At 36.7% G+C, this 144,179-nt stretch overlaps 7 protein-coding genes across 54 annotated transcripts; 4 read left to right on the top strand and 3 right to left on the bottom strand.

The window, feature by feature from the left end:
• Positions 1–9,615: 9,615 nt before the first annotated feature.
• LOC18430875 (cyclin-like protein) lies at positions 9,616–37,172 on the bottom strand. Of its 21 annotated transcripts, none has more exons than XR_016045280.1 (5): positions 36,902–37,162; positions 13,147–13,402; positions 10,912–11,048; positions 10,148–10,763; positions 9,616–9,930 (listed from the first exon to the last, which is right to left on the bottom strand). XR_016045280.1 is itself a non-coding variant. In XM_020665256.2 (5 exons), the coding sequence occupies exons 1-5, from the start codon at positions 36,967–36,969 to the stop codon at positions 9,916–9,918; spliced, it is 1,008 nt and encodes a 335-aa protein (XP_020520915.1). In that variant the 5' UTR covers positions 36,970–37,168; the 3' UTR covers positions 9,616–9,915. The 21 variants fall into 21 exon arrangements, 17 of the variants coding, with proteins under 17 accessions (XP_020520915.1, XP_088708954.1, XP_088708944.1 ...); XR_016045277.1 differs by having other exon boundaries at positions 10,912–10,969; XM_020665256.2 differs by having other exon boundaries at positions 10,148–10,758; positions 10,912–10,969; positions 36,902–37,168.
• A 7,836-nt stretch (positions 37,173–45,008) lies between these two features.
• VDAC2 (voltage dependent anion channel 2) lies at positions 45,009–52,259 on the top strand. Its single transcript, XM_006841019.4, has 6 exons — positions 45,009–45,238; positions 45,390–45,457; positions 50,003–50,113; positions 50,393–50,479; positions 50,602–50,810; positions 51,653–52,259. Exons 1-6 carry the CDS (start codon positions 45,190–45,192, stop codon positions 51,957–51,959), a joined length of 831 nt encoding a protein of 276 aa, XP_006841082.1. The 5' UTR covers positions 45,009–45,189; the 3' UTR covers positions 51,960–52,259.
• A 1,659-nt stretch (positions 52,260–53,918) lies between these two features.
• LOC105420394 (uncharacterized) lies at positions 53,919–55,009 on the bottom strand. The gene is made up of 2 exons (XM_011623823.3): positions 54,401–55,009; positions 53,919–54,189 (listed from the first exon to the last, which is right to left on the bottom strand). The coding sequence occupies exons 1-2, from the start codon at positions 54,857–54,859 to the stop codon at positions 54,019–54,021; spliced, it is 630 nt and encodes a 209-aa protein (XP_011622125.1). The 5' UTR covers positions 54,860–55,009; the 3' UTR covers positions 53,919–54,018.
• Positions 55,010–59,761: 4,752 nt separating this feature from the next.
• On the top strand, positions 59,762–67,874 carry LOC18430879 (BTB/POZ domain-containing protein At3g49900). Its single transcript, XM_011623849.1, has 4 exons — positions 59,762–59,907; positions 65,105–65,174; positions 65,601–66,167; positions 67,302–67,874. The coding sequence occupies exons 1-4, from the start codon at positions 59,762–59,764 to the stop codon at positions 67,872–67,874; spliced, it is 1,356 nt and encodes a 451-aa protein (XP_011622151.1).
• Positions 67,875–77,810: 9,936 nt separating this feature from the next.
• Positions 77,811–78,860, top strand: LOC18430881 (Galactose oxidase/kelch repeat superfamily protein). The gene is given in 1 exon segment (XM_011623851.3): positions 77,811–78,860. A coding segment is annotated over 1 exon segment (1,050 nt).
• An 18,203-nt stretch (positions 78,861–97,063) lies between these two features.
• On the top strand, positions 97,064–105,373 carry LOC18430882 (BTB/POZ domain-containing protein At3g49900). 4 transcript variants are annotated; one of them, XR_016045276.1, is made up of 5 exons: positions 97,064–97,187; positions 101,383–101,452; positions 102,458–103,024; positions 103,188–103,532; positions 104,567–105,373. XR_016045276.1 is itself a non-coding variant. In XM_088852813.1 (4 exons), exons 1-4 carry the CDS (start codon positions 97,081–97,083, stop codon positions 105,140–105,142), a joined length of 1,284 nt encoding a protein of 427 aa, XP_088708939.1. In that variant the 5' UTR covers positions 97,064–97,080; the 3' UTR covers positions 105,143–105,373. The 4 variants fall into 4 exon arrangements, 3 of the variants coding, with proteins under 3 accessions (XP_088708939.1, XP_020520886.1, XP_088708940.1); XM_088852813.1 differs by lacking the exon at positions 103,188–103,532 and having other exon boundaries at positions 102,494–103,024; XM_020665227.2 differs by lacking the exon at positions 103,188–103,532.
• Positions 99,179–122,643, bottom strand: LOC18430883 (DNA/RNA polymerases superfamily protein). Of its 25 annotated transcripts, none has more exons than XR_016045268.1 (17): positions 122,468–122,643; positions 122,098–122,270; positions 120,782–120,955; positions 120,479–120,602; positions 120,292–120,392; positions 120,129–120,215; positions 119,416–119,511; positions 114,282–114,402; positions 114,016–114,064; positions 113,476–113,583; positions 112,644–112,772; positions 112,472–112,563; positions 112,278–112,389; positions 109,627–109,982; positions 109,002–109,222; positions 108,567–108,819; positions 99,179–99,488 (listed from the first exon to the last, which is right to left on the bottom strand). XR_016045268.1 is itself a non-coding variant. In XM_088852810.1 (15 exons), exons 8-15 carry the CDS (start codon positions 119,303–119,305, stop codon positions 108,654–108,656), a joined length of 1,257 nt encoding a protein of 418 aa, XP_088708936.1. In that variant the 5' UTR covers positions 119,306–119,334; positions 119,416–119,511; positions 120,129–120,215; positions 120,292–120,392; positions 120,479–120,602; positions 120,782–120,955; positions 122,098–122,270; positions 122,468–122,643; the 3' UTR covers positions 108,403–108,653. The 25 variants fall into 25 exon arrangements, 11 of the variants coding, with proteins under 11 accessions (XP_088708936.1, XP_088708937.1, XP_088708933.1 ...); XR_016045267.1 differs by lacking the exon at positions 99,179–99,488 and adding an exon at positions 105,676–106,432; XR_016045272.1 differs by lacking the exons at positions 99,179–99,488; positions 114,016–114,064 and adding an exon at positions 105,676–106,432.
• Positions 122,644–144,179: the final 21,536 nt, after the last annotated feature.

Here is a 144,179-nt window from a genome sequence, read left to right as displayed (position 1 = left end):
GTAGCCGACCTTAATTAGTTGAAAAAAAGCTTTGATGATGATGATAAAAGAAATAAAGTGAACCAAATACCCCTAAAAAGAATTTTTTAAAAAATATTTTTTGCCGGTGTGCATTCAAGAGAAGAGTGGACACTCGAAATTTGGTGCCAAAATATTTTTTGTAGAAAAAAATTAAAAATAAAATAGTAGAGAGGTGTGGCATTGTGATCAAGTCTATCTCACCCGTCCATTCAAATCAAATTGTTGGATGCGGGGAAGTGTATAACTTGTATACAGTAGGAGAAATATAGAAAGCTTTCTCAAATATTAAATAGTTTATATAGATTTATCTTAATAAAAATGGTTTTATAAGTGTGAGGCTGTCTAAACTATCAAATTAAGGTGCACCTAAAAAATTTCACTAGAAGAGGTTGTTTCAATGCCAAAAAATCCTCAAATTGATCATCACGGCCTCAAGATGTATGGACATGATAAAAAATGGTTTTCAAGTTTTGAAAATAGTGCATCTTGTAATGTATTTTTGGATCGTTAATTTTCAAGTGCTCATAGATATGCTCAATCTACATTATTTTTTAAGCTTTAAATTTTATAATTAGAGATGAAAATAAATTTCTAGGCCATCACAAAGATTTCAGATACTGAAACAACATAGTTCGGCATCATTTGAAGGTGCGCCCTACTTTGACTGTTTAGGGCCTGGGACCAATAGAAACCACTCCCTTATTTTTAAGGAATTTATCTAAGGAAAATGGTTTGATAGGGATGCAACCCTATCAAAATAAAGTAAAGCCTCACTTTATAACTCATCGAAAATTACAATTCAAGAATTAGAAAATCTTTGCATCGAACATCTTGGCTTGAACATTATGGTTGTGAAAAAAAATACGATTTCAAGCTCTAAAAATATGGTTATTGTAACAAATTATCTGGACCGTCTATTACACCCTAAAAATAAGTGTTTATAGATCTGCAAGATCTGTATCATTTTTTAAGTTTCGAATCTTGTTGCCGGTATTGGAAATTGATTTTAGAGTCCTCATGGAGATTTCAGTTGCCAAAAGTGCATTTTGGACGAGAATTTGAGGGGAAGTTTTATTTTGTTTTCATAAAACCTAAGTCTTATAGAAACCACATCCTTTACCTAAATATTAAAATGAGCGGTTTGAGTGACCATCACCCAACAATGCAATCCACGTTATTCTGATCCCTGTATTTTAAATTGTATTTTAAAACTTTAGATTAGACCATAAGAGCAATGGTAATTCGATTAAATTGAAGGATTAGTCGTGAAAATCAAGTCAATGAATTTGGTACGTACTTGGGTCATTTTAGTTTTATTTATTATATTATATTAATTTCGTTAAGTAGAGGCTCTTTTATTAAAGCCTTTCTGAAACGTCAAGTTGCAACCAATACCAGTGGAAATCATGCATGGCCATGAAAATTGCAACAAATTCATATATAAAGCATAATAAATCCCACCAAATCATATTATAATTCATTTATTATTAATGATGACACTTTTGAATAGCTTGAAAAAATTTTAAAAAAATTATTTAAGTATGCAATGAAAGTATTTACTTTTTGTATAAGGTGATCAAAATTAATCTCTACTATTAAATGTGAAATTGGGTGGCTGCATTTATTCCATTAACCAACTCAAAAGAATATTTCTTGAACTTAGTGACACACCCAAGCTATTAGATTTCACACTAGATGGTTACAAATAATTGTAACCTCCTCGTACCAAAGGTATATGATCTCATTGTATACAATTCCATATCAACTAAAGATGAATTATTCCAATTTAAGATCATGGTTTGTTTATAAGGTTTTAAAACTATATAAAGTGTTCTTGTTTTGAATCAAAATAACATAGATCCGCATTTACTTGAATCAGGAACGTTCTGGTTTTGAATCAAAATAACATAGATCTGTATCTATTTGAATTAGGACCATATAATTTCTATTCTCAAAAACCACTTCTTCAAATAACCTGTTATCATGTGTTACAAGACAATATGGTGAGTTCACAGTCGCTCATGCAAATTTCTGCAACTCACAGGAGACTAAGGGCGATGGGCCTCTTTTTTCTAGATAGCATTAAAATTATATTAGAATGAGCCAGAATGGATCGTCTTCGACTTTGAGCATGCATTTTCATGCATGGCTTGTTCGATGACTAGAAGTATCAACTATTGGGTTGGTGATGCAAAATTACATCACATTTAACTTATAGTATTTCTTTTTTTTGTCAGTATTTTGGTTTGAAAAATACTTGTGTGTATTTCAAAACAAGAATATGGTTTTTGCGGTTTTTTCCTAAGCTATTTTTTGTGGGGAAATAAAACTATAGGTTTTTTGTCCCACATTGAAGAGGAGAGAGTTAATTAAGCAGTATTTAAAAATAGGCACTCTCATGTCTGATACTTTACAAAAGAGAGAATGATAATGCGTGTGTGAGGTGTGGTACATGGGCACTTAATGGCACACGTTGCACTTCGCATGTGTGGGATATCCAACTGTCATCTAGTTTTTCTATGAAATAGAGGGAAATGAAATGGAAGGGAAATAGAAGGACAAACTAAAATAGAGGCTCGTGGCAAAACGGTTTGTTGGTTGTGCATGTAACCAGGCGTTGATGAAATGGAGGCAAATTGAGAGTTATTGGTTGTTCATGTAATCACCACTGCAGTAAGTGTACGGCCTCCTTGTGGCTCTATAATATGGGGTCTTTTTTTAGTTTTTTACGGCCTTTTGCATCTCTCTCAATACACCTTCCTCTATGATTTTCTAAGGAGCATAACATAGCTCTCATCTCTTTCTCTACTTGTTTTTCTCTCTCTAAAATATCATAAGACTCTAATATGTAGTATGTGTTTTCCAAACTCGAGTACATAGAGCTTTGGAACAACAAAAGAGATATTTCTATTTTCTTGTATCTCGAGGAAGAATTGCCCTTTTTATGCACACCAAATAGAGTATCGAAGGGGGCCAAATATTATATTGAGATAGCACTCATTCGTGCCCGAAAACAAGGGGGAAATGAGTTTTGATTTTCTAAAATCCTAGCATCTTTTGCCCTTATTTCACTCAACAATTTTTCAACATTTTTAGTATGAGGGTGTTTTGGTCATATAGAAAGTCACATTTATGGGAGCACATAAAAAGGATTTTGTTGAAACAAAAACATGGGTTTTTGAGAGGGGGGCCTCTGTTAAGAGAAAAAATATGAGTTTTGGGGAAGAATAGAGGATAGGGTTTTGGAAAACCTTAACTTCTTAATGCCCTAGTATTGGACCAGATTTTAACGGCGTTTCTTCTAGACGATAGTGTTAGTTGACGGTAACATAAAATGAATCGATTGATAATTTCTTTAAGGTATAGAAAAAATTCATTTTGAGCTTTTTTTCGACCATTATAAGGTAAGCACTACATAACTCAAAATTTGTAAGTCTTTTATTGATAGTGAATCATTTCCTTGCCTGTTGCCCCTCCCAAAAATTTCGGCCCCAACGTCAACATGACAAATCTTCAGCCCCAGCGCCAGCAAAAAATCCAGCCCCAGCGCCAACAAAAATCAGGCCGCAGCGCTGCCTTCAACCTACTGGCCGCAGTGACAGTCCCAAAAATTCCGACCCCAGCGCCAACAAAAATCTAGTCCCAGTGCCGCCTTCAAACTACTGGCCTCAGTGCCAGTCCCAAAACTTCCGGCCCCTGTGTCGACAAAACTTCCGCCCCAACACCAACAAAAAATCCAGCCCCAGTGCCAACAAAAATCCGGCCACAACACCATCTTCAAACTACTGGCCCCATTGCCAGTCCTAAAAATTTCGGTCCCAGTGTCGCCTTCAAACTACTGGTCCCAGTGCCAGTCCCAAAAATTCTAGCCCCAGCACCAACAAAACTGCGGCCCCTGTGCCAACAAAAACTCTGGCCCCAACGCCAACAAAAATCTGGCCCCAACGCCAAAACAAAAATCCGACCCCAGTGTCGCCTTCAAACTACTTGCCCCAGTGCCAGGTCCAAAAATTCTAGCCCCAATGCCAACAAAAAAAAATCCGGCCCCAATGCCACAACAAAAATCTGGCCCCAGCACCAACAAAACAAACACCTGGCCAAAGGACCGAAATAAATTTTCTTTCTTTTACCGGCTAGATTGGGACCAACGCCCACAAAAGGGAGCCAACTAACTAGACCACCAGGAGATTCCGTTGGTATGGAATTGTAAGCCCTGCACAAGGCAGCCTATCAGCGCACTCTCCCAAAAAATGGACTCCAGTAGGACTTGGAGAAAGCTCCAAAGTGTGGCCCCAGTCTGCTAAAGACCACTTTGGTTACCGGGAACAGCTCAGCAAAGTCTACCCCTCAAGGATTGCGCTGACGCCGGTGATCAAGAAGAAAACACATGTTGAGAGGAAATAAACATTTCCTAGTGAGGATTCAAGAGATGAATTTCGACGATAAAGTTTTCATTCTAAACGTTGCACTTATCGCTTCTCTCGAAGGAAAACATCTGTCGGGGCAAGTTATTATACGTCATTTTTGACATACTTACGAGTCCCACACGAATAAGGAGATGGTCGACAACAGCTTGGTCCTTCTGGTACTCAAGACACTGGCAGACTAAAGTTATACCGTGAAATAAGTCTCAAACCGGACAACCTGAGAGGAATGCTATTGTGCCAAGGAAAGACCTTACAATTATCTTGTGTTAGCAGCTTCAGAAAAGTATTAAACCACCGTCATTGCATTCAGAACGTCGAAAAACCCTCGAAGACCAAATTTGGGCTCAATCGGACCACCCAAAAGGGGCCTATGCCCATACGGCCTCAAAACGGGCAGGTTTTACACAATCGTGGTGTGGCTTCACTGAACCAGTCCCCAAGCACGAAGATTGCAACATCACATCTCGAGAGGGACTTCAAGAACCCATGGCAACTTCGTCTAGAACCAAAAAAAGCCCAACTTTGGATATGTTCTAGATCACACCAGCCCTGTCATTTTGACTTAGGGCATGCACTGCGACGCGAACTAGAGTCAAACTTCTTCTAAAAAGAAAGTAACCACAAAACCAAAAAAATCAAGGTTTTAAGAAGAGGACATCTCGAACCTCGTGAAGTACATCTCGAGATCCACGCATCAGATCATCACGAAGATGAGTTCAATGCAACCACCTCGCGAAGAGCTACAAACTGGTATAACTCTCGCATTCAATCGAATGTCAGATAAGTATAAATCCTCAGGTTGCAGAAGAAGCAACACCGCTCGGTTGCCAGAATCCCCCTTTCCAGGTGACCTCCCAAATTAGGCAAAGCTGCAAACAAATGCCAAAACGGACCAAACTTAGTGCAAAACGACTGCAACGGTCTCTTTTTTGATTTGCAAACAGAGAAAATATTCAAAGTGTCGCAGGTCGAATGGCATTGGCGACCAAAGTTCACAAACACTAGCCGGACTTCCACCCCATGGGAAAAATGCTGCCCCAGCACGATTAAAAGACATCAAAATACTCAAAATCGGAATGATACTGAAGATCTAGTGGCAAATTGTTTGGACCATTGATGCAAATTTCGGGAAAATCTTCCAAGATCTGACAATGGCGGGAGGCCCTTAGAGAGGTTTTGTCATTAGTATAAAATATTTTAGGGTCGTTTTGGTCATTGTACCTAATTTCGGGATTTTATTCTAATTTATTTAATTATAATTAAGCTTAGTTTTTTAGCATTCACCCTTGTTCGATGAGTTCTCTACATAAACAAACTTAAGTCATTTGTAAAAAGGCAGATTATTGCGGACTATTTATCACTATAACATAGACATAATGCTTATTTTCACTCGTCTTTTGCTCCTAAACTTTTAATCCCGCTTAGAGGATAGAGCAAATACCCCTGAGTGCACGGTCTCGTTCCTTCCTGAAAAGAGAAAACATCTCTGAGTGCGCTGACCCATTCTCTTTCTCTCCTAAGCTGGGCCACATCCCGACCCTTCTCTCTCTCTTCTCCTCTATGCATCGCCTGCCCTACGCAGTGGCTCATGTCCGCAACAGATGTGCAGTCCCGAATGAACCCACGAGTCCCAATCGTCGAGTTCTCTCGCACCCTTCCACTAGCCAGCCAGCCTCTCCGAGGGAATTGTCGCAGGAGGGATAATCGAGCCTCATTGTAGTTGAAAGCAAGAGAGAGAGAGAGAGAGAGAGAGAGAGAGAGAAAGAAGAGATCTTTTGAAAGCCTGAAGAGAGTCCCCGTCTAAACCGCGCTGGGAGACAGCCGGAGGGCTTCATGATTGTTCTAAGAGGGCGAACCACTCGAGCGTATCCCACGAACCTCAGAGGGCGAAGCAAGCATTTGAGCGCACCCCCACCATAAAAATCTCTCGTTGTTGATTCCTATCCGCACCCAGAAGAGCTCGCGCATGCGCACTTGCAGGTGTCCGGCACGCAAGGATCCCCGCGGGTGTTTGCGAGAGGGTTTTCTCCCCGCGCATGCGTGACCCGTCTGCATGAGGACCGAAGCGAAAACATGCCATAACCGCACGAATCTCACGGCTTTGATACCAACTAATGCAAGGAGAAATAATAACAAACCAAATAATAAAAAAAAAATAAAAATGTGAGATAACGTACCATCTCTCAAGGTCTACAATGGAATCCACCCCCAAAAGATATTTTCACAAGATCAACTTTACTTAATTCCAATCCAAAATATTTTTTCACAAGATCAACTTTACTTAATTCCAATCTTTGTTATTTATTTACTATGAAGGGGTATCTCCCCTTTAAATACACTTAGAAGAAAATAAATAGATAAATAAAACAAGCGACAAAAAATAAATTCTCTATTATCTCTTTCTCTTTAACTCTCATCTACATCTCAATCTCCATTTATCCCTATTTTCTGTTTCTAAAAGATAATAAAAAATAATTTCTACTTATCTAAAAAGATAAGTCATTTCTTAAACCAAACCATAGGCATTCATAGGTAACAACTCATACACAAAAAACCTGTCAGCTAACTTATCCCAACGTAATTCCTATTTCTAAAAAAAATAAACAAATAATAATAATAAAATAACATTTTTTATTTTTAAAATTTTTATCTGCATCAAATTACCATAGGGAACAATGATTCATCTTGTTTTTTTATCTTTCTTGTCTCATGAAAAGAAGATTGGTTCTCATCATATAGTTCAAATCGTACTTCTTATTCTCACTGAGGATGTTGTCATGAAATTGAGACGTGTTATTTTGGCAAGGAGAATGATTTAGCATAATAATGAGGCAATCGCAGAAGTGTCGGTTCAGTGAACAAGTATGATTCTTGAGGACGCAATTTCGGCGCACCTTTACAAGATGCAACAACAATTGAGGCATCAGGCTCAAAATTTCTCGTAAATTTAATTTAATTTTTCAATTTAGATTCATATAATTGATTTGTGTTTCACTAAATCAATTATAGGTGATTCAAAATTAAATTTGTATGTGTATATTTACATATTTCTGGTCTTCAATTTCCCCTATTTTTCTTGAGAAAATGACACTCCCAATTTCCGATTTTATGTAATTCTGATTTTTTTTTCTCATCTATTATATATTTTTTAATAGTCTTTTATACATTTTTGTTCTTTTTTTTTTTCTAATAAATTTTTAGATTTTTCCCTCATATTTTTTTGTTTTTTTAGGCAACTGGGGGCAAAACTACCGTCAACCCGACTTGACCGAGTAAAGAGCAGAGGTGGCAGTGTCTAACCCCGAACCACATTTTCGGGCACTGAATTCTAATAGAAAACCGAAGCGGGCATAGCGCGTTTGACCTCAACCAGCCGCCGGCTCACCACTGTCAATAAAGCATTGCAACAAAAAAGACTAGAAAGTTCAGTTGAGCATTACTAACAACCCCCACCACTCTTTTGGCCATTACCATGTAACATGCGATGCATTTAAGGCGTCAAGCTTACTTGCCATAACAACAAAAGAATCATATCGGGTTTAAGGGTGATGTAATTTAAAGTTTACCTGTAAACTTTAAAACAAAATGGAATATCACTAAGGGGGTGTCATTCAATAATCAATATAAAGCTTTAAGGCTAGCAATGGGCCATTGGAACAACCCGACACTAAATAATAAGCGCCTGGCCACAACATGTGCCTCGAGGACAAGGCCGGCCCTGTCCTTTTCTTGTTGCTTTCTTTGGTTTACTTCTATTGTATTTGCCCTCTTCAGCCTTGTTAGGGCTGGGCAAGGCTTGGGCCAGTCCTGTAGGGACATGGGTAAGGGTAGGACCAGGCCTAACCCACCTCGAAATCGGCCACTGGCACCATCAAGCTTGCTTGCCAAAATAAAAGGGAAAGCTAATTCCCAGAGTTGAACTGCCAATAAAACTGACCAAATAAAGCGCTCAAAGGGCATAAGCATGTGAATAAATGATTGTGATATCCTAGGGTATAATAATTGAGAGGCTGGTTGATCTAAAATAGAAATAACCTTTGGGTCTTTAGATTGAAGATCATTGTAATGAAATGAGTGATTCGCCGCTACTTGATACCATGAGAAACAAGTCGCATTCAAAATTCAAAATTCAAAATCATTTTGAATTTGCTATGATGAACATTGGAAAGAGTGAAGAGAGAGGGAGGTGAGATCAACATCTTGCTTGGGGGATGGTTGTTTTGTTCAATCAGCATATGCGATGCCACAACTTAAGAACGAATGTCAGGTCAACATGTAAGGTCTCTTGGTTTTAATATTTGGGATGGTATACTATGATATTATTTATTTTTGATATAAAGAGGCCATAATAATTCTTATCATGTGATATTTAACGGATTAAAGTATATCACGATATTCAAAAAAATTTATTTTGGATACTGTGCCTAACACATTTCTAAGCACCTGATTTCATATTTAATAATCCATAATAGTTGTGATCTCCTTGTATAAAAAGTCAAGTCTTATGGTTAGGGCTGTTAATGGTCCGGACCGGGTGTCGGGCCACCGAGCCAAGCATGATTTCGGATTGCTGAGGAGCCTATTTGGGTCCTAGACCTGGCCAAATTGCCCGAAGATGTGCCGAATGGGCTCGCCTAGCTTAGAAAGCCCAAACATATTGAGGCCCAACCCGGTCCATTTATTTGTTTTTTCTTAATCGATCTTTCCTGTTCAAACTTTTTTTGTTTATAGTAGGCCAAAAATAAATAAAACAAACAGATTGACAACATATTTTGGAAAAAAATTAGAACCCATTCTTTCTAGATATCCAATCTATCTTTTTCTCTCTTAATCTCATTCTCTCTAAAAACCTAATCTCTCTCCAAAAAAAACAATGTTTCTCTAAAAACTCATTCTCTCTTAAAGCACAACCTCTATCTAAAACCTCCTCGCGCTCTCTCTAAAAACTATCTTTCTCTTTTAAAAACCCTATTCTGTCTAGAAACCCAATCTCTTTCTAAAATTTATTCTCTCTGAAAATCCAATCGCTCCAAAAACTCATTCTCTCTGAAAAAACCCAATCTCCCGCTCTCTCTAAAAACCCAATATTTCCTTCTCTCTAAAAACCCACTCTTTCTCTCTCTAAAATTGAATCTTTCTAAAACCCACTCTAGATACCCAATCTCTCTTTCTCTCTCAAAAAAAATTTTGCATATGTTTTTTTTTGGCTTACCACCAAGAAAAGTTTGCAGAGTGAAATACAGAAAAAGAAAAGAAAATGGGGGCTTCTGAATACAGTCCAGCCCAATGATCTCAACAGGCCGGGCCAGCCCAGTCTTTACTGTTACATTTCCATGCCAAGTCGGGCTTTTCATGGACACTTTCTGGGCCGGCCTTATCTGGGCCTCGGGTCAGTCTTGGTCGGCCCGTTAGCAGCCCTAGTTATATACACTCTTTACCAAATATTCTCCCAAAAGTAGGCACCTCTCTATGGAATGGCAACCTAAAGAAAGAGAAGAAGATAAGCTGTTTTGAAACTCCAGTTTAACCAATGTTCCAAAATGAAAGAAATACAAGGAAAAATTCAACCTGTGTCCATCTTGCAAAACAATCAAGAACAATCAGCATTTATCCATCCAAACAAGGTACAATAAGACCTTCAACTAGAACAAGGAAACTGGGAAGGAAAGATACTACTACGAAGTAAGAAGGGCCTCAACCTTAGCAATGTGATCCTCTTCATTCTTTGGTGTTGGGCTCCTGTTAGCTTCATAGAAGAGATCATGCTTCCACTTCTCTCCTCGTGAAGCACTTGCCCTATAACGGTTTCTGTCTCCTGCGTTGTATCTTCCGTTGAATCTCTCTCTTCCCCTGCTGCTACCCCCAGACGCATACCTTTCCCTGTGCTGAAACCCCTCTCTCTGTCCATCATCTTTCACATAAGGCCGGTCGCCCACCCGTGCAAACCTTTCTCTCACAAAATCAGTGGTGGGTCTCCCATGTAGGTATTGGTCTCCTTCTCTCTCCTCCCGCTTGGAACTGTTCAAAGCAGACCTATTAGAGCGATTGAGATTATCAGATGCAGGGACTTCAGGAACAGAAGCAGGGACTTCAGGAACAGGGTTCTCTGTTTCAGGTAGTGGCTTTCTCTCTCTAAATGCTGGCCTTTTTTTCACAGGGGGTGCCTCGGATTCAAGTTCAAAAAATCCATCATGCCGCCAGGCCCCCATGTCATTTCGCTTGGGTTGAATCCTCTCATCACTTTGCCCATGAGCGACCACCTTGACTCCTGAACGCTCTCTAAACCGATCCCTCGAATCACCCCCCTTACCTGCTCTACGCCCAGAAGAGATGAGAGAGAAACCAATCAAAATATGTCATAGAAAATAAAGCAGGAAAACCGAATGTGATAGTAAAGGGCAATAGTAATTGAAAATAAATAAAGAAGTCGCAAAAATATGGCATATGAACTTCAGCTAGTCACCTTGATTTCTATGACCAAGGGATCGGCCACCTTGACCCGGGGTGCCACGCTCATCATGCTGTACAAGACATGCATAGGTAGCCCTAGATTGTTATATGCTGAGGCATTCAAAGGCACACATTGCAACAAGAGTCTCACTACATGAAATAAAACAGTTCGGATGTAGTGAAAAATGCAAAAGCACACCCTCTTAAATGTATTATATTCTCTACCCCATTAATTGTAGATAACATGATGTGCTCCCCACAAAAAGAGAAAATTAGCTAAGCCAGGAATGATGCATACTTAATTGTCATTAAACATAATCTTACCAAAAACAAATACTATAGAATGCAACTTCACAGTAAAATGTGAAGCGAAGGATTATCTATCAAGAGGAGGAACATAAGAAGCACAGGATTCACAGTAGACAAACAGGAATTTCAGATGCCCGACTACTAACTGAGCATGAAGCTAAGCTAAGGGAGTTGTGAGTTAATGATGAGGCCAGAAATTGTATTAAACCTCATAAGAAATTCAAAATTATATACTTGAAATCTCTGCCTTCTAAATTCAAAAAAGAGAAAAAAAAAACCACAATGATCCAAAATACAAACTACAGGGCTTCAACCTCAAAGGCAAGACAACCAACTTATCCAACAAGAGAAAACATCACAGCCTATGTTCAAAATAAAACCTAGCAAACAAGTCGTAGAAATCATTTCTTCAAATTGTTGCGAATTACTAAAAACCTGAGGCTCGGAAGAATTGCACCAAACTACCACTACCTCAAGGGCATGGGCACTTCAAAACACATCCAAACCCATAGAGAAATGGCACTAGAATAAATAAAAAGATATGTATCCATGATCAATTATATGAACATTTCAAGAAATGGAAAAAAGTACCAAGGGGCCCCCGGAATTTGTCTTTGGGAACTATGGGCAAGATAACAACAGTACAAGGAAAATTATAATATGATTCATATGACAACATCAAATAGACGGTCATAAGGTTCAGTGGGAGGTGACCTAGAAAGCATGGCACATGCTAAACGTATCATGACTGCAAATGTAGTCTCTCACTCACTGCCAAACCCATCAAATTGGACATTGACGACCCTTGCAATTATATTTTTGATGTGGTCTTACTGAGGATATGGCCTTTCATAAAGAAGAGCGGAAGAATAGGATTTATGTAGCTGACCCCAAATAATTAGGATAAGGCTCGGATGATGATGATGATGATGATGATGGTGACCATGATATAGAGCTTAGTATAATTTCACATAGCATACATGAGTACCGCAACAAAATATTTCTCCAAAAATAAAAAGTATTATAATTGTTCAAAAAAAGAAATAACAAATAATGCCCTCACAACAAAGTTGGCATTTTCAGAAAGTCATGACATCACAACATAGTTGAAATATTGTAAAAGCATAAAAAATCGATAACTTAAACTTTGCTTAACTACTTATGAAAAAGAAATGACTTATATAAGAAAAATGACGAAGTTGAATCTAAAGATCAAACCACATCAGGGAACAGATAACTAATTTGACAGGTGCACCAGATCCCATCCATCTCTGAAGTCCAAACAAGCCTTGTTTGTCTCTTTTTATTCTGGATAGGCCCTTTGTATGTTTACCATGCTCATCAAGTAAACAAATCGGGTACAGGAATACCAGGACTCACTGAGAGAAATCCTGCATAGATCATAATACAAGGACACTTGAGATTTCATGCAGCTAGTCAGACCCATCCCTTCTTTAATGACTATTTTACCCCCAGTTCAGCAACCTTCTACCCTTGCTTGTTCCACATTTTAGTCGTTGGGTTTGTGGTAAATAGTCATTTCAAAAAACATGACAGTTCCAGCCAGTACCATCTTGATATTGTCTAGTTTCCCAACCAGCTGTAAGATCTAGGAAGGTGTTCCAGGTTGGGTCCTGATATTTTCCCCCAATATGAAAGAAATGAGAAGAAAAGAGACGAAAAAAAAAAACCAATTAAGTCAACAGCTTAGAAGAGAATAAGCAACAAAGGGATGCACAAACCCCATGAATGAAGGAACAGATTTCATTTTGAAAATATGCAGTTTCGAATGGAAGGAACAGAGAATTACTGACAAGTCATAGAAAACCTTAAATTTTGATTGAAACCAGAAAAAGGCCATGTACTCACAAATTCATATATTTATTCTCCCATATTTAAATGATGGTAGATTTTTCAACAAAATACGGTGAAATGGAACCTGAAAATAAGACAGTGACCGAGGTACTTCAGTTAAGTTGGATCCTGGTTTCAAAGTATCAGGTTTCTCAAAGACCTCATTTGATACTTCATTTGCAGCGGCTGAAGATGATGATATCTTGGACTCAGGTGCCTCTAATGGAGCCTCAAGTGGTAATGCATCTTGCAATCGCCTCCTGTACCTATGATCGTGATCGGTGAGACCAAAGTGCTCCCTCTCTGTTGCTGGCTTCCTATCTCGTTTCAATCTGTTTGGGCTGTAAAATATGAAATTGTAGAGTGAGGCAAATTTTAAACCAGTTGGTGTGACATGCATAGCATGAAAAACTTGGACAATAAGAGAGGAAAGAAAATTCTCCAATAAAAGACTAGTGAGGAGGCCTAAGACATTACTTGGCAGTACAGATTGATAACATGCAAAGGAAGTGCATTTAAAGAGTGAGATGCTATGAAAATCTTGCATAGGTAGAGAGAATTTATCAAAGGTTCCATTATTTTTTAATTTGAGCATGGTTTGTTTTGTTTGATAAAGTCAACTTGTATTGAGTTTAAGAGAGTACAAATGAAACACCACACAAGGGGTGGACTTTATAGCATATCAGTGATGCCCAGAAAGCAAAAAAGATGGGCTTTAGACAATGAGCCTGTATGTATGCACAAAATTACAAGTTTGGGGGCCTGCTCCAGAGGGTAGGAGCAGAGGAGAGAAAACCTAAAAGGTTCCTTCAAGGATTGAGAGCTGCTCCTCCTTTCGCTAAGGCGTCGGCTTCGGCGTTTGCTTCCCTCCATGTATGTCTCCAAGACACATATAGATTTCTGCATAAATGATAAATTTGATAAAAAATGTGAAGCAGCCTCCACAGGCAGGGAGCAGAATTTGCTGCCCAAGATAAAATATTCCTCGAATCCCCTTCAATGACGAGGTCAGGTCCCCAATCGTGATTAAAGATTTCAAAAGGGCTTGGGATTCAGCCGAGGTAGAATCAGTGTGGCCAATTGGGAGAGAGTAGGAGAGAAGAATGTCACCTGAGGAATTCCTGAAAAGTCCTCCTATGCCTGCCGGGTCGGGGTTGCCGAGAGAACTGCCATCGAAGTTCAACTTGGATTGCCCCGTCTCTGGGGGTCTCTACAGTGATGCCCTTGTAATTCTTGACAGCCTAAGGTAGAGCAAGTGATACCAATTCTGAAGAAAGCAGCCAAAGAAAAGTGCTTGAAAAGGTCATGGTTGGAAGCCCAAAAAAGGACAAGGGCGAGAATATGATTAAACATATCAGGAGGGCTGGATCTCGCACCATGGAAAATTCTGTGGCTTCTTTCCAACCAAATTACCCACAGGGTGGCAGCAATAGAGGCTTGCCAAAGGAGAATTCCTGAATTTGACCAAGGCCAAGGGTGGAGAGAGGTGAAGATATGGGTAATCGAGGGGGGGTTACCCACTTCCAATGGAAGAGCCTGAGGATGTATCCCCATAGTTCCTGTGCTAAGGCACAACAAGGATGAAAAGATGATCATTTGATTCCTCATCTTCCTGGCACACAATGCATCTATTGGGGAGTGAAATGCCTCTCCTCTGGAGATGATCAACTGTTAAGGCTCTGTGGGCAATGGCAATCTAAGAGAAGGCTTAAACTTTGGGGGGAAAAAAAGACAGCCACGCTTTGGAGCAGGCAGGAAGGGCACCGCTCGGAAGGGGCTTGGCTGCCAGAAGAACACTGTCAAAAGATGCCACTGAGAGAGGCCACTTGGGTTGGGGGACCACAGAATACGATCACTGCCCGAAGAAGGTAGGGGTGAGGAGTGGATTAGGGAACAAAGGCATAGGAAGTCTGCAAATTCTTCTTCCGATAAAGCCCTTCTGAACTGAAAACCCTTAAAGAAGCTGAGCTCTCAAAGTAGTCGGCTACGGACACCCTGGGGTTCCTGGCAAAGAGGTAAACTCTAGGGAAGAGGTTTCATAGGGGAGTGTGGCCCAACCAGCAATCAGACCAGAAGAGAATCCTATTCCCATGTCTTGGGTGAAAACGGATATTGGCACAGATAACAGAAAGGCATCGGGTGATAGATCTCCAGAAGCCTGAAGGTTTACTGGTGGAGGGGAAAGGAGGAGTCCAGCTCAGGGTGTGGCAGCGATACTTGAAGCGAAGGATGGTCTACCAAAGTTGGTTATCAAGGATGGACAATCTCCACCACCATTTGCCGAGAAGGGTGAGGTCATTAAGCCTGAGAATGTGAATGCCAAGTCCTCCTTCGCTCTTGGGGCGGCAGATTCTCTACCAAGAAACCAAATGGATCTTCTTTGTTCCTCCCTCACCAGACCAAAGAAAATTTTGGCTACGGAGGAGGGCATATGAAACATAGACATTTGGAATATCGGAACATTCAATATCGTGGCTTTGATCGAGGTGACTTGACCACCAGCGGAAAGGAATCTACCTTTCCAACCTGCCAGCCTCCTATCGACTTTATCAATAACATGGCTCCAACGGCGTTTACTGGGTTTTCCCAGGCAAAGAGGTAAGCCTAGGTAGGTGGAGGGAAGGTTATCGGCTTTGTATCCCCACCTCTTGGCAAGGACTTGCACTGTATGGACTTCGGTACAGACCCCCATCATCTTGGTCTTAGACATGTTGATACAAAAACCTGTAGCTAGTTCAAAGAGTTTGAGAAAAAGGAGGAAGGTATCCGCATCACATAAAAGGAGTGCATTGTTGGCATATCTAAGGTGTGACACCAGAGGTCCGCAGGTACTAGACTTAAAACCTGTAATCCAACCCCTCTTATACAGTCTAGCAACCGAATTACTAAAACTTCGGCGACAATAGCAAAGAGGAAAGGAGAGAGGGGGTCGCCTTGCCTCAGACCCCTAGAGGATTTGAAATAGCCTACCGGAGATCCATTGATCAAAATAGAGAACATGGGGCTAGAGATGCAACCACGGACCCAAACCCTCCATCAGCTTCCAAACCCCATACGAAGGAGGGTCTTGTCGAGAATGGACTCGACCAATCCACATGGTCGTAGGCTTTCTCCCAGCCGAGCTTTACAATGAGGCTCAGCATTTTAGATAGGTGTCTAGAATGAATGGATTCATGAGCAATGAGGGCACCATCTTAAACTTCCTGATCTTTCACGAAGGCCCCTTGGTTTTGGGAGATGACCCATTCTAAAACTTCACGGAGGCGGGGAGAGAGGCCCTGGAAAGAATTTTATAAGACTGTTGATGAGGCTAATAGGTCGGAAATCTTTTGTGTTCTTCAGCCCCAATCTTGGGGATCAAGGCAATGAAAATAGCGTTTGTGAATGATGCCCATCTCATGGAATTCTGTAGAAAAGGCTAAGATATCTGGTTTGAGGGTCCCCTAGGAAGTATTAAAGAATGCCATAAGAAAGTCATCAGGGCCCGAGGCCCTATCCTGGGCAAGCGCTTTGATGGCCGAAAGGGTCGTTCTAGATGGACTGCTGCCTCCGGAGGGATAGAGTTGAAGGATAGATCGTCCATGATGGGTTTCTGGCCTAAGGGGGCCATGAAGAGGGTGCTGAAAAATTCAGTAGTTGTGGCCCGAATGAGCGGGAGGGGGAGGGGGAGGGGGACGGGGTGGGTGGGGGCTATCAAAAATCTGGTCTCCAATTTTGACTAGGGAAATGGAGTTGTCTCGCCTGTGGCAGAGGGCCATTTTATGGAAAAGGCGGTGTTATTGTCTCCAAATTCGAGCCAACAGATTCTAGATCGTTGGAACCAAAAGATCCCTTCTTTTTGGAGGATGGAGTGGAACTCAATCCTCGATTGGGCTCTAAGCTGAACTTCTCCTTGCATTAAAGGTCTAGACTCCTCGGTGAGATCAAGTAGGCGAATGGACTCCAACAGTTCGGTTTTCTGGGAGAGGAAATTTCCTGGGAGTTGGCAACTGCAAATCTTAAGCTTAAATTTGAGCAGCCGCAACTTGTGTTGGAGGCAAAAGCCAGCCCAACTGTGGCTATAGGCGGAAAAAGAATTCCACCAAGTAGAAATGAGAGGAGAGAAATTGGGCTCTTGCAGCCAGGATAATTCAAATCTGAAATGAGAGGGGCCTCTAGATACACTGAGTATCTAGTAGAATAGGCTTGTGGTCTGAGGTTGTCTTGGGCAGGGCCAAGGAAAGGGTACCAAGGAAGGCTGGAAGGCTTCGTCCCAAGGGATGTTGGTGCGGAATCTATCCAACTTGGACAAAGAAGCATCGGAATGATGATTTGACCCAGTGAAGTTAGCCCCTTGCGGAATATCGAGCTATTCAGTTTTAGGAATAATGTCTGAGAATTCCAGCATGCCACGCGAGATTGAAGAACTCGAATTTCTTTCATGAGACCACCGAGTAATATTGAAGTCTCCCCCGAGGCACCAAGGGAATTGGGGGGGGAGAGAGGAGACGATCTCGTCCATTTAGTCCACAAAAAGTTCTTGAGATTTGCACGATTGGGCCCGTAGATGACCGAGAAGTTCCAGAGGAAGCCATCCGAGATTCTGGTGAGAGGGCAACCGACTAAAGCTTCACCATGGACTGGAGTAAGGAGTGAACTATAGGGTCCCAAATGCCCCAGATTCCCCCGGAAGCCCCTTGGGCCTCAAGAACTTCCCATTGACAAGGTCTGTGTCTCCACACCTGGCGAATCTGGTCTGGGAGAGGTTGGGATAGGGAAACTTGGTTACAATAAGAGCTAAGATTAAAGGTGAAAATTGCGAGCAAAAGTCTTTGACGCATTTGCGTGTTTGGCGTTGACCAAGACCCCTCACGTTTGAAGCAAGGATCTTCATAAGGTTGAAGAAGATTGAGAAATCCTGGGGGACCTTCTAACTGACGCCAAGGTGTTCTTTCTTGCTGCAGGGTGGGTAGGGGAAGGAGTAACGCCAATGGCAAGAGGGGTGGAGTACAGGGGGTATGCAAGCTCCCTACAGTTCTCAGGCTTGAGGTTGAGCCTGCTTTCGACGTCAGCCTCAAGAAAATCCTGAATTTCTTTGACATGGGCATTCTTTTTTAAAGCCATGACCTTGATTACATCCTTGATATTGCCTTGGGCTTTGTCCATTCCATCCACCTACTCGAAATCCACGGATTGGGTAAGAGAGTAATCAGAGTAAGCCATATACCCCGCAAAGGATCCAGACAGTGAGAGGCTAGGCGGGGATTTGAAGAAAGGGGAGAAGGGGAGCAAGGGAGTCAGAAGGGGGGGAGAGGTCGTAACCGTAGACGAGGAAGCAAGGCCAAAAACACAAGGCCTGCAAGAATTGACGAGAGGGGTGTCGGGATGGATGCCAAGGGTGGGGGATTGGAGAAATCAGGGCGGGGGGTTGTGAAGGGATGAGAGGGAAGAGCTGGAGGGTGAATGCAATGGAAAGGGTAATAGGGAGGGTGGTATTGGGGCTGCCAGTATAGGAGGTTAGGAGGGGAGTACAAGGGCCCAACCTAAAATGGGTAGGAGCCGAGGGGAAACTTGGAGAAGCAAAGAGAGGGGGAAGGGGGAAGAGGGAGGGGGAAGGTGGAACGAAGCAGAAGCAGGGGGGACGACGAGGAGAGGGGAGCAGAGTGATAAGAAGAAAGCGTAGGATATCACCGAAGTGGCGGAACCGCTAGGTAATGGGTAAGCCAAGGCGAGTGACAAGAACGAAGGCAGGGATAGGCAGGGATATGCAAGGATTGGGAATCAAGCGGGGGGGCGGACGAAGAGGGATGCATGGACGGATTTAAGGGCAGCGATATAGTCGAGCACAGGGTAAGAGGGCGAGGGGTGGTTGGGACCAGGTTTGAATGGAGGATTATGGGCTGTGCAGTGAGTTGCAAAGTGTGTAGGACGTTGGGGCAAGGGGCCCAAAGAGGGTTTGGGTGGGTGGAGGAGATGAACGTAATTCTACTAGAGAGCTGGTAGGCCATCAAACTTTCCTGTATTTGGTTTACTAATGCTTGTTCTGTTCAAAATTGTGTGGTTTGTTTATTTGGCGCTTATGAGTAGACAAAATTGTGTGAGGCACAGACCTCTATACCAATTAGAAAGAATATGAAAATGTTAGGTAAAAAAGGTATTTAATCCAAATATAACTGCTGGAGTATCATACAATAAATCTAAGAATATCAACAAAAATTGGTCTCATTTAAACTTGCTGCCATTTAATACAGCATACAATCAACAAATATCACTGGCAAGATATTTAGTAAAATAGTGTATTTGGGAGTGTGTGTGCATCATAGTTCAAAAAGTGGTCTGCCTAGCGCTTATGCGCATCACCTAGGCCTAGGCAGCTCGTCTGGAAGCACGATCCTTGGGCGAAAATACACGAGTCCTTTTGCCCCCCTAAATATGGGGGAAAAATAAGGAGAGGGGGGTGAGGGGGCGGTAGTTAGGGGTTTGGGTTTTATTCTGACCTAAACCCCTTATTTACCATTTAGAGTGAAAAAGAAAAGAGAAAAAACCGCATATTTGCATTTTTGTAAGATCGATCGGGTAATTCAAAGTGTCGCGGTAATTCAAGGATCTTTGAGTCCATGTTCAAAAAATAAGGATCTTTGAGTCCATGTTCAAAAAATAAAAATAAAAAACATGTTCAAAAAAGAGATCTTTGAGCCTTCAAGTCCATATTTCTTTCTTTTTTTTGCCTCCTCTTATGTGTAAGGACTATGGTCTGGAGTGTATGGACAATGGACTACGTGTTATGTCTAGTATTGAATTTGAATGTTCGATTATGTTTTCCTATTTTTCTTAATGTGTTATTAACTAATTGTCCAATCTCAAATACTTTGAACCTCAATATGCACTTTTTTACTGTGTATGGAGTTATGGACTAATGGTATGGAGTGTATGGACTATGGATTAATGTTTTATACCTCAATATGCATTTTTTACACAGAACTTGGACCTTAAACAGTTGGATCAGACACCTCCTACCCCTGTTCTTCCACCTGGTCCACCTAGGCACTAGGTGGCCATAGGGCATCCCCCCCCCCCCCCCCAGGTGGGGCACCTAAGCATTGTCCAGACATTTTTTGGAACGTTGGTGTTTATAGACACACTCCTTTGTAACTCACACAATTCACAGGCAAACACTTGGTGGAGAGAGAGATAGAGAGAGAGAGAGAGAGAGGGAGAGATTTATTAATAGGATGCATAATGCATGTTAGAACTGACATGTGAAAAATTTGGTTCGCACCAAAACTTTGTTCTCGCGCCACTCCACGTTATAAAAATAGTTAAACAATAATAAGAAGGAAAAAGTTTATATAGAGCCGAGGCTCTAAACAATCAAATTAGAGCCCACCTCAAAAACTTCACTAGAAGAGGTTGTTTTGATGCCCAAATATCCTCAAATTGATCATCACGATGCATGGACATAAGAAAAAATGGATTTTAATTTTTGGAAATGGTGCATTTTGTAACGCATTTTTGGACCGTCAATTTTCACTATTTTTGAAGCTTTAAATTTTATAATGAAAGATGAAAATATATTTTAAGGCTATCACAAAGATTTCCAGTGTTGAAACCACATTTCTTGACACTATTTGAGGGTGGGCTTTACGATGATTGTTTAGAGCCTCGGCTCTATACAAACCGCACCTTTATAAGAATATTTACTTGATTTCCACTGAACTTTACCCCTAATGAAGATAAGGTTTCTCATTCTCTCTAGCTATGGGCCTACTTATAAAGTTGTTTCTTGCTTACATATGTGCAACACCTCCCCATGGTCCCAACAATCCAAAAAAATGTACAATCTATGTTGCATGATCACGGGTAAGTGTGTGGGTGTTTGACACGAGTCCTAGGTGTCAGATTCCTTATGCCATGAAGGGGAGAATTTGGCGATATCGCTATATTATGAAGGAACAACCAAATACAACAATGTTTTAGCAGTATTTCATTTCATTGATAAAGAACAAGAGATAATCATTCATACCTTAATTGGATGAATTCATAGATATGCTGTAAGTTTCATTGACATTTTCAAAATTCACATGTCTACTCAAAAGAAAAAGAAGATCAAGTCTCTAATGTAACCAATGGTTACTAAATGAGAAAAAGAACTAAAAAGAATCCATACCACTAAGTGTGTTGATTAACATGGGTACAGCACCCAAGTAAAATAATCCATGTAACATACAGCACAATTAAAAGAAAACAAATCCAAAAATTAGATTGGTTTCCCTTTCATGACTAAGTGGTCTTCTTCTTTTCTATTACTTCAAGTCACAACTTCATCAACTCTTATTGGTTGACAATTTACAGCTTCATCTACATCAACTCTTTTTGGTTGACAATTTACAGCTTCATCTACAAGGCTGTGTTTAGAAAGAGCATGAAAATGGATTAATTTTACTATTTGGTTATCATTGTGTTGGTGGTCCATGCAGCAATTTTGCAGGTGTCTTTTGAATTGGAGCAACTAAAATGCATCTCTCAAGGCAACTTTTACAACAGGAAAGAAAAGAGCTAGTGAGGTTCTTTCCATATCTTTTGGGATCAGGAGCGGGGGATCATGAAAGGCTAGAAGATCCCTATGGTTGGGAGCACCATCCATATGATGCATATGTTAGGGATCCAAATCACCAAATGTTAGGGATCTCAATCCTAACATTTTGGGGATCTCAATCCCAAATGGGATGCCACGCGAATAGCGTAAAAGGCGGGCACTGAAACCAATGGCAAATAAAGCAAATCTTTCCAATTCTAGGAACCTTGCATAATTGAATTTGAATCTATTGATGTTCCTATTTCAGCAATCCTGTTCTTGATTTGATAGTGATCACACTACTGGTATAAATCTATTCCATGGGGTGCCATTTTGGACCATGAGATGTGGCTAAAACCAGACAGGGAACTGGATTGGGAGCAAGAACAGAATCGCAAAAGGCTAGATGATCTTGTGCTTGGAACCGCCATTCGTACCATGTATATGTTCGGGATCGAGATCCCAAATGTTAGGGATCTTAATCCCAATCTCTTGGGGATCTCAACCCCGACCTTTTGGGATCTTGATTTCAGCCTTTTCAGGATCTTGCTCCAACCTTAATATATATAGTCTATTACCATCTAGACATTTTAAAATGAACATTTCTCAATTTATAGTCAACAAGCAATGTAACTATACTTTATAAATAAGGAAACTTATTAGTTGGTCATTTCTTACTCTCTAAAGTGGGGGATTGAGATCCCAAAATTTAAAAATTGAGCTCCCATGAAGATAGCTTTCCCAGGGCGAATATGATTCCAGAGTAGGATCTCCACCTAGGTTTGGATATCTGGGCAACAATGGCTAAATCAGACCAGTATTTCTTTTTCTTTTTGTCATTTGTTTTTTGGCTAGCTTAAAGAGTTTTTCAAATAATCTGTCTAGTGACCTGTTATTGGTGTAGGTCTGAGAAACGGGTACAAAGATGAATATGAGACAACTCTAACAGGCATGAAAAACCCTCCCATCAAAATCAAGTCCAGAGCATCACTAGATGTTTGAATAACAAAGCAAAGACACTGCTCTACAGTCAGCAAATATTTCAACAATTGTTAGAACATCACTAACCTATAAACGAGAGGTAAAAAGAAGAAGAAAAAACACCATTGCAGAATTGTTAATTAGCTGTGATTCAGTGCCCCATCCTCAATGACAACAGGGTTTTCTTCATCTCTCTGGCCTTAGACAGTTAGAGCGTGGATTAAGTTTCATTACCGCAAATGCTAAAGGAATGACTTCAGAACCAAAGCAGAAAAATTCTAAGTGACTTCAGAAATCAGTTGTACAGTTAAACTGGATTACTGTTTTTGAAAAGCTCTTCTACAATTGTGGATCTAGGAGAACCCCAATAGTGGCCATTGTTATAGAGGATGTCGGGTTCCTGATGATGCACACCTGAGTCCTGATCCTCCGACTATACTCAACAAATCCTTGGTGCTAATACCAGGCATCCTTCTGCCATGATAGGTGATATTCTTGCCACAAGCCTAATCATTCTCCTCTTGAATGCAAATCCAGCAAATGAATCCAAAAATGGGCCTGGAAGACCTCAAGCATTTTTTTTTTTTTTTTGAAACTGTTTAGTTACATTGCCACTGAAGTGGTAAAAATTGGCAGCCCAAAAAATGGGTGCTGAGACTCAGATTACAAGAGAGAGGGTAGAGAAGAAGAAACACATCCACGAACAACTCATAACCTAAAATTGCCATCAAAAAAATTGGAAAGCACCGATTTTGAAAGTCCGCAAAGGGTGTCCACCTAGTTGAATTGTATACAGTAGCCAAAAAATAAGTGCAGGCTGCTCCTTGGACCCATGTTGCCCGAGACCAGTAGGAGATACCTGCTACCGAGACAGGACATGACCAAGATGGATTGTATTCTGTCACCAAAAAATGGGCGCGAGCTGTCCTCATGCCCCTTCAAACCAATCTGCCAGGGGCCACAAGGAAATCCATGCTACCGTGAGCACGAGCTGCCCCTTCACCCCATCTGCCAGGGGCCACTAGGAAAGTCCCTGCTACCGAAACGTGATAGGGACTGTCCCTATGACCTCTGCTGCACAAGCATGCGAAGGGCTAGAAAGAAGCCCATGGTGTCAAGACACTTGGTGGAAGATGGAAGGGAGAACAGTAATGAAGCGATAGTTAAAGCAAGAAGAGAAGAGTAGAAGGTTTTCTGGAAGAGTGAGATGGGCTTCAAGAATATAGAGTAGAGGGTGGTGGCAGGAGAGAGAAACTTAAGATGAAAGATGAAAGAAGATAAAGAAGAGAGGTGGAAAGAAGTTCAAGAATAGAGGTTCAGGAGAGAAAAGAGCAGGTATAGCAAGTGCGAGAAAAGAAGATTGGATAAAGAGAGAGGGAGGTTAAAGAGCAAGGAGAGTAGAGAGAGAGAGAGAGATAGAGAGAGGTTAAAGAGCGGAGGGATTGATGAAAAAGTAGAAAGAGTGGGGGAAAGATGAGAAGTCAAAGGAGGGAGAAAGGTGGAGGTAGAGAGAAAACCTGTTAACATCAAGAATAAAGCATATGAAAACTTCATATAAGCATTATAAATCCTTAAGATTTTCATGGTTATCAAACGCTCGCTACTAATCAATTTTTTTTTTGATAATGGCACAACCAACGCTGGCTACTAATCAATTGACTAATTCCTTGAAGTATGTTCTCTTTTTTTCTCCCAACTTCAAGCACAAAATGTATTATATCACTATGAATGCATTAGGGATGGCTCACAACCGCATAATTATCACTTCCGCACTGAAGCCACATCCTCTACCTGTGAGCCGACTCTTATGCCTAATGTTGGGTTTTGTTTCCCTAGCGGCAAGAAAGCGACTATCTGTTGGTCTAATTTTTGGATATTTATGTAAAATTGAATCGAACCTCGGGAAAATTGTGGTGTAGGATATGAGAAAATGGGTGGAGCCACCAAAAGGAAACATAAAATGGGACCTCTACATGATTCACAATAATCAGCATTATCAATTTTCAGCTTAAATACAAAAGTTGCCTCCAAGATGAAAGATCATGGGCTTTCTGTACTATAGTTTTTCCTCCAAAGAAGCATGCAAACGAAAACAGTCAAAGATGAACAAACACTTCTGCTTTGCAAAGCCATGGCCCTGCAAAGTACTTTCCAATAAATAAATACATACATGCATGCATGTATATACACACACACACACACAACACATAGACATGCACATAGAGGAGGTGAACCACTCACCAAGACCCAAGATCAAATCTTCCAAGGACGCATGTCTCACAAAATACTGAAAATTTCGGCAAAATATAGGAAAAAATTTGATCTATTGTCCTCATAAGAGTCCAATTCTTGATAGCTACAAGCATCATATCCTGTTATTCAAGTACTAGGTGACCAGCTGATAATGATGTCTCTGGTGGGTTGCAAAACAAATGACATGACTGATACAAGGAAAGATGAAGATGAACCAAATTATGTTGCCTCACTCTTGACATCAATGATACAAGGAAAAATGAAGATGAACCAAATTATGTTGCCTCACACTAGGATATCTCTCTTTACTGGACCCTCGAGACCAAAGAAGAATAGACATGGTACAGCAACAACATAGTATATCCATCAATTAAAGATCCAACTCCCTAAAGCTGAGCCATGAAAACCTAGACATCAAGAAACAGAAGGCTACTTTCCACTTGGAAAGATGAATAGTTAAACAGAACACAATACAGCAACAATGGTAAAAGCTGTCCAATCCATTCAAAAGAAGAGACAAAAACTCTTTTGTTTTTTTGAAGTTAACATTGTATTAAAAGTAATGGAGTACACATAGTGATAATAGTGAACACACGGATAAATCCTTTCAGGGGATAAAGTCGACCTCTGTGGGTAGTTGTAATATAAAGGGTACTCCTGAAAAACACTAACCACAGGCTTAACATGGACGAATTGATTTTACAAGGGTTTTGGCCTCAAGGTGGCATGCTAAGTTTTACATTAAAAGGATAGACCAAAGAGATATGAGGTAAAAACGAGCCAATTGGGAAGGTCTTCTAGGATTATGTAGTAGCTGTGGGTTGCATGTTGGCTCACTCCTTAGCTAGGCTGTTCGCTAGTGCATTTGATTCCCGCCAAATATGCGTCCATGAGACGGGAATATCCCTGCAGAGGTGAGAACTCTCATAAAAAATCGTAGAGCGGTACCATGGGGGGGAGACAAGCCCTGCAGCCCAAGAGACTATATTGCGTGCATCCCCTTCCACCAGGAGTGGTTGACCCCATGCCAGATCAAAGAGTTTGATACCATTGTGCAAGGCGAGAGATTGGTGTGACCTATGTGACCTGAGAATTGTCCCAAGATGTTTCCTAGGTAGTCTCTGAACAGCCCCCCTACCCCGGAGGGGCCGAGATTTCCAAGCGAGCAGCCGTCAAAATTGAACTTAATTGCACCCAACGGAGGGGGGGACCAGTCCCTAAGGCGTGGGGGTCGAGAGTAGTGAAGCATAAGTAATTGTTGCCAGTTGACAAGGAAGATAGAAGAAGGAAGGAGCTTGAACGCTTTATGATTGATGGCCCAGAAAATCACGTGTATGGATTTAATGGAACAGGGCACGATTACACAATGGACCCCTCTGAAGATTCTAGAATTCCTTTCTTTCCATAAAGTCCAAATTGTGGCCTCTGTCGCTGCCTTCCATAAAAGCCTCCCAGGTTTGGCCCACGAGAGGCTGTCTGCTAAGTTAAAAAGCACAAGGATGGAAGCCAGTATGACCTAGGTTAGGCCAAAAAGATTGAGGAGTTTGGTCCACTGGTAGTGAGCAACATCGCAATGGATAAACAGGTGGGAGTGGGATTCTTCTTTCTTTATAGCAGAGAACGCAACGATTTGGTCCTCGCTTGAGTTGGTCAACCGTTAGCGTTTTTCGTCCACAAGCGATCCAGTTAAATGCTTGCACTTTTGGTGACGCTATTGATGACCATACCTTGAACATTACCTGGGGGGGGGAGCAGTGACATGGTAGCAAACTCCTGTGGAAAGAGGCCACTGAGAAAGAGCCGGATGGCTCTGCCGTCCATATGATCCTATCCGGCCCTGAGAGTGGGAAGAAGTAGTCATTGAGCAAGGCCGAGAGGGAAATGAAATCCAATGTTTCGGCATCAGAAAGAGACCTTATGAAAGAAGGGTTCCAAACTCTTCTGACACCTGTTAGTTGTAGCTCTTCCGAGACCCAGGCTAGCGGGTTAGCAGTGAGCGAATCCTGCTATCAGACCTCGGAAGGAATCTGATGTATAGTTTAAAGGTGGGCAAAACCGACAGAAACGATTTCAGGCTCCCGAGGGTCTACTGTGGGGTCTCTCGTCTGGCAGCCAAATTTCAGGGGGAATTCTATATTTATGTCGGAGCACTTGTGACCAAAGCTGATTAGGGGAGTTCGCCAAGCACCACCACCATTTACCCAGGAGAGCCATATTCTGCTTTCACAAGGAGCGAATCCCTAGTCCGCCCTGAGTCTTCAATCGGTAGAGTGTTTCCTAGGCGACGAGGTGGAATTTATTTTGTTCAAACTCTCCTGACCATAGAAAGTTCCTCATGAGTTGTCCCAATCTGTTGGCTACCGCTATCGGCATTTGGAAGAGGGACATGAGATAAATGGGGGTGTTGGAGAGGGTGGCTTTGATTAGAGTAGCGAGACCTGCGAAGGAAAGGAACCTTCCTTTCCAACCACCAAGTATGCGGTCCACTCTATCAATAACAGTTGACCATTGTGTCTTTTTAGGTTTCCCAAGCCCCAGGGGAATGCCCAAGTAGTTGGTTGGGAGGTCTTCCACTTTGCAAGTCCAACCTGAGAGTAGGGCACTAGTCTCCTCAAGGGTGAGGGCAACCCAATCATTGTTGACTTTGACATATTGGCCTTAAAGCCTGCAGCAAACTCAAAACACCTGAGGAACATACGGAGGCATTCGATTTCCTGGGGGTTGGCGTCGATGAACACTAGAGTGTCATCGGTGTATTGCACATGGGAAACCGATGGGCCCCTAGCACTGCTTTAAAGCAGTTCAAGAGGCCCACCTGGTACACCCTAGATAGTGATTGGCTAAAACCTTCAGCTGCTATAGTGAAGAGAAAAGGAGAACTCCGAGAGGAGGGGAAGAAACCCTTAGGGGTCCCATTGATGAGAATGGAGAAGTGGGGATTTGAGTAGCAACCCCTCATCCATCTCCGCCACCTATTCCCGAAGCCCATTCTACCCATAGTCTCGTCTAAAAGTGACCAGTCTACGTGGTCATAAGCCTTCTCCCAGCCGATTTTGAATATAAGACCTAGTTTTTTCCGTAAGTGTCTGGAATGGAGGCCTTCGTGAGCGACCAGGACCGCATCTAAGATTTGTCTGTCCTTTATGAAGGCACTTTGTGAGAGAAATTACAAAGGGTAGCACTTCGTTTAGCCGAGTCGCCAGCACTTTTGACAGTAGCGTGTAAGAGGAGTTTACCAAACTGATCAGTCTAAAGTCCTTTAATTCGTCTGCTCCTTCTATCTTTGGGACTAAGGCGATGAAAGGGGCATTCATTGCTTTGTGAATGATGCCCCTATGGTAGAACTCTTCAAAGAATTTGAGGAAATCAGGCCTAAAAGTCTCCCAGAACGTCTTGAAGGGAGCCACTGGAAAGCCATCCGAGCCTGGCGCCTTGTCTTTGCCGAGATCCGTCATAGCTTTCAGTATTTCCTCTTCTGAGAATGGGTGTTCCAACCAATATGACCAATCCTGGGGAAGCGAGTGGAAATGTAGATTACCCATTCTCGGTTTTGGATCGCTAGGAGCCGAGTAGAGATTTTTGTAGAAAGACAGAATGGCTGCTTCCACCTGGGAAGGTTGGTCCAGAATGGAATTACCAACTTTAAGGAGTGGGATACAGTTGGTTCGGCATTGACAGTTGGCTATCCGGTGGAAGAAGCATGTGTTATGGTCTCCCAGGTTGAGCCATTTCACTCTAGAGCTCCGATACCAGAAGATTTCTTCTTTCTTGAGAGTGGAGAGGTAGTCCCAACTTCAGTTGGGATCTGAGGTTACTTTCAGAGGAGGAGAGTGGCTTGGATTCCTCCAGGTTGTCCAGCTCTTGGATGGAATTGAGAAGGGAAGTTTTTGCCAGGGAGAAGTTCCCAAGGATGTTCTTACTCCACTCTTTTAGAGATTTTTTAAGGAGTTGGATCTTGGTTTGCAGGATGACGCCTGCCCTACCCAAGACTTCGGAAGAAAAAGAGTTCCACCAGCTCGGGATGAGGGAGGAGAGGGAAGGATTTTCCAACCAAGACAGTTCAAACCTAAAGGGTTTGGGCCCTCTCAAGATTGGTTGAGTGTGCAAAAGAATGGGACAGTGGTCTGATGTAGGTTTGGGAAGAGCTGACAATTGGGATCTTGGGAAGGCATCATCCCATGGAAGGGAGAGTCGAAATTAGACAGGGCAGGCTGAGAAGAGTGGTCGGACCAGGTGAAGAGATTCCCCTTAAGGGGGATATCAAGTAGTCATTTCTAAAGATAAAATCCGAAAATTCAGCCATGCCAAGGGTAAAGTTTGAGATGGTGTTTCTCTCAAAAGACCATCTGGTGACGTTGAAGTCCCCTTCCAAGCACCATACAGGGTGTGGGAGCGAAGCCACACAGTCAAGTTCTGCCCAGAGAGCGGGTCTTAAGGCAGGTGAGTTCGAGCCATGTACCGCTGTAAACTTCCAGGGCAGGCTGTCAGAGGACCTCAAAAGGATGGTCATGACAGAGAAATCTCCAATCAGGGAAGACTGGATAGAATATTCCGCCAGGTTCCAAATCAGCCAGCTGCCCCCTGAAGCGCTTATCGATGGCCAAGCCAACCACTGGCAGGGTCTGCGACCCCATACCTATCGTACCAGTTGTATCTTTGGCGCACAGGTCTCTAACTGCGGATCGTTTGGGTTCTAGACCCAAACCCCTGACATTCCATGACATAAGTTTCATTAGGATGTGGGGGTGAGGAGCTGAGTCGCCAGTCTGGGGAATCTCCTGCATAGGAGTCCAGGGAAAGAGGCTGACGTGGTCTCTTGGGTTGGAATACCAGAGGAGGTCTTGAGATCATTATCGATGCTAAAGGAGAGGTTGTGAAGTTCCCTTCATCCCTTGATTCTTACCTTAAGTCTTACCTTAAACCGACTTTGAGCATCAGCTTTGAAAAATTGTTGGAAGGGGCCTTCCAAGTCTTCCGGTGGAAAACCCATTACCCAAAGCAGCTCCATTACATCCCCCAGCCAATGGTCAACTCCTTCAACGAAATCGGAGTCTACCGAAGCCGTGGGGGATTGGGAGAGGGATCCACCAAAATTGGAGCTCGGGCGAGGTCCGTGGGGAGCTCGGGGTAGGGGGTCAAGGGAGTAAGAGGGAAGGACGTCCAAGGGGAGCTCAAGGTAAGGTTCAGGGGAAAGAGAGGGCCTTGGCGGAGAGGAAAGGGAGGAGTTAAAGAGGAAAGGGTCAAGTGGGAGAGGGGTGGGATGGGAGGGGGGTGAGGGAAAGATTGAGGGGAGAGGGGCAGGGAGAAGGTCAAGAGCGGACGAAGACGGGAAAGGGTGGCGAGAGTGGTAAATGAGCGGGGCGATTGGATAGAAGGCCACAGGGAAGGGGCAGGAGTAGTATCGAGAGAGCAAAAGGGTCGTGGTGTTGGTAGAAGTGGTACAGAGGGGCTACCTAGGCGCAGTAGGTCAGGGAGCCAAGGGGAGAGTTTATCTGGCAAATGGGAACCAAGGTTGGGGTATAATCCAGAAGGGGGGCCAAAAAGGTGGCAAGTAGGGTGGGGTCCGACGTAGAAAAGTCAGAGTACCGAACCATCAGGATCCTGACGGTGGCATCAAGAGGGTCCGACAATGGGGAGGGGTGGACGGCTGAGAAGAGACAACAGAGAGTAGGGGGGAAGGAGGAACCCCGAAAGAGAACATGATGCAATGGGGAGCAAAGGCGGGGGTGGGTTTCTCGAGAAGAGACGAGGGAACAAGGGAGAGGCCGGCCGAAGAGACAAAAACTCTATTATTTTTTTATTGTTTTACTTTTTCATCAGGTTGGTTAGTGAATTTTTTCTAAATGCTGAGAGAGTAGACAAAGAAGAGAAGATCTAAACAATATCCAGAACCAGCAATAAAGCTTGTTTAATAAAAATGGCAGGGTTTTCATAAGGCCTCCGAGAGTGCTCCAGCCACAATTGACAATCTGTCTGACCACGAACTTTCGCACAAACAAGGGGATGAGTGCAAAACTACGGGACTACATTGTCTATGCAGTCGGAGAAGAAAGTAAGCAATGGACATGTCGATGTTCGAAACCACACTATAAGAATCTCAAACAGGATGTTGTAGGATAAATGCAAGAAGAATCGTCATCTACTAAGTTCACAGTACAGACGCCAATCTCAACAGACCCAGTGGAAGTATCCATAGGCAATAGGAGATATTGTCTGAGCTCTGGTATGCTCAGGCCCAAATTACAAAGAAGTCAAAATCGGATGCAATTTTTTTGTTTTGATAATGTTAACCTAAATCGGAAGCAGTTCATACTTTCAATAAATAAAATCGGAGGAAGTAGAGGCCAAAGAAGAAAAACAATTTCTTGTGCTTCTGCGAAGTTAGGCACCAGGAAGTTAGACCAATCATGTCCATTGCATTGGTAGTAGATTATAGATAGATGTTTCAACCCAAATCATTAAGGATGGGGAGTTTAACTTCTATGAAGAAGCACAAGAGCATAAACCCTACAAATTCAGAAGATGGAGTCGAGATCATACAGGTGTTGGGCAACAAGAATAAAATGACACATGCGATACATTTTCCATATGATGGAAGAATGGAGAATATCTAAGATGCTCTTTAAGTTAACGAAGGGCCAGAAAAGATAGATTAGAATAACAAAGATAGCAAAGGGTAGGGTAGGGGGAAAGTGAAGAATTTGGCATATGATATCAATTAGGTAGAAGTGGGGCTGGCGTCCACTTATAAGATACAACCATCCATCATGTCCTGCTCCATGAAGAAATTTTCATGGAACATCATGAGGCTTGGTGGAACCAAGAAGAAAAGAACATCAAAGCACTTAATAAGGAAATTAAAACCTGATTTATTGATTCTAAGTGAAATTAAGTTGCTAGAACAAACTCAGTGGAAGTAATGTCAATATGGGGCAGAAGGCCAGTACAATGGTGCCTAAGACAGCACAAGGAGCATTAGGGGGGTTGTGAGTGTGCAGGGATCCTTTAACATTCCAAGGTAGGCATGTATCCATTGCTAATTGGTTGATGTTGGTAAAATAAAGGCCCTATGTCTGGTTTCCCTTGGATTCTATGTGCCATCTAAAGCCCAAAGAGGAGCATTGGAAAAGCTTAATAGGGTAGCTGAAGAGTATAGGATGCCTTGGTGTACAGAAGGAGATTTCAATGTCTCCAAATGGACTCATCAAAAGAGCAGGCATAGTAACTTGGTGTATAGAAGGAGATTTCAATGTCTCCAAATGGACTCATCAAAAGCGCAGGCATAGTAGAAAATCTGCTAGCATGGAAGGTTTCGAAAATTCCATCAGTGGCCCTGAGTTGCTTGAAACAACATTGCACAGGGCTAATACACATGTTTAACCACAGCGAAACAAACTACGTCCAAACAAACTTGTACGATTTCATAGTCTCAGAGGACTGCAAAGCAAAATTTCCAGAAGTCATGTCCAGCAACTTGCCAATCATACTCGACATAAATATGGTGATAGGGGGACTGCGGCAATGTGGTTAGACAACAATAGCCTGCCTTATATGGTCGAGCAATGATGGATGGCCATGAAAGTAGAGGGATGGGAAGGACAGAGCTCTGCAAAAAATTGCAACTGGTTGAAAAGCAGCTGAAGTAGTGGAATAGGAGCTGTTTTGATAACATCCTGATAAAGATCTCAGGCTTCTTTGAGAGTGTGGAGAGCTTGGACATGATAGAAGATCCAAGCGAATTGTCTCCCCAGGAGAAAAAGAGGCTAGAAGCCAAGTCCTCTCTAAGACGCGATTTGTGGCTGGGAGAGAGATATGGCATCAAAGGTCATGGATGAAGTGGTTACAGGAAAGAGACCATAACAGCAAGCTTTTACATGCCATAGAAAACAGCAGAAGCACAAATTCTCCTCAAGGAGTCACAATCTCATGAAAGGTCTGAAAGTATAAAGAAGAGGTCTAAAAGTATAAAGGAGACTGAAGAGGGTTAATGGTACAGTATTTTCAGAATTCTTTTACTATGCTGAATATAATCATGAATGAGTACCTCTCCTTAAGTTGAAGTTGAACGATGTAAGCTTGAAAGTGGTTGGAGAAAGCTTGATGAAGAAATAAGGATGCCATTCAGTTTAAGATAAAGATTCTCAACAGATTTCTCCCACCAGCTATAGAAATTGATGAAAGATGAATTCTCTGACATGTTCATAAAGTTTTACCAAAGAGGAGTGATCAAAGCAATGAGTGCTTCGTTTATAACAGTAATGCAAAAGAAGGAAGGAGTGGAGAATATGAGGGATCTATGATCAATCAGATTACTTGGAAGTCTTATTAACTAGACTAAGGGAGGTGCTCTCACAAGTGATATCCTTACCTCAACCAGCCCCTGTAAAGGAAGGAAAAATCATGCATGGTGTCATGGTGGCTCAAGAATATATCCATTATAGGCATGAGGATAAGCTCCCCAGGGTCATTTGCAAGTTAGACCTAGAGAAGGATTATGATACAATCGACCAGGAATTCTTTCATGTGGAAATGAGGTGGATGGGCATTGGAGATAAATGAAGGAGTTGGATCTACGGCTTTCTCTCGTCTATTCATTTTTCATTTCTCATCAACGGGCACCCGAAGGGTTCTTTCCATCTTCCAGAGGCTCAAGGAAAGGGAAGCCTTTACCCCTCATGACTTTGGAATGTTGACAAGGTTCAAGGTCACACCAAAAGTTCCAACCATCTCCCACCTACAATACACGGACGTTTTTTTTTTTATAAATGTTAACTTTTGTATTGCTATAAGAGATGGAGTACAAGTTTTGGTTAATCCGAGAGTACCCCCTAGATGGGACTCTTGGTAAAAAAGAATAGGTCAACAGACCCTGTACAAAAAATGGGGTTATAAGATAGTCCCCTTACAAAGTTTACAGTGAGTACACAAAAAGTGACCCCTTACAAAGTTTACAGAGAGTTTACAAAAATGGGCTAACAAAGTTGCCCGTACAGAATAAGTTGTTCTTGTAAGTTTATCCTCAACGGTCCAGAGCAGCAAGGGACCGGTTCTAGTCTTCGTCATGGGCCCTAGCCCCGTCCTTCGCCAAGAGGTCGGCGAACTCATTTGACATCCTCGAGGTATGCATCCAAGAGATGGCAATATCCCTGCAAGTGTGAACAATCTCATCTTAAATCGATGCCAGATGCCAAGGGGGTGTAGACCTCCCGATTGCCCAATTAATGATGTTTAAAGCATCCCCCTCCACTATTAGGTGTTGCCCCCAAGATCAAATAAAGCTTTGCAGGCCCTTGAGAAGGGCCATTGATTCGGCATACTGGGAATCTTGAAGGCCAAGATATTCGGAGTAGGTGAAGAGGATATTACGTTGGTGATCTCTAAAGACACCACCTGCTCCTGTGCGGCCGAGGTTCTCCAAGGAGCACCCATCGAAGTTCAGCATTATGGCTACAATACACGAACTTACCCACATATTTTGTGATACAACGATAGCAGAAATTGTTTCCAAGGTGATCTAAGATAGCATCAAGAATAAGGATGAACATGGGGGAGACCAAGCTATAGGGTGTCTCGATTTTTGAAGAAGACCTCATGCCACAAACAAAGAGGGTTGGGTATGGGATGGAAATCTTCGGTTGCCTTTTTATGTTGGTATATCGTTAAATAACATGTAAGAAGGGGTCATGGAGAGAATTCGCACCACACTGGCCTCTTGTAAGAGGAGATTCATATCCCTAGGGTGAAGGATAACTCTTAATCTACTATGTCTAATTGTCTGTTCATTATATGTCCTCATTTTCTGTCCCATTAGCAGCAACTGCTAAAAACAAATTAGAAAAGCTAATGCACGGATTCCTTTGGGAAGGAGTGACAAAGAAACAATGCTCTCACTCAGTCAAATGGAATAGAGCATGTAAATTGAAATGCATAATGGGCCTTGGCTTTAAGAAAATCATTGAGAAAACTAGAATTTGCTGAAAGAGATGTGGTGGAGGTTTGCAAGGCACAGGCCCCCTTTGTAGGAAGCAATAGCCAATAAATATGGGGAAGAATTATGACAGTCGCTGCTTAAGGCAAATCTACGTATAGGATGCTTATCAGGTATTTGGAACAAAATAAGCAATTGCCAATCTAATTCCATAAGCAACATAAGAATGCAGGTTAGATTCAAAAAAAACATAAGAATGCAGGTTGCCAAGTCAGAAATGGAACAACCACAAGATTCTGGAGGGACTTGTGGCTTGGGGAGCAGTCCCTTATGGAACAACCAGAGGTGTATGCTGTGGCAGAAAACCCAAAGTAACAGTGGCAGAAGTAGCGGAAAGCTCTGAGGCCAACACCACGTGTACTCCATGTTTGAGAAAGGATTTCAAGGATGAAGAGATCGGAGTATACAGGAACCTAATGGCAGAGCTATAGCAAGTAGTTATAAGACCAAGTAGGAAATATTGTCTAATATGGACCCTAGAGAGTCAAGGATATCAATGACTAAGTGAATGTGCAGCACCATAACATGGACAACTGATGCCGATTATGGTGTTAGGAAGGGCATGGACCATTCCAAACCCACAAAATGAGGAGGCTTTAGCATGGCTAAGTGTACTTGACAAAATCCAAAGTTTCGACCACGTAAAAAGTAGAGACATGTCCATCCCCAACATCTGCTTAGTGTAAAACAGGATGAAGAAACAGTGAAACCATTTGTTTTTACAGTGTCTCATGGCCCATGGCACAGAACATATGGGGCTTTATTTTAGATCTTTTAGGTTTTGTATGCATAGTGCCTCCTTCAATTGAAGTGTTCTTTGAACTATATTTCAATCCATCATTGCCAAAATTGGACATAATACCATGGAGAATATCCATAGTAGGAGTAATAAGGGGTATAAATGTGCTCTTGAGATTAAACCAAAGGAGTTAATGGATGAAGGACAATATCAGGCCAACCTAACTCATGGTCTCCAGCTAGGAAAGAAATTTTTTAATTTTTTGATTGCAGACTGGAAACCTCTAGAAGAACATTGTCAATACAAAGTACAAACAGCAAAATGCAGAAGAAGAAAGGTGCACAATGCAACTCAAAGGGATAGTGAAGTTAATTTTGACAATAGTTCTATGGGTAGGGGAATATGGGCAAGCAGGTGAAAGAGTTATTGTGAGGGGTTACTGCAGAAGAACCCTCTTGACATATTCTGCCCCATTACATATATGCGACTGTAATGAAGCAGAGGCCTTGGGCCCAGCTCTTTGGTCTAAGGAATTTCAACCTAAACTGCACCCCCATAGCTGTAGAAGATGACCCGAGCACTGTGATAACCTCGGCTGAAAAAGAGAATTCCTGCCCTTGGAGAGTAAACAACATCACAAACGTGATTTGCAATAGGCAGACTCACCAAACAATTTTCATAAAGTGTTCTCCAAGAGAAGCAAAAAATGAGAATGAGCTGGCAAGGGAAAGGTTCTGAAAGCCTTTATTGACAATATCATTAGTCGGTGAGAAATGGGTACATTTATCAAGCTGCGTGTTTGATAGCGGCGGTACAGCTATATAGTCTCGTGTAAATATACTCATTTCAGTAGATGGGAATATATTTAAACCTCATGGACTTGAAATTAATGAAAATCAGTTGACATTAAAAATAAAATATTAAGCATAATCTTGTCAAGTATTCTCCTCAAACTAAATTAAAATATGATTACCAGGAGATCGCGGACGAATTTCATAAAGAGACAAGAAATACATGCAGATATCCAGTAGCAAACTAACGTGAGAGAGAGAAATTACAGTTAATAGAACTTCAGATTAGAGAGACAGAGAGAAATTACAGTTAATGGAACTTCAAATTAGTCTACAAAACATGGCCAGAGAGAGAGACATTTTCAAATATCAAAGACCAACATGGTTTTCATGATAAAGAGAGATAGAGAGAGAGCACCCTTGGAATTCAAAGACCAAAGTGGTTTTCACAACGAGAGAGAGATAGAGAGAGAGAGAGAGAGACAGAGAGAGTTTGAATACGATTAGTAACAAAATTAGGGTGGGATGAAATACCTGGAGTGCCTCTCTACCCTGGAATGCAGGCGCTTGGACTGTGAATCGCGACTCTCCCATCTAGACATTGCCCCCAAATCCTAGAGACAGACCGCTAAGGAGCTTCAGAGAAAGAGACACTTATGAGAGTTTTGAGAGAAATAAGAAAGAGTGAGAGAGGCCTGGTCTCCGGTTTGGTGCACAAAACTCAAACCTCGATTTTAGGGTTCCAATCTTCAAACCGTATGAATGAGGGAATGGCTTTCGTTCTGGGAACGTACCGAAAACGCACCTTTCGTTTACACAATGTCATACACTCGCCAACCGTCGGATGTGAGAGATAACGGTTGCAGTGTGCCAGTCTCCATCCAATAAAGAAAACGTTTGTTAGGGCGTGAAACAATCAAATTAAGGCTCTCCTGAAACACTTTCCAACCGTCGGATGTGAGAGATTACGGTTGCAGTGTGCCAATCTCCATCCAAAACTTATTAAACAAAGGAAAAGTTTATATAAGGGTGAGGCCCTAAACAATCAAAATAAGGCTCTCCTCAAAAATTCACCAAAAGAGATTGTTTAGATGCCAAATAGTCCTCAAATTGATCATCTCCATTCAAGTCTTGTGCATCTTGTAATGCATTTTTTGGACGGTTGATTTTCAAGATTTTTAAGTGTTCATAGATATACTCGCTCTACACAATTTTTTAAGCTTTAATCAATCATCCATAAGTTTATGAAAGTAAATGACCATGAATCCATTAAAACATGGCCAAAGTATGGGGATATGATGGTATATGATGAACCAAAGTCCCTAAGGGAAAACTATTGATATGTCCCCCAAAATAATCATAATTAATCTGCCTTCTGATTTAAAAAAAGGGGAAAAGTTAGCTTTCTAATAAGCAATTGTAAGCCTTTATCATGAGGTTAGTAATATCATGAGCATTTATCAGTAAGAGAAATGCATTTAAGATATGGATTCCTTTTTTAACCAAGGGTAATACCTTTCAGACTCATGTTAGGAAAAAATTGTGGCTCCCTTACATCAAAGAAGGAGTTCTATGAGGGAGACCTTTTCAGAGGAGGTTAGTGGGACAGTTTAGAGAGATAAATAGAAGGGAAAGAGAGAGGGGGAACAGAGTATGGGGGGGGGGGGGGGAGAGAGGGTTAAGAGAGAAAGGCAAAATGTTTTGATATGTGGACCCTAAAATTTTGAATTAATTCATCCATTTCATTTAATAAAGCTATATTTGTCCAAAAATATGCTAAAAAGTGGTCTACAAGAAAGAGAAAAAGCAAAGTTTTGGGGGGAATTGAAAATAAAAATAATGCTTCAAAGCCACAAAAGTTTCTAGATTTTTCCTCTCCAAAGTATTTTGTTAGTGGAACTGTTAATTTTGAATTTGAATTATAAGAATTACATCACATATTAAAGGATTTCTGTCACAAATAAAATGCTTCTTGATTTTATCTTTTTGTCGTAAAATATTGGTAATAACTCTAATATTCAAATTCATTATTTGACAAAAGATTATTTTCATACAATTTATCCACATTTACTAGATTTGAGAACTCGTCCGATTCGGTGGTTTAACTAGCATAGAAAATTTTTGGCACACCAACTTCTCATTTTGATATTAGAATTCATTTGTCTAGTGCGTTCATTGGGTATATTAAGATTTGATTCTACTACTCTTGGATGAACTGTACTGGGTAACTACAGGTAGTTTTAAGTTTTTTTCACTTGTAAGTTTGTGTCTATGCATGCCACGTGATTTTTTATGTTTCACTTGTGATTTTATGCTTTTGCATGCTATACAATTTTGTATATGCTATAGTTGTTTAGTAATTTTGCCCACATGAACTTTCCAATGGCATCTAAGATCTAGTTGCTAATTATTTTTCTTTCCCCAATATTATTTTACTAATGTCAGACACGATATAAGAGAAATCATTACTTTCTAGTTATTTTATTAAATAAAAGTCTTTGTGCATATGAAGTTTGATCCCTTGGTTTGGTGGTTGGGTTCTAAAGTATGACAAAGTCAAATTTTTTTATTGGAGATTTATAGACTTACGATTTTGTTTAAGATTGATAAAGATAAAACTAAGAGGTTACAGCTAAAGGAAATACTTTGGTTAGATAAGTAATAAGGGAACTTGATTTGAGAATAACAATAGGTAGAAGTTTTATGGAGGACATTGAGCTTTATGCTCTTTGATGGTAGATTGAATAAGGAGCTACAAGAAAATGCACTTTATTGAATCAAATTATGATAATTAAATAAGTTAAGTAGTTTGTTAATGTTGCCGAAGGATTTGCTTTTATGTTAGGGGTAGTGGAATGCATCTACTGAAGCATTTGAAATTGTGAACGACTAATAGAGAAAGCTATATTTTTTATTATACACTCAAAGGATAAGAACATAACTTTGAACCCTAGCATGAAAATTATGTTTCCAAAGGAAAAAAAACATATTTCAGTTTATTAGAATGTCTAATAAAGATATAATCATGTGAGTTCGCTCTTCTTTTCATGGAGCCTGTAGAGATTAGAATTGCTTGATGTTTTAAGGGATACCTTTTCAAAATCAATAATATGATGCACACATGTCTTCCCTTCCAAATCAGTAATAACTATGATTGTCAAGAAAAAGAAATTCAATTATAACAATTGTAATTAATTTGTGTTTGAGCATATCTTTAGACAATCGGCATCACCCTCAAGGCAAATGAAAATTTGGTACCTTGACTTTGTAACATAACATCATATTCAGTTTGTGACATTTTTATGCTTAATTCGAGGTTCATTCACTTGCAGCTTTTAGGTGTATAGTGTATCTTAGCATGTTTGTTGTTATTCTTTGCTTCTTGCAATTCTTCGTTGTATTTGGTTGTTTGGGGTAATCTTAAATCGAATGCGAGAACTAGCGCATAAAATAACTCAAGACAACTTCAAACAACACTCTGACAAGAGATATCCTTGAATAGAGCTTTATTTATTTCTCGTTCAATAAGTTTCAAAGTATCAGTGGACACCTTGTTAATTATATTCAATAACTCGCACAATAGAAGAGTGAAAATCTTTTATTTAATCGATTACAAATGGATTCTCCATAAATATAAAATATGTCCTTTGCTTCTTTGCCATCTGCTCTCCCTTATTCTCGTACTTCTCTATTTGTGTCTTCCCTTTGCGGTATTTACATATGATCTATTTCCAAGCATCGAGTAGTTCTTGACAAGTAGTTCATTATCATATTTGGTAGTTACACTAAAGTGCGAGTAGTGGTCCACATATCTAATATGTAAAGTGACATGATCCTACCAGATGGTCATGTCCTTAAGTGGGTTCTAGGTTGTGTACAACTAGATTTTGGACCGACCGATGCGAGGTGACAAAATCCACTCTTCACAATTTATTTGAGCTTAGGTAGATAGGTTTTGGTCGAATTCCGATCCAAAGGTGATTTGATCTCACATCAGATATTGAAACCTCTTCGGATCATTGGTAGTGTCGGCTTGCAAATCACATCAAAATCATAAGATAAAAGATAAAATTCCAGGAAATTAAGAAAATAAAATAAAATCTAATAAAATAATAAAATAAAATTAAAGGATAAAAATAGAGTAAAGCAATAGAACTTACGGGCCAGTTGAGCCCTCAGGGCCCAGCACCCGGAGTAGAGGCCTTGATCATAACTTAGGTTGATTTTTAATTCATTTTGATGAAATTAATGGTTGACTTTGATCTTTGAATGAAGCGACTCGAAAGGGTCTAGGATCTTAAAAGTTTGAATGTCTTTGGTGGTGTGAAGAAGGGAAGCTTTTCTTATTTGAAATGCATAGCCATGGCTGCTGGAAACTAAGGTTTCTAAAGCTCTTAGTTAAGGTTAGGGTTAGGTTCGAAAAGAGAATTAGGGTTTCTTGAGGATGTGTGGCTCTCCTTCCTTTTTTAAATTAAAAAATGACCTAAAAATGTGGGAGGCAATTGTCTACGCCAATTAGAGTTTGATAGTTGTTCGTATTATACTTTGCATTGTATATAGGTATGACACACTGCAAGTCCCAGCACGATAAGCAACTGACTTGGGTTAACATAGATTTTCTTGCAATTTTAATGATTGGAAATTGCTATATCATATCATGTTTTATGCAGTTTGATATTAACACATTATTCTCCCATTTCACTTATAAACCTACCATTTTTTATCTAAGATCTCCTAAAATGAGTTTTTCATGGGATTTTGGGTTGAACGATGGTTTAGATATTGTTGGAAATGTGGCTTATCAGGCCATTTTTCTCCTAAAAATTCATTTTTTCAATAATGGTATAAAAGCCATATTGAAGTATATGTGAAATCCCATGTGGGTAAGGTGAGGCAATACATATACATGGATCTATTTTTGAGCTTTAATAGGATGTATCTCTGGAGAGAAAAACACAGTATCACTGTAGGGAAAACCCAATAATGTGTTTGGATTCCTTGTAAATTATGGGATTGCTTGAATGACATCATATTATATGAGTTATTAGTGGACTAATGACATGTTTAGCTCATTACATAAGATTAACAGTTTGGTGACAACTTGTTAATCCTAATTAGCTGTACTTAAGGGAATTAAGGCAATAGTTACACTTGGATCTCAACTCATGCAGACTATGAATGTAAGAGTTACAAAATAAATGTGTTTTCTATAAAAGGAGGTTAACCCCTCTAAAAAAAAAGGAAGAAGAGAAAAATGATAGAAAAATAGAGATGAAAGGTGAAGGAACTTCACCAAGAGGACTCTTAAGGTAGATTGTCACCGAATGACTTGATCTATAGGTTTTGGTATGGAACCTTAAGTCTCTCTTGTGATTTAAGAACAAATCCGAGCAAGTTATTTATCGATTTTATTTAATTATTTATTAATTTTCATTATTAGGACTAACAATGATATCAGAGCGAGGTTGTGAGGTTAGAGGGTATTTCCAGCTAGGTATATGCGATGGTATCTCTTGTCTGGAAGGAATGTGCGATGGTATCTTTTGCCTTGAAGGAATAGCCTGAGGCTTTAGTGAGGGCCAAGACCGCACACCAAAGGGTTGTTGGGGCCGTCAACATGTCCCTGAAGCCACTTGATGTGGCTCTCTACTGTAGAGAAAGAGGTAAGGTAAAAGTTTTAACGCTTCATTGCACAATGCATCTTGGCCAATTGTGGTTAAGATACAATTCTTTTTATGAAATATTTGGGACAAAACTTGTCTCATTTAGGTGTATGTTATGGCAATATATAGCATTATACCATTGCCTTAGGGCACAATCCTCTATAAACGGCATGGTTCTTCAGTCCGAAACTTTAAAGAGAGAAACTACAAAACAACAAATGGGTTTTTCTTCTTCTTTTTATTTTTGAGTTTTGGGTATGAACATAGGTTTCAATTAAATTAGAATTTGGTAAGTTTCAATTACAAAACTTTTATGATAAGTTCTTTATTGCCTTAAATTAAAATTTGGTAGGTTTCAATTACAAAACTTTTGTTGTAAGTTCTTAATTGCCTTAAATTAGAATTTCATAGGTTTCAATTACAAAGCTTTTATGGTAAGTTCTTTATTGCTTAAATTAGAATTTGGTAGGCTTCAATTACAAAGCTTTTGTGGTAAGTCCTTTATTGCCTTAAATTAAAAATTTGTTGACATTCGATTTTATCTTAATAGTATAAATAAATGCAAATCAATGTGCAGTCCTATTATGAAATTTAAATTTCTCTCTTTCTCTCTACCCAGGGATATGCAAGTCTCAGTCTTTCAGTCTTCATTATTTAAATAAATAAATAAATAAATTATAGAAAAAGGTTGGAGATATTTCTATTTATTTCCAATATGACCATCGAGCAATTATACATTGATCAATTTTATTTAAAGAGATACTTGATTTGAAAATTTTCACGGTGATAAATGATTATGAATATTTCAAGTTCAACAATATGTGTATATTTGTACTAAGATTTTTATTCCCCTTTCTTTCTACAAGCATTAAGAATAATGTTGTATATTATTTTTAACCAAGTTGTGACTTACTTTTCGGTATTTTTTTTTCTTAGTATTCTTTTGTTTTTTTAGAAAACTAAATTTGTACCCATGAGGATGTGATGCTGAGCTATTATTTTCAATGAGATGTAATTATTTAACGACGTATCATGTTAGATTGAATTATCATATTAGTGATAGCTGTTCATTAGATAGTGGGAGTAAATCATCATTTACCAAATTAGAATTGAATTTTTTAGCTCTATAATTATCAAAGCACGTTAAGAAAGTGAGAGCAATTACTGATCTAGCATGCTAGACAATATTGGACTAATTTTTGTTATTATGATGACAGCCACATATTAAGAATAGTTGGAGCCGTTATTGAATAGTTTGATAACATCATCGATTTGAAACTTATTGATCATGTCAAAAAGAAATGATATTATATTCCTTTTTTTTATTATTGTTACGGTTGAGACCACTTAAATATTTCTTTATGTACATAATAATACCAACAGCTTTGTCAAATTATTATTGTTTTTATTATTTTGACCTATGATCCGAATATGAGTTTTGGGCTTAAAAACCAATGTGAACGACATGTTTAAGAAACAAGCGAAAGCAATATGCCTTTTTTTCTTGGCTAAAAGATATATGTAAATAAAATTTAACGTGTTGGTGTATGACCACATTGGTAAAGTATATGAGAAATCTCATGCAGATAGTATGAGGCAATGCCATTTACAAAAAACTATTGAGGTCAAGAAATCCAAGTGTTGGCGTTTGCCACATTGGCAGCGTATATGTGAAATCCATGCAAGTAACATGAGGCAATGTTATATACAAAGTTATTGAGGTCAGAAAATCTAAGTGTAGTGTATGACCACTTGGTAAGGTATACGAGAAATCCCATGCAATTAGCATGCGAGAATGCCATATGCAAAACCATTGAGGCTAAGAAATCCAAGTGTAGTGTTTGACCACATTGACATGGTATATGTGAAATCTCATGCAAGTAGCATGAGGCAATACCATATATAAAGTTATTGAGACCAAGATATTTAAGTATAGTGTATGACTACATTGGTAACGTATATGAGAAATGCCATGCAGGTATCATGAGGCAATACCATATACAAAACCATTAAGCCCAAGAAATCCAAGTACGGTGTTTGACCACATTAGCAGGGTATATGTGAAATCCCATATAAGTAGGATGATGCAATATCATATACAATGTTATTGACGCTAGGAAATCTAAGTGTGGTGTATGATCACTCTGGTAAAGTATATGAGAAATCCCATGCAGGTAGTATGAGGCAATGCCGTATATAAAACCATTGAGATCAAGAAATCCAAGTGTGGTGTTTGACTACATTGGCAGGGTATATGTGAAATCCCATATGGAAGTATGAGTCAATGCCATCTATAAAGTTGTTGAGGTCAAGAAATCTGAGTGTGGTGTATGACCACATTACTAGGGATATGTGAAATCCCATGCAAGTAGCATGATGCAATACCATATATAAGGCTGTTGAGGTCAGAAAATCTAAAAGTGGTATATGACTACACTGGTTGGGTATATGAAAATCTCACGTAGTAAGCATGAGGCAATGCCATGTACAAGATGTTAAAGGGCTTTCAGGGCAAGTGGGAGTTATTGGAAATATAGCTTATCAAACCCTTATTCTCTCGAAAATTCACTTTTTCAATAATGGTACAAAAGCTATATTGAGGTATATGTGAAATTCCATGTAGTTAACATGAAGCAATGCCATATACATGGATCAATTTTTGAGCTTTAATAAGATATATTTTTTGAAAGAAAAACCAGTGTCACTGGAGGGAAAACCCAGTACTGTGTTTGGATTCTTTGTAAATTGTGGGAATGCTTAGATAATATCCTATTATATAAGTCATTAGTGAACTAATGACATGTTTAATTCATTACATATGATTAACAGTTCGGTGAAAACTTGTTAATCTTAATTAGCTGCACTTAAGGGAATTAGCAGCTTCATAAGTTTTTGTTTTTATCTTTTTCATTTTTCATTTATCTAGCAGCATCACCGTTCATTTCTCACAAAACGTCCCTAATAGCCTTCTACAAGCCAGCATTCAATACACGTCAAGTGTATAATTTACTCATATTGCACTCTGGACGATACATTTTCCACGTGTATATATAAGTCATGGTAATTTTTTTTTTTCTCCCATTTTCTGTGTAGCTGGGGTTTGTGAAGCTCCCCATTTTTCTGCAACTACGAACCCTAGTTTTTCAATACGCTAGAAGGATGATTAGAGGACCTGGGCTCTTCTCTGATATTGGGAAGAAGGCCAGAGGTATTTCTTTTCACTGGATATGTTGGTAGTTTTGTAGGTTGAGATCAAAATGATCCTGTTTTTTGTAGGTTGAGATCAAAATGATCCTGTTTTTTTTGATGGAGTTTGGGTTTCATCTTGGTAATTTTCCCCTATTTCGTGTTCATTGCAGATCTTCTCACGAAGGATTACAGCTATGATCAGAAGTTCACCCTCTCTACCTTCAGTGAGGTTGGAGTGGTAAGGATTTAGATCTTATTTTTAGTTCAAAAGAGTGCTTACATTTTGGTTGCAATGGAAGGAGATTGATGCGAGATTGTTATTCGTGATATTTTAGGGTTTTGTGTTGTTGAATTATTGTATGCTGTTTATTATATGTGTTTTGCTCACCTCGGGACTATGTTGATATGTTTGATGATGATTATGATGGTTACAGGAAAATCAGATCACATATTGCTTTACCTGTGGCTGTGGGTTGTGGGTTGCATTATTTGAAACTGGTTTAGTTTTGTATTTTTGCATATATCTATTTTTGTGTTTCCATTAGTTTGTTTCCATTAGTCATACTTTCTTTAAAAATACTTTTGATTCATGGATTTCCTAGGATATTTGTGGTATGCGGCATTGATCTGTAGTTGGAATTTTATTTTGGATGTCTTAAGTTTCAGAATACCCCTAGTCTTAGTTTTTCTGATGCGAGAATAAGGAAATGTAAGGATCAAATGGCGATAGCTTTGAATCATGAGTTCAGGCATTCTATTTGTGAATTTCATGTGATTGATGCCTTTATGTGGTTTATTCATTAAATTTAGATTATGGTCTGCCTCTGTTGATTGCATACGTGGCGTTGAAACTTAAGCTTGATACTTGATACTGAAATTTGTGGGATCTAATAGTAAATATGGTTTCTTAGAAGTTTGACCCCTTAAATATTCTGATGGACATGTTTGTAAACTCTTGACTAGAAGCTCTGTTGGCCACTTATCTCGTTTACGGGTTGTTTGGAACATGTTTACCCCTTGTTTTAGCTTTTGGACGGTTGGCGTGCTACAGGATTATATTGACAGTTGACCGCCTTCAAAGGCGGGGTAGGCAAATGCCTATTATGTGCATTTTATGTCTAGTTGAGGTTCAAATGGTAAGCCACTTTATTCATTTTAGCTATGCTATGACCATATGGGTGTATGCTCTTAATCTCTTTGTAATGCAATGGATGACCACAGTTTCTATGGAAGACGTCAAGGTGAGGTGCATAGGGGTAAGGTGCTTTGGAGCTTGAGCATTATGGACATCACTTGGTGCATTTGAAAACAGCAGAATGGAAACAGCAGAATGGGATCAAAAGATGCACAAATTGGTCCTTAGGGAGATGATTAGGAAGATGGTGATACCAAGGGCATTGTTTTGATCAAAATGCTGAGGTTTCAATGTCATTGACTTGGTTGAGGATTGGAAGACTTTGACCTTATTGTGCGTTCAAAAAAAAGAGGACTTGCCTTATTGGTAGGGGTGGCAACATGTTGGGTTCAGACAGACCCAGACCTAGACCCAAAAATATATTGTGGGTTTTGGATCTTGACCTGGACCTGACAGGTCCAGAGTCATTGGACCCGGACCAAACTCAAAAATATAAATATCTATATATAGAAATATCTATATATTTAAATATTTTTCATAAATATGCTATATAATATATGCATTATTTAAATATTATAACGATAAATGTATAGTTATATTTATTTAAATATTATGTAAATATCATATATTGAATATTATTTAAATATCATAATTATTCGGGTCGGGTCTACATGGACCCGGACCCGGACCCGAATAGTGTTCGGGTCCAAGATTTGAACCGGACCCTTGGGGGATCTAAAATTTGGACCCATACCCAGACCTGGGTCGGGTCTACCTGTTGGGTCTCGGGTTGGGTACGGGTCCATTGCCACCCCTACTTATCAGGTCTGCCATTGTTCAACTCAGGGTAGTTTAGGTTGCTCTAATGGACGGTTCTATAAAGCTAAATTTTGATGGATGTTCATGGGATAATCCAGAACCAACATATATGAGTGGGATTTTAAGAAATGAAGAAGTTAGGAAGCTCAACAGCTATCGGGTTCATTGGGCATGTGACTCCACATTAGCAGAGACTTGTGCATTTCTTATAGGCCTGCAAATCTCTCCCTTCCACTTAAGAAGGCGGTTAGTAGTAGAAAGGGATTGTCTCAACATCATGAGATGAACCGATAAAGAATTTCTATTCGTGGATGTTGACTATGATTTTTGGTGCAATCTTTGATATTTGTAACCCTTGGAATGTGATTTGTGTCTACATTTCTAAGGAAGTTAACCAAGAGGTCGATGCCCTTGCAATGAAGGAGTTCATCGAGAATCACTGTATATTGATTCAATTTCAAAGTTGGAAACCTAATATGTTTTGACATCTCTTGACCTTTGTTTTCAATTTTGATATTGTACTTCTATTTTAGAAATGATATTTCTTGTTAATGATAAAAAGAAAGATGGAGAAACTCAATTGAAATAGAAAAAAAAAGTGAAATTAGGCTATACAAACTTGTTACTCTTTATTATTCTCTCTAAGGTAGAGGCTAGAGATTGTAAAAGAAGGAATGGGCATGTGATTTCATTAGTTTATAATGGTTTAGGTCGGTCAGGTGATGTACTACCTATTATATATGTCTTACCAAGTCGATATTGTATCTAAAGACTCCTTTTTTATTTATTTATTAACTAGTATATGGAACAACTTTATATCTTACACGCATAGGATTGGATCTTAAGTTCGATACTCGATATTGGAAATTGTGAGATCTAAGTGTAGTACACATGATTTTTAGTAACTTTGATCCGTTGAATGCTGAGCTGTATTATAAGCCATTGACAAGATGGGGCAACTTAATTGAAATAGAAAACAACCATGCAATTAGGCTGCCCAAACTTGTGATTACTTTTTATTTATTTCGCTTTAATGGAGACTGTAAAAGAAATGTTTGACATGTGATTTCACTAGTTCTTAACAGTTTAGGCCATCAACACCCATCATAAAATTGGGGCATGGGAATCCCTTGGGCCATCATTTAATTGATGGTTGGAATTTTGGCCAATCAAATGTTCCTTAGATGTCCATTCCAATGATATCCCTTGTACACTAGCTTGTTTTGTTGAACGATAAATGGAAAAAAATGATTCACTGGTTGTGTTAGGGGGATGGGGCGGCAAATTTAGGTCACGTTGAAAGTACGCGAATGTCTTTATTATTGTTTCATTGTTTGATTTATTATTGCATAAGTGCTTTGATCAGGTTATTGAGATTGAGTTTTAGATTTACTAAATTAATATGCTTCAAATAAGTCATTGGCATTGAATTTTTGTTTTACTGAAGTAATGTGCTAAGTGAAGTTTTTGACTACTGCAAATGAGTGTAAGTTATTTCCTCAACTTCTATTACTTTAAGGTTTGGATTATTAGAGCTGGGTGGGCGAACTGGAGATGTGCATCCGGAGTTTTATGGGATTGTTGTATATCATTGAGGCTGAAAAGGAAGTTCTATAGGATGGCTGTAAGACCAGCCATGTTTTATGCGACAGAATGTTGGATGGTCAAGAAACAACATATCTATAGGATGAGCATAACTGAGATGAGGATGTTGAGATGGATGAGTGGCAAGACAAGTAACGTTAGAATCCAAAATGAATGCATACTAGGGAACTTAGGTGTGGCTTCAATAAGCGATAAGATGAGGAAAAGTAAACTTAGGTGGGCAGGCCATATGTAGCGTAGACCTAATAGTGCACCAGTTAGGAGGTATGATTTGGATCAAGTGGAAAGCTCTTAAAGGGCAAGGGGAGTGACCAAAAGGACATAAATAGAAGTAGTGAGAAAAGATATGGCGACTTTTGGTCTTACTGAGGGTATGACCCTTGATAGAAAAGAATGGAGGAACGAGAGTCACGCAGCTGACCCCAAATAATTGGGATAAGTTTGGGATGATGATGATGATGATGATGATTTGCATTTAATTGGCCATGGATTAGCAGCACTAAGCAGGCCTTAGGCTAATAAATGGGTTTGAGTAGTTGAGTTTGTCCGACCAGGAGCCTTTTACATGTGCAAATGAATATTTTTCATATGGTATGATTGGGATTGCTTGGCAGGCAGTCACACACATGAACACATACATGTTTATATGTGCATGGGAACTCCTATATGAATTGCATATGTATTTTTTTATGTATATGCCCAAATGAAAGGAAATACTTTATTAGACATGAGATTGCATGTCATATTTAGTGTAGAATAGATAAAAACAATCAGAAGTATTTTTCTTAGTGCGGCTACAAAATTTTGCTATTGTATATGATGACTCATGTGCTTACTTGATGTGGTTTTTAATTCATGGGTTTTTTTTTATCTGGTACCAACTTATTGAATCTGCTGGAGTTACTGAATGTGTCCAGTTTTGCTTTGCATCTGAGAGATGATGAATGCTGAAAAGCTTGAGACTTGTTTTGTTCTTTGTCATACTGGTCTGCATAATTCTCAGGCCCTTATATCATTCAGCTCACTTTGGATTTGTGTGGGCTGACTTTTTTTAAAAAAATGAAATGCATGTGTCCCTCTTCTTTCTTTTGCTGCATTTACATACATATTAGTGATGATTCGGTAAAGTAGCTGCTGCATTCTGCCATATCTCTCTTCAATTTGAATGTCCTTATTGTGTTCTCTTCAGATATGATGATTGCTGATTGTGGATTGTATTTACAGGGCATCACTTCAACGGCGGTGAAGAAGGGGGGAATATCATGTGGTGACATTGCTGTTCAGTACAAACACAAAAGCACCATTGTTGACCTCAAAGTCGACACAGAATCCAATGTAAGATTGTAAATTCTAAAGCTTCGATCATGAGTATTCGTAGTATGTCATGCTTTTAGGAAAAAAAACATTTCATGGCCAAGAAAATATGGGGGTCACTGAGGAGGATTTTACTTAGTTGAGGTTTTTCACCTCCGTAAGGGAATTTTTCCTACTTGTCTTTTGGACTCATTTTTCTTTTTCTTTCAACAGATAAACCAAATTAAACAAAAGGGCGAGAGAAAAAAAGTAAAAAACTTTAGTTCTTCATTGTTCCATTGTCTGACATCTTTTCTGCAGATCTTGACAACATTTACCATCTCTGAAATCCTGCCATCCACAAAGGCCATTGTGTCTTTTAAGCTGCCTGATCACAACTCTGGAAAGGTACTAAAGCACGTCATCTTTTACTGATATCAATTTTGAATATAAGCAAGCATGTTTGCACAAGTTGCCAAAGTGTCAGGCTATAAACAGAAGTGTAATTCCTGTTTTTTGGGGTTTTGAAGCTAGAGGTGCAATACTTCCATGATCACGCTGGTTTCAGCTCAATTGTTGGCCTTAATGGATCTCCAACGGTTGATCTTACTGGTACGATTGGCACTCAAGGTTTTGCCATCGGGGTAGAGGCAGGCTTCAACACTACCTCCAATGCTATGACCAAATATAATGCTGGCTTAAGCCTAACGAAACCAGAACTATGTGCTTCTGTTATCCTGTAAGGACATTCTTCTCTCATTCACATTATATTCGTATGTGCTACTAATTCATGTGTGCATGCGTAGACGATAGACGGAAGATGGATAGATAAATGAATAGATGTAGTGGGAGGGAGTGTGGTATATGAACATGGTTTTAGCTTCCCCTGTTATGAAATACAACTAGAGAGGAAATTGGTATCTTTTTAATTTAAAAGCTAAATATTCTTGAGGCATATTCTGTTGGTTGATACCTTTTCAGCTTGGTTGGGCTGCTTCATTCCTCATCCAAAGACTTTGAAATCTTTGGATTTCATATTCCTTGACTCTCAGTGCAGTTCACTTGTCATTGGAGAAATATTGCATAAAGCAAGGGGCTGACATTGAACTGATGTTAGACAAGAGGCATATTTAATGCTTCATTGGCGTTGATATTTCTAGAACATTAGCCCTTGCTTTTTATAGACCTTTGGTCACAGTCTTTGCAAATGTGTACTTTCTCATAACTAATTTGCACTGATGGGTAGGATTTCTTTTGATTCCAAAGGTTTCAGAGTAGGTAAAAAGAAATTGCATGTCTAATTTTTTATGGTTTGATGGATAGAAATACACCATCGCTAGGGCATGATAGCCATATGCATAGTATTACTTTATCACTGTTCTCTTTCTACTCTGCTTTAATTCAAAATTTATGGTCTTTTTTGTTTTCTTTGGTTATTGTTCTCTTATGCTTTGGTTTCTGGGTTGTCACTCTTAAATCCAATATCGCACCTCTTCTTCTTCTGTTTTCATGTTGCATGTGTTGAATCTTTTGCTTTCGGTTTCCCAACTGCCGGTATTTATTTTGTGGAATGGTTTTCAGGGCTGACAAGGGTGACAATTTCAAGGTGTCATACATGCACACTTTTGATAAGTTCAATGCAAGTTCAATTGTGGCCGAGTTGTCAAGGAAGTTCTCCACTAATGAGAACACAATCACTGTAGGAGGTGCTTATAAGGTCGACCCATTAACCACTGTGAAGGCTCGCCTCAACAACCATGGAAAGCTTGGGGCCCTTCTGCAACATGAGCTCAAGCCCAAATCAGTACTCACTCTTTCTGGGGAGTTCGATACCAAGTCCATGGACAAGACTCCCAGGTTGGGGTTGGCGCTTGCTCTCAAGCCCTGATTCATTTTGCTTAGAGGTAGCAGAAATTTGATGTTTACATTTGTGACTCCTATTCATCTTTCGTCTTTTTTGTCTCTCGCTCACTCTGGGTTTTGCTCTCTCTCTCTCTCTCTGGGTTTTGCTCTAAGGGAAACAGGCAATAAAGATTTCCCATCCCCCCAGAATTTCTAGAGAATTTTATGAGACAATCTGGATGTAATTGGGGGCAATCAGCCCAAACTTGGGCGTCATTTGTTTTTTAATGCGAATATTTGTATTGTAAATTTCCCGTGGGGGCCTATTCTTACCACGGTTTCATTTTGTGCGCCTCAATCCTAATTCTTTATTGGTATTGATCAACGAACTGGTGTTTATTTGGAAATGGGGGTGAAATATGACTAATAATTCCTTCTATTGAAAGGTTTTATATACTGATATTGGGGTGATCCAATGTCATAATCCCATACTATTCTCTGTGACAACCATGAAAACGGTTACTTAATTATCAGTTTTAAAGGGTCGCATCTATTTGAAGTTTACCTGGGAAATGGATTTAGCTTTAGCCCATGTCACGTGGTTTTCGTATTTCAATCAATTTTCACATAAATGTTTGCCTAACTCTCAGCATGATAAATATGACAATTTCATTCGTTGTGGTACAAAATTTGGGCAGGTTTCCAAATTCGTTAGGTTTAAAGCTTTAATAACCCCCTAGGGAGTATACTGTTCATTAATTCCCTCTGACAGAACCCAATATGAAGGATTTTTAGGACAGTTTGATTTTTGAAAGACGCATGAAGTGCTATAGTATCGGAAGATACAGTTTCCAAAACCAAGTCTTCCAGAAATTAAACATGATCTTATTTTCGAAATTTTGGGGCATAATTCCTTCAACCTGCTCTAATCGATTAAAGAATTTATGTATTGCAACCTCTTCAACCCGTATGGTATATAATCGGTTAAAGAATTTCTATACTGCATTCTGTGTGCTTGAAACAATAATGCCTCAAGATTGAATATAAACTGTCTAATTTTTCCTTCCAAAAAAAATATGCTAGGCATGCATGTCGTCAGGCATGTCCATGTGAAATAATCCAAGTATGTTTATATGATTTTCACTATCTATGATGGAACCGGAAAAAATAATGATTATCCGCATCTAAATTGTGTGAAGATGTAATCAGCTGACAAATTTTAAAAGCGGATTGTCTGCAAAGAGTACCATTTATCTTTTGTATATGAATGACATAATCATTTTCACTCATTAGATGTCAGATTGGATGGCTTTGGGTGAGTCACGAAATCCAATATTTTTTTTTGTCTTTTTGAAACTTTGCTTCTATTCGATGGCACCCTTACTACCACCCATTTTAAAATTTAAGGGACAATGATGATTATCTTCTCTAAATACAAAAAATACCACCACCCATTTTAAAATTTAAGGGATGATGATTATCTTCTCTATATACAAAAAATAAATGATATCTTTGGAGACAATCTATCTTTGGAGACAATCTCTTTTAAAGGATGTTAAACCATAGGAATAGCATTAACATTGCATGCCACAACCAAACAATGACGATCGAATCCTGCAATTTTTTGATTGTATGTACTTCAATATTTCTTAAAAAGTAGAAGGTGGAGAAAATGTTAGAAATTGATCCATTATCTACAAGGCTTTAGCTTTATATAGACACTTCAAAATCCTACTTGAAAATGTAATTTTAGTGAAGGGAAAGCCCCAAATTTATTAATTCCAACTTTTAAGTTTAAAAAATAAAATGAATTTCAAACTCTAAAAAATTGTCAATTTTATAGCACATTATCCGGACCATCTATTATCAAAATGTTTATATATTTGGTATACGCGGATAATTCTTGGAGCTTCAAGTTTTCACAATTACGGGTTGAGATATATACCGACACCATCATAGATTTTCGACATCAGATCTGATTTTCTGGCGTGTTATTTGGTGCTGCTTTTTAATGCAAAGCCCATTTGACTGCATAAGAATAGTGCAAAATGTACATGACCTTACTAAGAGAGCCCCTTTTTATGAAGTTTGGAGTTAAAAAAACATCAGCTTTGAGCTTTAAACCTGGTTCCCCACTTGATCAAAAGCTCTTCAATATTTGCATCCATTCTTGTGCCTCTCCCTCCCCATATCAACAAGTGAGGGACATCACCAATTGATGAACCAGTAACTTCATGAACAGGCTTGAATCCCATTCTTGTATAGAACCTAACAAGCTGAGAGAGAGAGAGAGATAAGAGAGAGAGAGAGAGAGAGAGAGAGAAGAGAGAGAGAGAGAGAGAGAAGAGAGAGAGAGAGAGAGAGAGAGAATGCCAATTTCATAAGTGGTCTTTCCTTTATCTTAGACACTGAATCTAAACATTCAGACCACGGAAAAATATGCAGCAAAAACCAAAAAAAACCTAAAAAAGAAGCACAACTAAGAACCTTGGAATGGTAGTAATCTGAATCGTTAATGGAGAGGAGCTCGGCTTTCCTGCACCCCGAATCATATCCATGCCTTATTGCAACTGCCCCAACAAACAAACCAAGCCCAAAGATTGATCTCTCCATCCCAATAGTCTCTCTTCTCATTTTGATAGAATCAAGGTGCAAAATTCTTTCTATAATTCTCTCATTAAACCAGAGTTTGATGAAGCCTTCTGCCCTTCCAAGCTCTTGTTGGGTGGCTAAGCTTGTGGCTGTGACTCTAAAGAAGGGACCCAAGGTTTTGAGGTGGAGTTTCATGTTTTGGTTAAGGGAAGAAGCCATTAATTCAGACATAGAGGGAATGGGTTCCTTGCTGCAAACTGTGGGCTTAGACACAAGGGATTGAAATTGGGGTTTCATTGAGTTTTTGAGGGAGAAGGGATTTGAAGTAGAAGAGAAAGTGGGGAGAAGGGCCATTTATTGAGGCTCTGGGCCTTTGGAAGTTATCTGGCTTGGGCGTTCACACTGCACCATATGCACATGGTCTCAGAAAGACAGAGAGCGAGAGAGAGAGGGAGGGAGAGAGAGAGAGGGAGTATACTATTGAGCATTTTGGATAACAAATGTTGCTTTAGGGCGGGGTTTGTTTTCGGAGGAACTTATTTCTCCAGAATAAATAAATCACTAATAATGCAGCAAACCCTTATTTGACACAGTGCTATATGTCCGAATTGGAAAGTTTTTATTCTTCAACTTTTTCATTTTTTTTATTTAAAAAAAAAACAACTTTTTTATTCCTCGCTAAGCAAGGAACTTGTATTTGAAAATTTATTTGTGTCCAAGCAAGGAACTTGTATTTGAAAATTTATTTGTGTCCAAGTCCCTGATATTTATTTTATCAATTGTTATTTGTATTATATATATGGAAAAGTCTTCCCAACATTTATAGGCGTAAATGATCAGTGATTTTGATTATCTTTATCATCGTCTAAAGTTCATCGCATTGTCATGATTGTCCAGTATTGTTTCATTTTTTATTTTTTTTCTACAAATCAGAATGATTTGAAATTTGGAGCGTGTGCATATGCTTAATAAAAATATCAAAAAAATAATTCATGAAAAAAATGACCAAAATACCTCTAAAACTTTTCGGGATATTTTGATCAACTTACTTCATGTAAATTTTTTTTTTTTGATATTTTTTGTATACTCTCATATTTTTGATGTACACACTCTCCAAATTTCATGTTATTCTAATTTGTAGAAAAAAAATGAAAAATAAAACACTACTGGACAATCGTGACCGTACGATGAACTTTGGACGATATGAGGGTAGGCGAAATCACTGTTCATTTTCACCTATAGGCGTTTTGTAGTATCTTCATATATATATATATATATATATATATATATATATATATATATATATATATATATATATATATATTATATATGTGTGTGTGTGTGTGTGTATGTATGTGTGTGTGTATTTTACAATAGCTGAGCAACTATAACTAATAGTAATATAAGTGGCATGAAAGCCATCAGATCTTCATCATTCGGTTCAAAATGCATATCACTATATAAATTTTAATATTTTTTCTAAAAATCGGATCGCAATGAAATTTTAGACATGTGTGCTAAAAAATAAGGTGCACAATTAAAAAAATATAAAAAATATTTCCCAAAATAAAAAATGACTGAAAGTCATTTTAAATTATTGAAAATAATTTTTTTTATATTTTTATATGGTGTGCAATAGTTTTAGGTATATACACCCAAAATTTCTTCTTAATCAGATTTATATAAAAAAATTTAAAAATTAAAATAGTGATATGTATTTTGAACCACTCGATGAAAATTTGACGGCTGAGATTCCACCTATATTATTATTCATTATAGCTGCTCAGCTATTGTCAGATTTTTTTATATTAATATATAATAATAAAAATTATATATTATATTAGAGTAATGATCCTATGAGACCTTCCTACACCCATGTGTGTAGGACCCCAAATGATCACCATTAAATATGGCACATATATCTAAAAAAGTCAAATCCCATACCCATGTGATAATTTTTCTATGGTGATGCTTTGAGGTCCTACACACATGAGTGTGGAAGAATCTCATAGTATCATTACTCATTGTATTATATTATATAGAGTAATGACATTATGAGACCCAAACACACCCATGTGAGTAGGACCTCAAAGGATCACCATTAAATTTTGACGTAGATCTCTAGAAAAGTTATCACATGTGTGTGGGATTTGGGTGAATGAGTTTATTGATAACATTTCTAAAGATCTGTGTCAAAATTTAATGGTGGTCTTTTGGGGTCTTACTCACATGAGTGTGAGCGTGTCTCATAGTATCATTACTCGATTATATAATATTAAATAATATATTCGTATAATATAATATTATCCATAATACTAATATTATTAGTATAATATAATCTAAAAATATTATATTTATATAATATAATATTTTTATATTCTATTATAATAGTATATATAATAGTATATATTTATGTAATATATTTATTTATATAATATATTTATTGTATATTATATAATATATTTAATATAAGGTTATGTTAGGGTACTCATACTATGAAGTAATTTATCATTGTACTTAATAAATTTGGACACTTATATACTATTGTTTTGTATGTAGAGTTTTTTTAATAGGGATATTTTTGTCATTGGGAGTGACGTGATGTCATCTATATGAACACTCACATGAAGCATTAAATACATTAGTGTGCTCCATATGGGTGATGTCACATCCTTCCAAATAACCAAAAATACCCTTATGACAAAAATACCCTATGTACAAAATAAAAGTATATAAGTGTCTAAAATTTGTTGAGTATAATAATAAATTACTCCACATTGTGAGTACCATAACATAACCTTTTAATATATAATATAATATATATAACATATCTACAGCCTATCAAAGCATTGTCTTAAAAGTAGATATGTCAAATTTCTCTTGAAAATATCCAATAATAGGGGTGCTCTTTACTTTTAGTGGTAAGAAAGCTTGCTGTACCAGAGCAGTGACCCAAATATAAGGATTTTGTCTTGAAATAGCCAGTTTTGTCAACTAAGCAATTGTAAATGAATATCTAAAGATAAACTCGAACTGTATGATAATACCTATATTAGAAGATTCCTGCTTTAATTAATAGGTAAGCATACAGTCTAAATTTAGTGCAAAGAGAGAGAGATGGGACTTGAGGAGAATTTTAGAAAAAGGAAGGGCCATATAGTCCAATTTCAGGGCAAAATTGTAGTTACCTTATTAGTGTTTGTCACTGAACTAGCATTTATAGTCTTATTCATGATAACAAATATGAAGATGGGTCATTCATAAAAGATTTATAAAAGTGAAGAGTGGATTTACTATAGCTTTTATATTATTTGCTACATGATTAGTGGTTAAGAGTTGTGATTATAATATGATCATTATTATGATCATAGAAGGGTGTCATTAACCAGTTTAAGCTTATTAGTGTTCTTTTTTTGTTTTCATATCTTTGAATGGTTGTCACTTACATAAATCGTTCATGCATGGATCATTTTGAGTAGAGAGTTTTTCATATGGGAAAATTCCATATAATTGGAAGTGAATTCAAGGAAATTAGGTTGTTGGCTTGGTGATTTGTTCGTTGAGGGCCGTAGCGAGTGTCTGGGAATGTAACCATGATTAATTAAATGAAAAAAGAAAAAAAATCTTTGAAATTTCATGAATCATATTAACTTTTCAAGAATGTGATCTCTAACTTGCTTCTTTAGATCCTAGTTACTCTTCAGACACCCATTATCCCAGGATTTTGGATGGTGAGCGAGTCAAAAATGCATATCTAACCACTAAATGCAGCTAAAATTTTTAGCTCATGGAACACACAGAGTAGGGCTTAATAATTTCCTATGTATTGGGATGGTTGGAAAGCCAGGCCATGTATCTAACTAGTAAATACAACTAGTTGTTTTAACTCATGGATTGCCTGGAAGAGGGGCTTAATGAATTTCCGATGGTTGGAAAGCCGGACCTTGTGTGTAACTAGTAAATAGAGCTAAAATTAAACTCAAAACCATGTTTGGAAGGATTTATCGAACTCCATATTTTACGGGAGTTGGAAGTCGGTTGAAAAGAGATATCACTGAGTAAAACTTAAAATTTCAGCCTAGGAACATGTACAGCAGCACAAATTTTTGGTGATTGATGAAGGTGGGGACGTTATGGTGCATTAGTAATAACTAAATACAACTCAATGGTTTGTCTTACTGAGGAATGACAGACCGGGATTTGTATAGCCGATCCCAATTAAGTGGGAAATGATGATGACAACTCAATGGTTTCAAAGATGGAACATTGACGATTAGGATTTAGTGAATTCTTGATGAGTTTGGAAGGTGGAAGGTGGAAGGTAGAGGTTTATATTTAATCGCTAAAACACAACAATGAATTCAGCTAAGGGACATACTAAGTTAGGACTTCCTGATTTTCCAATGATTCCAAACGTCATTGGGCTCAAACTGAACATGTCTAATAACTAAGTACAACATTAAATTCAGATTAGGAGTATGGAAAATACGATTTAACGAATATCCAATACGTCTGATGCACCGAACTAGACGTGCATAATTAATCACTTAATACATGAATAACGAATTGAAAGCTGACAAGCTTAGACAGATGACAAAATGCAAAACCTGATACCGAAGTAAGAGTGATGGTATTCTTGAACAAACATATTACAAATTGAGGCTAAGATGCTAATCCTGAATGACATAAAATTGCAAGATCAAATTTGCTTAAGCATGAAATACGTAAAGCATGATATTACAAATTAAGGCTTAGATATGGCATTATCCGTTTGCATATTTATGCATCTCTAAGCACCAAACAATAGCTATAACTTAAACTAGGAATATGGAAAGTAGGATTTATCGAATTGAAACTCGAAGTAAGGCGCAAAACATCTTGCAAAGTTCTAAATGAAGGCATTGGTCTGCATGGTGTTTGAAGTTTGAACAAATTTTGCTCCAGAATAATTTCAAATCGAAATTTTATGAAATACTGTAGAGTTTGGGGTCACATTTGCTCTTCTTCTAGAATAGAACAGAAAACCAAAAGAAGAGGGAAAGGACCCTTATTTTCAATTAAGGACATCATGGTCACAATGAAAACATGTCCAAAGGGCACTATCAATAGATTTAATCCCCAAAGAGGGACACCAAGTAGTCTAGAGAGAGCATTGATGGTCTTGCATAGGTTCAATGGATGTGGCTCTGTCTTAGCCATTATAAGGAGCAAAGTCTTTCACACAAAGTAGCAATAAGAGGAAAAGCAAGAATGAAAATGGTGAGGAGGGGGAGGAGGAGGGACTTTACAGTGGAGCCCATCTATGAAGTTGAAGAAGAAATAGAGGACAGTGATGAAGAGGACATGGAGCCTATTGGAACTGGTGATTTCTCAGAAAACCTCAAATGTTGTGTCCAAACATGGTAATCACACATTGCATCATGCCTTTAGCCTCTCACTCTTTGTTTGTTTTCCTGTTTGTGTTTTTAGCCCAAAGTTCTTAAGATTGTGATTTCCAATTGCTATCATGTTGCCATGTGAGAGATGCATTACTAAGGTCTTTAGCGTGTTATTATGCAAAAGAAGAGATAGAGGGATTATATATCATGCCTGCTGAGGTCTTTGGCTATCATGTTGCCATGTGAGAGATGCATTACTAAGGTCTTTGGCGTGTTATTATGCAAAAGAAGAGATAGAGGGATTATATATCATGCCTGCTGAGGTCTTTGGTGTGTTATTCTGCAAAAGGAGATGATTTGGGAACTTGTGACCTTTCATTTACTTAGAAATAGACATTATTGCATGTGAACCCTCTTAGAAAACAATTTAAATTTTCTGTTGTCCTACTTTAATCAAATTTGCTATCCTTCACAGAACAATAAATAAGTTTGCCTCAAGTCTTTTATGTGATCAGTAACAAGTTTGCATTAGATCTGGTTGAGCCTTAAGCCAGATTGATCGGTTAAGAGATTATGCTTCAGATAAAACTGTTTTCTTTTAAGAACCATTTATCTTTTCTTCAAATCTACTCTCAAAATGACCCAAAAGAGACATCTTTTTTTTTTAATAGATTTCATGTAGATGTTTTCTAGATTAGGTCATTTGGTACTTTGAATCCTGAATATATACAATTTTTGGAATTTAGTGACGAATACAAGCCTCTACCCGTTTCTTTCAAGTAGAATATGAGTTAGCTTTTTGAAAGTCTTAATGGGGTGATGTTAATAGAGGGAATGAAAACCGTACCGTGGTGACTAGGGTGTGGGGGTGCTACCCCTACGATCCCAGCTCCTTTCCAGTAATCCCGAATATTGATAAAAGAGAAATGAAAAAATATGGATGAGATTGCGGCATCGGTGGTTAGGGGGCGGGTGCCTCAACTTAAAGTCCCATCATCCATTTCCATTATTAACATATCCAAAAACAGGAGAAAAAAAAGAGACGTGAAGAAATAATCGCTACAAAATTTTATTTTTTATAATTTTTTAAAATAACCATTAAACCCCTAAATTTCGAGAATAGAACCAAAAGATTCTTGTTTCACATAAGCATTTTCATAACTCACTCTGTTGGGCAAAACATATTTTAGAAGTGCCACTTCCTTGGGCGAAACTCATTTTAGAAAGTGTTGCTAGGAAGCAAATTTTGGACATCTAACCTCTTCAATCCAACAATCAATGATAATGTTTTCTTTTGGAAACAAATTATATAAGATTAAGTGTCAAAATTTTGGATGTTGAATAATTACCACTAAAATTAAACATAGAGTTCAAATTTCATTTTAGTGGTTTATTCTTTAAGATAATTATCTAGTGGTTTTTAAAATTTCAAATAAGAAAAACACTAAGTAGGTCTTTTACCTGAGGGAGCAATTGTACAGTTTGCTCCCACATGTGCACGATACATAGGGGTGGCAATGGACCCAACCCTAGACCCGCCGGGTATACCTGACAGGGTCCAAGTATGGGTCCAACATTTGGACCCGGCAGGTCTGGTTCGGATCCAAAACCTAGACCCAAACACTATTGGGGTACATGTCTGGGTCCGGTTGGACTCGATCTGTACCCGTAAACTGTTGGAGATAAAATACTTCAAGCCCTATTCGTCTGGGTGTATTAAAGATTGTATATAATAAGAACTCTGAGTCATCTTTAGCTATTAAATGACAAATCAAATGGTGGGTGATTGTTACCTTATTGCCGATAATATGGATATATGATAGTAAAAAAAAAGGCAAAAAAAAAGAGAAGTTCATAGTGAGGGTGGCAATAGACCTGACTAAATAGACTCGGGACCCGATAGTACGGGTTAGGGTCCAAAACCTGGACCCGAATACTATTCAGGTATGGGTCCAGGTCCAGCCAGAGCCGACCCGTACCTGGCACATTGCCACCCCTAACGATACACCCAAATAAACGAACAACTTTACGTCGCTAGCCTCTAAACTAAACACAAATTTTCAATTTTTATTTTATTTTTTGAAATATATTAAGAAGTCTAAGTTTTTCAAAAGATATTTAAAAGCCTTTTTTATTTTATATATTTAAATTAAACAGATAGGCATGGACATCTATCTTTTTTCGAAAGACTTTTCTGAAAAACTTTCTTCTCTATAACCTTACTGAAATTTCTATCTCTTCATTCATTTGACATCTTTGAATTTTGATTTTGATAAAAGTATGAAAAAAAAGTCGGATTAAAATAAAAATCTTGATTCATTAAAATATTCTCTCAAATATTTCACCAACATATTCCCTTTAAAGAATTGCATTACAGGAAAATATTAGCAAAGTATTTTCAGAAAAAATATTCTTCTAAAAGAGTCATATATCTCAAAATAATAGATATAGTTAGAGGACGACTAACCCAGTGAATAATTTTATTTTTCTCTAAATCAAGAGCATCATTATAAAGAACGAAAAAAGATTCACCAACATTTAAAGATTTAGGCATATGGTGAGGTCTGAATATTTGGGTGAGCATTATATTGCTTTCTTATTAATAGAAGTTGGATTAATTTCACCATTTTTGAATTTTTTGTCATTGTATTGGTGTATACAAGACGATAATTTGGGTGGAGCATTATTTCACATTTTCTTGATTTTGTCGTTTTAATTAGAATCCGATTGAGAGTCTTTTTATATTCGTTTTCTAGTAATCATTTATCTTGGGGTTATAGTTCTCGTTATTTCTTGATGTAGTTGTTGAGTTTGTTTACGTTGTTGTTTCATTATATACTCCCAATAAAATCGTCATTCGGTGATTCATATTTTTGACCTGATATCTTATCACAGGAATTTTAGAACAAAATTGATTTGCTACTTGTGTTTTCATTAACCCATACACTGTTGGCTGGTATGCACCCAGGCCCAACCAGGTAGCTCCGGCCTTGGCCCATAATTGTGGGCCTTGACCTTGTTTTATTGGGACCGTATCCACCATCTAGGTTCAGCCCATTCTCTATAGACTTGAGCCGTAGCCTGACCTGGTTAATCTTATTATTAAAAGGACATGTCAAAATATGTAAGAAAAAAAATCAGATTTATGATTTGTTCTTGTAATATAATTGATAAAAAAATTATTTACCTTTTGTACAAGGATGTCACAACTATTCTTACTCATTAGATATCAAATTGGATAGCTTGATGAGTCCGAAATTTTTTTTTTGAACTTTGTCTCTAATCAATGACACTCTTACACACCTATTTTGAAATCTAAGGGTAAAAAATAATTACAACCTCGTTGTACAAAAGATAAATGGTGTTTTTGGACCATCCCTAATTGAAAACGCGATTAAACAAAAAAGCGATGGATCGGCAATATGGATAAATTTTTATTAGTGTCTACATTGCAAATGAGTGCTCTAGCAAATTCATACAAAACATCGCGTTTCTAAAATGAAAATCATACTCCCAATTCTCTCTCTTTATCTCTCTGTTTAACACAAGAAAACCTCTTTCTAAATGGTTGCTAGGAAGTAACAGAGAAAATACTAATTTCAAGATTTGTTTCAAAAGTGTTTAAAGAATTGATAAAACATTCAATTGATAAGTTTATTAAAGCATTTTTATTTTTTTATTTTTATAATTTATAAAATTTTATTGATATTTCGACTAAGTATTCCATTCAATTAATTAGTAAAATGCCTATAACTCATCTATTTTGCGGAAACATATCAAAGTATTTTAGCACTACCACGAACAGACTGGTAGATGTATTAGAAATCGCGTTTGTAATCCATTTTTTATTTCAATGAGTTGGGTTGGCATTTGGTCCGATTCAACTAACTACTATATCATGTTCTTTATTGTATTTGTCATTTTATTATTATATATTTCTAAATTTTTATATTCTATTTGTTTTTAATATTTATTTGTAGAAGATAATATCGATTTTTATTAATATAAATAGAAAAAGTATTTATTTCTATTATCTAATAATTGGATATTCATATTTATTTAATGGTGATTCATTTCTTAGTAAAATGTAGTATTAGTAAAATCAAAGTTGCAATCAATTTTTTTACTAAGACTTCGAACTGACAAATTCCAAAGTCAAAGACTTAAGGAAATGACTTACTATCTTGAAGAATAATAAACTTTTTGACAAAGACTGATTTCGGGCCATGGATTTTGAAAATCCGAAGTCAACATCCTCCAGTTTTTTTAAGTGGTTCCAGTTTTTTTAAGTGGTTTCATACCTTGAAGGTGAGAATTCAGGTCTTAATTTCAGATCTTCAAGCTAAGAATTGTCTTCTCAATTTTAACCTTGAAGGTATGAACTTGGGGCATATGGGAAAAAATTAAAAAGAGAGCGAAACAACTATACATTTAAATGTAAAAAAAATCACAAGGACTTTTATAATAACATTACTTTATGGGGTGATGACCCAAAAATTCTCTTAAAATTACTTTCCTTTTTTCTTGTAAATAGTATAAATATAATACAAGGGTATCTATTATAAAACTAGGTTATTTAAAATCAAATAGCAAGGTTTTCTAGGAGTGGTGTCTCCAGGTTTCATAATATAGATTTCCAAAGTATCATAATTATAAAATTAAATGATTTAAAGAATTTCAAATTATAACAACTTGGATTACTTTGAATTAATCCAACTAATAATATCTAAAGACCATTAGGTTTTTATAAAATATCATATTTATGAAATTATTCGGTGGCCCCGTTGGACCAAGTTGTGCATTTGGTCCCATGGCCAAACACTTAGTTAAGGGGTGTTTGTTTTGACCCTGACACTCTTAAATAATCCTTATTCATCTATGCAATCACATTGAAAGAAAAGAAAATAAAACAAGAAAAAAAAGATAAAGAAAATTCATTCAAACTTGATTTGAAAAATTTGAAGTCATAAAGTTTCCCAGACTACGTGTTTTTCCCTTTGGACCATTCATGCGTTTGGTCATCATACTGGTCCACCATACATGCCCCCAATAGATGATTGCAAGATTTTTTAAATGATATTATTTTTGAGCCTCTCCTTTTCTATGAGTAAATTTATTTAAAAACTCTTGGAGTTGTAATACAAGTTAAAAATTTTGTGCATTATATGCTTTGTTGGCTTTTACTTTTCCCCTAATTCGTTTGGTGCCCCTTTCCTCGCAGGCACAAGATTACCAACCGCTGCGTTGATATTGTTATTCATGTTGAGAACCGAACTTTCTTCCTCCACAGTGTAATAAAGACAATACTGACCCTCTACATAATGTTATTATTTTTTTTAATGTTAATATGGGTCTCGGCAGAAATTAAACTCAAGACGTCACATTTTAGCACCCACCACCCAAATCACAGGCCCATTCCCCACTCTACGTAATAGTATCCAAAAAACAAATAAGATATCTCACTAAATGCTAAAATTGATGTTTTGGTGCTAGTGGAAAAATTTCACAAAAGATGGAACCAAATCTCAAAGTGAAAGAAAAATTTAATAATCCTAAATTATTTTGAGGAAAAAACATACTGGCTCAATGGGAAAATCAATTGCTTTGAACCATCAAGAAATTAGAAATTGTTAGTGCTTTATAGCCTTAGTATTGTATAGCCAATTTTTTAAACACAGACTTTCTTAATATGTTTTACAATTTCATTCCTTTTATAGCATCCCCTCACATCGAGAAGCGGTTACATGAAACGACATCTCAAAGAATCTAATAACATAAGACTGGATGATATCAAGATCACTGCACATACGTTCGACATGGTCATCGAGTTCTGTTATGGATCCAACCTTCCCTTCACACCACAAAATATAGCTGCTCTGAGATGTGCAGCTGAGATACTTGAGATGACTGAGGAATACGAAGTCCATAATCTATGTAGGAGAACCAAATTCTACTTCTCCCAAGTGGTGACTACTGATAAGGAAGTTGCAGAGGTTGTCCTATATAAGTCCCTAGAATTGCTTCCCGAGTCCGAGAATGGAGTGTTCCTGGTTAGTCAATGCATTGAAACTCTACTGACTCCAAGGGAAATTTGGTGGGAATCGAATAAGAGGAGAGAGGGCAATGGAGGACACATAAGGAATCCTCAAGTGGTTTCCAGTGCGTGGGTGCCTAGTGTGGTTCAGTTGTCTCTAGGCCTGTTTGAGGGGATTATGAGATCTGTGCAGACACGCTTGATCGGGAGCCATGATGGGATCTATGCGGTTATTGATGCCTATCTTAAGGTAATTTTATATTTTCTTTATGGAAGATGATCTATAAAACATAATCATACTTTGCTAAATGTATACGATCACGATCACAACTGTTTGGGGCCAATCGTGGAACGTGAAGATGATATATAACTCCATGTCGAGGGCAATGAGTGTTAGGTTTGGTGATAGTCAAATCACCATACCTATGTTTTTATTTGGGATTACCGGTTCTGCAAGCGAGGAGTTCCCGAGAACCCTATAATAAGGATATATGATATGGAGTTATAAATCATCTCAATCATCTATGATTGGCCCAGGTTATGTCTTTCATGTAGAACCTAACTCATCATGATCATTTCCCTTCCTTTATTATAGGGGATGGTGGGGTGCTGTGTTATGGCCCATAGTGGTGGGTCGGTTATTCTTTTCTTATAGGGTTGGATGGTATGATTTACAACTATCCATCAGAAGACATAGATTTGAGGCATGCAAGTTAGATTTGCAGGCCTTAAATTGTGCCTGGCCAAACCTAATGAGTCTGTCTGTGACCCATACTTCGGCCTTAGCAAGAACCTGCTTTGCTGATTGCTTTAGAAGAATGTGTTCAATTTTTCCCTAATCAAATGAGATTTCAAATGACTCCAATTCCCAAACTTGCAGCTTCTTGATATTCTTGACAATTGCTATATATTAATTTACTTTTTTAGTGGTGACACTCATCTCATACAACTCATAGGTTGCATAATTTTCTTTTTCTTGTAAAAGATTCAATAAGTTGTAGTAATTATTCCCAATTGTATGAGGGCTAGATTTAGCATATGCTTAGGTAGAACTTCCATCTCTATTTTTAAATTTGATTTTCTCAATGATCTAATAGTCGGTAATGTGATTGTATTGAGTTATGGTGGGATTGCAATCATCCCTACATATAGACCTCTTAAACCATTAGACCTTTAATTTGTAATCCCAAAAACACGAAAAATGTTCACATTTTCCCTGTTTAGGAAGGGTTTCAAAATATCTTCATCAGCAAAGTTCAATTTAAAAAGAGCTAGAGAAAACGTGATAAATTTACTTAATAATGCTTGATTCAAGTGAAAAATGTCATTATCTGGCCATAAAAGCAAAGAAACGTTTATTGAACTCGCCTAGCAATGCTTGCAGGAACATAAAGAAATGACAGTAGAGGAGAAGAACCAACTCTCCAGATGCCTTGATTGTGGTTTCCTTTCGGCTGAAGCACTCATGCACGCTGTGCAAAATCCGAAAATGCCCCTGATTGTTGTAGTTCAAGCATTATTTGCCAAGCAGATCAAGCTTCGTCAACTACTTCAAGCAGAAAGCAGCCATTATCATATCCAAGAAACAAGCTTGGGTGACATTCTAAGCTGCCATGCCGCCCATCGAGAAGTGGCACAATTGGAGGCATCCATCAACACTACGTATATGAGGATTGCAAGTATAGAGAGGGACCTCTTTGACATGAAGAAGAAGCTAGAGGATTGCAAGAGAGAAGAACTTGTTACAGAAAAATCAGCGAGTTTTAGAGTTGTAGAGGAAGAATTGAGCAGCTATATTAGAGAAAGGACAGAGAAGGAGAGCTTTGCACGAAGTTTGGCAAGAAATTTGAAGGCCTTTGGGAAGAATGCTTTGAAAATTGTGAGTCAAGGTATGAAAGAAGGTGCTTCTGGTGAAATCAAACAATATTTTCATCGTCGACACCGATCTTTCTCCTAAATTGCCATCAGACTAAAGGACATTGTTGTTCTATGGATATGTGGTTGGGACATCTCAGTGATATGATTTTATTCCCGAACTTGGGTTTTTTTCATCTTTTTCTCGTTTCATTTTATTTATTTTATTTATTTTGTTATGAGTGTTTTTAGGAAGATAAAGAGATGTCAGCTTTTGAGTTATTAGCATGATAATTTCTCGACTCCTAATATTATGGCCACATATTCAAATTTGGAACTCATTTGAATTGTTTTTAATGACTGATATGAAATTCAAGTAAGAGAACTTAAACTAAGAATATATGCAAGACACATCAAAATGTCTAGTGACAAAGACTTCCTTTGCATAATTAAATACATAAATGGTGTTTTAACTTCCTTAAGATGTGGAAAATGCACATTTTACAAGAATGGAAAGATTCAAGTACTTGTCCCCCCATGAGAAAGCACAGATAGAGAGATGAAAAACTCCAACTAAATTTGATTCTTAAAACAGTTTAAGAGAGCACATGTTATTTCCAGTAAATCATATCTTTTTCCCTTATTTAATACCATTAATAAAGAGCACAACTGTTATAAATATTGCAGTAAAACTAAAGATGACATGTGCTTTTCTGATGACAAAAGCAAACCATGGAAGAGAATGATACACTCTTAATCTTGATTGATAGGATGTTTAGGAAGTAGATTCTTATGTTGTAGGGATTTAGGTTGAGTTTGTTGTTTAGATGGGTAGGATAAATATATAATTATTGTGTAGAAAAAGTATAGGATAGAAATTATGGTTGCTTGAGGTAGTGTTTTAAAAGTAAATAAATAGCTGAAATAACGGTTGTTGAGGAGTTTGACCAAAATTTACAAGAGGTATAATATGCGTTATAAACATGATCTTATATATAGTTTAAGCGTCTAATACATAAAGTTTTTATTGATAAACCAGAAGAGAAATACAGGGCATGATCAAGCAACGCTCGAAATATTAAAAGAACACCGAATCCATTGTATTTCTAATTGTTGCATGCCTCTTAGAGAGTACAATTTCAGCATCTAGACTCATACAACAGCTGATCTTCAAGGAATGCCTATGAGAGGACTGTAGTCTAAGTCAAGAAGGTGTTGCATAATAGAAAAACCAAATATTTTCTTGTTTATTTTACATATATCTCTTCACAATCTGTACATGTCTCTTTGTTGTATATATCTGAGTAGTTGTATGTATATAAACTACTATATATATATATATATATATATATATATATATATACCAACTCGAGCTGAGTTAGTGACAAAAATATTGTTTTTTAATATAATTTTTATGCTCATTGAATGATCTATAAATCACTTGCATATGGGGTTTTCACAAATCATCCATTCATTGGCTGATAATGTAACTTGCACAATATATACCATGTCATTTGAGCATTGTTCGCAAAATTGCCCGATCTAACCGCTAATTACCGGGTTAGATCGGAACCGGCCAGTTCCAGTTTTGGGCGGTTAAGGTGATCAACTGGTATTTTAAAAAAAGAAATTTAAAAAAAAAATATAAATTCTCAAAAATAAGGAATTTTGATTTGTAATGCATTTTTAAATATTCTTTATATTATGGTAAAGATTAAAAATTGCTTTGGTCATTAATACTTTACATTTTCTCATTTTTTTAGAAATTTAAAAAATGGCCCTTGTAAAATATAAAATGAGTTAAAATCCGTTTTTTTCATTAATTTTCAATTACATATGAATATGTTTTGTTTTAATCATTCTTTATATGCTTTTCATATTTTAGTAGATTTTTTTTTTTGTTTTTTTTCAACACTTTTTTGACCGCCTGAGAGCCTGGTTAGAACAGTTGAATCGGTCGGTTTACCAATTAAGCCGGTTAACCGCTTCCAGGCCCATATCCAGTTAACCGTTCCGGTTCGATTTTGCGAACACTGCTTTTGAGAGATCAGTTGATTATTGCTTTTAAGAAACCATGATACTTGGTCCGTATATCATTAGATGTCATCACGTTGAAAGAGAGTGAAATGTCATGCACCATTTTATTATAACTGTCCTTGAGAGATCTTTAGCTCTTACCACTATTTGTATAGGTTTTTAATCGTGTCGATTAATATTGATTGCATTTTTTTTTTTTTTTGCATAAGTTATACAAATTAACATCATATTAGGGCTGATGGCTCTATGAAGAAGCCTAAATCCATCAGTTTTATTATGCTGTTCCAACTTCCTAGTAAGTGTATTCAAATCCTCATAATGCATTCTCAAATCCAACTTTGCGTGACAGCAAACAATTGCAAATAAGTTTACTCCACACTTGATCTAGTTTATTTGACGATTTGATCCCTCGCTGGACCAGGTTTCTCTCTTACTATACATCATTTGATATGGACTTTCATTTTAGTTACTTTGCGAGTTTTCTTGCTTTGTTATTTTCCCTTTTTGAAGCCAATGGTTATTGCAACTCTATTTTTATTACCATCATCAACTGGGGGACTTTGTTATAATGCCTAAGTAGTCCATTGCAATAGAACCGAAACCAAGAAGAAAAAAACAGAACACCCTTCCTATTTTAATGAGGGTGCACTTGGCATACGGACACATATGTAGCTGCAGAGGGAAGGTGCAGTTTCAAATTTATCAAGGTATATAATTTTGATGTAAAATGTTTTTAAGATTATCTCAAAATCTATTTTTATATTTAATTATAAACTTTTAAATTTTAAAAATAATTAAAATCAAGTAGATCTATAAACATATGAAAATCTTGAAAATGGACGGTGTAGGTAATATGTTGTAAAATGCACTATTTCTGAGACTTAAAATCTTTTTATGTTGTAAAATGCACTATTTCCCGATGCATTTTTGAGGTGCATTCGTAGTTCTACATTATAAAGTTGCATCCTAATATAATTTTTTTCCTTTTTGATAATGAGTTTTGTTAGGCTACCCCCTAAATATATCCCTATTTATGATGCTCTTTATATTTTTGGCCAATCACTCACGTGCATCCCCATTTTTGTCTATGTTGAATGTATACTAGTTTAGCAAACTACATCCCTTGTCCCTAACTTACTAAACACATTGTACTCTCTCTCTCTCTAGCATGCAAAACTGGCACGTCAAGCAAATAATGTCTAAGTAATCCTACTTATTGATGTTCACTAGAAGCCTTTTAAAAAGACGCAGAAAGTCTACTGGAACAAAGTAATCTCGAGAATAGGCTGGTCTTTGCGGTAGAACCAACGAGCTCTATGATGAAGTCTTTTACTCCATTCTCATTAAAGGGTAGGGGCCCAAATCTTCACTGACTTACTACTTTTAAGGACAGCGGCTGGGGTCGTGGTGGTAGCATCCCCACACCCAGTTACCACATCGTGATATCCATTCTTGATGGTAGCATCCCCACACCCCACACCCAGGTACCACATCGTGATATCCATTCGTGGTGGTAGCATCCCCACACCCAATTACCACATTGTGATATCCATTCCTACCACTCACACCCCGTCGTGGTGGTAGCATCTCCACACCCAGTTACCACATCGTGATATCTATTCCTACCACCCACACCCCTAATTAACACTTTCAAAATGTAACTCCCCAATCTATTGAAAAAACGTGTAGGCGTCTGTCTTCCCTACTGAGTTATCAAAAAAAAAAATAATTAAAAACACAAAAAACAAAAAGAGTAATATTTGTGACACCCAAAAGCACTATATGGTTGAAGTTGGTGCTACGAATATAAGTCGATTCTTTTAACAAGGTCTATATTGATCTTTGTATAGTCTAAACAAATATTCTTATTTGTCAACAAACTTGACTTAAAATAGCTCTCACCTATTATCTAATGGAATGACTTAAAAGAAACTTTCTTACAAAAAAAGAGAGTTCTTAACTATTAATTTCTTACAAATTGTATTCTTAGAAAAATAAATAATAAAATTCATAGCAATTGAATTTTGGTTTTGAATTGTTCCCTCCGAAGCACTTTATTGAGGAGTTAGGTTTTTGAAGTATCTCTTTAGGGAGGAGTATGTCACGTTCTTGTTTGCACCACATGTGTTCGTATTGAAATGATATGACTCCTAATATGAAAAGGGGGTCTCCTTCCCTTCATCATTATATTGTATGAGGCGAGAGCCAAGTACCCTTCCAAGGAAGCTATGTATAAAATGGTCTGCCTGAAAATGACGACATAAAAATTGGCGGTTCAAGAGATAATTTCTGATATCTTGGAAGGCATTTTGGTATGCTTCATCCCATACAAAAAGGGAAATCCTTCTTCATGAGTCTCACAAAAGGTTTGCACCATCCAGACAAATTAGAAAGAATCTTTGGGTGCGTCTTAGGGTTATTTTAACTCATAAAGATTCTTAGGTCGAGGCATGTCCTCAATAGCTCTAATTTTAATGTTGTTAATCTTTGCCTCACAAAAACCTTAAAAATATTCCTGATTTGACTTCAGATGCGCACTTCAAAGGGTTTATTTTGAGTTGATGCTTCCAAAGCTAGTCAAACACTACCCTTGAGGTCATGGATGTGAGTAGATCATTAAACTTTATGAACAGGTCTTCATCATACCACTCCATATGTTTAGTAGGATATCTTCAAATATAACTGTCATTGCAAGCTAATAGGTAGCTCCTAGATTTTTTGAGTCCGAAAGGCATCATTTTTTAGCAATAAACTCTCTTTGGTCATTCAGATTTTCATTAGTTCTTCACCTTCGGTAGCCATCCCCATATCATTGTATCCTTTGTACCTGTCCATAAAAGGGAAGGCTTCACATGAACCTATGGAATCAATCATCATCTCTGTTATGGGAAGAGGGAAACCATCATTTACGCATGCTGCATTTAGGTCCAAGTAGGATAAATGACTTCCCTGGTGATCTCGGTTTTCACTTATCAAATACTTTTTTAGGTCCCCTCTAAATACCTGCCCCAAAATTTATTTCATTTAATTTATTTTCAATATGTTTTTGGATCACTGAATCCAGACTCCATCTGGATTGCCGATCCGATATTGAGACATGGATTAGTGAGTGAAAAATCCACTAAAAGAATCATGGTTTTGAACACTACGACAATAATACAAATGGGAAAATTGCCTAATGTTTCAAAACGGGTCAATGAATAGGGCAATTTGCATCTCTATCTAGTTCACCAATTTAAGTTATTTTAAGCCCCATTTGATTTCCCGGAAATAGATGCCTCTCCTGAAATTGGTATCTCCTGAAATTAACATCTTCCTGGAATATAGGTGTCCATTATTTGGATAGTATTTGCTAAGGGAACAAAAAGATACCTGTCCACCATTTGGATGGCTGAAAGAATGTATCTCCCAAAACGTATCCTATAATAATATATTATTATATTATACTATAATATAAATTATATTACACTATAATATAAGATTATATTATATTGTACATTATAATATTACATACATTATTATGGATTAAAAATATATATAAATTATTGTATATAATATATATTAATTATATATGATATAGTATACAAATTACCTTATGTATAGTAATATAATTTAATCATGATTTTAGAATATATAATTACTATATTTATATAATTATTATAATATAATATGCATATTAATTATATATGATATAGTATAGAAATTACATATATATAGTAATATAATTTAATCATGATTATAGTATATATAATTACTATAGGTATATAATTGTTACAATAATTATATAATTAATGTTAATTATATATACTTATATATATTAAGATATTATAATATTAAATATCTATTATAATATAGAAATTACTTATATATAGTAATAGCTAATTAATTATAATTATAATATGGGGAATGATTGTGTGTGCTTTGCTCTATATCCATTAACAGATCCATGAACCTCAAGGTTCCTCTCTCCTTATAAGCATCAACATCACATCATTAACTGTGTACGTCCTCTCTCTATCAGATCAGTAAAGCTTTGTCGTTGATGCAAATGATCACAAGCTTTAATTTGGATAAAGAAAATAGTTTTGTAAACCTCAATCCCTAAAATTAGATTATTTTTAGAGATGCAACTCTTCAAAAATATCAAAGGCCAAAGTTTATAGGGAGGGAAAAAAAACATCCAATTGCCTTGTTTTAAACTCTTCTGAGTCCATAATATTTACGAATTAAAAAGGAATCGCAGATAAAACCTCTCTCAAGACCCCCAAAGATAACCCTTTGAAGCGCCTTGAAGAGTTCATCTCAATAGAAAATGTATCCTTGCAATTATAGTTAAAATGATATCTTAAATTTGTAATTGCCAAAAACGAACTAATTTCACTCTTACTTTTCTCCTCTTAATATATCCTAGGCTCTCTTTCGATAGAAAAAATGGAGGTATTTAAAAATCACTTTTGTGTTTTTTATTTTTTTGTTCATTTTCATCTTTGTTTTAAATGTTTTGGATTCTAGGGAGTTTTAGTAGGACGAATCCCATGGGTTTGCTGGGTCTAAATTTGTTTCACAAGAGAGAGAAGAAGATTAGGTGCCTTTGAGAAGAAAAGATCCTAAAGATATTGGAGTAACTAGAGAGAAAGAGTGAGAGAGAGAATATCAATTATTGAGTTAAGGATGATCATAGTTAATGGAAGTGTTGTGGGTGCAGGTTTCAGCAGGGTACAAGAGAGAGAAAGAAGGAAGAAAGGCCATTTTTCATAACAAAGGTTTAAAAAACTTTTATACACAATATTACAGTGTATTTAAATACACATGATCAATATATATAATTATTATAATATATATATATATAAAATCATGTCAGTCTACGCGTTGATAGCTTCAGTATCAACCTTGAATCTGGGTTAAATCCAATGGTCACAATCTCATTAAGTATTTGAATTTTTATTTTTTTTATACAAATCCAAATCACTTGAACTTTTGAGTGTATATTCTTAAAAAAATATTAGAATCTAATAAAAACTATTAAAAAAATATATATATACGTTGATTAAAATACCTTTGAAACTTTTCAGGATTATTTTGATCAATTTATATTTTTAGAATTATTGTTTTTATACTTTTATTAGATGTGCCGATTTGCCTTGATGAGTAGAATATACGTCTAAATTTTCAAGTGATTTGGATTTATAGAAAACAAATGACAATTCAAATACGTCGCTACCGTCAAATCAACCCAGATTCAATCTAGGGCATTGGTTGCTGACACTATAGCAGTCAGCCCATCCATTCCCTAAATATTATAATATATAATTATTATTAGAGCTTTTTTCCCACTATTTGTAGTCGACTATTATCAGAGCTTTTTTCCCACTATTCCCACTATTTGTGATCGACTACAGAGCTTTTTTCCTACTATTTGTGGTCGACTATTATCAGAGCTTTTTACTATTTGTGGTCGACTATTATCAGAGCTTTTTTCCCACTATTTGTGGTCGAGTACAGAGCTTTTTCCCACTATTTGTGGTCGACTATTATCCGAGTTTTTTTTTTTCCCACTATTTGTGGTCGACTACACAAATCCTTGTACGCTATTCTGCTCTATAAAGGGTCACTTACCCTGGTCACATATTTTGAGTGAAGCTATAAGTCGTCATATCTTTTCTCACTACTTCCAACCATATACTTTTGGGGTTAAACAAATATAAAAAGACTATATCTTTTCTAAAAGACATCACCCCAAAGTTCTCTCTTTCTCTCTCCTTGTACGCCTTCTCTCTCTCCATATCCCTTCTCTCTTTCTTCATCTTTCTCATCTCTCATGCTCTCTCCCTTCTCTCTTTCTTCGTCTTTATCATCTCTAACCCCTCACGCTCTCTCCTCCTGCTCTCTCTTTTTTCACATTTTCAATCCAAACGCTAACTCTCTCTCCTCCCAAAGTTTCTTATTTCTACCCTCACTTTCTCTCCTCCCAAAGTTTCTTATTTCTACCCTCACTCTCTCTCCTTCTACCTTCACTCTCTCTCCTCCCAAATACCGAGTTTTTTTCACATTTCTTATCTCTCTCCTCCCAAATACAAAGTTGTTTCACATTTCTTATCTCTCCCCTTATTCTCTCTCTTCCCAAATACAAAGAAAAAGAGAGGTGTATGGATAAACAATCTCTCTCCTCCTGCTCTCTGTTTTTTCATGTTTCCCATCTCTCCCTTCGCTCTCTCTTCCCAAAACACAGAGAGTGTTATCTGTTTTTGCACGTTTCCCATCTCTCCCCTCACTCTCTCTTCCTCACTCTCTCTTTCCAAAATACAGAGTGTTCTCTATTTTTTCATGTTTCCCATCTCCCCCCTCACTCTCTCTTCCCAAAAATATAGAGTTTCCCATCTCTCTCCTCACTCTCTCTTCCCAAAATACGGAGTTTTTCATCTCTCCATTCCCTCTCTTTTCTCAAAATATGGAGTTTCCCATCTCTCCCCTCACTCTCTCTTCCCAAAATACGGAGAGTGTTCTCTGTTTTTTCACGTTTCTCATCTCTCCCCTCACTCTATCTTCCAAAAAATACGGAGTTTCCCATCTCTCCCCTCGCTCTCGCTTCCCAAAATACGAAGTTCCTTATCTCTCCCTTCCCTCTCTCTTCTCAAAATATAGAGTTTCCCATCTCTCCCCTCATTCTCCCTTGCCAAGAAAAAGAGCACTCTCCCTTCCCAAGAGAAAGAGCGGTGTTTGGATAAATATGAGAGATATTGGTGTTTGGATAAACAGAGTATAAACATGGGAGGAGAGATGCTTGGTGGTGAGAGGATAAACATGGGAGGAGAGATGCTTGGTGGTGAGAGGTTGCCGTATCCAAAAAGAGAGAGAGGATAAACATAGGAGGAGAGATGCTTGGTAGTGAGGGGCTATCGGGAGGTATTTGGATAAATATAGGAGGAGAGAGAGTGAAACACAAAGAAGTTTGAGGTATATAAATGAAGAGAAAGAAATGATTGAGTTTAGAAAGAGCATGTCTTTTTTACATTTGTTTAGGTTAAAACATAGGTTTAAAGAAGTTAAGGGGTTGGAAGATATTTTAAAAAACTTGGATTTATTAAAAAATAAAATCTAAAAATAAACCATATGGAGATATTTTTTTAAAAAAATATTAAAAATAAATTTTTGATAAAATATAATGATCAAAATACCCTTTTTAAACTTTAAGAGGTATTTTCGTTATTTTATTTTATTGAGAATATTATTATTATTTTTTATAAGTACTAGCTTAATAGAGGATTTGATACCAAAAATTTGGTGTCAAATGTTTTATATAAAAAAAACTAAAAATAAAATAGTCTAGACCTTGTAATTGGAACAATCTTAACCCTCCATTTAGAATGGAGGTTCGGATAAGGGGAAGTTTATAAAGTTTATGTTGTCGGGGAAGCATATAAACCTTGCCTTTTAAGTCTTTGTGCCCCACTTTCACAACCCAAGAAAGCAAAATATATTCTTCCTTTCGCCGGTAACTACCATTCACAGACCTTGGCCAGTTTAGCGTGAAAATCTCACCCTTAAACACATGAAGTACCCTTCTCTCCAAATTCCAGATAAAATCATAAAGATTCGATCCGATTAAAATAGAAACGATCCAAATCCTGGCCAGAAAAACCATAGATTTCGATCCAACAACACACAACTGAACCCTCATCTCACCGGAAAACCACCATTTCCCCCTGGAATTCAGCCAATGTAAGCAACCCAGTTATTCAGAAACAAACTCTCAATCTCCAATTTCAAACCAAAATCACAGATATTCTGATCTCAATATTAAAAGGTTTGGCCACTCAACTCCAAAATCTACCCCAAATGATAGAAATTCCCACCCCAGTAACTCGGAAAGGGGATCCAAATCTCCAATTTCAGGACAAACCCTTAGAAATTCTAATCTCAACTTAGAAATAGGCTAGCCATCACCAAATTCCTGCAAAAAAAAAGAGATTCAGGCAAAAAACTTGCCAAAATCTGCGAAGAAATGGAGGCAAGCCTCTGGAGCAGGCTACCAGAGGAGCTCCTACACCTGGTTCTAGCTCACCTTTCACCTCAGAGGTTTCTAAAACTCAGGCCAACCTGCAGGGCCTTTAGCAACCTCATTCTATCTCCTTCCTTCATCTATCTCCACTCACCGAACAGAGCTTCACTCTCATTTTTGCTCATGTCTCACCCAAATCATCGAACCCAACTTCACCTCTACGAACCCATTTCAAGCCAGTGGCGCCTCCTCCCTTTTGCCCTTTCAACCCACCCCATATTTTCCATGGCCGGTCTCCTCTGTTTTTTCAATGGCTCCTGCTTTCTTCTCTGCAACCCCATCACGAAATCGTCTCGATTGGTGCCTTGCCCAAACCTCAAGTTCCTCTTTCTAACCATGATCCCAGGCGAAACCCCAAGCTCTTATAGGATTTTCATGGTGTCTGGTTCATTGGATTGCTGGCTCTATGATTCAACAGTAACCAGGTGGAAGAAAACATGGGTGTTCGATGAGAAAGCCGCAATGGATTTGGAGAGGTCAGGTGGAGTTTTCTCCAATGGCCTCCTGGTTTTTTCAAGGTCTAATCCCTTCTCTGTAACTGGTTTTCGATTAGAGACTAGAGAATGGGAAGAACTCGCCGGAGACTCACCAGAAAACCACCATTTTTGGCCAGAAGACCTCGTTTTCTCAAGGCTAGTAACCTGTGAAGGCCGAGTTTTCATGGTGGGTGGAATTGGGGTACATGGGGTATCAAGAGAAATGATTTTATGGGGTTTTAGAGAGAGAGAAAAGGATTGGGATGAGATCGAAAGAGTTCCTGTAATGATTTCTAGGAAGCTTTTCTCAGTATGTTTCCATAACTTTGAATTGGTTTGGTGTGTTGGGATTGAAGGGATGATATGCGTGTGTTGTTTGACATGGCCTGAGGTTTTGGTTTTTAAGGTGGGAAGAGGGACATGGCACTGGTTGAGTGTGTGTCCCTTCGTGGACTAGAAATGGACTTGTGGGTTTAGGTGGTCCTCTTTCCAGCCTGATCTCTATGCTCAGCCATGACATAATCAGGTGAGCTCTGTGTCGATTTCCAGAGGCCTATGAAGCTAGATCTGGGTTCCAATTTGTTAGAGAAAGGAGCTAATATGAGGAAAACTTGCAATGGATCATCTCTTTCTTCTCTTATGCCCTGCAGCGAGGGAGATGGGGCTCAAGGTGTGGGCCTTCTACTTTACTTGTTTGCTGCCGTTTGTTGAAAATTGTCATAATAAACAGGTGCTCAATGGATTATGAAATGAGCAGACCAACTATTTTTTCAGATTAGAAACTGACATGCCCGACATGTAATTACTTTGATTTGTAAAGTCTAATGTCATTGTAGGGCTTGAAATGGGGACTAGTTGGCCAGGCCGGGCTTGCTGTGACAAACTAGGACCTAGCCGGCAAAATGTGGCCCAAGGGCCAGGCCACCGCTGCCCGAGGACAGCGCCAGACCGAGCCAAGTCTAAGAGAAGTTATCCTTTTGTATGGACTGGTTAACCCGGTTGAGCTTGCTTTGAAAAACTAGGGCCAGGGCCAAGGCCACAAATGTAACCCAAGTGCTTGGCTACCATAGCCCGAGGATGGGGCCAGACTGGTCCAGGTCCATGACAAGGCCAGCTCGGCTTAGAATTCGATTGGTTGGCTTGACTGGGTTTTTGCCCTAAAGAGCTTGGGCCTCAGCCACAAATTGTGGCCCAAGGTTCGTGCCACCAAACAGCGTCAAGTCCTTGACAAGGCCAGCTCGGTCACGCTCTTTTTTTTCTCTAGTTGTTTTTCTTTAAGTTTGCTTTTATTGTATTTGGCGCAGCCCGTCCAAGCCCATTCAGGGCTAGGCCGAGCCTAAGCCTGGGCGTCTTCAGACTTGTTAATGCCAAACTAGGGTTGGGGCGGCCCTACAAGGACTTGGGCCAGAGCTGCCAAGCCAGTTGCCACCACAACAATTGATCATGCTCGTGAGTCCACCTAATTATATGTAAATATAGATCCGCTGCTCCAAAATTGATGCAAATTTGCTGATATGTTATTTTTTAGGCTCTGATAACCACTTGGCCCCTGATAGGATCTCTCAGATAAAGAAATGTCCTTATGAGAGAGAATGGTCATGCCGACTAATATGGTGCGTAGGGAACACCTTTACCTAGGTGGGAGGAAATAAGGTATCTTAAACATTCAAAATTTAAATATTTTCATATAAAAAATTTCAATCTCAAATTTTAGGAACACCTTTGCCTGGTTTAGAGGAAATAAGGTATTTTAAAAGAAAAAAGTTTATATAAGGATGCTACCTTATAATGTAGAACTACGTATGCCTTTCAAAAATCCATCGAAAAAGGTAGTTTTAATGTTGAAAAACCCTTTGATTGATCATCTCGACATTGAGATATATGACTATAAAAAATAAATAGATTTTAAGTCTAAAAAATAGTGTATTTTACAACATATTATCTACACTATCCATTTTCAAGATTTTCATATGTTTATAGATCTACTTGATTTTAACCATTTTTGAAATTTAAAATTTTATAGTTAGATATAAAAACAGATTTTGAGATAATCCAAAGAACTTTTTACATCAAAATTATATACCATGATAAAATTTAAAGGTGCACCTTATCACTATAGCTATAGATGCATCCGTATGCCAACTGCACCCATTTTAAAATTCAAAATTAAAAAATTTTCATATAAAAAATTCCAATCTCAAAATTTTTAAATCTCTAATTTGGATGAGAAATGAAAAATTTTTGAAAAAATTTATATAAGATTGCAACCTTAAAATGTAGAATTAAATATGCACCTAAAAAATCCATCAAAAAAAGTTGTTTTAATAGTGAAAAACCCTCTAATTGATCATCTTGACATCAAAATTCAATATCATCATTTCCATTTCTACTATATGTTAATCATTTCCTCCAAAACCCTTTCGTCAATCAATTTTTCACTCAATTCGTCTACTTATCTCACTCTTTTGTCCCTTCTAAGAGGCTCCCTCCTCTCACTCAACAAAGACCCTCTCTCCATCTCTCTCAATGGAGACCCTCTCTCTCTGAACTCATATATCTCTTTTTAGTTCAGCCCCTTAATCTCAATCTCTCTCTCTAAACCATTAAGGAGTGTAGAGGAAGACGAGAATTTTCAAGAGAGCTTTATGCAGTGCATCAATGGCGTCAATAAAACCTCATCATAGAGCCACAGATCAAATCCATTTGCTTTCTCTGTTTCATCCATTGTTTTGATTCATTATTTATGAGAAGCTGAAAAATTAATGGCCTAGGTTTCAGTTTGCGGATCTGGTAGAATTCGCTCCATTATTATTATTTATTTATTTTCTTTTTTTTTACAGTTTTAAGCAATTGTTGAGACTTTTAAAAGATACATTTTCTAGAAGGTAGCTAAAACTTTATCGCAAAGATATTTGGAGATCAGAGAAGAAAAAGTGGAGCAATGGAATTTTAGGTATGGTGTAATCAATCTCTCTTGTTAATTGTTTCCATATGGGATATACTTTTGTTGAGCGAGTGAGAGAGAGAGCATGAATATTTTTCAAGTACAACACCGGTTAGGAAGTACAAGTTAGTTGAAGTGGAAGAACTGAATAGCGTAAAGGGTATGCTCAAAAGGACATGGTCGAAAGTAGTATGAAAACATATGCGGACTTATGGCCTCACTAAGGATAGATATTTAGAGATCAAAGAAGAAAAAATGGAGCAATGGAATTTCAGGTATGGTGGAATCAATCTCTCTGGTGAATTGTTTCTATATGGGGTATACTTTTGTTGAGAGAGAGAGAGAGCATGAATAGTTTCCAAGTACAACACGTGTTAGGAGGTGCAAGTTAGTTCAAGTAGAAAGATTGAATAGGGTAAAAGGTATGCTCAAAAGGATGTGGTCGGAAGTAGTCAGAAAACATATACGGACTTACGTCCTCACTGAGGATATAGCCTTAAACAGTGCAGAATGATATATTAGAATTCATGTAGCCAACCCCAATTAATTAAAAAAAAACTATGATGATGATGGGAGGAGGTAGATGTTGTTGATTGCCATTGCGACAACTTAGTTTTACTGGTCACCTCCTCTTTCGTCAAATGCATTTCAAAGGCTAACTATGAGGAGGCCGTTAATGACGTCCCTAACACCCTCTGCTTCAAGGTTCTCTCTACTCTTTCTCTCTCCACTTTGGATATTAGTACCACTTTCTCTCTCAGCTCCTCATCATTTGACCCATCTACCGTTGGAGTATGGCTACTAAGGCCTCATGATTACCATTTAGTTGTAGTCTCTTTTTTTTTCTATGATTTTAAAATGCATTTAATAATATTATCTTCTTATAATAGTCTTATTTTTTAAAATGCTTTGACCACTCTTTTTTAATAAATGACATTGTTTTTTCATTTTTTAAGCCACCCATTAATAGTGCAATGACAACCATTTTTTAATCAAGATGTTTTTGTTTAGAGGAAGAGAGAGAAATAGTTTTGGAGAATGAATGTTGCTGTAAAGCCTATGGATAGCTGTAGGAATGGGCAGATGGCTCTGAGATTTTTCTCTATATTTTCTAATCAGTGAACCCTTTTATAAGCATTAGAGCTTATCCCGTTGCCACATATGGCAAGTTTTGCATCTAATGGTCTAGATTGCTCTGTGCCCATATCAACAGCTAAGCCTTCTTTCTCCATTCTCATTCTCATTCTCTCTCTCTCTCTCTCTCTCTCTCTCATTCTAAAGAAAAACGTCTTGATTCAAAAATGACCATTAATGCACTATTATTGGGTAGCTTAAAAAAGAAAAAAACAATGGCATTTACTAAAAAAGAGTGTTAAAAAGCAGTTAAAGAACATAAGACTATTATAGGAAAAATAATATTATTAAATGTGTTTTAAAATAATAGGAAAGAGATGGACTACAACTACATGATAATCATGAAGCCTTAGTGACCATACTCTAACACTCCCACTTAGCCATAAGGCCGAATGCACCAACGTTGCTAAGCCATAAGGTTTTTTTCTATTAATGGTTTTGCCCAATGTGACATACCCCGTTACAAGGTTTTATCCATTTAAATGTGCTTCCTTGAGAATAAAATATATATGTCTTTAAGTCTTATAATGTCACATGCTTGAAAAACACTTCAATATTCAATTCTTTAGTTAAGGGGTCTGTTATCATATCATTGCAAGGCAAATAAGTTAGTGCAAGTTTTTTTTTTTCTGCATTGTCCAGGATATAATGACAATTAACTTCTATGTGTCTGCCCTTAGAGCTAATTGCTCCATTTTTAATTAACGAAATCGCAATCTGGTTATCACAAAATATATGAACTGGCTTGTTGACTATTTCCAACTTCAAATTCTTAATGAAAGGGCTTTTCTAAGCAGCAAAGGTAGAAGCTATACCACAAGAAATGTATTTCGCTTCCATTGTGCATCGGGCAATACATTCCTATTTCTTACTACACCTAAAAACTAAACCTCCTCTAAAGAGAAAAATATTTCTAGAAGTAGATTTTCTATCATTAGGATCTCCAACGAAGTCTGCATCGGAGAATCCTTGAATTTGCAAGGTTATCAGCCTGATAGCATAATTTATAGTGTTTGGTTCCTTAGATATATATCTAAGTATCTTTTTAATTGCTTGTCAATGAGTCATACATGTGTTACTTTGAAATCTACTAATATATCTTATTATAAAATTAAAATCAGGTTTTGTACAAAGCATAACATACATAATAGACCCAATGGCTTGTTTATATAGAATGTGTTCCATTTCAGCCCTATCTGCATCATTAATTGGACATTTTTTCTTTGATAGCTTCGCGCCTTTGTAAATATGAGTTTTCATAAGTTTGCAGTTTTTTATCTTAAATATCTTAAGAATATTCTCTAGATATTTTGTTTTGAGATAAATAAAGAAGCCTAATTTATATCCTTGGTAATCTTTATTCCATAAAATATAACGATTCTCCCATATCCTTCATTTCAAAATGTGAATTAAGCGAAGATTTACTTTTATTTATCATTTCCATATCATTTCCTGCTAATAGAATATCATCTACATATGGAGATAAAATAAAAAATTTACTTCCGCTGTTCCAAACATATACACAGTCATCAAAATCTATTAGCTATATAGCCAATTTGGGCAATTGTCATGTAAAAACTTAAATACTATTGCCTAGATGATTATTTTAGGACATATAATGATTTCTTCAATTTATGTACTTTTTCTTCTTGGCCTGTAACTACATACCCTTCTGGTTGTTTCATATAAATATATTCTTTTAATCCTCCATTTAAGAAGGCCGTCTTGACATCTAATTGAAATAATTCCAAGTCATAATATGCTACTAATGCTAATATTATTCTTATATATGCAAATTTTGCTACAGTATAATATGTCACATATAATCTACTCCTTCTTTTTGAGTAACCCTTTGTCAATGGTTCCATCAGCTTTAAATTTCTTCTTAAAAATTCATTTAGATCCTACAACCTTCATATCTTCAAGGAGGTCTACAAGTTTCCATATTTGATTTCTTTCAATAGAGTTAATTTTATCATTTATAACATTGATCCATTCAGATGATTCTTGTGAGTTGATGGCTTCCCTATAAATGTATGGTTCATCTATTTCATCCTCATTTAAAAATACATCATATTCATCTAAATGGAAAGGAGGAGCTCTAGACTTTATTTTTATCTAGATTATGAGACTCAATTAAGTCAAAATCACTAGCTGTTGGTATAAGATCCATGGGATAGCCTTGATCTTTAATGCATTCTTCTTCAAATAAGTCAACCTCTTTATTTGTATTCTTTTTGTTATCTAAATTTTCTAGAAAGTGGGCATCCCTATTCTCAATTAAGCTTCTATTGTCATGATCATAGAACCTGTATCCATTAGCGTTATCACAATAATATATATAACTGAATATTCAATTGTTTTACTATAGAGTTTGTCTCTTTGGTGATGTGGGATAAGCAAGTGTGCAGGAGATCCCCAAAATTTTAATATATTTAGATCTGGTTTTCTTCCTGTGTAAGGTTCACAAGGGGTTAAATCTATGACATTAGTTGGCAGTCTATTCAAAATGAACATAGATGTACTGAGTGCCTCTCCCCAAAAATTTATTGCAAGGTTGGCATGACCCATTATAGACCAAACCATTTCCATTAAAGTTCTATTGCGCCTCTTTACTACTCCATTTTGTTGTGGGGTGAATGGTAAGGTCATTTGATGTATTATATCATAATTTCTACAAAAAATGGTTAAATAATTATGGCGTATATTCTCCTCCCCTATCGATCCTTAGAAATTTTTATGTCTTCCTAATTAATTTTCCACTTATGTCTTATATTCTTTAAATGTTTCTAAGGCATCATATTTTCTACTAGTTAGGTATATATATCCATGCCGAGAGTAATCATATATGAAGGTTATGAAATGCTCCATGCCTCTATGTGTCTTAACATTTAATAGTCGACATATATCTGAGTGGATTATATTAAGCCTTGCTTGTGATATTTATCATTTAGGGAATGACTTCCTAGACAGTTTTCTTGATAGGAATGGTCCACATTTGAACGCAATTTCATTAAGATTTGGTATTAATTATCTTTTTACTAATTTTTATATTTTATTTTCATTAATTGGTCCTAATCTCAAGTGCCATATGTATGCATCATTTTCAGCCACATTCATTGCCATATCAATATAAGAAGGAGTAACATTATTCATTCTATTAATAATATTTAGGCGATACAAGTTTTCAACTTCCTCCTCTCCCGCCCCCAAACATATATTCGATCATGTTTCCCAATAGACACCTTTCTAGATTTGAAATGGACCTCATAGCCCTTTTCATCAAACCTAGGGACATAAATAAGGTTGCTCCTTATGTTAGGCGCATACAAAGTATTAGTGAGGAAAAAATTTACATTCCTAGACAACTGCAGCTTGTATGTACCAAAACCTAACACATCGTAAAAGGTGTCATTCCTCTTATATATCTATTGGTTGCTGGTTTTGATTTCCTTCAAAATAAAAAGAGAGTGCATATATGGACACAATAAAAGTTTAAGCATATAAAGACAAAATAAGGAGCAAAGGTTTATATAAAGGAGAGAGAGGATGGAAGATCAATCATCAAAACAATATTGTCTTGCCTACGTAAACTTGCAAGTTGCAATAGCATGTCCCTTAGGAACTCCTGGCAGAGAGAAAAACGATTGAGTCTCTGTTGTTTGATAGATCCCCCCAAAGAAAAGAACCCGCTCTGGTACCGTTAATGAAAAATAGTTGAAAAGAAAACTTTACAATTATTTTTCATTATCTACCATATAAGTTTGGACTATTTTCTTCTCTGTTACATATTCATTTCTTCTCTATTTTTTACTTTCTAATTCATCTCCTGCTGTTGATTAAGTAAAGTTATAATATCATTTTGATTGTTAACTTAAGGCCCCATTGATCTTTGGTGTGATTTTTTGCATGCAAACTGCAAATATTAGATTATTAGAGCAATGAAATGTGCATTTTTTTTAAGTAATCATATGAAGTCTTCCTTGTTTTTTCAAGTACTAAATTAGTGTTTTAGGGTCCTCATTTGGATTATTGTAAAAAACAATTGAATTTATTTGGTTTTTTAGTCTTCAAACGATGGCAAATCAACTTAGCCTTGAGCTCAAGGACTTGGTTATTACGCTAGTATGAGCGCCATTTCTATCTGAACAACTCTGGTTAAACTAAGAAACTAAGTTTGTAAAGGATAACTCTTTGATTCTTGCTAGAATTTAAGGGAATTAGTCCCAATTACATTTTAATCACATGTGCGGTTGAAGATCATTAAAAAGCATATATAACATTCACACAATGGTACATTAGCATCGTAATCTTGTATACTTAAAATCTACACACAAGTGAACTACAAAATATAGAGTGATTTACGTACGGACCTAAAAACTTTATCTAAACTATGAAATGTTCCATTTATAGGTGAAAAGTACAAGGAAGGTCGGTCAACCTGTATTTTTTAGTTTTTTTTTTTTCAAAATTACCTCTAGGTCCAAGGATGGCATTCTCGGACCACATTTAATATATATATATATATATATATATATATATATATATATATATATTAGTTTTTCATTAGTAGGTTAGTGCCCAGGCGGTCCGAGGTTCGAATCCTCAGACCACCCTCTGGTTCTTGAGCAGTCCGAGATTCCCATCCTTGGATCATTCTTTCTTCTTTATTTTTTGATAAAAACAACAGTCCAAAGTCGCCATCCTCTGGCCATGCTATATGTTTTATTTTTTCGCTCTCTAGACTGAGCACAATCCAGGGCGGTCTGAGGTCCCCATTCTCGGTCTGCTCTTTATTTCTTACTTTTTGAGATAAATAGCAGTCCGAAGATGGGAACCTTGGACCGCTCAGCATCGGCCTGAAGATTCTAACCTCGGACCGCTTGGGCACTGCCCCTAAAGCTTGGGGCACTGCCCTACTAATAAAAATACCAAAAAAAGAAGAATTTAAAATACAGTCCGTGGATGACATCCTCGGATTGAGGGGCAAATTTAGAAAAAATAGAAAAACAGGGGTTGATCGACTTTCCTTATAATTTCTACCTATAAACGGAGCATTTGGTATTTTAATTAAAGTTTTCGGGTCTGTACATAAATCACTCTAAATCTTCAAATGACGTTGAAAATCTAGAAAGAAGAAAGGTCACTCAATCCCCTCCTTGGAGGCTTAATATCTTTAAGTACCAATTAGAAGCTATAAAAAGGCAAAACTACAGTAGGAGTTATATCCACTATTAAAGCCACTTCAAAGCTCAAATGACTGAAATCGAAGCAAGTACGAGAACACAACTGCAACCCGAGCCCTGGATTCCAGATGTCCCTAATGATTTCACTGTATCTTGTCTCCTTCGCCTTCCATCCCATACCAGTCAATCAAGAGATTGATCTTGTCTTCATGGAACATACCCAGATCTCATCTTCAAATATGTGCCCAATTGAAAAAAGAAAAGAAAAAAAGAAATTATGAATTTGTTAGCAAAGCAATAGTAAATTTCAAATCTATGAACATTTTGAAATACTAGCACACAGTCAAACCTCCATTTAAAACAAATACCAGGATAATATAAAATCTAGATATATAAAAAATATAGAATATATGTATTCAAATTTCTAAAGATTTGAACATCCAGATCGTGTTTTTTTCAAATAAATTTGATAAAAAAGGGCAATATGCATAAATATTACATATTTTACGCTCAATTGTTAGCTGCTTAGAGCATATAGTCTACTTTATCAATTTTATTTCATTTTTTATTTTTATTTTTATTTTTAATTTAAAAATATTTGATTAAGCTCAAATCAATGGCATTAATAATTCTCACCATCATGTGCATATATGGATGGAAATAAAATTAAGTGAGGAACAATCCTTCCAAATTTCAACTTGTTTCACTATGGGGTTTTGGAGATATGGTCTAAAGATTGTCAAGATTCATCTTGTATGTAGCAGGTTTCGGGACTCGAAAAATCCACCAACAGTACGTTCATGGGCATGAGCGGTATCCTCACCAATGTAGTTTCAGTAATCCCTTCGAAACTGTCATCAAATACCATTGGTTTTTTACAGCATTCAAAATTGTCATCAAATAACATTGGTTTTCTACAGCGTTTGGAACACAAGGATTTTAAGGTTTAGTCGGACATCACTCGTGTTGGCTCAATTATAGTAGATCTTTTGATTTTTAGAAAGCAAATAAAGCTATATTAACATGTGAATTGGGTTTTGAACTCAATCAAAAAAATCATTGAACATGCGACATGCAACCCTTTTAACGAAGAACCATTAATTGAATTGTTTACAACCCAAAATAGTTTGTTGTAAAATCTCTTCAGTACTCTAAATCTGACATATAAAGATCACAACTTCATCATGCATAAAAGAATCAAGGCCTAGAATAGAATATAATTGGTGTGAATTTTATCTAATCTACTTAAATGAATTTTTTGGCTAGAATATTGAACAATTTTAGTATTTTTAGAAATTTTTATTTTTGAAATTTAGGTAAGTTCCTATTGTATAGGGATTTTGTTAATAAATATGGGATATAGAGTATAGTTGGCTAGAGGTAAGATATTGGATTGAGATTACAATAGATTATGGAAGATAAGGTCTTAGTAGTTTAGAAGAGATTATATAAAGATATCTTTAGAATGTTCAATTTCTATTTTCAGGGAGATATTGAGCTATAAAAGATGACGCCTTGTAACTCATTTGGTATGAATGAAGATTTTTTTAAATCGGGCTAACACATATAGAGGTTTTTTACTCTCTTCTCTATTTTTTTTCAATTATTTATTTATTTTTATTATTTTCTTTTATTTTTTATGGACTGTTACAAATATCTAGGTTAAGCTTACATTCAAATCAATTCAAACACTTAAGGATGATATGATATAGGTTTTTCCTTGCTCATAAAATCTTTCCTCCAACTTCAAGTAACATTCTTAATACAAAATAGGAGTACAATCATGGAACAAACTCACCAAATTTATAGAGGTTTGCAGGCCTTGTTTTGTTGTCTTTTTAGAGAGAGAGAACATTTAGAATGAGGTTTTCATGAGTACATTGGAGGAGGGAGAATATTAGTTTGCCGTAAAACAAGGTTAGGAAAGAATCTAGGGAGAGAAGGTGTTGTAAGATGCATCGACAACTATACTCCTATACGTCGTCTACCTGGCAAACAACCATGATGACCTATCGGCACTAAACCTGATATTCCTCCCAATTTGTAAGGATTTTTCTCATGGGACTTGGATCATTGGAGTTTTAACTCAATGCCCTATCAGCCATATGAGAGTAGTAGCCTATGGATTCCTTATTTGAGCGGGGCAGCAATATTTTATAATACTATGCAGAACTTTGGTCATCGGTCCTTGATATCATCCTATAAATGAAGAATCTTGGGCTCAAATATTGTGGGGTTGGTGCTTCATAATCACATCTACATTATTATTTAGTCCCTAGGGTTTATAATCCCATGTAGTGAAAGTAGTTGCACCCGCAATACTCAGATTTGCTATCTCGATATGTAACAAAAATGAGACAAATTCCACGAGCCATATCTCCCTCATCACTAATCCATTTGAGGTGACTTTAGATTGCTATATTTGTTTTTTAATCCACTAATATTATACAAAAATTTATGATAAAAAGATTCATCATCAGGAAGTGGCAGTGAACGCATCTAGAGATGTCACAACTATTTTGTAGTTAGGACTGATGTTGGATCCTGAATAACCACCATCCCTTGATTTTCTCATAGAATCTTGTGCAAAAGTACGATAATTTTGGATTCAAATTCAAATACGAGGATGCTTTGAACTTGAATGGTATTAATGCTTATCATTATGATTATTTGGTGGCCATTTGAATACGAAACAAAATTATGTTTATCGCGTTAAACCAGTGGCTTAAAAAACGGATTGGTGCCCTGGATCGGGTACTCAAAAAATCCATCCGGATCAGTGAATCGGGGTTTTGGATCGGGAATCAGCCAAATCGATCAAATTCGGCCTTAAAAAAAAAATCTAAAAAAATTATTAAAAATCATTATAAATGTTGTTTTAGGAATTCAATAAGAAATATGAGTACTAGATAAAAAACTTTCATTTTTTTGCATCAATATGCAAATATTGAGATGTTCTTTCCATGTATGAACTGCTGTTAACCATTAAATTTAATACTGTAATTTAATTTGACATCATAGTGATAATTTTTTTAAAAAAAGATTCCATTTTATATGATTAAAAAAATAATACCCCTTATTGATTGGTATCACATTAAATATTGATTATTTATCTTTGCTCATCTAAAATTATAATAACTAACTAACTATAATATTATGTAGTGAAATTAGAGTTATTAATTTATATTTTATAATTATTTTACTATACAAATTAGAATAAATTTACATTTTGTCTTATAATATCATCTAAGTTAAAAAATCTTATTGACAACTATAACAAAACACAATATATTACATAACTATAATACAAATAAAATAATACATTACATAACTATAATACAAAGAAAATCATATATTACATAACTATAAATAGGATGCACATGAGGGAACTTGTTAATAAAATATGAGTTTAGAGAGAGAGAGAGAGAGACAGGTCAAAGCTAGAGAGAGACTCGAAGGTTAGAGTTAAGGAGAGAGAGAGGGAGAGAAGGCGAGAGACAGTATAATAATAATAATTTGTTAAAACACATAGCAATTTAATATATTAAATGATGTGATATTTTGACATATTTATAACAATAAAATTTTTAATATAATAATAACAATTTTAACATAATTAATATATATAGGGTGCGGTTTCTATAAGGTTACAACCTTAAACAATCCAATTAAAGCGCACCTTAAAATTTTATCATAACATGTAATTTTGTTATAAAAAATTCTTGGAATTATCTTAAAATCTATTTTCATACGTAATTAAAAAATTTTAAATTCCAAAAATGGTTAAAATCAAGCAGATCTATAAATATATGAAAATGGACAGTTCAGATAACGTGTTGTAAGATGCACAATTTTCAGGACTCAAAAACTTTTTTTTTTCATATTCGTACATCTCAATGTCGAGATGATCAATTAGAAAGTTTTTTAACATTAAAACAACAGTTCCGATAGATTTTTGAGGTGTTGCTGTGATTTTACATTTTAAGGTTGCAACCTTATATAAACTTTTCCCATATATATATATATATATATATATATATATATATATATATATATATATATATATATATATATATATATAAAGAGGGGATGGGAGGAATGGGCAATTTATCCCACATCGAAAAGGGACACTAACTAAATCAATATAAAGGACTCACAACAAGAATGCAAGTTCTAGTCAATGATTTGGGTGGATATCATGCTTATTCATCCTTATCATCTTCATAAAAGTTATTTAAACCCTACTCTTTATTAAGAGAGTGAACGGATCGATAAAATCTTAATTTATCGAACATTCATGCCACTAAGTTAAGCAAGACTGTGCGTGTTAGAGAGAGAAAGTGAGAGGAGGGAGATTACATTTTTGGTTAGTTGGCAGAAAGACGTACAAGTCCATAATGGCATTACCCTTTCCTCTGCATGTAAAAGGAATTTAGACATAGAGACATAAAGAACCTTGTTGATCCTACGCTCACTTGAGGCCCTAGTTCGAGAAGGAACTGATGATGGACAAAACCCTTGCACATATTCAGGTTACAGGCTTCATAGCCTCCTTGGTGTTGATGTATTTCTATTTTATGTGTATTTTCCTTTTAGAACTATACATGTACACTTCAAGGCCCAAAGAAAGGGTGTTTGGCCTCGTATAGTAACCTAATGTAAATTGTTATAGAAATTTACAGTTCTTGAAACTCCTCATGAACCCAATTATCTGTAAAAAACCCTTATATTTCCATTATATAAAATATAAGGGTGGATTTGACCCAAAATGTATTAGTTCGCTAGTTTATCTTATGTGAATGAGATATCTTGCTTCGATTTCTTTTCTGACACATATCTTTCCGACATATGGTTCACTTTCGACCCTCTTCTTACTGAGTTTGGATATGCTATTAAGCACCCTTTAGTGTGGCATGATTTCATTATGGTGCAGGCTTCCCATCAAGATTGAATGTGGGCCTAAATGGATTTTGGATTTTATTACTTAAAAAAAAGGATTTGGATTTGATTAACATTCTCCAAAAAGGTATTGCCAATAATCTCGTTGATATTGAAACCGTTAAAAGGACACCCAATAACTTATTAGGTACCATACGAAGCATTTGCAATATGGGAAGCAAGTACACCATTCGGGTGATATTCTTATTAGGTACTGTGCAAAGTATTTGAAACACAGGAAACAAGTACCATTCAGCAAATATTTTCAAAAGAGTTACAAATGGATCTGCTGATTCACCAATCATTTAAGGTTCTAAAACAACTATATTCACGTTACATGCAATAGTACCTAAAATTACTACTGAAGTGTAGTGTCTAAGAAGGTGGGGCGTTATCCTGGCAACTTAAAAAGATTTTAAGGACTTCCCATGCTATTAGACTACTTGCATGTCTTTGTATTTGAGATTGAATTCATATGAATTTTTGCATTTAATTGTTTATGTCCATTTATGAGCAAGATATACGTGGAAGATATATGAGTCAAAAGAAGTTGGATTGTAATCTATTCATTCTATATTGTTTTGTTTCGCCTTTGAATGGAAACTGTATCAAGGACTAATTGAAGTGATCCTTATAATTTTTGAGATATTGTATATGAAGATTGAGTGCCTTGTAACCATATATGCAGCTGCAAATTGTATGCAATGAGTGTAACATGAGTTGTATTCAATGAAAAGTTTTGTTTTTCATACCTTGGACTCGTCCTTTATGCATTACCACATTAATTACAATCCGGAAGAATTATTCTCATAAGAATTTCACTTTCGAATGTCAATAGTGCCGGCTAATCTTTTGAGCCATAACAAATATTTTTAAAATAATTTAAAAAAAGTAAATTAAAATAAAACATTTCTTAATAGAGATTGGCCCAGTAAACCAGAAACCAAGAGTTGGAGGCATGTATCAGACCACGATTGTTTTACACCCTTTTTGCCTTCTCTTTCTTCAAATTATTTGCTAAAATTATTGTTGATTTGAAATTGATCTAAAGTGAACTGGCCTTCTTCTTGTTTAGGTGCCTATGCGAGGTTGTGAGGTTGGTCAAGGTTTTCAGGGTTTCTATGGCTATGAAGGATGAAGTTGCTGCATTCTCCTAAGGCTAGGGTTTTCTCACTACGACTCTTTTGGATCTTTAATCTCTCTAATATTTACAAACTCTCTCGAACTCCTAGGAGCTACTCTTCTGAATGTCTCTAAACTGTTACAAACTAAACTTCTAGGCCGAGAAAGGTCATTTTATAGGCTACTTTTAAGTGGTTTTACATGTTTTTGGATCATTCCAAAATCCTATCGCCATCAGAATCAGTATGGACCGTTGAATTGACAACAACCTGATTTGCGTCGTCGATTTCCTAGCACCTGAGACACAAGTTGTGTTGTTGTTTCCTTTTGCCTTGTTTTGCGGCTGCGTTAACCCTATCTTGATTTAAACTTTTTTGGATAGATTTCTAACACGATTTGGATCCGAGAGAGTTCTAATCTTATATAAGCTATGATTGTTTCTGTCTTGAGCTGATTCTGGATAAATCCTAATGCCTTCAGGATTCCTATTAGGTATCTTTCAAGGTCTTCTAGAAACTATGGACTACGGTTTAGGGTATAGGAACTATAGGTCAGGGCATGCTAGGTTTTTATTGCACTAGTGTGGTCCCGAATAGCTAATTAGGCTATTTTTAAGTTAGTTTTCCTAGTTTTTTAGGAAATAATTGTCATAGGATTAGGATTTAGGGTTTTGCTAATGCTCAAAATTTAGGTATGAGGCCAAGGGACATAGGAATACAACCGGTTTCAAAAGTGGTGTCTACATGATCCCGTTTGTTTACATTTGTTGGTTAAAAAATTCTAATAGTAATTTGACCTCTACGAAGGAATCGGGGGTTGGCTCACACATTTGAACTACTCCTGCTAAACTTTTTTTTTTTTTTAGGGAAATGTTTATATAGAGCTATGAACAATCAAATTAGAGAGCCTATTTCAAAAATTGAAGTAGAAGAGATTATTTTGATGCCCAAATGTCTTCAAATTGATCATTTTAGCATCAAGATGCATGGACACGAGAAAAAAATGGATTTCAAGTTTTGGAAATAGTGCATCTTGTAACGTATTTTGGGACCGTCAATTTTCAAGATTTTCAAGTTTTCATAGATCTGATCGATCTACTATATTTTTTAAGCTTTAAATTTTATAATTAAAGATAAAAATATATTTTAAGGCTAGTTAAATATTTCTAGTATTGAAACCACATTTTTCAACACTATCTGAAAGTGGGCTCTAATTTGATTGTTTAGAGCCTCGGCTCAATACAAACCACACCCTTTTTTTTATGAGTGTAGCTACTAGTTCTAAACCTTATTTCTAACAACTAGAAGTCATCAACGAATTTAGGTGTTTTAATTTTCTTTCTTTTCTCGGATCACTCGTGTGCTGTCTAGACACTACTACGGGGCCGTTTGGATCCATAAAAATGGATTACTTGGAAAAATCTATTTCCATTAAAATGTGTTTGGAGAAAAGTATTTCCTATATCATAGATTTCAGTTGTTTGGATGCTACATGGATGCATAACATTTTCATGCTTTTTTTAAAAAAAATTATTAAATATTTTTATTGTATTATTCATCACAATTTTTTTAAATTAAATTTGAGATCGTATCTCTCTCTAAATATTTTGAGATAATTTCACTCTAAAAAATTTCAAGTACTTTCTCTCTCTAAAATTTGATATAGTTTTTCTATCTAAATTTTAAGATATTTTCTCTCTCTAAAACTTAAAATTTTAGATAGTTTATCTCTCTAAAATGTTCAAAAGAGTTTCTCTCACTAAAAATGTTTAAGTACTTTATCTCTCTAAAAGTTAAAATTTAAAATAGTTTCTCTCTCTAAAATTTGATATAGTTTGTCTCTCTAATATTTTAAAATACTTTTCTTTCTAAAAATTAAAATATGAGTTAGTTTCTCTCTCTAAAAAATTTGAGATAGTTTATCTATCTAAAATTTTTAAGATACTCTCTATAAAACTAAAAATTCTATATAGTTTCTCTCTCTAAAAATTAGAGACAGTTTCTCTATCTAAAAATTTCAAATACTTTCTCTCTCTAAAACTTAAAATTTGAGATAGCTCCTCTCTTTAAAAGTTTTGATATAGTTTCTCTCTCTAAAACTTTTGAGATATTTTCTCTTTCTAAAATTTTTCAAGTACTTACCCTTTCTAAAACTTAAATTTTGAGATAGTTTTTCTCTCGAAAAAATTGGACACTTTCTCTCTTTAAAATTTTAAAGTACTTGTTCTATCTCAAACTTAAAATTTTGAGATAGTTTCTCTCTAAAATTTTAAGTTATTTCCTCTCTCCAAAACTTAAAATTTGATATAGTTTTTTTTTTCTAAAATTTTTGAGATAATTTTTCTCTCTAAAAATTTTCAGTACTTTCTTTCTCTAAACTTAAAATTGAGATTATTTCAGAATTTTTAGGTACTTTCCTTTTATAAAACTAAAAATTTTCAATTACTTTCTCTCTCTAAAAATTTCAAGTACTTTATGTTTCTAAAACTTAAAATTTGAGATAGTTTTTCTCTCTAAAATGTTTTTAGATACTTCTCTCTATAAAATTTTAAGTCGTTTTCTCTCTAAAACTTATAATTTGAAATAGTTTCTCTCTATAAAAACTTTGAGATAATTTCCTTCTAAAAGATTTCGATAGTTTCCTTCTCTAAAATTAAATATAGTTTCTCTCTCCAAAATTTTAAGATACTTTCTCTCTATAAAATATAAAATTTGATATAGTTTCTCTCTCTAATTCGTGGGGGTGTTTATGTAGAATTAGTTATATTTTATAAAGTAGATGTCTCTATAACTAGGAAATTTAGCTGAAAATAAATTTCCGAGGGTAAAGACAATGATACATATTTTTTTTTTATTTTCATCTTAAACGAAGAAAACAATTTCGAGAGGAAATCCATTTCACTCCCAACATTTCAATCCAAAAGCCATAAATGTGTCATGTCCCCTAAAAATACATTTATGAAAATGTATTTCCAAGTATCCAACCAGCCCTGTACATCATCGAACATCAACTTATTGTTTAGAAATCCAACCTAAAAATTGTTAAGCCAAAGTTTTGGTCATTTTAGTTTCCACTTCCTTTGTGGTTTAACAAACTTTTTACATGAATTATGTACCCTTAATTTTTCAAAAAAAGGTACAACAAATTCTACAAAAGAAATCCAGGATTAGAATCATGCACTGTCAAATTTCTAACCAAAAAAAAAAAAAAACCTTACCTTAAGTGGAGGACATGTTGGTCATTTCATAAAAAAAATGTCCAAAGGGCACTCAAAAATTTAAATCCCCAAAAGAGAATACAAAGATAGAGAGTGCATTAATGGCTTTGCACAGGTGCAATGAATGTCTCTCTCTCTCTCTGCATTATATGGAAGTACTTCCACAAGCAGAGAAGGCCATCCTCAAAGAAAGGAAATGGAGGAGAGAAGAGTCCCAATGCAAATGGTGGATGAAGTGGAGCAAGAAATGGATGAAAATAATGATCTCACAACAGGCATAATCAAATCTACTGTCAACACATGGTAATGACTCTATACACCTTCACTTTCCCTCTCTATCACTGTCTCTGTGTGCGTGTGTGTGTGTGTGTGAGAGAGAGAGAATGGCCCAACTGCTAAACCATTGTTCCTTGCCAAAGGGTTTCTTGTCGCTATGGGGGTGAGAGAGTATAGCCCAAGTGCTGATGCATGGCTCATGCATTGGGGTTTCTTGAGTTTAAAATTGAGAGAGACTTGGTTTTATTTAAAAGGATGGGGTTTCTATGAGTCGGCCTACTCATATATACACATGCGGCCCCTTTTAAATTTCTATTTTAGATATGTTTTTTTTTTTATCTAATTTTTTTTTTTCTTTTTTTTTTTTTTTTTTTTTTTTTTATAGATTCATTATCTAGTCACGACGATCATGAATATGCAAATAAAATAAAAAATTTAAACATTAAAAAAAATATTTTTTTGATATTTCTTGGTGCTCTGTAACCTGCAGATGTTTGTGAGTTAACGGGCTCTTGCACCCGCTGACTCACGCAATACTTTTTCTATTAAAGAACATGAGATTGCAGGGAAATTTTGGCATTCGAGTTACTTAGGAAAGAGATGGTGTTGTATGTGAGGCTTTAAAAACAAAGCATGAGTCCCTAAACCTTTATCATGTTTGGTAGCCTGAAGCTCTAATGGAGGTTAGAGAGATGATCATGCTTGACATGTATGTACTATGTATATGAGGCCTTCACATTCAAAACCGATTTCCGGGGAGGTTTTGTAAAAGGTTTTCAATCCGGTTTCACAAGCAATTTCCATTTCTAAAGAGGTTTCCGTTACCCCTTTAGAATAGGGCAAAACTGGAGGTATATTATTAAATGTAGGGATTGTATATAATGATACCATTTATCTCAACTACAAAAGGTTCACAATTACTTACAACTATTTAATGTGAAATTGGATAGCTCAGGTAGGTCATAAAGTTTAAGAAAATAGTTTTTGAACTTTGAGTTTAGTTAACGAAAGAAATGCGGCCACCCAATTTTACATCCAATGGTCAAATTTAATTGTGTCCTACTTGTACCAAAGGTAAATGGTCTCATTGTATACATTGTTTATAAAAATATCTTCTTATTTTAAAAAAATTTAAAAATACGTAAATTTTTCTAATATTATGCCGAGACTTATTTTCCACCACCTTTATTTTTATATGTGCAATGCCACTGCTATGAATCTGTTAGGTCTGTAGTGGCAAGAACTGCCATGGATCTGTTAGATTTGTATCGCTTTCCAATGGTATAGATATAACACATCCACCACGATGGTGCTTAAAACCTACTAAATCCGTTTGCAGATCTTGTACAAGTATCTAAAATGGCAAATTTAGCTACTTTCAAATACAAATAAGGTAAATTTAATATTACGTTTATTCAGACTTCATTTAGCGATAAAAATAAAAATAAAAACAAAATGTTATCAAAACTAGACTAGATTGACTAGCCCAATTGGTTGGACTGCCAGCTAATATTTTAACAAGTCATTTTGTCCAAAGAAAAATTGGAATTTATTTGAAAGCCTGCCAAAACAAATGCGTGACCGATTTAGGTTGGTCGGGCCAACAACTCTTGACCGGATTGATCAATAAAACTAAATTTAGCCAACTTTATTATAATATATTTAATTATTGTCAGAGTTTTTTTCCAATTATTTGGAATCAGCTACACAAATCATGTTTCGTCATTCTGCTCTATCTAAGGCTGTATCATTAGTGAGATCATATGTCCCTATATATTTTCTCAATACTTCCAATCGTATCCTTGTGGGCTTTCTCTTTCCCTTTTCGAGCTATATTTAATATTTTAAAATTATTATCCTTATCTTTCTTTATTATTTTAAAAACCAACCCAACCAGTGGTAGATCGGTAGCTGGTCCAATTATGATCATCCCTGTATGATACTGGTCCAAAAATCCCCACTTTTCCCACCCAAAAAAAAAAGTGTAGGATTTCACTTGAAAAAATAACTTATTCGAATTTAATTGAGACGGGGTCATTTTGTATTAGGTTTGGTAATAGCCAAAATCACCATTCTTATGTTTTTCTCAAAAGATTAAGAATATTACAATAAATTAAAAAATAAGCATTTTTGGGGAGCAATAAAGAAACTCTAGTGATCTCTATATAAGTGGATCAAGGAACACATAATACTCATCCCTTTTGCGTCACCGCTTTGGGATCATCGGAAAGGATCTCGAAGAAAGTAATGGGTCTCCAAGAGAGAGAGACATGGCATCCTAGTTGTGGAAGAAGAATAAATTTTTTGTATTGAGTTTGGAAACAAGGCCTGAAAAACAATGAGCATTATAAGACTTCATAAAGAAGTCAACAAGTTGTACATAAATGATATTGTCCCTGCTAAGTATTTATGTCAAACAAAATGAAAATTTATTGCAATGTTCTTGTTTTGCTCCAGAACTCTAGGTTCTTAGCAATATAAATCATACTTTTGTTATTGTAAAATAAGGGAGTAAAAGTAGAAAGCTCCACGACCAAGTTAGCTTAGAACTAGCAAAGCCAGACAATCTTAGTCATCATTTGAGCCATGGCTCGATACTTGGCTTTAATAATGGACTGGGCAATACATTTTTGTTACTTGCTCTTCCAAAAAAGCACGGAGTCAACAAGAAAAAAATACAAAATCCTATAGTAGACTTCCAATCGGAATTAACACCTCCAAAATTAGAGTTAGTACAAATACAAATCTCAAGAGTAAAAGATGGCAAGAACAAAAGAACATAATCAAGCATGTCTCCAAATGAATAATGCGTAAAGAACTTGTCAAGTGAACAAAATCAGGAGAATGGAAAAATCGACCGACAAGATGAAGAACATAAACAATATTTGGTCAACAAATGGTCAAATAAATGAAATTTCCAAACCGTCAGCCAACGAACTAGAAAAACAATATATGTGGCATATTTGAGTTAGGAAAGCAAATGCCCATAAGACAAACAAGCAACTTCTAGGCCCACACAAAGGAAAGAAAATATATAGGAACGTTATGCATATGGAATCTACCCTTCATCTGGGAGTATGACACCCTGTGTAGGTTTTCTTGGGTCTCTAGGTTTTTTGATGAGCAACAAATTCCCCTCTTTAGGCCACTTTAGGTTAATGCCTAAGATGGGGCTGGCCTAGTTGTCATGAGAATTATTACTCCTTTCCGAAGTCTGACCTCCTTTATTTGTGGCTGTTTCCTAGATCGGGTATCTGTGTCTGATTCCTCCTTGACTACTTGGTTTTCCTGATTTTCTACTATTGCCTCTCACTTTACTTTCCTCCCTTTCACCTTATCCTACCCACTTCACTCTTGCCCAACCTTACAAACCCCACTTTCCAGTCACTGTTTGTACTAACACGCTTCGGGATGCCTCTGGTTCTGGCCATCGAAAGTTGGTTTTGTGTTGCCCCAACCCCAGCTTGTGTACTTATGGTTGAAGGGATGGTGCTTGACAAAAGTGGCGTGAGAAGCCAAGTTTGGGTTAAGGAATTGAAGAGGACGAGAGGACTTTCGAAGTTGTTTTATGTGGTTAGTGAGGATTCTTAAGCAATTGGTGGTTTGGTGGTGTAAGGTCTTCGAGGTTTAAAGTTTTGTTGTGTTTTGGAAATCTTGGTTTTGTCTACTGATTTTTTCTCTATTTCAGCCACTCTCGTTGTATAGGGATTTTGGCTCCTTTGGAACTCTACTCCCTTTATCGTTACCATTAAAAAAAAAAGAAAAAGAAAAGGTAAGACTTTTGAAAGGAACATCATAACAAAGCATCCCACTTAAATTTCGAATTTTCCCAAGAAAGTAAACACCAAATGACAATGGTCGTTCCATTTAAACGCATTTTGGCTCCACATAACTATTTCTGCGAGAATCTTTAGTGAGGAGCAATTAAAAATATTTGCTTTTATCGATATTAGAAAAACTGAATGACAATTTTCAAAGTTTAAAACAATAATAAATCTTAAAAGCAGAACAAATGGAAGTTATGTGTAGAAGTATCATGAAAATTTGGAAACTCACAAATTACTAATATTTTATCCAGACTTTATAAAGTTTGAATTTAATATTTCTTCTCTTAAATTTCCTTTTTTGTTACTTTTAAATTGATGGTCCTTTATTTCAGTTTCACTATTTAGTTTCTTGAAATTTACTTCCATCCTAATCCTTGGTGTTCCTTTCTTAACAGGCGAAGGGTTACCACACATCGCACTGATGTCACGGTTCGAGTCAAGAACCGAACATTTATCCTTCACAGTGTAATTAGAGATCGATGCCTATGCTATTTATTTACTTTAATATGCCAAAAAGAATGGAACTAAATTGAACAGTCTTGAATCTAAAATTTCATAGGCCAATAAACCCATCCAACTTCCAAGATCTTGAATCTGAAAAAAGAATGGAATTTAAAATTTAAAATAGATTATGTTAAAAAAACTAAATTGAACCGTCTAAAAAGAAAATTTTAATTATTCTCTTTTCATTTATAAAAATGAGGTGCATTGTGCTGGCCATAATGGGCCAGGGTCATGCCTATAGATAACGGGCGAGGCTGGGCCCACCCACTTGCAGCCTGAAGTTCGTTGATGAAACCTGAATCGGCCTCGAGCAATTTGGTTGAGAGAATAACCTATATTTTTCATGAGATTCGATTTTGCAAGCCATTTTGCAGATATCCCACGTTTGATATTGTATACCATATATTTAGGGACATCTGAACCTTACATTTAAGCTAAGGATGGTCATGGATAATGGTGCCATTACAAGTAAGGGCAGTATCCCTGGTTATCAGCTTGGTTTTTTTTCTTGTAGCAGTCCCTTTCGAAAATGGACAGTGTAGTTTCTATATGATATGGTACAATTATCATTTCATAAACTGTTATGAGTGTGATTGAGCAGCCCAAAAGCATGGGCTCGCCTAGAGGAAGTGGTAATGGATGCATATGAGTTCCGAGTGAACGGGTATTCTAACATGGAATGAGGAAAAAGGAATTTGACTACAAAAACCTTAATTGATTCATTGTGTCTTGGAAACGAACTTGATGCCATAACTTTTTCTAGATAAACAATTTACAAGATTTTCTGGACTGAACCAGAACTCAAAATAAGTTCCTTATGCTTTAGCTGTTTTGAAGGAAAAACACTTTGGAACAGCAATAAAATTTATAGTTTCAAAGAATCACTAAGACTTTAGAATATTTAGCACCTCATAACAGCTTATCTATTTCTATTTTTAAGTTTTTCCATTTTTTATCCTCTCACAGCGTCCACTCACATCACGAAGCGGTTACTTTAAACAGCGTCTTCAAGAGTCCAATGACATAAACTTAGATGACACCAATATCACTGCTGAAACATTTGACATGGTTGCCAAATTTTGCTATGGCTCCGATGCCATCTTCACCCCAGAGAACATAGCACCTCTAAGATGTGCTGCCGGGATCCTGGAGATGACAGAGGAATATGAAGTCCAAAACCTCCTTAGGAGAAGCGAGGTTTACTTCACACAAGCGGTGGCCGAAAACAAGGAAGCTGCTGAGGTTATCCTGTACAAGTCATTGGCAATGCTTCCTGAGTCAGAGACTCAAGCATTCCTAGTTAGCAGGTGCATAGAAGCTTTGCTAATTCCTAGAGAGATCCGATGGGTATATCACAGGAAAAGAGAGGACATGAAAGAATATCCAATGGAGCCTTGGGTGGTGTCTGCCAGGTGGGTGGCAGACATGGTTAAGTTGCCATTGGACATGTTCAGGGGGATCATGGTATCTGTGCAGAGGTGTATGAGCGGGAGCCATGATGGAGTTTATCGACTCATTGATGCTTATCTTGAGGTAACTTCTCTTCCTTTTGTTTGGGTAGTTCCATGGTAGGATTCGAAATTGATACCTAGTATTGCAATGTCTCACTAGTTTAGCCAAAACCTAAATCCTATCTCGGGTTATGTTTGTTTCAAGCTGCGCAATTAAACACGGTCCCGTTTTGTGAAATATGTAGGACCTTGATCTGCATTTTCTATGGCCTGCCATCGATGCTAGAGATGGCTTCTAACTCCACATGATGGACAAAACGCTAGACCTTTGATGGAGTTATGGATCACCTCCACCATCTGCAATAGGCCACTGATGGAGGTCATAGTTTTACATGTTTCATGTAGGATCAGGTCCCATAGGATCACTTTCCTTCATAATCATTGCCTTCGGTGGGGAAGTTGGCATGAGACCTTGGACGCAATGCAGCCATTGTAGCCTGTAATTACCAAAAAGGAAAATGTCCCAACCAAGGTTCGGAAAAGAGAAATAATGGACGGTACAATGAGGGGGCCATATCTGCTTCACAGAGGTAATAACCATTATATTCGGAACATTGGCCTAAAACCAGAAAAAAGAAAACGGAAAGGATAAGGTATCCGAAATTTGGCAAAAATAAGGTAAAATATTAAAATTAATGTATGTTTTTAGGAAGGAAATCATATCAGTTATTATGTTTTGTATTTGATGCCAGTTATTACAATATTAGTGCCGCTTTTGTGTGTAAATCCCAAACCGCCGTTCTATTCAATGCACCTGTTCCCCTTAGACACTGTAGCAAATGGGATCCATTACCAGTAACTCGGCTGTTGTTCTATCAAAGAACAGCCATGTTTGGACCTGGGTCCTTGCTCCTAACCATTTCAGCCAAGAGGCCAACTAACTTAAAAGAGAATATCATCCTTTTCGGAATGACGGAACAAACTGATCTCGTTCTTGTCCACCATTAGATGGAGGGAAGGGAAGCATATCTATAATTTCAGGGTTGGAATGTCATTCCAACTGATCAGCACCCAGGACTTAAACCTTTCCACTCCATAAATTCTTAAAGACTTAAAACAAAAGTGTCAATACACCTGAAACGGACTACAACCTTACAATCCACAGGAGGGATAATTGTACTACCTCATGATTGTGCCTAATCAACAGATGCAACGGAGGGCAGTGTGTTTACACAATCTTAAGGTCTCGCCTCCCATCAACCCCCTTGACATCACAGGCCTATTATACCATTAGTGATCTCACTTTTGCATGAGAAAACCAAAGAAAAGGTCTCGGATTTTTCTCATTTAGGAGGGTAAGAAGACATTTTAGAGCCAAGAATTTAAGCTGCAAAGTTAGAGAAAACCCAACAAATTTGCTACAATAACGGTTTATTTAAGTCAAAGAAATCTCGTTATTTTTTTTTTGGGGGCTGAATCAGTGTACAAATCTCGTTACTTGGCTAGAAAAGTTAAAAAGGCTTAATAGATTTGCTCGAAAAATACTTGAATCAAGTGGAAAAATTTAAATGTATGGCCACTAAAGGGGAAAACAGCCAATAATTTACCAAAATAATTCTTGCAGGAACATGCAGAAATGACATTAGATGAGAAGAGCCAGCTCACTGGACTCCTCAACTGTAACTTCCTTTCAACAGAAGCACTTGTTCACACTGTAAAAAACCCGAAAATGCCGTTACGCTTCGTAATCCAGGCCTTGTTTGCGAAGCAAGTGAAGAACAGACAGCTAACTGGACCAAATGCTATGATTTTTTGTCAGCAAAGCTCAACACTCGGTGAGATATTAAAACGAGACACTGCCTTACGAGAAGCAAATCATCTTAAGGTATCTATGGACAATACATTCTCGAGGATTGAAAGCTTAGAGAGGGACCTCTTTGGGTTGAAGAAGGAACTTGAGGAGGCAAAGAGAGAAGATTTAGCTTCTGGAAAATCAGTAAGTTTTCGAGTTGTGGAGGAAGAACTGAATAGCTTTTCTAGGGAGAAGAGAGAGAAGGAGAGCTTTGGACGAGGTATGATGAGAAAGTTGAAGAAGGCTTTTGCGAAAACTGCTTCAGAAAATGCGAGGGAGGATGTAAAAGAAGGCGGGATTGGTGAATTCAAGCAGTTCTTTCACCACCGGAACCAATCTTCCACATAAACTGCTACCGGGGCAAAAGACATCCCTCATCTATGGATACTGGGCACCTCAGTCATATCTTCTTCTCCCAGAATAAGATTTTTTTTTTTTTTATCTTTTCATTTGAAAATTTTCCTACAAGTGTTTTACTGAGTGTTTTCTAAATAGAACAAAGAGATGTCACCTTCTCTTGATCACACATTCAAATTCCATACTCATCAAAAGATCCTAGAACGCATTGGCAGTCAAAAATCTGTATCTATCTCATCTTATGAGATTATTAAACTACTACCATTTCATTTCTCAGCAAAATTAATGTTTTAAAAAATACAAGTACTTTCCACGTGTTCATTTACTACTTGCATTTTGTTAAGTGATATAAGACAGAAAAAAAGTACATGTTTTTGTTTTGGAAATGCGTCTAGCCATCAAGTAGTACTTTTGTCCTTTTCCATGCCCATCACTTCCATGATATGGCTTTCAGTTACCTGAGTAGGATTCTTGATAACAGGAAACTTATTCACCTAATACATAGCCAAAGTAGGCCAGTAATACTAACAACCTATAAGGAGTGCTGTCCAACTATCATCAAGAAAGTACAATCACCATAGTAAGCAATAAATGTGCCAGGTGCAACACAACATTTGTATGACCCATATCTAAAATGTAGACATGTTATAACATGCCTATGTTCTTTAACTAGTAGCTAGGAACTAGGATATCACAATTCTCTGCAACAGAAATCGTGATCGAAACATGCTGCAAGAACCAAGTGCTCTATTTGGATGCATTAAGTCACCAAAGAATCAAAAGGGCCATTGAAACATGCTACAAGAACCAAGTGCACTATTTGGATGCATTAATTCACCAAAGAAAGCAATGAATGTCTTCTGCTATGAGTTTCGCAAAAGCTTAGGCTCAGTTTGGACTTCTTGGTAGTCATATCCAACAAATATCTTTAGGTACCTTATGAACAATCTTGAACCAAGTGCACCATCGCTTGAACCAAGTGCACCATCTGGATGCATTTAGTCGCCAAAGAAGGCAATGAATGTCTTATGGCATGAGTTTAGCAAAAGCTTAGACCTGGTTTGGGCTTCTTCGCAGTCTTATCCAACAAATATCGTTAGATAACTTCATGAGCAATCTTGAAAAAATGTAGTCTTAAACTGTCATACCCGTGAAGATAATCCACTTTGTCAAGGATAGGGGGAAAAAATGGTGTTTCTTTTGTAGCCACGAGGGCTTTCAACAGTGTCTTGCCAGAAACATCTCTACAGCCTAAAAGTCACGCTTCTGAGGTCTTAATCCCTAGAATCCATGAGAAATATATATGAACATTGTTGGACAAAATTTTAAGTAAAATCAAGTTCATTGAAGGCTCAGGCCTATCAAGTGACATAACACAAAGGGAGAAATAATAAAATAAAAAATAATTGCATATTTTTCTATTTTGATTCATCATAAAGAGTCGCAAGGATATCCAAACACTTGAGAGATTACTAATTTAGATGACAAGTACACTTTCTATAAATTTCAAGCATCCTATTTAACCAGGTGATAGAAACTCTGTGGCCCCTAAGCAAGAACTAAAGTACCCCCAAAGACGATTCATCAAAGAAGTACTACTTGTTTTGAATCAATAGTTTTGACATGTGGCTGAATGGGCCATTTTAAATCAATATAGAGCAAATCGTTTGGTTGCCAAATAAGTAATCTTGAATACCATTTTGACAGACAACCCTAAAATCGAAGAAGAAATTTGGAACTTTACAAATTCCTATCACTACAGCGGTGAGAGGCAAATTCCTATCACTACAGTGGTGAGAGGCAAATTCCTATCACTACAGTGGTGAGAGGAACCCATTGAAAGGGAAAAGAATAAACTCAATATATCCAAGAAGAGGATTGTATATAGTACACTACAAAACAATAGGCAATGCATTTTTGACCTTTGAACAAATAACAAAAACTAAATGAGGTGCAATGTCAAAAGAGCCGTAGAAACCCTAGATGCCACAGACAGGCTCCAAGATCATCTTAGAACCTAAGTAGCGAATATCTGAATGAGAAAAAGGCTTCAGTTAAGATTCCATCGAGAAAGATGTGGCCAAATTATAAAGATTACCGTAAGTGTAGTTAAATTCAAACAAAGCATAACTTCCCCAAGACATGAAATACACATTGTACAAGATTAACAGAAACAACACTAGGACCCTGGCAGCAAACCTTGCATGCAAATGCCACATAAATAGAGAGAGATCAAAGGACCCAACTCTTCAATGTATCGAACTATTTGCTACAACACTTATTGTTTCTGACAATTCATGAATTTTGATCCTTTCCACAGCGTTAGGAACGAAGTGCACTCTTTGATATCAACCAAAGAGGAAAAAACAACACCTTTGATCATGATATTGACAGAGAGAGAATGTTATTTCCGATGACAAAAGCAAACAATGGAAAAGAGTCCATAGTCTTCAATCAGGCAACAATAGCCAATAAATAGTTTAGCCAGCAATTTGTGCCCAACATTTTAGGAAACGTAGATGTGGCTTCAATAGACAATAAGATGAGGGAAAGTAGACTTGGGTGTTAAGAGGTGTGATTTCGCTCCAATAGAAGGCCCTAAAAAGGCAAGAGAAAGGCCCAGAAGGACATGGATAGAAACAGTGAGAAAAGATATACGAACTTACGGTCTTTCTGAGGGTATGGCACTTTGATAGAGAAGAATGGCGGAACAAGATTATATAACCAACCCCAAATAGTTGAGATAAGGATCTAATGACGATGATGATATAGATAGAGCATATTTAGATAAAGTGCAAAAGGAATCAAGGCCTGCAAAACTATTATCCGAGATAAAATGTAGCCAACATAGATTCTTAAAATCTATTGTTTCTTTATTGTTTTCTAATAAATGATAACTAAGGGACACAGTTTTGGTGAATTAGTCGACTCATCTATTTACATGCAACCCCTCCAAAATCCATCATAGAGATGGACTTGGATCCAAATTTTAGGGTGATAATCTAAACCAAATCTGAAAACATAAATAAATAAATTTTAAAGTTGGTATTTTTTTTTTCTTGTTTTGCACCACTCATTTTAGTTTTTGATAGAGGCACCTTTCTTTTTTGAAACTGGTAAAGGCACCTTTCTTTGCAATCCATCTTAAAAACGGACTTTTGATGCATCAGTGCATGCAGCTCAATAAGTCCCCTGATACATCATAATACTTTTCCAATAATTAAATTACAAATGACTAGTGTTAGAGAAAATTTTCTTGGAACAACTCCAAATACTCTTTAAGAACAACTAAGGTTACAACAACAAACACAAGACTGTACATGGAATCCAAATAAATATCACACAAAAGAAAAGAATGCAACTCAATTTATATGCATTGTAACAAATAAGAGATTATACTACATGTATTGTTTACCTCTAGTAAAAGAGGGTTGTGATAGATAGGGAAGCCTACGTAAAACTTTGCCACATTTTTTCATGAAGCTTGAAGGCCGAACAAAATTTACTTAGCCGACCCCAAATAGGTGTGATGAGGCTCGGATGATGATGATAATGATTGTTTGCCTCTGGTGAAGAATACATCAATAGGAAGATACCTTCCATCTCCCTTACAATGCTTTGACTTCTTCCGCATACTTTCTCTCACTCCACGTGGCTGATACATGAGCCTGGTTACATAGCAGATCAGAGATTCAGATAAAAGCAAAATAACCTTATGCTTGAATAATCTTTAATGAGCACATGAGAGAGAGAGAGAGAGAGAGAGAGAGAGAGAGAGAGAGAGAGAGAGGGAGGGTGGGGGGTGGGGAAGGGAGGGAGGGAGAGAAGGGGGGTGTGTGGACGTTAGGACCTCTTCTTTTGAATGGTTTTCTCTGGAAAGTGTCCAGATTCCTCCCTTTGGATCATTGCGGCTAGATGGTAATCGGAGTGTTCTTGCCTCTCCTCAAGGAAATCAGGGGGCAATTCAACACCACACAATGAACATCTATAATCATCAATCCAGCAAAAAGGCTCCTCAATGAAAAGGCTGGTCATGCTATTTGATTCTGATTGATTGGTGGATTCCAAGTGCTGCATGAAATATTAAGATCCAATTGTTCAGTTCCAATTAAGAAAAACTCAAATCACAACCAGATATCCAAAGAAGTTTCCAAATCATTTAAGAAGTCAGGCTTTAACTCAGTTAGTTGGGAATCTTAAATACAGAATAACTGAAGAAGAAAAAGAAGAAAACACTAATTTATTCAGATCTGATAAAGCAAATATAGAAAGATATACAGGTAAAGAGAAAATATAGAGAAATCTACTCCATTAAGGTCCAACTGTAGACAATAGTTTTACTTCATAAACTCCTTAAAAAAATTTAAATATCTCGAAGATTAATCTCGTAAAGACCATCTTTATATGCAAAGAGGTTACAAGAGCTCAGAGCCACACAAGTTAATAAGTAGTCAAAGTTAGAGATGACTGTGAACCTGGTCCGAAGAACTCTCGTTTCTCTCTATTTTGAAGTTGTCCAGCAAGCCATCTCCATAATGTTCCAACTCGTGTAGGTGATTGAAATCAGGCAGGTCTCCAGAACTGCGAATGTTCCCTGGTTCACTATGAAGAGTTGCATTTGAGAGGCAGCTTCCATGGTCATCTACAAAACTATCATTAAGAACATTAGCATTGAGCTCATGGCAACCAATCACTGCATTGATATTTTCCCTATTCGAACCCAGAGTCATTGAAGAAGAAGAATCTACTGAATTGAATATTTCTTCGAGAGTTCTTTGGATAGGTACACCACGTCCAATTCTATCATCATTGAACTGGGACATACGCAGGCCTGACAAAAATCACATTGAATCAGATATTGCAATACATGGACCGTAAACTTCAAATCAATCAGGTCTGAGAGAACATTTCCAAGCAGGAACTTCTATTTGATCAACCCAGCCAGGCAATTATAAAAATTCTTTTGTAGCCCTTCCATAATAGCAATGCAAAAACAAAATCAATGTCCACTGCAGAGGGACTCCAAAGCTTGCTCTGGACTCCAAATGAGGTAACATGGATCTTAGTCAAAGAATCACTCTCCCCAATTTGTATCAGTCGAAGGCATAAATTTAGCACTAGTAAAGGAAGAAAAAAAGGGAATGTCACTTCAGAAAAGTAGGTTCAGTTTCTCAACAAATGATATCAACAATGATATTCCTTTATTTTCTAGGTTAGGAGATGATGAATGGAAGATAGGAACTGGAGGTAGACATCCTGTCACCAAAATGTCATGTGATTTTTAACATGTTATCCACAAAATAAGGTTTTGGGCAGGCTCCAATGTGGTATAAAATTTGTAAATAGACCTTCTAAATAATCAAAACATTGTCTTTCCTTTAAAAATTAAGTCTTTCTTAGGAACAGTAGTTGCATAGACCTACAGAATGGGTATTTATGTTGCATGGACATGACTAGTGTGTCAGTGTCTGACATGGGCACAGAGTGTTAGATTCCTTGTGCCATGAAAGAAGATGATTCGGTGAAACGGCTAAATTATGAAGAGAACCAAATGTGATAATGTTTTACTAATATTCCCTTTCATGGAGTAGCAGGAAATAACCAATTATACCGTAATTGGCTGAATCATTAGATAGTTTCAAGGTTCTATAGACATTGTCAAAGTTCACGTGTCTATTCGAACAAAAAGGACGATCAGGTCTAAAAACTGATGTAATTAATGGTTCGTAAAGACGGAGAATCCAGAAGAAACTATTCCAGTATGTGTCTCAAGAAGTGTCTGATACGGATATGGTGCCCAAATAAAAGAATCCATGTAAAATAGGGTATTGGGCGTATAGAATGCTAAAGGGAAACCTTGGAAGATTGAGGCCTTCTAGTTTTTGTGATTACCATCGTGCAGTTTTCTTAAGAATAATAAGGGAATCCTAAATACAAATGGCCTCTGGATGGAGCTACACATTGTGGTGAAACACACAAACCTAGTATATGTTTATCACTACTCTTAATCTTTACGTTATTCAGTAAATGTGCTTTGATCGACACATTGCAACTAATTAAAGAGCAGGAGCTTATTTAAAATTGTCTAATTTATGAGTAGTAGTATCAGAGGTTTTAGATTTGACAATGTAAGTAGGTTAGTTTATAGGTGAATGGTGATGGTGGGAGGTCAACAGCAAGCAACCAATGAAAATGGGCAAACTTCACCATGGACAATACTATCAGCCTAAACTTTTTGGGATCAGCAGGCAACATATTTGCAGTCTGATATATCTCAAGTGATTTCTTTAAATTGTCTAGCAAAGCATCCAATGTGATTATGAAGCAATGAAGACAATCTTTGAAAGGCAAAAAAAAACAAAGCTGAAGAGTCTAATTGGTTTAATGACACTGCCACTTTTTGACAATGTTCACTTCTGCCATTGAGCCCCAATGAGTATGCCATATTCTAGGTTAATGCTGGTAGCCCTATCCACTTTTCATATTATCTGTGCACCAACACATCCAAAACCTCCACTTGCTTTAAGCAACAGCAAAAACAGTGAACTGTAGTAAACCCCTGATCAAAGGCATAAGACTCTACTCAATGGAGCTAATAGTCTGGGCCCCGACCATAACTCCAAGTATTACAAACTGTAGAGCCAAAACATACACAAAGAGTACGATCATACACTATGAAAGTCAGGATGTTCGAAAATGGCACCATTGAGATGCCTGTTATTCAAATGAGGATAGGTTTAACCAAAGAAAAAGAAAAAGAAAAGGTAAAAACTTCTCCATGAATAAGAAAAAATAAAACAGCCAAGTTAAAATTTAAATCAGCAAAGTTTATCCAAATGAATCATCTCGCATAGGAAGATACAGCTCCAACAAACGTCGACTATTTACCAACATGTAGATCCCCTCACATGGTATCCTTCAAGATCCATAACCATTTAAACTGCCATAAGAGAAAATTAAAAATAAAATAAAATGACAACAGTATCGCACTTGAATATTTTGGAGGAATGATCAGGTATCATGCCATTTATAGTGACTAGAACAGACAAACTTGCGCAACATTTCTTTCCCAACATAGAAAATCAATTCTTTACAACAAGAATTCTGGACCCGATATGGATCATACCAATTAACCTCAGGGAACCAGGAAGCTCTGCCTTCAACAACTTGGAAGCATGACATAAGATGTCTTCCTTTGAATTAACATACCGCTGCAAAGAAACTGCTCTAGTTCGAACCTGCAGATTTGCCAATGTATGCGAGGAAAGTGAGAAAACATAGTGAATCCAAGGGCATGGATGCAAAGTAAATCTAGAGGACCTCAAAGGTTGAAGTCTTTATTTTGAGGGTCAATGTCCGCCCATAAAGGTCATCCTTCTTCATGTCATTTGATAATGTTTCCGCAATATCTTCTGAAATAAGAAGCTTATAAGATATGATCTCAAACAAAATAGAAAAGGGGCAAATACTAGAAACAGAAAAATGTGATTACCCAATTTATGGAAAAGCAGTGTCTCATCGCTAGTAGCTGAAAATGTCCGTTCACTGCTCATACTCTTCCGGGGCACATACTGAGGGGTTCCTGTTTTTCCTAAACCCAGCCCCACAGAGAGGAAAAAATCTGGCAACAAAACATTTAAGTGCTTTCTTAATTGAAAAAGCAAGAATACCAGAAAGTTTCGGAAATATGCAAGAATGGGACTTGATAAAAACATAAACCACTGTTGCAGCAATTCATAGAATCACGATGAACAAAATATTACAATAAATGAATCAACTAGGATTGTTTACCAATAGAAGTATCATTCCGTCATTAGAAAAGGATAGTCAGGCAAAAAGTTGGACAATAAGGCTGGACTTTATTGATATGTGACACTTAATGCAAGGTAGAAATGCAAATGTAGTTCTTCCAAAGTAACAAAAAGCCATCACGATAAAGAAACATCTCACGATAAACACATGCATAGAGTCCCTTCCTCGTCCCTCACAAGCATGCACATGCACGCAATGCTCTAAAGACCAGCAACTGAATTGTGAGGGATACCTCACCCATGGCTTTGGAGTGTGCTTCAAGGCACATTACCAAAAGGGTTGTGCCTTGAGGCCAAATCTTTTGCATTAAGATAAGGACCACCTTAACACATTCCTTGCAAAGCAATTAACTAATTTTGGTAACTCTCATTTGCAAAAGATGATCTTATTTGCACGTATATACAAGTAAATTCTTAAATTTCAAACAAGCAGTCATTTTACCATGGTCAATGGATATTTGGTGCAGATTCTAGAGGGATAGATTTGATAGAAAGAGGAGGTCGGATGATTACCTCCTATTCAATGGCTTCTGTAGCAAAGAATTGACTGCAAAGAGCAGAGTGCCACAGAAAGGGAAGCACATGGAAGGTGCATGGAATTGTGAGTTTTTCAGGGAATGCCTATGTCAGAAAAATGTAGATGATTTGATTAGTGTGGGAATGGAAATCTTTGGATGCCTCATCTATTAATCAATAAAACATTTTACTAATGAAAGAAGACGGCTTCCCTACGAGGAAACTTCAAGAGAACAAGGCCCCCAGTGGATGTCAAATTTTTTCCTGGAGTTGTCACACTAACGTGATGCTCTTGAGCAGAGAAGCAGCATTTATAACCTCAACCACAGGTTTATTGCACTGATCGTGCATGTACTAACATCAAAACTGAAATGAGTGTTTTCTCCAAGGAAAATAATCAATTGAACCCCAACCAAATGGTTTATCTTCCCAGTTGCTGATTTTGTTTATAAAGATTTTTTTCGAGGAATTGATGCATAAAAGAAATGCAGAAATTCATGTCAGAGGTCAAGATCAGGGGAATCACAGGTAACTCACACTAGGAGCAATTGAATAAATGCATATCTTGATCCTAGCTTTTTACACCCTGATACAGTAAAACCATAGAGCATTCAATAGAGCCCAGAACTACCTTTTACTTATCCAATATTCCAATCTCAGTAACCAGCTAATCAAACACTATAAAGGCATGAATCCTGCATTCTTCTATGTAAGCTTGAGCATTATTTTCACATATACGTAGTTCTACTGCACCTTATAAACTTTAGATAGGGCATGAGAATATCAAAACAATATATACAAACCTGCAGAACATTGAGGAAACAGCGCATAAATATAGCCACGCTTTTGCTGCAACTCCTCACAAGTAGTGATTCCAAGAACATTCTTCAGAATTTGTTCAGTCACCTTCCCAATACCACCAATCTGTTGTATCATGGAAATTCTTTATAGCTTATATGTGATAACACAAAACAATTCCCGCTATACTTAGTTACATCATTCAAATTCAAAGTTATCACGAAGTATACTCTCTTTCCAAGATTTTGGCAGATATAGTGGATAGTTGAACTCTAAATGATGTTCAGAAATGTGCATGTTTTTCCAGTACTTTATTGCATGCAGCCGGTCTTTTATGTTGATCAACCAATGTATTAAACAACCACATAGAGTGTAGTGCCACACTCCATAAACATAGGAACTTATGCTTCCAAACCAATCATGTAACATATTAACTATAATTAGTTGATTCTTGGAAGAAAGAAGGACCATGAATATCCAGCACTAACAGCCTTTCACCCTTATCTATAAAAGAGATCATAGAATACAAGAAAACGGCAAGCCAATCAGGCACCACGATGGCAGTGGAACCAGAGAAAGGCTCAGGCTAAGTTATTATGGTACATGCACATATGGGTATGCATGTGGCCTCTTCGTCAACCATCCCAAGGTTCTCTATCCCCCAACCTTCCACCTCACCATTGGCCAGCCCCCACACTCCCTCTCCCCTTTAGTGGACTCTAAGTTTGTGGACAACATGGAAAACAAATAGGGGGACATACTCCAAGTTCTGAAGATTATGAGTTTCGACTGCGACGGTCACAAGGAGGCCATCGAAGCCTTTGTCTCTACAGATGCCAGGACCAAACTCAAGGTCAATGCCAAAGCACAGAGTGGGCTCGCCAAGCTCACTTTTGGTATAAATTACAGCAGACCCGACCATTCTGACCCCCCAGCCCTCCCTGTCCCTTGACCTCATCTCAACCCCAGCGCTCGCCTAGACGAGCCTCTGCTTCCACTCCCAGTCCATGAAACTCCTAGTTTGGAATATCAGGGGACTTGGCGACCCCTTAAAACGTTGCAATGTTCAAGATCTCTCAGCTCAACTCTCCCCTGCAGTGCTTGCCACGATAGAGACCAAGTTGCCTCTCCCCCTCATCAGACCAGTATGGGGTTCTTGTACCTGCCAGTGGGAGGGCATTGGAAGCACGAAGTGCTTCCAGGGGCATCTAGGTCATCTGCGATCCCACCCTCAACTCCCTCTCTTCCTCTCATGTGGGAGATTTTACTGTGACCATTCTTAAGAATCTCTGACAACTCGCTGTGGAAATTTACCACAGCTTACGGTCCCAACTCAAACACTTTAAGGCCATTTTTTAGAAAAGAACTTGATTTCCTAGCTTCACATCCCCCTCCCATCTCGTGCATAGGACGTGCCGAAGTGGTCACACGAGAGGAACTCGCGTTCTAGAATAACCTCACAAATGATGGATTTCTCAGACTTTATGGCAAGAAACCAGCTACTCGACATTCCCCTGTAGGGGAATGAATTCACATGGTCCAGCCATTCAATAGAACCTACCCTTTCCAAAATTGGTAGATTCCTCACCTCCCTTGAATGGGATGTGAGCTTCCCTGGTTCCCACTCCTTCAACTTGCTGAAACCTACCTTTGACCATCGACCCATTCCCCTGGACTTCTCTCTGGCCCCTTGTGACCCAAAACCCTTCCGTTTCGGAATTGCCCGGCTAGAGGAGCCAAACATTTCAAACCTTATCCCCTCTTGATGGAATTCCTATTCTTACCAGGTTCAAGGATGGGATGGCTTTGACCTAAAACAAAAACTACAACTCCTCAAAGCTAACCTCAAAGAATGGGCTAAACATCTTCACCTAGAAGGAATCTCTCCTCCATTCAATCAACCTTTTGGACTCCACCAAAGAGAACCGCACGCTCACCACTTGTGAGAGGAACCTTAGAGCTCCTCCGCAAAGAAGAAATCTAATGGTCATAAAGATCTAGGGTTAATGGGCTCAAATATGGAGACTACAACACTGCCTTTTTCCATAAGACTGCAAATTGCAGGAGGAGAGACAACACTGTCTCCCAACTTAAAGGGGAAACAGCACCCTAGACCAAGCCTTTATAGGCTACTTCTCTCTTCCAGGCGCACTCAGGTCCTAGACCCACCTTGGCTAGTTTGAATTTCTAATCCCCCCCAAAAAGGCCGCATGGTTAGAACATCCCTTCTCTGAAGAAGAAATCGTTAGGGCGGTTAGAAACCTTGGCCATGACCATGCCCCTGGACTCGTCGGGTTCCCCATCTTGTTATTCAAATCCTTCAGGGATGTACTCAAACCAGATCTTTTAGCCTTCTTCAATGAATTCCACACTCTAGGGGTACCATCCACAAGGCTATGAATGCCACATTCATTGCCCTCATTCCCAATATTTGTGGGGAAGAAGAACTCAAAGAGTTCCGCCCAATTAGCCTCATATACTCTACACATAAAATCCTATCCAATGTTCCCACCAAGCTAAGGGAGGTACTTAGTTGGGTCATTTCCCCATCTCAGGGTTCATTCTTTAAGGACCTCCAAATTCTCGATGGGCGCCTTGGTGGCTCACAAATGCATCCACTATAGACATCTCCCCAAGAATGTTGGGGTAGTCATAAAGCTCGATTGGGAAAGGCTCATGACAATGAAGATTGGGAAATTCTCGATGCTACTTTACTCATAATGGACTTCGGCCAAAACTGGAGGGCTTGGATGCGAGGGTGCATTTCCTATCCCTTCTCCATCCTAATAAACGGTTGACCCAGAGGCTTTTTCCCCTCTTTCAGGGGTCTGAGGCAGGGAGACTCCCCAATCATCTATCTTATTTCCAATAGTTGCTGAGGTCTTCAGTAGATCCATCTCAGGCCTATATAACCATGGCTTGCTAAAGGGCTTCAAAACAGGCAACAATGGACCTAAAATCCCCAATCTCCAATAGGCAAACGACACCTTCATGCAACACCTCTCTCCACCAGACAAACACACTGCTTTGTTCCTTAAATGCTTTGAAATGGCCATTGGTGTCAGAGTAGATATGGACAAACTAAAATCATAGGACCTGCGGTTGATCCTCTTGTGATTGACCATTTTGCCAGTTGATGGGGTTGCAAAGTAGACTGTTACGTGGAGGGGTTGCTTCCTCTCCTCAGCCAGTCGGGTCACTCTCATCAAGGCCACCTTGTCCAACATCCGCATTTTTCAGAAGTCCCTCTTCCACATACCCTCTTCAGTGGTAGCTCGACTTGAACAGCTAATGAGGAATTTTCTCTGGGCTGGAGAAGGACATAAGTTCCTTCTCATTTCCTGGGCTAAAGTTTGTTCTCCCAAATCTCAGGGAGGGCTAGGCATCCGCTCTCTTACAGCTAACAACTTGGCCTCCTTAGGAAATGGTGGTGGCGCTTTGCCACCCAATTGAACCACCTTTGGCAATATGTGGTTAGAAACAAATACCACTGCAGAAACTCAGAGTGGCTCCCTAGGGAAAGAGCCAACAACAACGCCTCAGGTATTTCGAGACCAATCATCCAAAGCCTTAACCCATTTAAGGCTAACATTTGCTTCAGACCCCGAGAGGGAAATAGGGTCCTCTTCTGGAATGACCTATGGATAGGCCACTCCCCTCTCAAGGAGAGATTTCCCAATCTCTTCCTCCTAGCTAGGGACCCTCTGGCATCAGTTGGATAGGTGTTTGAACTCACAAATTCCGCTAGAGTGTGGAATCCCAACTTCAGAAGGCCTTAGATGGATGAAGAGGTCCCAAACTTCCTAACCCTCGCCTCCCTCCTTAACTCTATCTTTCTCCCACTCTCTGGGCCAGACAAGCTGATCTGGTCGCCGTCCCCCATCGGGACCTTCTCGGTTTCCTTTTTCTATAGAGCCATCCAAAATGCCAGCACCCCTTCTCAATAAGCTACATCCATTGTAGCCAAAGCTTGGGAGGAAATCCTCCCCCCTCCCAAATTCAAGTTTTCAGCTGGATTACAATAGCCGAAAGGGCCCTCAAAATCAACCAGCTTCAACAAAGAGGAATCCTGATTGCTAACAGATGTGCCATGAGCTCCTCAGAAGAAAAGACTAATGCTCACTTGTTCCTGCATTGTGAGGTCGCCACCTCATTATGGGGCTATTCCCTACAGTTGTTTAACTGCCCTTGGGTTATGCCTCAATCCATTCCTCATCTCTTTTAGACCAGCCATGGCATAAGTTGAGTACACTCCTCTGGAGGGCAGCTGTGGGAGCAATAGTTCAAATCTAATGGATGGAAAGAAATTCCAGAATTTTCAGGGCGAAAGGTCCTCGATCGAGTTAATCCGAGTCCCTCATAATCTCATGGCCGTAAAACAACAAACGCTTATCCCACTTCTCTTACTCAGAATTTTACCAAGACTGCCCCGCTTGTCTTTGCCTTAGGCCCCACCATAGGCCTTGCACCTCCATTTGGAGGTCACCAGAGAAAGGCTAGACCAAGTAAAATTTTGACAGTTGCTCCTTAGGCAACCCAAGTCCTCCGGGCATCGGAGGCCTCTTTCGAGACTCATATGACACCATCCTCTTCTGTTATTGCGGTCTATTGGCCATGCCGATTCTAATACGGCAAAGGCATTACCCTACTTGAAGGCTTCTGAAATTTTAACCCAACCTGGAACACTAAACCGGTTGTTGAGGGGAACTCTAGAAATGTTCTCTCGTGGGCCTCTAGCCTCACCTTGTCCCTGGAGACTGGAGAACATATCCAACGAAATCTTTCACATTTGTAGGGTGGCTAATGTGGCAGCCGACTCTCTCACTAGGGAGGGTGCCTCACAGATGAAAGCATCCTAGGGGAACCTATTTTGCTACTTATTGTGATCGCAACCCCCGACTTTTTGAATACTTGTATTCACAGATCCAAATGTATAGCATTTTTTGAGAAACCTTAGGGGGATTGATACCTTTTCTTGGACCGCTAGGGGTTTTTGTATTGGGCATCCGTCTTGTGGGTCCCTTAGCATACTCTTTGCAATTCTACCCTTTCTTTTCCCTTAGCCAAAAAACAGTTAACAGTTTCAAAAAAAATATTAGAAACTAAACATGACTCGAATACCAAGCAGTAAAGGATTACCTTGCGTATTGGAAGAGATGATATAAATGTCATGACAGCCATCCGATCATTTTGAAGAACAAACTGTCCATTAGGTTTATTGATATCTGAGCACACCTGAAATACAAGAGGTAAGGGTAATTGGACTGTACCTGCACATACGTTACAAATCTTGGCACACAAAATACATAGGATAGAAGGCAAAATGATTAAAGTCACAACAGCGAACTCTCATAAAGGAAAGTAATACGTCTAAGAGACATTATGATACACAAAATTTACATAGAAAGACCCTGTTTGAACATCTCGATTTTTCAAGTTAGGGATAAAAAAACCTTAAGATTGCCCCAAAATAATGGCTTTCCAGTTTGGCAGACCACTATTCATATGTACTTGTTCAGGTAACAAACCCCGACTTATTCGTCACAAGCAACAACAGACTATATATATATATATATATATAGTTATTTGCCAAAAAACAAGGACAATGCCAGGGCCATCTATATGGAAATGATTGCCTATTTTGACGAATACTGTTAGAGGCAGTTAAAGATAAGACTGGGATGGGGTTGTGACGTCCAAACAGGGCCAACATGTCCACATATGAGGCTAATGCATTCAAGTTTATAGAATTAAAAATCCCCCAAATTATTATCCTTTTTTTTATATATGTAATTATTCTCCATGTTCACCATAATGGTAGTATTTCACACAAACAAGGTAGCTAATATAACCTTTGCAAGCAAGCGATTTGGTGCCACCCCAGCACTGCATGTGAGACCTGTCTCCTTGTAAACCCCATCACAAAGCTCCTCAGCAACCTTGAAAATAAATAAATAAATGAAAATGTTAAAGCAAGAATCTATAGTTTCAAAATAACCAAATTCTCTAACTTACTTCTCTGCCATCCATGCCCTGTTCTTTACAAATCACGGTGACATCAAGGTATGCTTCATCCAAACTAGTTGCAATGAAATGAGGATCATATCTCTGGAAAACTACAGAAACAAACACCATATTTAAGTATAAAGAGGACTTTTGATTCCTTGAGTCCCAGAAAATAAAGGTCAAGATCTGAAATAACCTTTTCTTGCTAAGTCGCTATAAAATTGATACTTCTTGAAATCGGGAGGAACAAAAGACAACTCTGGGCACAATTTCCGAGCAATAAAACCAGGCATTGCAGCTCGAACCCCAAATCTCCGAGCCTAAGAAAAAATGCACATTGACCCATCAATGATTTTGTCACATATCAAAGTATAGTAGGCAACTATCATATTTTCAAGGCTTCCTCTCAATCACTTTAGGCAAGCCAATTAAAGAGCCATACAAATGCAGTAGCAATCCCACTATTGTTATTTATAGATAAACAGCAGAGATCACTCACCTCATAATTAGCCGTGCAGATCATAGACATACTACCAACTGCCAATGGCTTCCCCCTTAAGGAGGGATTTTCTAGCATCTCAACGGCTGCATAGAAAGCATCCATATCAACATGCATCCAAATCCTTGATAGGTTACGAGTAGCTTCCAACTCCAAAACTCTTTTGTCAGCAATCTATGATTCCACAGTACTAGTTAGACATCATTAAATGTACAAAAAACACCCATCGTCCACTATATCAGGGGAAGGATCAAAACATCTAGCCATTCTAACAGAAGCAAAACATCCAATTCTTCGTCCAATTGACTCAAATTGCCTCATTGAGCCACAAACGATGAGAAGGACTTATGAGATGCTCATCAGATTCTACACAGGTTAAACTTAACAGTCATATACCCAATATTAAGCGCTAGCCTATTTCACAAAATATTAGTCGAGAGAGAAGTTTAGTCAATCAGATGAAGATAGCATCTTTAATGAATACATGACCAGCAAGGCACTCCCCTACAAGAATAAAAATCACCGGCAATTATGGTCAATTCAATGGGTTTCATTATGGTCAGTTCAAATGGGTTTTATTTGAGCTAGTAAATAATTATTTGATTAAAAATGGATACTATTGAATTGTGCTTCTTATTGCCTTTATGAAATTTGAAGCACCAAATTCTCGACACAAAACAAATGCAAGAAAGTTTATTCTTTCTAAAAATTTCAAGGGGTCCATTCAATAGTATTTCAAGGAGTGGCTCCAAGAAATATTACACAAATGAGCAACATAAAATCCATTTAACCATCTTATCATTTTCAAAGACATAACATATCAAATTTTTGATCCATTGAAGATATTGCTGGTCCCAAGCTCAATGAGAAAGGAGAAGGGTTGAGTTAGACTAGTAGCCAGAGGAAATCTTTCACCCCACGCCTACCAAATCCCTTGAAGACATGCTATCATGCAAGCCCAGCCATAGCCCTAGTTAAAAACTTGATAATAATTATAGAACATTAGCAGGAGACAAGAGGGCCTTGGTTTGATAAACTATATTAACAAGTAATTTAAGCATGGCATTCAATTCAAGTAATCTAAATCCTGTGAGCTACCAATATATATTCCACTTGTATTATTTACATATCAACTAAAAATAAAAAAAATGGGAGGCAAAAAGGATTATGATGAATCAAAGAAATGGCTTTCACGGCAAATTAGATAGAGATCAACAATAACCCAATATCGAACTTCTATAAGTAGAAATCAAATGAAAACCATTAATAGCTAAGATATTGAGACTTTTGAATAACGTAAAATTCATGAATTATACCTTTTCAAAATGTGACAGTTCATCCTTTGTCAGATTTTCACAATGAGAACGCATACTATCCACTCTTTGCTGAATAGAAGCCTCCTTTCTTTTCTCATTTTCAAAATATTTTGATCCTTTGCTCATCTCATAGACTATCTTTTGCACTCTCTCCTTATCAACTCCATCCATCCCTATAAATTTTAAACGCAAACTTCTTAAATTTATAAAATTTACCAAAAAAAAAACGACAAAAATAATACAAGAAGCAGGAAAAGCCTAGGTTTATGAGACAATTCTGATAAAACCCTAGACTAGAGTACCCAAGCGACCAGAAAAAGCCTTCGCTGAAAATTGCTCAAGTGCAGAGGTAATCGAGGAGAAAAATTACCAGCTTTTGCATTGGTGTAGACTGTGTTGTATGATTGCCATGGCCGATCTTGTTCCTCCCCTTTTGCCTCCATTTCTGCCATTTCTTCAATAAACCGAACTAATCAGCCATGAATAAGCCCTCAAAGGAAAGAATGGCGCGTTTGAATGAACCACAAATGATCATCGGGCTTCCGCGGAAAGTTTGCTTATTTTGCCGCCTTTTTGTATGTGGGTTTAGTTTGTAGGCTCAGGTCCTAAACAATCAAATTAAGGCGCACCTTAAGATAGTGTCAAATGATGTTATTTCAATACTAAAAATTTTTGTAATAATGTGAAAATCTATTTTTATATCTAATTATAAAATTTAAAAGCTTTAAAACTAGTGTAGATTGAGCAGATCTATGAATACTTAAACATATTGATAATTGATGATCCAAAAAATGTATTAAAGAATGCAATGCACATTCATATACCTTGATGTCAAGATGATTGATTTGAGGATTTTTGAGGATTGAAACAGCCTCTTCTAGTGAATTTTTTTAATACGCCTTAATTTGATTGTTTAAGGCCTCACCTTTATATAAACTTTTTCTTTTATACAAGTTAGGCCCCCTCTTAATTTTGTGGGAAAAGATTGAAAAAGGCCCAAGTCTAGTGGGAACAAAGATAAGCCTCACCTCAAAACTTACATAATGTATTTCTAGCAATAGAAAACTATCAAATCGATCATCTTGAACATAATCATTATGATTGCAAAAAATAATGGATTTCAAGCTCTAAAAATAATGTATATTGTAACTAATTATCTAAACCGTTCATTTTAAGTGTTCACAAATCTACAAGATTTGAACCTTTTTTGCACTTCAATTTCCACTGCCGATGTTGGAAATTAATTTTAGAGTCATCATAAAGATTTATGATGCCTAGAGTATTTTTAAGACAAGGTTCTAAGGTGAGGCATCACTTTCTTTACGTAAAGCCTAGCTCTTTTATCCAGTAGATGTAGTCTTGGCATCGGAGCTTGAAAATCCATGTTCAATCCTAATTATAGAACTTAAAATTTTAAAACTAATACAGATTGAAAAGATCTATAAATCATTAAAATTCTTGAAAATAGATGGTTCAGATAATTTGTTGCAATATATACTACTTTTAAGATTTGAAATTCATTTTTCTTTATATCCATATAATCTCAAGGTTAAAATGGGCCATTAGAAGGTTTTTTAAAGTCAGAGCACTCTTTTATAGTAGATTTTTGAGGTGCACCTTACTTCTATAATGTAAGGGTGACCTTATACAATGTTTTTCCTTTTCTTTAAGTGTGCGGTTAGCATGAGGCCCTAGTTAAAAATAGGTAAAAATGGACCTCAAAATCAAGCTGTGTTCCTGAAAATTTAATTGTTGTCCCATTATAAAATTCGAACCTCCAAAGTTGGTCCATGTCTAAACACTTAAAAGGAAAAGGTTTATATAAAGTGTCAACCTTGTACAAATAAGGTGAACCTAAAAACCCATTGGAGAAGTTGTTTTAATGCTAGAAAACGTACAAATTGATAATCTTGAGATTGAGTTTTATGGATATAAAAAATAAAAAATAAAAAAAAAAAGATTCAAATCGAAAATAATTCATCTTTTAACACATTATCTAGAGTGTCCATTAACACATTATCTAGAGTGTCCATATTCAAAATGATCTTTCTAGTATTGATTTTCAAGGTATAAAGGAGGGAGATATAGTAGGCTGGGAGAATGAATTTGTTAGACATTTTTAGAAGGTTTTTACTTCAAAGCAAGCCTTTAGAGTTTCCTTGGGAGGTATTCTTTTTAATGTGCTCCCACAACATGTTGTTACTTTCTTGGAGGCGCTTATTTCTTTGAAGGAGTTGCAGTAGCTGGCGTTGTTTTCTTTGCCAGGGGGCAAATCATCTAGACGAGATGGTTTCCCTCTTGCTTTCTTTCATAAATTTTGGGAGTTGCTAAAATTTGATTTGCTTCAAATGATAGAAGAGTTTATGGAAAGAGGGATAGTGGATAGAGGACTAAGGATGTCATTTTGGATATTAGAGATGTGCAGCCAATTAGTTTGCTCAGTAGCCTTTATAAGATCATTGCTAAAGTCTTAACAGAAAGGCTGAAAGTTGTACATCTTTCCATTATAAAGGGGCCCCAGTCAGCATTTGTGAGGCATAGGATCATAACGCATAGTATTTTTGTTGTTCAAGAATATATCCACACGAGAGCACTAGAGGGGGAACCATGAGTATTACTAAAACTCGATATAGATAAGGTATATGATAGAGTGGAGTGGTATATTCTTTTGCAGATAATGAGCCGTATGGGTTTTAGTGAGAAATGGCGAAGATGGATTTGGACTGCCTTTCTAGTGCACATTTCACTGTCATTGTTAATAACTCCCTAGAGGGTTTCTTTAGTGCTACTAGAGGAATTAGGCAATGTGAGTTGTTGTCGCCTTTTCTTTTTAACTTTGGTGCATAAGCTTTTTGTCTAATAATTTCTAAGGTTAAGAGTTTGAGTAAGATCTCTGGCTTTAAAGTTTGGGAGGACGAATCACTTCGGTTAGGTCTTTGGCAAAACCTACTTATTTATTAGATGATATTACATTTGATGCTCTCATCTTTTTGCAAAGAACTTGAGAAGTTGATAAGGAATTTCATATGGGGAAATGTAGATCAGAATTTAAGATATCATTTGATGAGTTGCAGTAAGGTGTGTGCTCCTAAAATAGGAGGCTTGGGGATTAGAAAACTTAAACTCGTGAATTGTCCTTGATGAAAAAAAGGTGGTGGCTAACTACGCATTGTGAGGGCCAGTTATGGAGGCAAGTTATTGAAGCAAAATATAGGTTTAGCTTAAACTATGTCTTGTGTGGTCGAGAAGGATGGAGTAGGGGGGTTCTCATTTTTGGATAGGTATTTGGGGAGTGAAAAACATTGTGACTAAGAATGTAAGGTGGGTTATTGGAAGAGGTGACAAGATTAGTTTTTGGCACCGCTGGTGGTTGAGAACCTATCCTCTCAATCTTTGTTATTGACAATTGTTTGATAGGGTTGCTAATGAGGCTGCATTGGTGGATGACATCTTTTATTGAAATGTTGATTGTGTATATAATAGAGTGTCGGATGGTCTTTAATCAGTTGTCATCATTATTCAAGATGTTAATTATATTTATATCTCTAGAAACTATGAGGATGCGATGGTATGGGAATGTGAGCAAGATGGGGTCTATTCGGTAAAATCTGCTTATAAACTTCTTTATCATGATCAATATAAAGAAGTGCATAGTTCATTGAATGTAATTTGGAGGTTGCCTATACCACATAAAATCCAAGCTTTCTTGTGGTCCTCCTTCAAGGCAAATCACTTACTATTGATAATTTCATAGAAAGAGGTAAGGTCCTGGTAAATATTTGTTTGCTTTGCAAAGCGGATGATGAGAATGGTAATCATCTCCTTTTACATTGTCCTTTTGGAAATGCCATTTGGGGATGGGCCTTTGGTTTACTGGGGGTTCATTTGATGTTGCTTCAAGAACAAACTCTAATTTTTCGACATTTGGATGTCCCGATGTAGACACCCTCTAGAAATTCTGGGTAAGGGAACTCCTAGAAACTTCAAGTCTAAGGCCTATTGATACCACTAATCCTAATGAACCATAGTAGACCGAAAGCTATTAGAATTGTCCTAAGATCACCGAAAACCTATCTTAATACCCTCACATAGTCATCCTATATACCCATGATCCTTGTAAACTTAAAAAACTGACCCGAACACCAATTTGACACTCTATGACCCAAAATCGAGACCCTGAAGTCCTAACCTTATAGACCCCTCAAAAGTACCTCAAATTTGACCAAATTTGGTTCCATACTATAGAGGAGGTCGTACGTTTTCCAACGGTCCAATAATCCGACTTATGATTAGAAAGTTATTGCTTAAACAAAATTGTTCAAGAACATGTTAGAGCAATCCTCAATGCAACCCACTCCGTGTCGCACGAGGGCCGTACACCACACGGAGGGTTAGGCCGCACAACTTGCGACACATCACACGGCCCGATGGGCCCAGAGTCCTTTCTGGTGTTTTGGAAATACTTTTTGAGGTGGTTCTTTAACAGGATAAGCTCAAAAAATGATAGTTTTACCCCTTTCCCAATTGGATTAGAACTCAAACTTTAGATCCATAAATTTTAGTTATACCCCTAGGCTAGGGTCTATATAAACCCCTTAAAATAATTCTAGAAAATCATATAGAAAATCTCCAAAAATTCCTCTAAAGCCTAGAAAATTGTAGAAAATAGAAAAATACCCTAGAAATTTAGGAAAACTCCTAGAAATTTAGAAGAAGAAGAAAAAAAAAAAAAAAAAAAAAAATCCTAGAAAAATTAGTAAAATTAGGAAATTCATCAAAAAATCCCTAGAAAAAAATGAAAATCCTAAAACCTCTATAAAATTAAGTAAAACCTCTTGAAAATTAGAAAAAATCCTAGGAAACCCTAAAGCCAGTAGATTGAGATGCGAATCGGATCTGCACGATCTGTAATGCCCTAAATATATAATTTGAACAACCCTGCTTTCTCTACAAATCTTAAAAAATTAACTTGTTTCGCAAGAGATTTGAGTTGATCTTACTCATAGATTGATCCAAATTTGTGCATAAACAATTTGGCGCTCACCATGGGGCCCACGAGCTTTAGATCCATTTATTTAGATTATAAAAATCTTCCTATAAATTTCCAATAAACATTTTCTAGAAAAATAGAAGGTACGAGGATTAATACTACTAGAAAATCCACCAAAAATACCTAAAAATTTGATCTGAGGCTCCCCAAAACCGCGTGACTCAAACTGAGTTGCGCAATGCCAACGCGAGCCAAGACAACTCGTGCAGCGCGAGCCACTTCGAATCGAATTGTACAGAACTATCGAAATTTTTTTTATAGTCCCATTTTTTCGACCCTATTTTTGTGCTTCCTGCTTTCTGACTCCAGGAACTTGAAAATTCCAGGACAATAAAGAAAAAAAGAAGAGAAAGAGATGGGAACTAGAGTTAGATAAGGCTTTTTTTTGCTTATCTGCTTAGGTTTGATTTGACCCTTTTTTTTAATCTTACTAGTTTCTTGATCTTATCTGCTTAGTTTAAAATTCTTGATCTTATCTCATTAGATTAGATTTTTGACATCCTTATCTTTTGTTCTATCCTTATCTTGTATCACTATATTAGGTTGATTGCATCTTTCCTGCTTGATCACCCCACTTGCACCCACCACTAATTTGTTGATTTTCCTCAAATTTATCACACACTTTCATACTTATCCAACAAAGTTTTCAAACGATTTTTTGAAACCTCTTATACTAACACATAAGTCATGTGGGTACCTAGTTTTGTGGCAGGATAGTTGGGAGTGCACCAATGATGAAACGAGTAACCATCTACATAATTGTTGACAACAAAACAAACCCACAATAGTAAAGCTTAGCCTTTGTAGTTGAACTATAGATGAGCCTTACGTGAGTATCCAATCAACCCTAGTTGAGTTTTTAACTCTTTCTTTAGTTAGGTCAGCCTACCTATAGTTCCAGGTCAAATAGTTTTTCAAACCATTTTCTGTATGACTTGCTTTGATCCAGTTTCAAGTCTATGACTAAGCTAGGTTTCAGTCTAGGTCTAGTCAAACCCAGGTTTAGGTCTAGCCCAATCTAAGTCTTGATTCATCCAGGTTCGAGTCTAGGTCTACCTAGGTTCGAGTCTAGGTTTAACCTAGTCCAAGTGTGGGTCTTGCTAGGTTTGAACATAAGGCTAGTTAGGTTTGAGTCCAGCTTGGTTCAGGTCTAAGCTTAGTTAGGTCCAAGTCTTGGTTTAGGTCTAAGTCTCTAGCCCTAGGTCTAGATCTAGGTCAAAGCCCAATTCTAAAAGTCTAAACCTAGACCCACAACTAAGTCCACATTTAGGGCTCAAGCTCAGGCCTACTATGGGTTAAGGTCCCAAGTTCTATACCCAAATCGATGTTTAGTTATAGGTCTAGATTCATTCTAAATCTAAGTCCAACCTTTTAGTTTGGGAATCATGGCCCAAGACTAGACCAAGATGCAGTTTGACCTTTTAGCTTAGCTTAGGTCTAGGGAGTCATGTCAACCTCTGAGGCATCACTAAGGTGCACCCTCAACCTATAGGTCCCATGTGGATGAGTTTAGCTGCAAGAACCACAACTAGTCGTCCAGGTCTCCAGGTCCATAGCAACCCAAATAATGAACTCATCAGCAAGATATCCTACGAGACTTAGAGTATTGTCAAAGACCAAACCAATACGACCGAGGCAAGTCCAAGATGCAAAACTCCGAAACCCTTAGTCCATTCAACTCGAAGAGCACACAACTGATGGAAAATCACGGGGTCATCATTTTTACATGTTAATGAAGCATCAACCGCTTCGGCCTTTGGATTCTCCCTTACTTATACTATAAGGAAATACTTTTCTTCATCCAATCATTCCAAAGATCACAATTTTGATTCTCCCACTAATCTTCAGAGTTTCTAGGCTTCACCAAGTCTCTCTACATTTCACTCTGTTCGAATCGAAACCAATATGCTTTTACATGCATTGTGTTTCTTTTATTTTTAGCAGTTTCCAGATTGAGTACCCTTCACATAGAGTGTCATATCTCCTCAACATGGTAAGATCTCTCTTTCAAATTTTATTGTTATAAAAAACATACCATGGTACACTATAAAACTTTAAATGAGTCTAAAAAGGCTTCCATTACGAGGACTACAAATATGTGCATTAACATGTCACATCTTTTGATTTACTGCATAATTGAAGATGAGCATCTCATGATAAAAATATAATCTCTCATCTCACAAAGAGTTTACCTCTAAGACCCTTTTGAGTATTAAGGTAGACTAAAAAAATACAGAATAATGCTCAGTGCCATCCTCAAATCACTACATTTAGTGAGTCTCTGATTTAGTGAAATTCACGTCAAAATACAATTTTCACAATAGAAAATCATGTTGTGCATCCCTCCATAAAATAATTGTTTTCTCTCAATCCACAAAGGATTTCTTCCTCAACCTTTTCAGTTGAAAACTAGACACATAATAAAAATTAACATTATAGTATGAATCTCAAATAATATTTTTCTTCATAGAAATAAATAAGTATCAGTCATGTCTCAAAATAAGTCATTCTGCAGAATTTCAAGATGAACACTATCTAAAAAAATTATATTTTTTTTCTTTATCCACATGGAGTTTCTCTTTTAAACTCTTTTTGTTTAAAAGTGGACACAAAATAGAAACAAATACCTTTCTGTGGCCCTCATATCACTCTGTTAAGTAGGCGTATTACAAATAGAGATATTCACATCTCAATAAAACAAATCAAACTGCAGAAATTCAGGATGACCCCTCTCTAATAGAATTTTTTTTTTCTCTATTTCCCATAGATTTTTATTTTCAAATAAATTTTGCTAGAAACTAGATTCAAAATGGTAGCTTAACAACTCAATGTGGGTCTCAACACATTCTGTTAAGGATGGAAATCAAATCATGACATTCATATCACAAAAACAGTCTTCATTATATAAAACAACATTTGAGCACCCTTCAATGAAGTGACCATATCTTTTAAACTACAAGGGTTTTATTCATAATACTCAGTTTTATAAGTTACGTCAAATATTACCCATAAATCAAATTGTTTTCTTGGTAGAAAAATTCAAGAAACTCAGTGTACAATTATTGGATTTTGTAGGGTCAGAACTGGCATCCCTCAATAATGAATCCATAACTCTCAATACCCTCATGATCTCCCACTGAAAGTTTGCAGGATGAACTAATTTTAAAAAAACAAAATACTATTGCATAAGGAAAATGAAAATACCTCATCTTTTTGTCAGTGCTCCAGAACAACACAAAAACCTTAACCTGCAGAATATCTCTCAGCGTTAGAAACATGTCAATAATTGTACGGAGGTGTATTATTCACCACAAAAACCATTAGCCTTCCAATCTCTGATTCTCAACTCACCAAAATGGTGAAATAAAAAGAGATATGACAACGAGAGATCTAGCTTTGATACCAATGAAAGTACGACTATATAACCCAGGCAAGTGCTTAAAATTTTTCTTTCTTTTCTTTATTTTTACCACCAGGATTACTCACAAGAGTCCAAATATATTATGATAAACAATAAAACACAAAGAAACCGAAGGACTCTCACTTGCTATCATTTTAACCAATCTTTTATTACACAAACAAAATTGCATGAACTTGATATTTGGAAGCATGAAACACATAACTGCATAAACATAAAATAAATTACCAGAAAATTACTTCAATTAGATTTTGTACACCTCACTCCGGATCTCCTCATCCAATGGTCCATCTCAAATCTTTGAAACATGAGAATCTGAAGGCTACAATCCTTGAACACATAAAAGAATGATAGAACAACGTGACAAACTACAAGGTCTCAATATCATGTGTATGAGGTGCACTACCTCTTATCATCATAGGCTTGGTCATGCCCCCCTATCTCTTCCTCAATATTTTTTTAAGGAAGAAAGGAGAGAGATCTTAGAGAGATGAGAGAGGGTGGCATGCCACCTAGAGAAAGAAGAGAGAGAGATGAGAGGTGTAGAGAAAGTGTAGAGATTGGGCCCCTATTTATAGACCTTCTCTAGGGTCTTGGTTTCTTAGGGTTTGTCATTTTTATGGAGATTTGATTTAGACTATTGATCATAGGAGACCAATGATGAGAGATATTTGAGACATACAATCCTTAGATCAGCCATCATGATTCAAAAAAAGGTCTAGAACTTTATCATTGAGCTTCATAGACCTAATCCCATCAATATAAATATGGAAAATATATCATATTTTCATATCTCTTGTATAAATTTCTTATACTTGCTTTCTTTGAATATTCAACTTTTTTGAATCTCAACTTTTCAAAATCATTCAATTAGATTGAGAACCTTAGATGGCCTCTCCACAAATGGAAAATAAACCCCTCTAAGTGCGGCATGTCACATATGGAACCTCTAGTGGACCCATGCACTATTCAAATTCATCTATGGTGCACCCCCCCCCCCCCCCCCATTTATTATATGAATTATAAAATTATAAAAATGATTTTTAGAAAAACATAAGAACTTTATTTTTCTCTCTGACTATTTAAAATACTAAAAATTTAATCTTTCTCTATTTATAAATCCATTTTGAGAATATAAAATATTCAGAGACTTCTAAAAGTTCAAATTATCAATCTAAAAATCATTAACATAAAAAATAATTAATTTTAAATAATTTTGATGGGGATCAGATCCAATTAGGTTGAAGAATTATAAAATTGTTAAAGCACTCCAGCTTCTACTGCAGACTGTAACCCACACTCACTTTCTCAAACTGACGTAACAGTTTCCATGACTCATAAACTATCACAAGGGTTCATGATTGGGCCACTAACATTAGCCAATAGGTTAAGGGATACAATCTCAGTCTATGGATTACTGGTTCCCCTCTAAAAACAAATCCAATATGACACAGACCTAGTGCAATCACTATTATATGGTGCATAGGGGTCATTTGTCATACATGTACACGTATCACCCTCAATGGTGACTCTCTTTCCTAATACGACTATCATATGTACAAGCCGTGTGATGGTTTAATGATGATGATTTAGCCCTTGTCTCCACAGGCGTATCATCACACATAAGGGTCACACTGTCTCTTGCCTTACTACCCTGGGCAACTCCGACATCATCAAGGGATAGCCCCGCTAACCCTCCTCGGTTATGCTCTATCCCTAAGTAATTAAGGGTTCTCAAACTCAAGTAGCCTAGCACATTAAGCCTAGTATGAATATCAGCAAAAAGTATTTGCCTATCTTAGTCCCTCTAGACCAATGTTGTTAGATTTGCTTTGGAGCCTACTTCGGTTTAATAAAAAAATGAAGCAATTCGGTACTTAGGCTGATTCGAGGGAAGACTTCAGTTTTTTTAAAAAAAATTAAAATAAATAGGAATATATTTTTAAAATTTTAAAAGAAATATAAATATATTTTTAAATCTTTTTTTAAAATAAAAATTTAATAATATATAATTATTATTATATTTAATAATAAATAAAATAATTGAAATATTGTTTTAATACTATTAATTTTAAATGTATTTTATAATTCCTTGTAGTTAGTAATACAGTAGTGAAAAAGTAGTTAGGAAAAATTACATAAAACCCCCAAAAATAGATTTTCTCAGCACTTTACTCCCACATTAATTTTTCTTAACATATTTTTCCCAAAAATCAAGTTTTATAGCAAATATCCCCCAGTATAAAAACTTCATTTTTTTGACGAAAATACCATTCACGTACATAACAAATTATTTTCAGATCCCAACGAAAGGAAACGAAGGACTGCAGTCGCTTATTCTAAACACAATTTTGAATTTTGCCAGACCGTAGCTCACAAATGCCGGACCGCTCATTAATCCAAAACAAATGTCGAACTGCCTCTTCCAAACTCTAGACCGCCATGATGAAGTACCAGACCGCCATGGTGAAGTGTCGGATTGTCCCAAATCAGTGACTTAAGCGCCGAACCGCCTCTTCCAAACGCCGAACCGCCATGGTGAAGTGTCAAACCACCATAGTAAAGTTGGTGAAGTGCCGCACCGCCATGGTCAACGTGTGAGGTAAGGGAGGGGTATTGGCAAGGAAACATAGTTTCAGGGAAAAAGTTGCTAGAAAAAGTTAAGTTGGGGGTAAATTGTTTAGAAAATTCTTAAGAGTTTTATACAATTGTTCAAGTATTTAAATAGTGCTTTTAAATTTAAAAATATTAATACTTTTTATTTTTTATTTTTTGACCTGTCAAAATAGGTACGTTTGTATGGCTTTTTTTGTACTTTCCTGTATACATGTTAAAGTAGGATTTAGGTGGTTTTTTTGTTTCTGTGCGTGTTTCATCATATAATAGACAAGTAAGTGCTACTACATTTTTAATATAAAAACGTAATAAATATTGCTCTCAAGTGAGGCAAAACCCGAAAGCTTTCAGTGCTTCACCTGAAGTGAAGCCAAGATAACCATATTGCTCTGGGCCCTAACTCTTTGGTCATTCTAGATAACACTCTCTTTGGAATTTATTGATATGTTATAGTAAATTTGGTTACATGCTCTCATAAGGCTTTTAATGGTCATAAATGCCCAACAATCATTGGCAGTCAAGTGATGAGTGTATTTATCAAAACAATCATTACTTTTTCATTAAAAAATTATTTAAATAGGTAACTTTCTCATTAAGCAAAAGCAAATATGAAATTTTCACAAAAGTACAATGCCATTTTAGAAGTTAGCGTTCTAGAACTTTATTTGTAGAGTGTCTTTGTCCTTTAGTTAAAATTTCAATTTTACCTCTTATGGAAATGACAAAAATACATTTTGTTTTGTAGTAATATTTACAAATTTGCCCCCACAAAAGTACTTTTTTTAAAAAAATAGACAACAAAATTAATAAATTCACCTTTTACAACTCTCTCTATCTTGAACCTTTGTAATTTGAATGGATATGAAGTTTAGAATATCTATCTATATATATATATATATATATATATGGGTTTGTCTAAAATTAACAACCCCTCAAAATACAAAGGATCAAATTAGAAGGGGTTGTGATGGGATATATATATATATATATATATATATGAGTGATTTCATGCAACAATTGTATAATGATATAATAAAACAATCTTCAAAAATATATATTAATGTTATTTGTTTGACCCTCAAATTTTAAATATAGACTCTTTTTATTTCAATGAACAATCACAAAAAGCAAAATTTAAATACACAATGTAGCAGTGGTTTTTAACCCAATTAACATAGGCCGACTATTTTGGTATGATACTTAGATCCTAGGCCTTAAAAGTATTTTTTTCCCTTTCTAAATTTTTTAGATGGCTTTATTATAATTAGATAACCAATATTAAAAAAGAAAAAAATGATTTTGAGTTTTCAAAGGCTTAAATCTTGAAATTTACCAAATGGAGGGTCTAAGTTCATTGCTGAAGGGGACTTATTTTGACCATATCTACAGTGCAAATTGAATTTTATATTTTTGGGGATTGATTATTGGGATGAGGATAGGATGTATGTAAGTTTTGGGGTCATGAAAAATGCCACAAAATGGCTTTTTAGAAGTGTAGTTTCATTATATTATAATGACATGGTGACATGAAATCACTCCCCATATACATATATGTAGCCGATAAAAACTAGGGCATCTCAAATTCTTAAGGTATGCAAAATGTTGCATTTCCGGTCAATACTATTTAAAGTAAGGTTTTTAAAAAATCGACCAGTGAACGAATCGTGCATCCGGATTTTCAATGCGGTTCGGCGGATGGGCAATCCAAATCAACAATCCAGTTCATTGAACCAATCATAAAAAAATTAAAAATTAAAAAAATTAAAAAAAGTGATATTGGTTATGTCTCGTTCTCAGATAGAACTGGCCGATTTTGTCGAAAAACCGACCGTGTCATAAGCGAAACCCGCCGTTCCCTTCCCTGATATTTCATGGGAACCGATTTGCCCCCAATGATTTACTATGTGAATTCCTTCTTTAGACCTTGGTTTAAAGTTATTCTTCAAGAAAGACTTTGTAATAAATGACAATATGTTCAAAGTTCTTCAATTCAAGAAAGAGATTGTAGTTAAGATATTGGCATCTCAAGTACAATGATTTATGTGTCTTCCTAAATGGTCTTATACAAGGTTGATATGAAACTAAGGTCGTCTATGAAGGAACACTTATTATCAATCCAAAGGTGCTAATATAAATGATAATTTTATCCGGTTAAGCGAGAGGGAAGGAATTCATAACTACGAAAAGGGAAAGGAGGAAGAGTGTCATAGCAAATTACGTATTCGTTTGTTTAGTTGGGTTTAAAGTTTAAACAAAGGCCAAGCCTTCTATTCTTTTTCTGATGTATAAAAGCATCCATTTGAAATGGACAGCTGAGATGACCCTAATCATAATGTCATGCCTCTATATTATTTTATTTTTAATTGTTTTTCTACAAAATATTTTGACACTAATTGTTAGGCATCCACTCTTCTCTTAAATGTATAACTGTAAACAATATAAAAATATATTTTCCATAAAATAAAATAACCAAAATTTCTCTAAAGGTTTCAAGGGTATTTTGGTCATTGTGTTTTATCAAAAACATTTTTTAATATTTATTTTAGGTGCGTTTTAATGAGATGATGTCACGTGCTAAATTTTATATTCATATAATTTATAGAAAAAATAAAAAATAAAATACTCTGAAACTTCAAATCTAGATCAAACGATTAATGACTCACTTATCCAAATTTGACGGTAGGATAGGGGTTGGGGGAGTATATATCTTCCCCTACAGGAGGGGAAGTACATAAACATTTCCCTTAAACAAACAGGCTGAAGAAAACAAAATTCTTGCTTTTGAAAAGGCAAGGAGGGTGGGTTTGTTCTAAATATAAAAAAAAAATTGTGAAACGCATACTGAGCTGCTGACCTTAAAAAAAGCACATTGTGAAATACATGGTGCATTTCTATTTATTCTAGCTAAGTTGACATTACAATGGATGATAAAACAAGTCGTAGAACAATGTCACTAGGCCTGTAAATTCTAGGTCAATTTGATCCAAACCTAACCCTTTGAATCGGCTGGGATCAGCCTTAAAACACAATAAATTACAAGTATATAAGAAAAGTAGTTGCATATATTTTTTAAAATATTTCCTAGATATAATATACTTACCCCAAACCTGGACCTAGTGGACATGCACCCACAATCCATCGTGCCCATAATTTGAATCCAGACCTAGATACGTCTTGGGTTGACACACCTACGCTGCAGGTCAACCCAACCCGACCCATTTTCCACCCCAAACTGGCACATGCATTGTTGTCTCAATCCTATGTAATTTGCGACACGCTCGGCACATGACAATCTAAATGTTCTCGAATTCGCTAGATGCACACAAGAGAGATACCATCTCTCAAGTGGCCAACTCGTTAAGAGAGATATAAGTGGCCATATTATTGTGTGTGTATGAGACAGAGAAAGAGGGAGAATCCCTCAAGTTGCCATGTTTTTAAGTGAAAGGGCTGACCTGCTTGAGAGCGCCCTCTAGCTTTTAGGATTCTATTCTCAGTACCCATTGTACAGGGTAAATGCTCTGTACCTATTGTACAGGGTAAATGTTCTTGAGCCACTGGATATAATATAGAGAGAGACCACCCCTCAAGTTGCCATATTATGGAAAGAGAGAGACCACTCCTCAAGCTGCCATCTTGTAGGGTGACATGGTCCTACTAGGTGACATGAGAGACTGAGAGAAAGCATTCCTTTTGCTGGATGACATGGATGAAAGGGCATCTCTAAAATTTTAATCTGTCACCTCTATCTAGGGTTGTCAACTATCTTTTCCTTCTGGGCAGTCCTGCAGGACCACAATATACACATCATCCATACCCCAAATACATAATTATGGGAATTTATATATCAGAAAATATTCAAATCATGTTTGACTGACCTTGTAAATAATTTTAAAATTCCAAAATATCTTTTTGAGCGGTTAAAAGTATAATATGATATTCTATCAATTGGGACTTCAAGGGATGATTTAGGAGAGGGAATTTATTTGGAGCATTTTCATTTTGTTCTATAATTGCTCTTAGGGATTCACTAAAATTGATTTTAGAGTTTTGAGATGTAAGTGAATTTTCCAAACTATGTCGTTGGGTTTTAGGCAGGTTCCAATGTATAAAGTGGTCTTTAGGATCACCTTATCCCTTTTTTCTTAAATAAAAAAGCAAAAGAGTGAAGGAGACAACATTTTACCTTCCACATCCAAAACCCCATGTTAGGGGAATTTCTTCGACCCCCAAAACCTTCTAATTATCTTTATTCAATTCTATGATCTGTATTTCCCAAAAAAAAGAAAAAGAAAAAGAAAAGAAGCAGCTTGAAAAAAGAAAGAAAATTAAAACCTTCAATCTACCCCTCCCCATATTGACTCTTTGAAGATGGAAGATGAGGTCTAAGATTTTAGAAGCTCAAAACCATAGTCTTTTGAAGTTAAAATTGATCACAAGGCATGTCAAAATGACTTGAAAATTTTTGGGCATAGCCATCAACCAATTGCCTATATGAACCCTTCACGCACGCCCAAAATAAAATGGCAGTATATTGCAACTAGTATGACAAAAATATTTGGTTATACTCATATTAGGTAGAATATCCACCTTATTTTTTTTACAAGAGTACTTGATATTATTATTATTATTTTTATATTTTTTTTGCAAGAGTACTTGATATTATTATTATTATTATTATTATTATATTTTTTTTACAAGAGTACTTGATATTATTAAATTAAAAGTCAATTAGAACAACTGATAATAAACAACTAGGGAGTCTAAAGATGCACTTTTCTTAGCTAGATTGGCCTGCCATTACCTGTAACTAAAGTGATCTTAACTGCCAAAGTGGCTAGAGGATTTATTACATCAATTCATCACATTAAATGAGTCACCTTCCATAACTAGCCTATTTCTCAATTCTTTCTCCCTCCAAATTGACACCCCTTGTAACAATACTGTCATTTCGACATGATTAGCTGGAACTACACTACAGGGACCAGCATAATAAAATATCACATTATCCCCACCATCTCTATATATACCACCCACTCCCGCCCTGCCTGGATTTCTAAAAGACGATCCATCAAAGTTCAGTTTTAAACAATATCCCATCGGTGGAATCCAAATACATCTCCATTTTACCTTAAGATATCTCAAATAACCAAATGGGCTGCATAATGCATCACATTATCCCCACTATCTCTACATACACCACCCACTCTCGCTCTGCCAGGATTTCTAAAGGACGATCCATCAAAGTTTAGTTTTAAACAATGTCCCATCAGTGGAACCCAAATACATCTCGGTCTTACCTTACGATATCTCAAAGAAACCAAATGGGTTGCATAATGCATCTGTGGTATAGATTGAAAGAATTGTGGTGGGACCTATAGCCCATCCTACGTGCATTGGAATTTCGATTGGATGGTGGAGATATTGGGTACCACTTGTTTTGCATTCTACTAGAAACATGGTAATACGGGAAAAATCCTGCGAGTCCACTCCGAGTATCCACGAGTTGGGTAGTTTAACTTGGGGATCTTAAAAATAAATAAATAAAAATTCCAAAAAAGGAGATTTATTTGTAATATATTTTTTATATTTTCAATCATTTTGACAAGGATTAGAAAGTATTTTGGCCATGAATATTTATTTTAAATTTTTCCCTTCTTTTTGGATTATTGCTAAAATACCTCTTTCACAAATTGATTGTTTCAAACTCCAATTTTTTATGTTTTTCATCTCATTGAGATGTGTTTTCTTTAATTTTACTTTAAACATATTTTTTCTATTTTTGGGGATTTTTTGTATTTTGTTTCTTAACACTTTTTTGGGCCTGAATCAGGCTGAATTCAAGTTACTCAGCTGAGCCAAGGGCCGAGTCCCGTCGCCGAGTCGTCATTTCCCACACTAACATGATACACAATCCATTTATCAGGAGAAAAAAGGTACACAATTTCCTTGTAGTTACAATGGTTCACCATCAAAGTCCAAGTAGGAACTATAATTTACAGCATGTTTCCTAAACTGAATAGTCCCTGGTCCATTTCTAAAGCCATGGAAATGATAAGAAAAACAGTAAGATACACTACTCAATTTGAACGAATGGAATTTGAATATTGGATTTCAACCTAACCCAATTGGATGATTTCCCATTTATAGTTGTCCAAAGAAACCCATTTGGGAATTTTTTTTGTTTTCATGTCATGTCATTTCTTTGAAATATTTGGCCTGTGGGCTCAATTTAATGAAAAGATTTATAGAAGTGGATTGCCAAATGTGCCTAGGTCTCGGATAAAAGACAAATCTCATCCATGAGACCTCTTCAATTGCAGCCAATATATTATTGTGAATCATTCCAACATCTTGGTTAGAAAATTTCTTTAGACATTACCCTTTTTTTTAGTCATCATTTCCCTTTTGTTAGTCTTGAGGCCTTTTTTATAGTTCGTCTATGAGATTTTTTAATATATATATATATATATATATATATATATATATATATATATATATATATATATATATATAATTGTATACTATGAGACCATTTATCTTTATTACGATGAGGTTATAATTGCTCAAATCCAATAGAAATGAAATTGGATGGCTTGGGGTGTGTCCCAAATTTCAGAAATGCTTTCTTTAAACTCTAAGCTTAGAAAATGACACATTGACAACTACACTAATTGAAATCTGACAAACAAAGTGTTTGTGATCTCTTTGTATTAAAAGTAAATGGTATTTTTTTATTTTTCCCTCATATATATATATATATATATGAAAAATGCTGAGATTAGCTCACTAGTTCATATGCATATGAGCCCAACGGCTCAGATTGAATCTAGGCCGATTTGATTATCACGACCTCATTTCGTATTTAAATTTTAATACTTTTTCTAAAAATCTAAATATCTTGAAATTTAAATATGTGTTCTTCAAAAATATAATAACCTAATAAAAATATCAAAAAAATAATTCGCAAGAAATAAATTGACCAAAATACCTCTGAAATGTTTTGGGGGTATTTTGATCAATTTATATTTTGTGAATTATTTTTTGAGGTACTTTTTTCACTCAAGTTTGATGCAAAAATATGGAGGGATCGCCACGGCTCCGGTAGGTCCTTGACGGTTTTTAGGCAAAATCATCACAGACATAACATGTTTGTGATGGGGGCGAAATACTGTAGCATTTCGCTTATAGGTGTTTTTAAGACTTTTCACACACACACATACACATACACACACACGATAGTATAACATCTAGCGTAGTGGCTTAGATTGAACCTAGCATGATTCATTGGTCATAAAAATAATTTTATAATTTAAGTTTCGTTTTTATTTTTATTCAAAAATATTTTTCTAAAATTTAGGGTTTAGATATATTTTTATGTGGCACACAATATAAATAAATAGATCGTTATTTCGAACAAAAAAGATTAACCAAAATATCCTTAAATTGTTTTAGGGGTATTTTGGTCAATATTTTTATTTAAATTAATATATTATTATTATTATTTGGTTTTCCATATAAAACTACATCTATAACTCAAGTATGAGATAAAGATAATTTCAAAAAATAAAAAATAAAACATAAAATTAATTTGTAGCCACTGGATGAGGCCTTATTCATTCTGAACCATTGGAAGGCCTTATGCACCCTTCCACCATCCCCATTGTACAGATAGGAGACTTTCGTTATATTTATACATGTAAAAACTCATATGAAAAAAAGTTTATATGTTTATATAAAGTGTCAACCTCATACTGTAAAAGAAAGGTGATTGTTTTGATAAAAACCTTCCAATCAATCATCTTTGTAGGAAAAAAAAAAAAACAGATTTTAAGTTTGAAAAAAAAAATATATATCTTTTAACATATTATCGAGATTGTTTGTTTCCAATATTTTCTAAGTATTTACAAATTTTCTCAATGAACCGCGATTAAAAAAGAACAAAAAAATCTTACTAACTACAATAAATAATCAGATTAAAAAATATATGTGACCTCTACATGATCCTTTAATTTATGTTTCCACTACATTCGGATCCTATAATTATAATTAATCCTACAATTTCCATTTTATTAGTTCATCATCAGCATCATCTCATGGCTAAGCGTGCAACACAACTAAGGAAGATTAAAAGATAATTCTATATGGTAATAACTAAAATAGGACATTAATGGAGAATACATAAGTGAGTCCATGTCGACGTGTATGTTGTAGGATGGATGATGTTTTTTTGAAGATTTGAGTCACCGGTTAATATATAAAGGTTGTCCTGTTTTGTTTACATTACAAAGAATGACCTTATTTTACATCATTATTTTTGGAATGTAAGTTCTATAAGGCCTAGGCTTTATGAAAATAAAGTAAATCCTTGCCTAGAAAGCATTTTGAGCATCGAAAATATTTATGATAGTTCTAAAATCAATTTCCAACACCGACTATAAATTTTGAAGTTAAAAATGTACAGATCTTGTGGATTTGTGAACACTTTTTTTTATGGTGAAATGGAGGGTATGGATAACGAATTACAATATGTACTATTTTCAGGGCTTGAAATCCTAATTTTATTTTCACAATCATAGAGGTCTAGATTGAGATGATTGATTTGGAGGTTACTGATGCCAGAATTGTAAATTTTGGTGAGTTTTGAGGTGAAGCTTTACTTATTTTGATAGGGCTGTAATTTTTAGGTGAGAATAAAAGCCTTGACCTTAACTGGGGCACAAGTGGTGCTACCACCATGACCCCAACCCGAACACCAACCCCAATCGCAACCCTAACCCCAACCCCAACCCCATTCTGAATTCCCTCTTTTATAAGAAAAATATTGCACTTAAAAGTGATTTTTGATTTTGATGTTCATACTTCGTTGCTTTTTTAAAAGATATCATGCTTCCGATAGAGCAACTGTTCATCTCCAGTAAAATCTAATCTAGGACAATTTTTAGGACTCCAAATTTCGTGGTCTAACCTTCTCAACCCATATGCCAAATTCAATAAAAAGAAATCCAAATTGAAATCTCTTGAAAACATAATGACTCAAGAATGAATAGAAACTATTCAATTTTGAAGCGTGAGATGTAAGTGCTACAAAACTCAAAATTCAAATTTTTTCTTTTGAACACAATCATTTAATGATTTTTTAGATGGTTCCTAAAATTTCGGATTAAAAAGATCTTCCTAAGTAAGCCTTTTGTGAGGGAGTCAGAATAGTGTATACTCCTGCAGGAGCATTGCATACACGCTTTCTTTTCTCTTCATCTCAGGCTGGTCCAAAAATATTCTGTTTTATGTATTCACATGGTTCTCAGTAGTTGAAGTTATTAATTTTTCATGAGAAATTATCAAAAATATCTTTTAATTTTTAGATTATTGGAAATGAACCCTAAACTTTTCAAAACCTCATTTATACTCCTTTTATGGGTATGTAGATGAAAATGGTCTTCATGGTAGTCTCAAAACTGTGAAGCCATCATGGTCTATTGAAAACTATGATGGTCATGGCAAGGTTGTAAGTCAAACGCAGTTTTGAAGCATCACAACACTTAAAGAACCATGATAGTTTATTGGACAATCATGGCTCGAATTTTATTGCCCATGACCTTCACGGTTTTAAGATTACCGTGAAGGCTATTTTGTTCAAAGAAATACAAAAAGTGTAGAAAATAGGTAGGGATGACGTTTTGAAAAGTTTAGGATTTATTTTCAATAATCCAAAAATTAAAGTATCTTTTTTATAATTTCCCTTTTTTCTTTTAAGAGTCTTTTGATATGGATGCTTCTTATCTTACTTTTTAAAAAAATTTATTTATGTTTCAGGCAGGGTTTTTAAAATCGCCTTGAAATGGTGAAGTGCCGGTTTGCATCTTGATATCCCTAACTCCTACCAGGTCGTGTGGTTTTATTCGTTTGTTTATTATGTACAATTTCCAATGACAATCTCCCAAGCCTTCTTTTGTTTTATTCTTTTATTTGTTTTAGGAAAAATATTTTTGTACCTTTTATTTTTTGTTTTCATATTTCAATAGACTTAAAGATTTAAAATATATCTCCTAATCTCCTGACTAACTTTACTTATTTTTAACTATTTCTTTAACCCTAACAAATATCAAAAGGACATGCTCATTCTAAACCCTTTCTTTCTTTACGTGATATATTCCTTTCAAATGTTTCTATTTAACATTCACTCTCTTTATCTATCTAAGGGGGAGGGAGAGAGAGAGAGTGAGAGACACGGGGGAAGGAAGAGGGGGGGAGAGAGAGAGTGTGAGAGACACGGGAGAGGGAAGAGAAAGTGGGAAAAAAAGTAGAGAGAGAGATTTAGGAGAAAATCACGTGAAGAGAGAAAAATAATGGTGTTTAGAAAAGATATGTTTTTTTTATATTTGTTTGGGGCAAAAAATTATGTTTAAATAAGATAAAGTTAGCTTAGAAGGTTAAAAGATATAGAACTTAAAATTCTTTTGACCCAAAATGTATTTTGGAACCTTGGGTTTATTGACATATAAAACAAAAAAATAGGAGGTATGGATATATTTTCCCTTTATTTTATACAATTCCCAATGAGTACCTCCCAAGCTAATTAGGTGATTTTGTGCTATTGTAGGAGTATACTAACCATTTACTCCATCAAGTAATTTTTTTTTCTTTTTAACAAAACATTGCTTCACTTTATTAATCGTCAAAGGACAATACAGCACTGATTGTAAAATGCAACATTACTACTTCACTTTATTAATCATAAAAGGAGAATGCCGGAGGATGATATCTGGCTCCTTCAAGAAAAAACTATATATCTAGGAGTATTTTTAGGATCCGAAATTTTGGTATACAAACTATTCAACCTAGGGACCGATTAAAAAGAGAAATTTAAGATCGCACTCTTAATGTTGTTGAAAAAAAATAATGTCCTAGTTTGAACAAAGGCTGCCAAATTTTTTAAGGGTGAAATCTAAGTATTGAAGAGCTCAAAATTAAAATTTACTTTATAAAAAATAATCA

Source organism: Amborella trichopoda, chromosome 12, assembly GCF_054954075.1.
Source record: "Amborella trichopoda isolate Santa Cruz 75 chromosome 12, AtrichopodaSantaCruz75HAP2 v2.0, whole genome shotgun sequence".
In the NCBI taxonomy this organism is placed as follows: domain Eukaryota; kingdom Viridiplantae; phylum Streptophyta; class Magnoliopsida; order Amborellales; family Amborellaceae; genus Amborella; species Amborella trichopoda.
The sequence above is the reverse complement of the archived record's forward strand: the minus strand, read 5'-3'. Positions and strand labels throughout refer to the sequence as shown.

Excerpts from the sequence above, each read along its gene's own strand:
- LOC18430875 (XM_011623821.3), bottom strand. The coding sequence starts at position 36,969 with ATGTCTAGATGGGAGAGTCGCGATTCACAGTCCAAGCGCCTGCATTCC. Across the intron at positions 10,970-13,146 it reads GGTCACTGTCTTATTTTCAG|CATGATGAGCGTGGCACCCC; the intron begins GTTCCATTTCAC and ends TGTCTTGTACAG. Across the intron at positions 10,759-10,911 it reads CCTTGGTCATAGAAATCAAG|GTAAGGGGGGTGATTCGAGG; the intron begins GTGACTAGCTGA and ends GGCGTAGAGCAG.
- VDAC2 (XM_006841019.4), top strand. The coding sequence starts at position 45,190 with ATGATTAGAGGACCTGGGCTCTTCTCTGATATTGGGAAGAAGGCCAGA. Across the intron at positions 50,114-50,392 it reads AAGTCGACACAGAATCCAAT|ATCTTGACAACATTTACCAT; the intron begins GTAAGATTGTAA and ends TCTTTTCTGCAG. Across the intron at positions 50,811-51,652 it reads CTATGTGCTTCTGTTATCCT|GGCTGACAAGGGTGACAATT; the intron begins GTAAGGACATTC and ends AATGGTTTTCAG.
- LOC105420394 (XM_011623823.3), bottom strand. The coding sequence starts at position 54,859 with ATGGCCCTTCTCCCCACTTTCTCTTCTACTTCAAATCCCTTCTCCCTC. Across the intron at positions 54,190-54,400 it reads CAGATTACTACCATTCCAAG|CTTGTTAGGTTCTATACAAG; the intron begins GTTCTTAGTTGT and ends TCTCTCTCTCAG.
- LOC18430879 (XM_011623849.1), top strand. The coding sequence starts at position 59,762 with ATGGTGAGGAGGGGGAGGAGGAGGGACTTTACAGTGGAGCCCATCTAT. Across the intron at positions 59,908-65,104 it reads AAATGTTGTGTCCAAACATG|GCACAAGATTACCAACCGCT; the intron begins GTAATCACACAT and ends CTTTCCTCGCAG. Across the intron at positions 66,168-67,301 it reads TTATTGATGCCTATCTTAAG|GAACATAAAGAAATGACAGT; the intron begins GTAATTTTATAT and ends CAATGCTTGCAG.
- LOC18430882 (XM_020665227.2), top strand. The coding sequence starts at position 97,081 with ATGGAGGAGAGAAGAGTCCCAATGCAAATGGTGGATGAAGTGGAGCAA. Across the intron at positions 97,188-101,382 it reads AAATCTACTGTCAACACATG|GCGAAGGGTTACCACACATC; the intron begins GTAATGACTCTA and ends CTTTCTTAACAG. Across the intron at positions 101,453-102,457 it reads GAACATTTATCCTTCACAGT|CGTCCACTCACATCACGAAG; the intron begins GTAATTAGAGAT and ends ATCCTCTCACAG.
- LOC18430883 (XM_011623824.3), bottom strand. The coding sequence starts at position 122,549 with ATGGCAGAAATGGAGGCAAAAGGGGAGGAACAAGATCGGCCATGGCAA. Across the intron at positions 122,271-122,467 it reads CTACACCAATGCAAAAGCTG|GGATGGATGGAGTTGATAAG; the intron begins GTAATTTTTCTC and ends TAAAATTTATAG. Across the intron at positions 120,216-120,291 it reads AGGGCATGGATGGCAGAGAA|GTTGCTGAGGAGCTTTGTGA; the intron begins GTAAGTTAGAGA and ends TTTATTTTCAAG.